General features: G+C 53.6%; 1 protein-coding gene across 1 annotated transcript; it reads left to right on the top strand.

Annotated features, from left to right (window-relative positions):
- The first annotated feature begins 7,880 nt into the window (after positions 1-7,880).
- Positions 7,881-100,967, top strand: NTN1 (netrin 1). Its single transcript, XM_030461873.1, has 6 exons — positions 7,881-8,904; positions 60,106-60,294; positions 75,996-76,145; positions 78,997-79,050; positions 92,328-92,402; positions 100,608-100,967. The coding sequence occupies exons 1-6, from the start codon at positions 7,881-7,883 to the stop codon at positions 100,934-100,936; spliced, it is 1,821 nt and encodes a 606-aa protein (XP_030317733.1). The 3' UTR covers positions 100,937-100,967.
- Positions 100,968-106,324: the final 5,357 nt, after the last annotated feature.

Below are 106,324 nucleotides of genomic sequence, written 5' to 3'. Positions count from 1 at the left end.
CACAGAGCTGAGCCCCATGAGCTCGTTCATCACTGCAAAGCAAATGCTGGAGAAGAGTTAATTATTTGGCAAAGATTGTTTCTGAGTGGTGGGAATTCAGAAGCTCTGGGGACCCACATTTCAATAATCCTCCTCCTCAGGAAGCTGAAATGCAGCTGGTCCTGCCTGCCCTGGCCCCAACCTCCAGCACTTGCCCTCTCTCTCCCCGTGCAGCTCTGCCCAGGTTCCACCTTTCCCTGACCACCAGCTTAGGAAGATCAAATTCCTTTTTTCATGGATTTTCATGATTTTCTGTTTGGAATCAGCAGGGAAGAAAATTCCCAGTGAGATGATCAGCACTTCAGCTCCCAAGCCTTTCACGGGTCACGGAGAAAGTTTGGATCCTGGGTTCTCCCAAGTGGTAAAAACTCTCTTCATGGGCTGCTTGATATGCCAGACACAAAGCAGTTCCCACACTGGGTGATGGCAAGGGTGTTCCTGGGGGCCAGCAAACGTTCCTGTAGCAGGGGGGTCTGCTCCAGTCTGTTATTTCAGAAGAACATGAGATATTTTAAAGGGACACTGCTACCTGTGCCTCTCTCCCTGACGTGTCCCTGCCCCTGTCAAGGCTGTGGTTTCACTGCCCTGCCTGTTCTCTCTTTGCTTTGGGGAAGTTTTTGGCCACTTCCAAAACAGGGCCCAGTTTCCTTCTCCATCTGGGGTTCCCTGGAACCAGGAACTTTGTGTTTCAGGTCTTGCAGAAGCTGTTCCAAAGAGCAAGTAGAAGACTCAATTTGTTTCATAAGGTCTAAACTCAAGGGGAAAGGACTTTGCTGTCATCTTCCCCAGGGGCATCCCAGGGGCAGATGCTTCTGAATCAATACTGGTTTCTGTAGCAGGAAGGAGTCTTTCTTGCTCCTGAGGCTCGATGAGCTGCTGGCCTCTCCATTGCCTCGCACCAGAGTGAGCTTCTCTCTGTGGGTGTGTGTCCCACCTTTATTGGCCCCCTGGTAATAGGGGGCCTGCCCTAACCAGGCACAGGTGGACTCACACCCACTCTTTGGCAACTCGAGGCACCTGGTTTATCTTGTTTCTCTACAGGTTTCCTCCTGAATTAACAGCAGGCAGCTCATGGCACCAAGGACCCCTTCAAGCTGCTGGCCAGACAGAGGAACCCTGCTCATCCCTTGGTTCTGCTTCTTCTCTGCAGGAAGAAAAACAACTTTTCTTTGCTCCCTGCAGAGCTGCAGCACTTGTGAGAAAAATAGAAATAATAATAATAATAATAATAATAATAATAATAATAATAATAATAATAATAATAATAATAATTAAACCCAACAAAAGCTGCCCAGGATGATTGATGGCCATGGAGGACAGACTGCACCCGAGGAGCCCACTGAGTGCTCAGTTTGCTGCCAATTACCCACAGAGGAGAGCAGGAAGGGCAGGACCACCAAAACCTGGAGCATCTCAAAAGAGCACAGACTGGGACATCAGCAATCCCTGAAACCTCCTCCCATGGGGAGCTGAGGGGCAGATGGGGTGGAAATTCTAAAGCCCATACAAAATGTGGTGTGTGGAGATGGGTGCTTTGGGGTAAGGGTGCTCACCAGGAGTCCCAAACAGCCTTAAGGTGGAGCTGAGCTGGCGTCTTAGGTGGGTTCAAAGCCTGGGGTCCTCAGGGACATCTGCCTCCAGGGACAGCAGGCTCTGATCTGTGAATTGCTCTGACATCCTCTGTAAGTCAGGCCCACAAATACTAGATAAAAAATACTCCTAAAAGAAATAGTTTTTTGCAAAGGGTGGACTTGCTCCCAGACCCCCTGAGATCCAGGTGGGTGCTTGGAGCATCTCGTTAGAAGCTCTGCAGATGGCTTCTGCTGCACAGTGTGCAGGACAAACACTGCTCCGTTTTTTGTTTACTGCCCCATGCCTTCCCCCAGCCCCACAAACTCAGCAGAAGTCTCTCTGGATGAAAAACTTTACTGAATAAATCAGATGTCCCCATTTCCTCCTCTCCATGCAGATCCCTAGCAGAGTTTGTGCAAGAATCAGTTTCCTCCAAGCAAAAACCTGATTTTTTTTCATCCCACACCTCCCATATCAGCCTGGTGCAGTCCTCCAGATCCATCAAATGGGGGTTACACTGTTATTGTCCATAAAAATGAGAGGTTTATTCCCTCCACAGGTGCAGGTGGTCCTGCCAGGCCTCCATCAATTCATTGCAGGGAGGTTTCATCAGCTGTGCTGGGGTGTTCCCAGCAGATTGAGCTCCCAGTTCCCATTTTTTTTTTTTTCCCACTGAGCTCAGAACATTGCTGTCAGGTCACTGTGCTCCTCTTGTCCCACTCATGGTAATATATTGCTCAGAAAAATAATTTTACCTTGGAAATAGCTTGAAAATGAAGGGTAGCCTTTGGGGTGGCTGAGCAATACAAGTCTGGAGAGTCCATGTGTATCTCTGGGGCAGTCCATCTCACATCCATATTTTCATCCTGATAGATACCATGATGATACCATGTCCAATGTCCAGGATTTGCAGCATTTTCCAGGCTAAAACTGCTTTAGTTTTTGTTCTCCTCCCTCTGCACCCATCCAGATCACACCATTGTTCCTGCAGAGAAGCACACAAATAAATCACAGGGTTTAACAATTTTACCATCAAGGAAGGCCTCTGTTTTCTTGGGTACATTTGGTACCTGCACTGCTGTAGGTCTCTGCAGTGGCTGAGGCCACCTGTGTGTCCCCAGCAGTGGGGACCCATTTGGGTACCTGTTTGGTACAGCTGGGACCTCTCCAGGCTGCTGAAAAATAAATAAAATATTACACACAGAGCTTTCTAGTCTGCCTACCCTAAAGAAAACATTTTACATGAGAAAATATAGTATTCCAGAGGCTTATCTCACTTGGTGGCAATTCTGGGTGTATAATTGAAAACGGAGTTGATCATTAGAGGTTCACAGAGATGCTGAATAGCCCAGTGTTCAGTGGGCTCTGCCAGCCACGGCCAATTTACATTAAAGGCTTGATTCCTTCTACAGCCCACTTCTCAGCCCCTGGGAAATCTCCTCCGTGCTTATTCCTCCTTTGCAAGGACTTTGCAAGGAAAAGCCTCGCTGAGCTCTGCTCTCACTGCTGCCAGTTCTGCCCATGGTCTGGGCAGCCTGAACCGGGGTGACACTGCCCATGGGCAGACGATTTAACATCAGCCACACACCCATCCCTCCCCCACTAAAACCTGACCGGCAGGCTCTGCCCTCTGTTCCCCGAACATTTTTAAAATTCCTTTTTGCACGAAATTTGCGCATTTTTTTCCATCATGGACAGGAGCCAGAGGTGTGTTTTCCTGAGAACTGAAGAGGGGAAAAAAAAAAAATGGATTACAGGGCAGGGATCTACAAAGCGATCAAGGGCTTATGCACAAATTACACTTTGCTTGGAAGCAAAGCGTAAACATTAGAGCAACAATAACAATAACTGCCCGCCGAGAGTCAAAGAGCTTTAGGGTGGGGGACTAAACGTCATGTGCAAAAGCTGTGATGTGTGCTGGCAGAGAGACACCAGCCCGGGAAGAGCCAGCGGTGCTTTTTTGCCTAATTCCTCGGGACATCCTGGGGAGCCAGCCCTGCTCCCTGGAGCCTTCCCCCGCATCTTGGAGTGAAATCGCTCAACTTCCCCACATCCCTGCAAGGACCAGGGCTGGCTGGAGGAACAGGACGGGTGACACGGTATACTGACCACTCTTTTTCCTTTCTCCTCCCTCTCTCCGGGGTATTTTTTTTACCCACCCAAACCAGGCAATGGGAGCCACGCCAGGTATGCCTGTGCACCGGGAAGTTTTGGAACAGCATCCCTGCACGCACAACACACACTCCTCTCCCTCCTCCTTCCCCTTCTCGCATCACAAAAGCCACCAAGAAGCTTGATCACTTTTTGTATCCCCGAGCCGGCCCTTCGGAGCTCGGGGAACTGTGAATCCTCTGGGCTCCCTCCCCGCCGGCCCAGCCGATGGCAAAGCTCCGCAGTAGAAGTGGGGAGAACCCCGAGGTGGTGTTTGGTGGGAGGGAAGCCGGGCTGCTCCCTCCTCACACCGGGGAGAAGGTAACGGGGAGCCCCGCCGGGACCGTCCGAAGGCCGAGCCCAGAAGCATCCGAGCGGCACCGGGTCCAACACCGGCACCGGCTGCGGTTCAGCCCTGCCGGACCGGCGCTCCCGGTGCTCCTCACACCTCCGAAGATTAAGAAATGAGGCAGCCGGCAGGGCCGCGCCGAGGCCGCGGAGGGGGAAGCAGGAGCGGGACCCCGAGGGGCGGCCTCGGCCGCTGCCCCCCGCACCTGCGAAGTGAGGTGTAGGGAGGACACCCCCGGGCCAGCCCCGGCGCTGGGGTTTAAAAGATAGCAGAGATATTTTCACACCTCAAACCACCCCCCCACACACACTCCCCTCCCAATCCCCGTCCCTTCCCCTCCAGCCCCCATCGCCTTGATTTAGCCCTTGGTAATTAATTTGGCATTTCAGAATAGCTACTGGGCTGGATAATGGCCTCATTCATCTCCCCAGCCTAATCTGAACAGAATCTGGAAGAAAAGCTTTCAGAAAGACAGAAACTGCCATTCGGCAACTGCTCAAAAGAACTGTCACTCCAGGGGAATAAATCGCTCCTGATTATTTCAACCCGGGTCTTCTCTGCTTTTCCAGCCGCTCCCGGTCCCCGCCGGGGGGACGGCCCCCAGATATTCGAGGAGGGGAAGATCTGGTTGTGTTTTCCCCCCCTCCCTTCTCCAAAACCCAAGGCCGGGTGATAGCAGGGGGAGGTGGGCCCGGAGCAACGCTTTGTTCCCGGGGAGGTGGACGAGCTCCGGCACCCGAAACGATTTGACTTTTAAAACAGGTTCCGAGCGCCGGGGCCGCCTTTCCCCGGCTGCCCCCAGTGGGGCTGAAATAAAGCCCTCCTCCTCCTCTCCTTCATCGGGGTTTCACTGCCGCCCAAGCTCAAGGGGAAAGGGCCTCTCCGCTTTGCCCTGGACCGGACCGGCCGTGCCTCGAAGTCCCTTAGCCCTGGGCCTGCATCTCAGCCGGTCCCGGTGCATGCATCGGAGGTACAGGAGATGCTCCGCTCCCTGTAGGAGCAAGAACGCAGCCGGGTCTCACCGCGGCTGGAGCTGGAGAGAAGCCTTGTGCCCCCCCCACACCCCATCCAGGACAGGGCCGAGGCTAGCTGGTGTTTAATGATCGGAAATTCAAATCCGAAGTGGGGGGCCGAGCCGGGGTGAGGGGCACAGCCTGGTCCCCCGAGTACCCCCCCTGCTCCATCCTCCCGATATTGCTCCAGGCCCCGGAGGGTCCAGACAGATTACGGTCCGGGTCCCGGGGAGCTGCACCTCGGTCCCCGCCGAGTTGCTTACATGCATTTAATAGCTGGAGGGCGAAGTAATTAGAGGAAAGCCTCAGTAAATCACGTTAATGACCGCAAGAACCATTACAAACCCCGGGGGTTGGGAAACACCGAATAAACCCGGCGAGATGAGCAGGAGGGAGGCGAGAGCCACAGCCTGCGTCCCGGCCGACGGGCAGCACGGGTGGTTGTTAAATTAACACCCTGCTAATGAGATTAAGCAACACCTCGAGTTTCTGGGGGGAGTTTAGCGTGGGTCAGGTTTTCCTAGAATACCCACTTCCCCCCCCCCCCCCCCCTTTTTTTTTTTTTTTTTTTTTTTTTCTTTCCTGCAAGACGGTAAAGACCAGAGTGAGATGGGGGGGGCGGAGGTTTAAAAACCCTCCCGGAGTTTAAAGAAATCCCCCCCCCCCCCCCCAAAAGTGGGCGATATCACCGGAAAAGTCCTGAAAATCGGGCTGAAATTCAAGAGAGGGGAAGGAAAAAAAAAAATCTCTGCGGGGCTGGGATGGAGCGGGACAGTGCGTGTGTGTGAACCGGCAGTGCCAGGCTGCATCCCTGGGCGGCTCCGGTGGGACCAGTGAACTGGGATCACCCCAGTCCCGACCCGATGCATCCCCGTGCACCCATCCCCTTCATGCAGCAAAGAAGCAGCAGGAAAGTCCGGAGCAGGACGGAGGGGCTGTTTCCCGGGGAAGAGTTAACAAATCCGGGCAGCGGCGGGGTTTAGGGGGGAAGCGGGTGGAGGGGAGGGGGGGTCCGAGGGAAGGGGGGGCGATGGGGGCAGGGAGGCTGCGGAGCCCCGCTGCCCTGCAGGGAAGGCGGTTGCATTGCCAAAGACGCCCCGCTGGGCTAGCAGGCCCGGGAGCAGATTAATCAGGCACTAATTCAATTTACAACAACCACTTTTATTCAGCTCGGTGGCAAGGAATTCAAAGCGGGGAGAGGGGCGGGCGGAGGGGAGGGGGCGGAGGCCGGCCTGGAGCTCGCCGCTGCCCGGGCAGTCCCCCGTCCCCTCGGGGCTCGCCGAGGAGGGGACCGCGCCGTCGTGCCAGGGCTCGGCCGCTTGAGTGACACGGCGTGGGCAGCGCTCCGGGAGAGGGCACCTCCGTTGGAAAAATAAAAGTGCCCTTTTAATCAAAGAGGGAAAAGAAGGGGATAAAGCGGGGGGGGGGGGGGGGGGGGGGGGGAGGAGCGGGGGGAAGGGGAAGGCGAGGAGGGAGGCCGGGAACAGCGGGAGGAAAAGGTGTCCGCTCCCTCCCGGAGCCAGGACCGTCCCCCCGGGGCCGACACGTCGGGGCAGAGCTGGGGATCACCGGAGAAAAGAATGGATATGAGGGGTTGCAGGGAGGGAGGGAGACGTCGAGGACGGCCTGCTCGGCACCGGGAGTCCGCTGGGGTGGGCGGGAAGGGGACCCAGGGGCTGGGGCCCAGCTCCGTGCGGGGCAAGTGCCTCCCTTTAACCCCTTTCTCTCCTGCAGTGGAGCGCTGAGGAACTGAAAAGCGAGAGGCAGCGGCAAGAGGTCCCGGGGTCGTCTCTGTGCCCGGGCTGTCCCCGGGGCTGTGCAGGGGAAACCGCCCCTTCACCGAAGGCAGCCCCCAAAAACAACCTGCCAGGGGTCTCTAGGGCCTTTAGTTCCCGTGTCCTGCCCAAGGACTTGAGATTTCCCCCAGTTAAACTTCTCCGGTTTTCTTTGCCGGAGACGAAGGCTTCGGGCCGAGACCCACGGGGAGCCCCCTCGGAGAGGGATCCGAGCTCCTGCGCTGGGGGGGTGGCTCTGCCCCAGACCTCCCTCCCAGTTCAGCTGCGGGGGCCAGATCTCTACCAGCCTCAGGCCTACTAGAGAAGGGGAGGGACCCAAGGGCGACCCTGAACCTCTCGTTGTCCCCGCAGGTAGGAGGGGGCTTCCTCCCGGCGGCTCCCCCCCTCTCCCCGCCCCATCCTCATGGAGCATCCCCAGCCGCCGGGATCACAGCGGGGCGGGGGGCAGAGGGAAGGGCCCTTCCCCGGCCCCTCGGGGCTGCTCGGGATCCCCGCGGCAGGGCTGGCGCCCATCGCCGCGGTGTCGGGGCGGGCTCCGTCCTTCTCCATCCCCACCCCCCCCTCACACCCCCCCTCCGGCCCTCCCCGAGTCCTGTGCGTCTCTCTGGCTGAGCCGCCAGTGGATGTCGTTGTTCTGTTCCTTGAGCGCGATGTCACTCCTTTAGCATGACCTCAAACGCGGCGGGGGCTGGGACCGCCAGTCATTCTCCGTGCGAGGGCCGGGGCGGGAGGCAGGCGGGACCCAGCCCCGCCGCCAGCCCCACTTTTGTGGTGCCGCCGCTGCCGCCGTCTCCCCTTTTCTCCGCGGGCCTGGCCGCGGGGCGGGCGATGCTCCGGGCTCCCTGAGCCGCTGCACCGCCACCGTCGGCCAAACCGCCCCGCGGAGCTGCGGCTCGGAGCGGCGGCTCCCTCCCTCCCGCCCTCCCTCCTCTGCCCGCGGCCCCGCGGAGGTTGCGCAGGATGCCGCGGAGGGGCGCGGAAGCGCCGCTGGCCCTGCTGCTGGCGGCGGCGTGGCTGGCGCAACCCCTGCGGGGTGGCTACCACGGAGTCAGCATGTTCGCCGTGCAGACGGCTCAGCCCGACCCTTGCTACGACGAGCACGGGCTGCCCCGTCGCTGCATCCCCGACTTTGTCAACTCGGCCTTCGGGAAGGAGGTGAAGGTGTCGAGCACCTGCGGGAAGCCGCCGTCGCGGTACTGCGTGGTGACGGAGAAGGGCGAGGAGCAGATCCGCTCCTGCCACCTCTGCAACGCCTCCGACCCCAAGCGCGCCCACCCGCCCTCCTTCCTCACCGACCTCAACAACCCGCATAACCTGACCTGCTGGCAGTCCGACAGCTACGTCCAGTACCCCCATAACGTCACCCTCACCCTCTCCCTGGGCAAGAAATTCGAGGTGACCTATGTCAGCCTGCAGTTCTGCTCGCCGCGCCCCGAGTCCATGGCCATCCACAAGTCTATGGACTACGGCAAGACCTGGGTGCCTTTCCAGTTCTACTCCACGCAGTGCCGCAAGATGTACAACAAGCCCAGCCGGGCCGCCATCACCAAGCAGAACGAGCAGGAGGCGGTCTGCACCGACTCGCACACCGACGTGCGGCCCCTCTCCGGCGGCCTCATCGCCTTCAGCACCCTGGACGGCCGCCCCACCGCCCACGACTTCGACAACTCGCCCGTCCTGCAGGACTGGGTGACGGCCACCGACATCAGGGTGACCTTCAGCCGCCTCCACACCTTCGGCGACGAGAGCGAGGATGACTCCGAGCTGGCCCGCGATTCCTATTTCTACGCCGTCTCTGACTTGCAGGTCGGCGGGCGATGCAAGTGCAATGGCCACGCGTCGCGCTGCGTCCGGGACCGAGACGACAGCCTGGTGTGTGACTGCAAGCACAACACGGCCGGCCCCGAGTGCGACCGCTGCAAGCCCTTCCACTACGACCGGCCCTGGCAGAGAGCGACGGCCCGGGAGGCCAACGAGTGCGTGGGTGAGTCCCACGCCGTGGGCATGGACACTCCGGTAGAGGCGGGGGGAGAGGGCGCTGAGGTCCCCGGAAAGGCAGGGAAACGGTTGGGGGGGAGAGGGGGAAGGGAGAGAAGGACAGGCAGGGGACGGGGGGTGACACGGGAACATCCAGGACCCGGCAGGGACCGGGAGCAAAAAGGCACGGGACATCCAGGACACGGCAAGGGCACCTTTAGGTACGGGGACGGAAAGGCACAGGGACATCCAGGATACAGCAAGGGACGTTTAGGGACAGGGACTGAAAGTCACGGGGACATCCAGGACACCGCAAGGGACAAGATGCGAAAGGCTCGGGAACATCCAGGACACGCGAAAGGACCTTTAGGACTGGGAGCGAAAGGCATGGGGACATGCAGGGACACGGCGAGCAGCGCGGGGACAACCAGGGACACGGAGGAGAGGGACAGGGACACGCAGGGTGGCGGAGAGCAGGACAAGGACAGGATACTGAGATACCCGAGAGTGTAGGGCAAAGGAAGGGACACCGAGGGACCTAGAAGCGCGGAACAAGGGGGCATGAAGGCACTCGGAAGGGCAGGGGATGCGACTCTCGGCAGTGCAGGTCAGGGGACATTGAGGCAGCTGGGAAAGCGTTGGTGACAACACTGTGGGACAGAGAGATGCAGAGAAGGGTGCATGGGGGTACTGGAGATCACGGGGCAGGAGACGGCGGGACACAGGAATTTGGGGCAGGGGATACCGAGATCCCCGGCAGCGTGGGACGGGGGACACCGGAGGCACGCGGGTGAGAGAGGCAAGGGACACGAAGGGACCCGGGAGCGCAGGACGGGGACTCTGTATCGCAGAGCAAGGAACAGCAGGACATTCGTAAGCGCGGGGCCGGGGACACCAAGTTGATCAGGAGGGGGGAGAGGGGAGAAGCAGGAGCTCGGGAACTCGCGGTGCGTGGCCGCAGAAGCGCTGGGGAGCCGGGGCTGGCTGGGAAGGGTCCCCCGGCCCTCCGCAGCCCACGGAGCTGAGTCTGGTCCGGGAATCCCGGAGCTCGCCGGCAGCCCTGCTCTTTCCCCCGGGTCACCGGCTCCCAGTCCCGCCGCGGAGCCGCCAGCTGGTCCCAGGGGCTCCGTGCCCGGACGGGACGGGGACGGGGACGGGCTGCTCCCCGCCCGGAGGGAGAAGTCGGCCGGGAGCTGGGAAGGGCTGCTGCGCAAAGCCTGTGGCTCCCGTCGTTGTGTCCTCAGGGGTTGCGGGTGGGCTCGGGGGGCGGCGGGGACTTGAACGAACTCCCAGGGCCAAGCAAGAACCCGGGGAGCATCCGGTTTTCTCCGTCTCGGGAGAGAAATTTGAGCCTTCCTGGTTGTAAACGAGCCCCAGCCTCCAGGCTATCCCCGGGCGAGGTGTCCCTCGATGCTGGATAGGATGGCGAAGGGTGAAGGGTTTGGGGTGCTCTTTCCCTGGAGTCCCCGCACATCCCGCCGACGGTTCCGCCCGATCTTCCACTCGCTGCTCCCCAGCGGGATCGCTGAGTGCCGCCGGTCCCCTCCGCGGTCCAGGAAGCCAGTACCAGTCCCCGGCACCAGCCGAGTGCCGGGGGCTTGGGGTGACCCAGTACGTCCCGGCGGCTGGAACTACGCAGGACTCGGCTGGGATCTCCCGGCGTCTCTATCCCCGGTACCGCCGAGCGCGTCCCCGCCGTTTTATTTACGGGGAAAACACGGCCCCGTCTTGCAAAACATTTGCAGTCCCGACTATAAGGGAAAAAAAAAAATTAACACAAAACCCAAAACAAAACTGAGGGCCGGGCTTGGGCTTTTAAAAAATTATTATTATTTTCCTTCCGCCGGCCGTCAAATCACAGTCAGATGTCTCCCTTTCCGGGAGTGTGATTTCTTCGCCGGCCCTTTCAACACCGAGGCACGGCAAAGCCGGGGTTATTTGGCGGGGAGCAGCGAGGGATCTGAACCTGCAGCTCCATGGCACCGGGGAACACACGGGGGAGGCAGGGGGCAAGGTGCGGGGGGCCCGGCAGCGGTGCCGGCCCCGCCGGGCGATGCTCTGCCCGGCCCGGAACCACCGCAGAGATGGGGGAAGAAGCAGGGAGATGCCGTCAGGAAATGCCCTTACTCGGAGGGGAAGGTGGTGGATGCCGCTTGGGGTTATCTCCGTATTTGCTTTTCTTTTCTTCTCTCCTGGGGAGATCCTGCAGCTCCCGGGGATGGAGTTCCGCGTCCCTCTCGTTTCCCAGCTCTCGGACCAGCCTCATCCTCAGCAGCAGGTCCGGGGGAGCGGGGAAGGGAGCTCAGCTCCTCTGGACCTCAGTCTCCTCTGCCGGGCAGGGCCGAGTTCCCTGGGGGCAGAGTTATCGCTAGCGGCGGTGCGATAAGATTTGGTGCGATTTAGGGGTGCTGTTGGACTCTTGCAGGGTTCTGAAGTGTTCCTGAAAATGCTTCTTGTTGGGTTATGACTCTGGACATTTACTGTCCTTCTCCCGATTTACTTACAACAACAACCAAACAACCAGCCAAACAAAAAAAAACACCCCAAAAAGCCAAACCAAGCAATCAAACCAACTAACCAACCAAAAAAAAAAAAACAAAACAAAACAAAACCAACCCAAAACCAAAAAACAAAAAAAAACAACCCCAACCCCAAATAACAAACAAACAAACAAATAAAACCCCAAACAAACAAACAAAAAAAAAGGAAACGAGTTTCTACTTTCCAGGAAAATGTGCGGCTCCTGTGCCGGGCTTTGCATTTCAGACAGCGCAGAGCCCCAGCGGCATCAGGATTCTGCAAACGAAATTTGCGCTGTTTTTTTCCTTTTCTACCGACTTTGAAGGGCAATGAATGTTTTGCAAGGACAAAATTCCCGTAAAATAATTTTCCCCAGCCCCTTTTTGATGCACAACCGATGTGCCCTTAAAATAATTCCCCCAGCCCGTTTCTGCTCCACGGAAACGTTTTGCAAAGACGAAACTACCCTAAAATAATTTCCCCCAGCCCGTTTCGGCTCCACAACGTTTTGCAAAGCTAAAACTACCCTAAAATAATTTTCCCCAGCCCTTTTTCTGCTGCACATTCTCCCGGGGCCGTACCTATCAGTCTGCAAAACCAACCCCGGCCAAACAATCGCGTTGCCCTGCCAAGCCCACACCGCCTGAAATAATCCCCCTAGATAAAGATCACAATAACCCTATTCAGCTCCCACCCACTTGCTCATGACCATCGGCCCACCCTGGTTTGTCTCTGAAATCCAGAAAGTCAGTCTTGGGGTCACCCGAGGGCTGCGGACCGGGCAGAGGAGCAGGGAGGGAGTGGAGGTGGCAGCGGCTGGAGGGATCCTCAACCACTTGAGATGGAAGCCAGGACAGGACAGACCCTCCGGAGAAACAGTGATGAGAAGGAAGGTTAATCAGCCAAATGAGCTGAATTTGTCCCAGGCAGTGGTGTGAGAACTGATTACTACTCTTTTTTTTTTTTCCCTCACTGAATTTTTCTCCTTCTCTAGAAAACCGTTTTTGTTGTTTGTTTGTTTGTTTTATTATTATTATTGTTATTGTCATTTTAAAAGGACAGAATATATCTGCTTTGCTTAAAAACTTCAGGATTTTCTTTGGTAAGCCCAATCCCCCTGCCAAAACTGAATCTTTGTTCCTATTCATGCTTATTTGGGGCTGCAAAAGAAATGTGCTGGAGTTTCTGACCAAATAAATAAATAAATAAATAAAAAATTAAAAAAACCCAAACCAATTTCCCACAGGACAGTTTTTCACCATCCAGATCTATTTTTTTTATTTTTATCATTTTTTTTTTGCTGCCTGCAAGAGCCCAGGCAGCACGTACGGAGAGGAAAGGGCCCAAAGGAATGTTCTCCAGGGTCCTGCTCCTGCAGAAGGAGCCTGGCCAGCAGAGTTTTTCACTGATTCAGGTTCCCATCAGCTTTACCTGGCAAATAACTCATCCACATAGAGCTTGGCTTTACAGTCCAGCTTTGGCCGTGTGCCTGGGAGCTAACATGCTCCAGGGAGGACATAGCTTGGAGACAAGCTTGGAGGTCTGTTCTCCATCCTCCCTTTCTCTAGCCCCATCAGGCCGGCTCCATTTGCTCAGCATTGGTCCAGCCCAAGCTCTGTGTTTCCAACCCAGTTTGTCCTGATGAAGCTTCCAGCTCCCCCATGAGAGGAGATTGCAGCTGGAAAAAGCCTGAACTAAAATGTCGTCAGAGCTCAACTTCTGCTGAGCTTGTGTGGACACACAAAAATGCAAGAAGCAGGGGGCTTCAGCCAGGTTCACTGACACCCGTGAAACACAATCAACACCAGCCCATGGTTTCTTGTGCCCCACGGTGATATTTTGAGGGCTGGAAAACGCACACCCCAAGTTTGAAAAAAACCCAAACCCCCTCTCCCTTTAAGTTTGCACAGAATACCTCTACATTTGCATTGGCCAGAGCAAGCACTACCAGACCACAGCCCTGCTGACAGCAGCTTTGAGAACCAGCTCCAGCCTCCATTCCCAGTGCTGGCCCCAGTGCTCCCCGTGGGGCTGGGAGATGTACCCCACACCTGCACGTGTTCCTGACGTCAGTGGGGCTGCAGGTGCCGGGCTCCTGCTCGGACTTTTGCCGAGAGAGTGTTTAACAATAACAAGTGGTGTCACAGGGAGAGAAAGGAAACATCTTGTGTTCTCAGATAGGGGATTTGGCACCAGCCGAGCACCGGAGCGGGTGTTCCGCAGGCTCTGCTTGGTGGGATGTGCTCCTGGGCTGGGATGTGGCTCATGGCAGAGTGACTGGGGAGCAAATCTCTCCTCCAGCAAAAAAGAAATTTCATCGCCACTGAGGAGGGGTCAGGAGAAGAGCCTGGCAAACACTCCCCGGGAAAAAGTTCCCTCCAGGCAAAGCTGGGGCTTTGTCACCTCGGTGGCAGTGCAGGGAGGTGTTTGCAGGGCAGTGCTCATTGGCACAGCTGCTGGGATCCCCCCCAGCCTCATTTCTACAAGGGATAGCAAACCCTTCCCCAGCACTGAGCTCTTCTTGCTCTGCTCCCACAGTGAGGACTGTAGGATTTCATCTCGAGGAGCCTGGTGTCCTTTATTAAATGTAGGGGATCCCCTTCCTTTAGCTCACATTAATCCCCTCCACTTTTGAAGCCTTTGTGGGTCTCATCCTCTCTGTACCCAGTCTTTCCAGAGTCAGGTTGTTAGGTGGCCCTCCAAGACAGTTCCTTCCCATTCTTGTGGCTTCCAAATGGGACAAGGACTCAAACTGGTGGTGGGCCCACCAGAGCCTTTCTGCAGCCACTGCTCAGCTGAATGAGCAGCCCCTGATGTCTGTCTGCAGGGCTGGGGCATCCCAGGAGGGCAGAGGGGACTGAGTGGGTGACATTGGTTCATGGTGACTGAGATCCATCAGGGCAGAAAAGACTGGGCTGGAGGGAGATGTTCTTTCTTTCTTTTTCTCTGTTGTGGTGATTGAGGGCTTTGCAGAGGGTCTGTTTCAGAGTGGGACAGTGGGAGAGGGGCTCTGTCTGTAGCAGAGAGGGAGATGGAATGGCAGCAGGACCTGGATGGACAGGGACACATCCACTGCAACCTCTTCTCCTTTGGTTCCAGGTACAGTGGTGGGATGGGAGGCAGAGAGAGGTTGGTGGTGGCTTTGGAAATCTCTCTGTGAGGAGAAGAGGGTCTGAGTACTCACGCTGCTCAGGGCTACACCTCTCCCAGAGCTGTGGGTGTCCCTTCTCACCCTGTAAAACAGTCACATTTCTTACCTGAGCAAAAAGGCTGTGAGCAGGATTCCAGGGTGCCCATGCAGGGTCCCCAGGGTGCCCGTGCAGAGACCCCAGGGTGCCCATGCAGGGTCCGCAGGGTGCATCACCCTCCTCCCAGCTGAGCCAGGTCCTGCTGGCTGGGACTGGGCAGGACACCACAGCAATGTCCCCAACTCAAGCCAGCCAGGCAGGGCTGGCAGGTGGCTGCTGGAGCTGCTGACGCCTCCCATTACCTTCTGGTGATTCTCGGGCTATTCATAATTTCTGATAACCAGGCTCGTGCCTCAGTTTCCCCATTGAACGAGATCAAAAGGGGGGCTGTGCAAAATGCTTTGGACTTGGGCTGAAGCAGGAGCACAGCATCCTCGTGTCTAGGGAAACACAGTAACTGGGGCAGCTTCACCAATGATATGGCACCAACCAGCAACTGGAGCAGACCCTGTGCAGGCTGGACCTCTGGTGGCACCGTGTGCCATCCCCAGAGCCACGGGTCCTTTGCCCCCCAACCCTTGTTCAGCTCCCAGTGGGTTGTTCTGCCTGGGGATTGCACGAGCTGTGGGCAGGACTGTGTTGCTGAGCAGATGGGTGCTGTAGCCATAGAAATATGGGCCCATGAGCTGCTGAGACTCCCATTGTAGCCCCCTGAGTGGGGCTTGCAACGGGCAGAGCTTTCTCACAAGGCCTTTCTTCTCAGGAAGCTTAAAGTTAAACTGATTTCCAACAGAAAGGTTTTTACACCAACAAACAAACAAACAAAAAAAGCGCAGTTAAGGCTAAAACAAAACCGGGCTTGGCACTCTGGGTTGGACACTTGCCTTCCCTTGAGCTTGTCCACAGCTAATCTCTGCCCTCCACTTTCTGGGCCAATTCATGTCATCCTTATTCAGCCCCCCCTTGTCCCCGCTGCCACAGACTCCCTGGGACCGCCCGGGGGGACGTGCTGCCTCTCCCAGGATGGAGCCAGAACCTCCTGAGGGCTTGCAAATCTCCTGCTTGGAAAAACCCTTCCAGGGTTCTGATTTTCCTACCTGGCCTGTGAAATAGGGGCAGCCAGGATGCACAAGTCTGTTCTTTCTATTCTTTATCTTCTTCTTCTTTATCTCCCCTTCATCCTCAGGGATGAGGGATGGGAGTGCTGAGCACAGAGGGGTGCTGCCTTCTTTAGCCCTGGGTCCCTCCTGACTCCCTGTTTGGGATGCTTTGCTTTTTGGTGCAGTGGTTTTGGAGGTTATTATGGGCTCTTGCCCTGCAAGCAGCCCCTGCTGCTGCAATCAGGGGGGGGACATTTCCTTTGGGTGACCCCAGATCTCCTCCCTGAGCATCCCTGCCAGATTCCCAGGGAGCCTGGCATGGGGCAGAGGGTCTTCACCTCATCAGGGAGCAAAACACAGGGTTGGGCTTTGCAGATAAGTTTTCCTGGGGACTTTCTGGAGGATTTTTGGGGTGTTGCAAGGAGTTTCTACCCCAGGCAGTTTTGCCTTGTGCGATATTCAGAGGAGGGAGATCTTAGAACTGGTGGTTACCTTCTGTAGTATGGCAGATGCTGTCCATTATTTTGCCTCGTGTTTCTGTCAAATAGCAGAAATAAACCCAAAGCAGCCCCAGGACCCAGCAAATACCACATCTAACCTCTCCTAGGGGTCACAGACAAAGCTGCCTGCTGCACAGGACACACCAGCCCTTGATGGACAGGGGGTACACAGCCCCCAGACTCATTGCCAGCCAGATCATTCATTTACAGCTTGTCCATGGCTGCACCAAACAGATTCCCCAAATTTTCAAGCAGCAGCAGGGCAGGGGGATGCTTTGCTACCAGGACCAACACCTGTAGACACCTTAGACAGAGAGAAAGATTTCAGCTGTGGCAAAGCCCAGCAGTCACATCTGCTTTGTCCCCACGGTGCCTTGGGAGTGGGGGACACTGCTTGGCTCTTGCTGCTGTGATCAGGGGGGGACATTTCTTTTGGGTGACCCCAGATCTCCTCCCTGAGCATCCCTGCCAGATTCCCAGGGAGCCTGGCATAGGGCAGAGGGTCTTCACCTCATCAGGGAGCAAAACACAGCTCGACACAGATCCTCACCTGATGCAAACCCACCCGCAGTGTCTCATCCCCATAAATACCAATCCCCTGGTGGCTGGGATGGGGCTGTTGTTATGGGTAGGCTTTTAAAAAGATATCTGTATAATAGCTTTCATTTATGGAAGGATTAGGATGCCCTGGGGACTGATAGGGAGACAGAGAGTTTTTTCCCTGCTCAAGGGAGTTCCTGAGGGGAGTAAAGTTGGGGGCTTGGCTGCTCTTGCTCCATCCCAAGGGGGGGAGCAGCTCCTGTTGGCAGGCAGCAGCAGCACTAAGGAGCTCAGCCCCACATCAGCTGGAAGTTTGTTTTAAGCCCATTGGGAAGCTGGGGATTCAATTTTGAGGGGGAAAAAATTTTGCATTTTTATATATAAATATACTAAAAAAACTGGTTTAGACCTGAAAGAACACAGGCAGTGGGTTAGGGATGGAAGAAGGGCACAGCTCATCTGGGAGCTTCATTTATGGATTCATTCTGAACAGCACAGGTTTAGGGGAGACTGGATCTTAAAAACTGATGAAGTGATGTGGTCAGAGACAGACTGCTTCATCCCAGGGCTTTGTGGGGACTCCATGGTCTGGCACTGGGGGGACTGCTGCATCACCAGCACAAACCAGGCACACCATTGCTGCTGCTCACAGCCTTCATCTCCTCTGCAAAGTGACCTCTGCATCACCAGGGAGAGCAGCAAGCAAAGAAAACAACAGCCAGGGCAAGACCCCACTTTCATGTCCTACACATGGTGTGAAAGGAGGGAGGGTGCAGCAGGAGGTGTCCTTCCAAACTTGTTCAAAGTGTCTTGTGATGGAAGGGTTGAAAAGTCACACCTGCATCTCCCTCTTGGACAGAGGATCGGAGGCTGGGGAAGGAAAAATCCCTTTATTTCACACAGTCCTGGAAGGGCAGGGTCTTTCTAAATTATTTCCTGGAGAATTATAAGCTGGCAGGGACCCCTGGCTGTGCATGCTGGTGATGATGGAACAGGAAGAGCATTCTCTGATTTGTCAGGGCATTTCCTCCTCTCACTATCCCATGTGGGAATTAGAGCAGAAACCCAGGAGGAGAGCTGCTGGCTCTGCAGTTCCCCCCAGCTCTCCAGGCTCTCTGCCATACCCATGTTGGGGCTGAGAACTCCCAGAGGGTGCAAGGCAAAGCCCAGATGTCTCATCCCTGATCCCTGCCCTGAACCATGCCTGTGTACTCCATGTTCACAGGTTTGGATGGGAAGATGGATGAGGAGCCCATGTCATCTCCCTTGTGGCATTTCAGAGCCATCCATCAACCTGATCCCTACCAGGCTGCAGTCTGAGAAGCTGCCTGGGTTTTGGGGATTTGTGCTTCATTTTGACCCAGTATGAGTATTTCCATGTCAGCTCCATGGGGCAAATTAATACCCTTAATGTCACCCACCTGGATATTTAGGACCCAGTCTCAGGCAGCCACACCAGAATGGATGGGAAGAGGAAGGACAGCACACTTGATAGGAGAAGGGGATTGCTCAGTGCCTGGCAGCCCTGGGCACACCTTGGCTTGCTCTCCCAGCCCTAGCAATAACTTCCTTCAGGGTCCATGTTATGATCTTTGGTTGGTGAGGGGCTGCTCTGGGGAGAGCTGAGCCACGTGTGAGGTGAGGAGGAGTGAGGAACAAACAGTGCAGGAAGGTAAGACCAGAATCTCCCTGTTCTCAGACTCCTCCTCTTCATCCTGGACCTTCCCTAAACCCTGCACAGGGAGACCCTGGTTCTTCCTAGACCACTGGCCACCACGGTGTATAGCAATGCACAGCCAGAAGGAGCCTTTCCCACCAGCAAACCCAGTGCTAAGGGATGTGACAGAGGTGTGAGGACACTCAGTGTCACAGGGAGGGAGGCAGGTAAATGGTGGGTCGAGCTGGGGGTAAGAGAAAAAAGGTCTGGGTTTAAAAATCAGCCACGGTGGTGCACAGGAGGAGCAGAGCAGTCTGTAGAGCATCCTCGGGATGGCAAAGGCAGCTGCTCCCCCCGGTGCTGGCGGGAGGATGTTGTTTCCCAGCTCCATCTGATCCGCAGCTCCCAACCAGCCGGGACCCATCGGGTGCTTCTCCTTCCTCTGCCCTCCCAGGCTGTCCCCAGCCGGACTGTTTCCCGGGCTTGTCCGCCCGTCCTTTTGCAATAGGGAGTCAGTTCTGGTTAATGTTGGAGATTGTAACGTGATTACCGAAAGTCTCATGAAATGAAATCGCTTTGGTTCAAAGCGTCCGGGGAGGGGGAGCGTCCCTCTGGCAGCAGGGATGGCCGGGCGGATATTGAAAGCAGACTGGTAGCCAGGATTGCAGGGCGGACAATTGAGCTCTGACAGTGTGAAGGCAAATACAAACAGCAGCTTGTGTTTGCACACAAAGGCTCTGGGCACCAGGATCCCTGGCCCTGTGCTTTACACCCTCAGCTCTATGGAAAAAAAAAAAAAAAAAAAAAAAAAAAAAAAAAAAAAGGAAAAAAAAATTAGTCCTGGGAGGGCAAGAGGGAGGGAAACCCGAGTGAATATTTAGGGCTGAATTGAACTGTGCAAACATGCCATTGGGAAGCTCTCAGTGGAAGGCTTTGGAGCAGCTACCCGCCGGGGCTGTAACACAACTGCTGGACTTGAAAGGGCGACTTTCACGCTGAAGCAAAACTGGACAAAAGAAGATAAATGAAACGGGCTCCCGGCGGGGTTTGGTTTGTTTGTTTTTGTAACTCGGCTAATATTCCCGCATTGTTCAGCCCAGCAGCCCAGTGCCTGTCCTTCACACACTGCTCGTAAACCGGGGCACAGGCAGTGCAGGCAGTGCAGGCAGTGCAGGGAGCACAGTGCAGGCAGTGCAGGCAGTGAGTGGTGGTGGGCAGGAAGGATGGGAGGAGATCCCTGGGGATGGGAGGTTGTCCCCTGTGGCCATCGTGGTGCAGGGAGTTGGATGCTCTGCGTCTCCAGGGTGGTGGTCACACCGTGTGATGCCGGGAGGGTGTGAGCCAGAGTGGTGATGCACAGCCCTGTTCAACCCCTGGGGGAACTTGGGTTTAGCCCGTGGCATTTTGGGGCAGGTTGTATAGTCTGGGCTAGCAGCAGGAGGCTGACAAGTGGCTGTGAACCACCACAGTTTTGTTATCAGTACATTCTGCACCCGGGCGTGCTGTGTCCGAGTGGTTTTTGCAGAGCTGGCAGCAAACCTGCTGAGATTTGCCCAAGTGGGGACACCGTGGGTGAGCTGTGGGTGCCAGTGGTGATGTCTCCATCCCGTGGCCCAGCAACAGAGTGAGGAGTGGCCCTCGTCCTCCTTGCTCCACGTCTGGCCCCAGGATGGGGCTGTCTCCAGCTGGGAGCCTGCGTGGGGCAGGGGGGCTGCTGCTGGGATGGGGGGGAGCATGGATGCAGGGTCAGGGCACTGCAGGGTCCCCAGGCCAGCCCTGGTGCCACAGCCTTGGGTTTTAAGGGAAAATAGATCCCCACATATGAGCATCTTGAAAATTCACTTGTGCCCTGGGTTTTAGGCAGGGAAGCAGCCAAGTCTAACACCACAGTATTTCCTTCACTAACACTGAGCAAGCAAAAGCTGAATCATCAGCTGTATGACAGTCTTGATAAAACCAAATGGCAAAACAGTGGCAGCATTAAAACATTAAATAATAATAACTGATACGTTCTGCTGCGTTTCCTTCTCAGAAGCCCCTGTGAAACCCCCTGATGTTCACCAAAACTTGGCAAATGGATTTCTCCAGAATCCCCTCACCCCAACGAGTTATTTGTTAGACTCCACTTTGCAAAGTTTCACCAAAAAAAAAAAAAAAAGGAAAAAAAAAGGAAAAAAAAACAACCCAACAAAACCCCAGACAGCACATCACGTGCCTGGGGTGAGCAAAGAAATCCCCTGATTTGGGTGAGCAATGAATATCCCAGCAATGAAAAGCGAACAATTTGTCGGCAGCCCATGCACTTGAAAACGAATGATCCAAATTATTCAGTGAGTCTCCCTGGATAGTGAATCCATTGAAAGGGGATCGAGACAGAGTCATAAATTATTCATTACCCAAAAGAGAATGAAATGCATAAAATCATAACAATAATAATAATAACAACAACAAGGGCAACGCTAATAATCGTAACGAGAATTCAGCCAGCTCTGCTGAGGGAGGCATGAAGAGTCACAGAATTTATTTTCTCTTTATTCCAATCTCCCTCTGGGGCAGATGTGTTAAATAAAGGGATGTAAAGTGGGTCAACATTTGGAATAAATGTATTTATCACCGATAATTTGATTCCCTTGCCTTGGCTGGGAGGGATACATTTTGTACTCGGGTCCTTGCCAGCGAGAAGGTCCTGAACCCCCAGGCAGCACTGTTAATTGCTTCTTATAATGAATTTCTCAGGGTCCTGGGCTGCATTTAAGGAGTCAGTGGAAGTGGCTGAAACGAAGGCATGTACTGTACCACTGTCCCAGGAAAATTTATAGGTATCCACGGGCTGAAAGAGAAGTGGAAAGTGTTGGCCTAACACATAGCCCTGGGATTCGACTCTTCCTGACTTGAATGGGACCTTGATTGCAGAGTCACCCGGAACCCATTGAGGCAGTAAGAGAGCTAAGGAGAGGCCACCACACTTGTCACACAGCCCGTGAGTTTCCTGCTGGTGCTGGCACGCAGGGGTTTGGCTGGGGAAACTCCTCTGCAGATCCACCCTCTGCCTCAGCTCCCTGCCTTCCAGCTCTCCAGCAATCTGCTGCTCTTGGGACCTCAGCTTCCATCTGAGCATCTTTTGCTTTGGGACTTCCCTTCCTACCAAATCCCTCCCCAACCCCCGGGGGGGTTTTTTTTCTCCCCAGGGGTTGTGCTGTTGGGCCCTGGGGAAGGTTTAAATCCATTGATATGCTCACATCGTGGTGGAAAGAGCCCAACTACAGCTGTGGCATGTCAATGAATTCCCTGGTTGCAGTGCAGGGGCTCGGCCGTGGCACTGAGCCATCTCCCAACCCTTTCCCACAGGTTGCCCCATGTTCACAAGAGGGGGGTCAGAAGGGCTCTTGGGTGCCTTGGGTGCCATGGTGTTTCCTTGGAGCTTCCTCCACCTGCTGCTCTCAGCAAGGAGAAGGGAGGTGTCTTGCTGTTCCCTGCACATGGGGGGGAAAAAAAAATGGCATTTTTCAGTCTAGGAAGCAGCAGGTTGGGTTAGAGAGGAGCAAAGCTCTCACCCCATCTGGCTCCATCAGCCTTGGGTGCTGCAGTGGATGCTGAGCATCCACAGAGTGTGGCTTGGAGGGGTCAAAGCTACAGCAAAGTGGTGCTGGTTCAGCACGATGGGGGCTATTTTGGAGAGTGCTGTGCCCACATGCATGGCCACAGAGCATGAGTTGTGTTTGCTTGGTGCAAGATTCTGCAGCTGAGGTGGATTTGTACTTGCTTGCTGAAATAATCCACAATAAAAGACTCAGCCATGCTCAGGTAGGGAAAGGAGTGAGAGGATGGAGGAGATGAAGGAGAGGTAGAGGAGGGTCTGGGATGGGTGAGGAGCTGGCAGGGACACAGCAGAGTATCCTGCCATGATCCTGGTGCTGGTGGGCACAGGGATTTGGTGGTGTGGTGGTACCTCTTGGTACCAAGCTCCTCTATCCACCACTGCTGGGCAGCTGTAAGGAAAGGAGAAGAAAGAGTTCCTGCTGGCATTTTTGTTGGAATTCAGCTGTGTATCAAGTGGAGCACAGTTTTCATTACCAGCTCCATTTCCATACAATAAATCACAAGCTAGAAAACACCATTTTTGGCCTAGATTCTGCCCTCACTTACGAGTGGCAGTAACCAGAGGCAAAATCCAGCTTTGGCTTCAGCATGGCAGCCCATATGTTCACCTTTTGGAATTAATTCCTTCTGGTAATTTCTGTGTAATTATACAGCAGTGAAGGCTGATTATGTGCTTCCTCTCATGGGCAATTAATATTGCTGATCTAGTGCCAAGGGTGCACTTTGCTCTGCGCAAACCCACAAAGAGAGACAGGCTCAGCCTCAGGCACCTTCTGCAAGGTGACAATCTGCACCCTGTTCCCTTCAGCCAAGGGATCACAGCTCCCCCTCCACAAGAGTCCCTCGGAGGAGATGCAGCCACCAGCCAGCAATTTAGAGCAGACTGAGCACTTGCTGTTCAGCCATGGAAAGAACATGGAGTGTTTGTGCCTGCTCCAGCTGCTGCTGGAATATTTGGGAGGTGGTTTCTAACCTGTGCCTGCAACAGATGCTCTCCAGCAGCAGCAGCAGCCCCGGGGGTGAATGGAGCAGCTCACCTCCCCAGAGCAATAATCTAATCTATATCTCATAAGACAGTTTTATTTTGGTGAATTACCAATGCCTAATGGCTTTTTTTTTTTTTTTTTAGTTTTTTTTTCCCCCACCAATGAACTGGAGGATCTGTGCAAACTCCCTGGGCTGTGGCCACAGCCCTCGCTGCTGCTCAAGACAGGGGGAGTGCAGGGTCGTAAAAGCAACTCCTCACATCAGGTTATGGTGCCTATAAAATTAGCCCCGTTAGAAGCTGGCTGCCCCTTTAAACAAGCAATTGAAATGGATGACAAAAGCATCCCCTCACCCCTCCACCTCCTCCCCCCCTCTCCCCCAGCTTCTGTAAAATAATTGGATGGAAAGAAGTGGAGGAGAGCAAGGGGTGTGCTTGAGTCAGGCTTCTGTGTGGCTGCAGTGTTGGGGTGTGTTTGCTTCTTTCTGCCTGCAAATGGCTTCAGTTCCAGTGAGATGGAGAGAGGAAGACAGGAGGAGGAGGAGAAATAAATGGTGATTTCCTCACTGGTTTCCTCTGGGCAGTTTGTTCTCCCCATCTGGGGCTGGGCAGCAGATGGGGTTGGGCTGCACAGGGGCTGTGGTTGCACTGGTGAATTCGCTCCTGTTCTGCCAGAGCAAAGAATCCCAGACTGGCTTGGGCTGGAAGAGACCTTAAAGACCATCTAACCTCTACATAGGACAGAGGGCAGGGACACCTCCCACCAACCCAGGTTGCTCCAAGCCCCATCCAACCTTTAACACTTCCAGGGATGGGGCTTCTCTGGGCAAACGGGGCCAGGGGCTCAGCACGCTCACAACAAGGAACTTGTTCCTTATATCCAACCTCAGTGTCTCCTCTGCCAGTCTAAAGCCATCCCTCCTCATCCCATCTCCCAGGCCCTTGTCCCAAGTCCCTCCCCAGCTTTCCTGGAGCCCCTTCAGGCACTGGAAGGTGCTCTGAGGTCTCCCCATTGCAGCCTTCTCTTCTCCAGGCTGAACACCCCCCACTCTCATCCTGGCTCCAGAGCAGAGCTGCTCCAGCCCTCCCAGCATCTCTGGGACCTCCTCTGGACTCACTCCAAGAGCTCCATGTCCTTCTTGTGTTTGGGATTCCAGATGCAACAACATAACCCTGAATGGGAGAGTCTCAGGCTAAGGATGGAAGGTGCTGCTCTGCCTGGGTGCAGGGTTGTCCTTGCAGCCCCCCTACCCCATGGCATTTTGCAGGGAGGTGGGGACGTGGGAAGTGCCAGCTCCTCTGAGTCTCCAGCTGCTTTCTCAGTGTCCTCGAATGGAAGAAGCAGCAATTCCACCTCCCTTGACAGAGTTTGGGCCAGCTCTGAGTCCCAGGTTGCAGGGAGACAAAATACTCTTTGACAGGGATGCTCTCTCTTCTCATGCCCAAATGGAGTCCTCCAGCTCTGAGCTGCACTGCCAGGGGAAAATTAATTGAAAAAATGTGGAAAAAGAGGGGAGTGTTCCTGCATCTGCCATGCATCCAGCAAAGAGTCAGATTTACTTGGTCAGGGGGGGGCAGCCTCATCGCATGCCCAGTTCCACCTCTGCAGGAGGCACTTTGCTTGTCACTGCATCACGTTGGCCCTTGAGAGCTTCAAATAAATCCTCCTGCCCAGTTCCAGCTCAAGACCAAAGGCAGCAAACCCTTCCCCGACCCAGGAGTCCTCATCAGAGTGAGGATGATGATGATGTGCTCAGAGTGAAGGCTCCCTCGTGAAGCCCCTGGTGCCACCCAATAGCTGTGACAGCATTGTCACCCCCCTCCCCTGACAGGTCCCTCACCCCAGCCTCTCCTGGGGGCAGAAGGAAGCCAGAAAAAACAGATGCTGAACCCCATGGATGGTGAAGAGGAAAAATTGCCAAACCAACTCACAGGAGACAAGAAGAGCTGAGTGCTTTCTGGGGGGGGGGGACACAAAGGGACAGTCCCAGGTTTGTCCCTACCTTGGGCTGGATGCTGGGGAAGCAGCCGCAGACACTGAGCAGCTCCCCAGGCTCCCAGCCTCTGAGAGAGCCTCCTGAGAGTTTAATTTTTTGGGAAGCTTTAACATCCCCAGCTTACCAAGCACTGAAAGAAAGGTCAGCTAATCCCCCACCACGTCTGAATGGATTCAGGCCCAGAAGTGAGATTACAAAACAGGGGAGTGGGAGGCCGGGAGAGCTGCATGGATACAGGGACCCTTCCCATAGTCTGGCCCTGGCTTTCTAAAGAAATAGACCCTTTATTTCAGTTCTGATCCCCACGGGGAGGAGGGGAAGAGGGTGGGCAGATGGGGCCAAAGCACCCACCTCACCTCCCCCAGCAACAACCCCACAATTGCAAACCCCAGCAGAGCTCTGAAAGATCTGAGTGAGGGTCTCCAGCTGTGGGATGGGCAGAGCCAGAGGGTCCTGAGGAGGCTGAGCAGCACCCATGGCCCAGCCATCCCCCTGGATACCTTGCTTGGGGACTCAGCTCAAGCAATTTGGAAGAAAAACCCCTAAAATGCAGGGTCCCCTCGTGCCTCCTGGCTGCTTCAGTGGCTTTGGACCTGTGACTTTGAAGGCACCCAGGTCCCAGTGCTCCCTTTGCCCCTGTGCACCCAGACTGCTCTGCACAGGGTGCTGCTGACCCAACACACCAATTTAAGGCAATGTGCCCATCACGGTGTCCCCCACAGCTTACCTCAGCATCTCAAGTCCCTTTGGTGGGACACCCAGGAGGCCACCCAGGGGACTGAGCTGTGTCCAAGCCCGGTTGATCAGGGGGAGGTGGGTGCTCAGCCACCCATGGGTGCAGGACCCATCCCTGGCACCGTGCCCACGTGTCCCTGTCCCTTTCCTGGGCTGCACCTCCAGTTCTTTGTGAACCCCCGGGGCAGTGACATGACAGGACCACTAAGGACTTGCTTTTCTTCTGCAAATCATCTCTCCTGCTCAATGCTGGAAGAGCTGAGCCCAGCTGAATGCAGTCAAGAAGCAGCCCCCCGGGGGTGGATGCACTGGGGATGAGCCATGGTAACCTGGCTACAAGTGTGACAATGCAGACACCCAGACCCTGAGCCTCCCTGCCAGGCTCCCCAGATTGGGTATTCAGGCCACAGGGGTTTTTTTTTGTTGGTTTTTTTTTTTCCTCTATTGACCTCCCAACGCTGTTCTGCATGGGAGAATTCTCTTTCTTTCTCTCTTGGTAACTGCAGGAGCAAGTGCTTGCAGTTGGAAAGTTTAACCACCACAAGGGCAAGCTGGTAATTCAGCTGGGAGCTGCTTGCCCACTGCTGGGCTTTCATTCCCAAGGTCCAGGGGCCAGCTAAGAGAAACCAGCCAGGATGCTTTTTTTTCAGACACCCTGGGATGATTCCAGCCAGGTGGGATGCTCCATCACCACCAGCAGAGCTCCCAGTCCCATTGCTTCATGCAGAGCCACCAGGTCCTGTCCCAGTCCTCCCACTGGGTGCCCTTTCCCATCTCACTGGGGGTGGCTGATGGAAAAAGCTCATCCATCCATCCATCCATCCATCCATCCAGCAGAGTTCCCAGTGAACAGGCCTGAGGTCAGATCTTCTCCCTAGACTCTTTTTCCTTGCAGGACTCCTGTAGGAATATGGAGCAGGAGCTGAACTGTGCTCCCAGCAGCTCTGGGTGGGGTTTGTGGGTGCTACAGGTCCCACAGTAAGCTCAGCATTTCCCAGCTACTCCAGGAACTGGGAGACTGAGGGCTCAGCCCTGCTCAGCACTCTCTGGGACTGTGTGGTTCTTTGGTCCTCAGATCCCTCCTGCAGGAATAAATTCCTCCTGGTGCTGGGGAAGAGGGGTCTGGGTGATGGGATGGTTTAATAACCCCATGGGCACAGCCATACAGATCTGCTCTAGGTGCAGCAGCAATGCCACGTTCACTTAGCCACTTGGATTCTCACACTCCTGGGTATTTTTAAAGTCAAAAAGTATTTTTAAAGTATTTTTTAAGTCAGAAAATACTTAAACTCAGCCCCTCAAAGGTGTCATTCACTAGCAGAACCATGGCAGGGGCTCAGAGGCACCCTGCAGGTCTGTGGGATGCCATGGGGGTGATACCTGTCCCAGGCAATAGAGACAAACTGGTGCCACCAGGAGAGACTTAAAGAACAAGGGGCTGGGTTTAGGGTGTGCAGTGGGGGCTCACAGGGAGGCAGAAAGGTGCCAGGCAACCATAGGGTAAAACCAGCCCCATGTATCTTTGGAGGAGAGATTTTTCCCTCAGTTTGCAGGGAAGCTTCCAGCTGCAGTCCTGGTTTAAAAACAAAAGGATGGGAAGGTATCTGAGTATGACATCTGGTGTGAAATACTGTACCTAGCCTGGGGAAACTGAGGCACAGGTGATCAATTAGCAATGCAATGGCAGCCAGAGATGCTTCCTGGTCCTGCTTCTCTTTTCCCTGCCCCTGCACTGGGATGACTCCAATTCTTGCTTTTCTGGAAGGGAAGAGAGAGGCAACTCATCCTCATTAGAGCATTGGTGTGAGGTTTGGGGTGCAGGGCACTTTGGGGAGCCTGACTCAGACCTGGCTGCCTCCAGGTACAGCTGAACACTTCCACCTGAAGAGCTCCCAGTGCCACCCACAGGAGTCAAGGGAGATGCTCCTTAATGAGAGAGGAGGGTGAGAGGTGGTGAGAGGGTTGCCTGGGGGAGGGGAGATCATCTTCAGCAGGATCAGAGGGTCCAACCCCAGCACTTGCCCGGGGTGTGCATCCCCTCCAAACCCTGTTCCTGCTGGGAGCTCATCCCAGCCTCCCCATCAATCCCTTGCACAGCTCCCACAACGTTGCCCCCAGCTATTCAGCTGCTCTCCGGATCATTAAACATATTGAGCAACACCAGTCCTGTGACTGGTTAATTAGTAAAGACTTGACTAATTAGTTAATCATGTTTACCAAGTGCTTTGAAAGCTCTCAGTGTTATTACTTTTAATTATGACTGTGCCCCGGGTGCCAAACCTCTGTGGGCTCCAGCTCTTTGTCCCTGCCACCCGAGCCTGGCTTTAAGGTGGGAATTTGCCTCTTATCCTTTGCTTACCAGGTTTCCTCAACAGCATTCTGGGGGGGGGGGGGTTGCAGAAAAGCCCCTCACACACAGATCTCCCTCTTTCAAAGCCTCCTTACCCCTTCAGGAGGCAGGATTGGTCCTTGCTGAGCCACCCACCATGGTGCCTCTGTGCACCCCTCATCCTGGAGCAGATCAGTTGATATCCAGACTCACTTCCCCATCCCAGCCTGGCAGTGCCATGGACACTTCCACTTCAGGAGTCTCCCATCTGGTGAAGGAAGGTGTGGGAAGCCAGAGATTCCCAGCAAAAGGCAAGCAGGGTTATTCCCACATCTGACTTCAGCATCCCTGTGTCAGCACAAATGGGCCCAGAGCAGGGATCATCCCCTGTGCTGGGCACTGGGGAGGCTGCACCTGGAATTCTGGGGTCAGCTGTGGGCCCCTCAGGATCAGAAGGACATTGAGGGGATGGAGAGTGTCCTGAGAAGGGAATGGAGCTGGGTAAGGGGCTGGAGAAGTTGTGAGGGCCCTGGGGGTGCTGATCCTGGAGCAGAGGAGGCTGAGGGGAGACCTCGTGGCTCTCTGCAACCCCCTGAGAGGAGGTTGGAGCCAGGGGGGGTCGGGCTCTGCTCCCAAGGAACAAGGGATGGGACAAGAGGAACTTCTGGCACAACTCAAGTTGTGCCAGGGGAGGTTTAGGTTGGATATTAGGAACAATTTCTTCCCCCAAAGGGTTGTCAGGGCCTGGCCCAGGCTGCCCAGGGCAGGGCTGGAGTCCCCATCATCCCTGGAGGGGTTTCAGAGCCCTGAAGATGTGGGGATGAGGGACATGGGGTGGGGGTGACCTGGGCAGTGCTCGGTTACTGGTTGGACTGGGTGATCTGAGAGGGCTTTTCCTATCAAGGCAATCCTGGGGCTGGGAATGTCCTGGGAGCTGCAGGAGGACACAGCCTGACCTGGGTCAGCCCAGGGTTAATGGTTGGGTTTGGTGATCTTCAAGAACTTCTTCAAACAAAACGATTTGTTGATTCCAAAGTGTGCTGCAAAGATTCCATCCAGTGAGTGAAACGTGAATGGGGTTTGTTAGTCAGGGGAGAGCCTTGGCATCTCTGAAGAATCCACAAGTCAAATTGTCTTGGGATTTTCTTCATCCGTAAAAATGTCATCAGCTCATTAAACAATGTCATAGAGAGCCCCATTCACCTCTTATCACCCTGCAATCTGAAGAGGAGTCTTGGAGCACCAGCTGCAGATACAAGACCCACCTCCAGGTAGCATGGAGAGAGAAGGAAACCAGGTGCTCCTGCAGACATTTGGCTGTAAATGTCACACAGAGCTGCCACAGGAGCAGGTCTTGGGGACACTGCTGTCCCCCTGAGCTGATGAGGGGCATCCAGAGCTCACTGCATGGACAACAAATACTCCAGGATGTGGCTTTGAGCATTGCTGCCTTCACCCAAGACCCTGCAGTCCCCAGGTTGCAGGTGGGAGCTCTGAACTTGTGCTCTTCTAGAAAGCTCCAGGTGGTGTTGTCAGGGCTTCTCATCTCCAGGTATTCCCACTGAAATGACTTCTGTCATCCCTGGCCTGTGCTCCTGGTGATGTGGTTGCAGAATCATGGATGTGATAGTTGGGAAGTGGGATGATATTTCCCCTTGAACTCTGGAATTCCTTCTTGGGAACTGTTCCTCCCTTCATGGAGAACAGAGCAGGCAGGCATCTCAGATGGGCACCAGCAATGAGTGAAGATGAATCCCAGCCTCAAGCTCTGTAACTGGCCCTTAGACTGGCCATACTGGTCAGAAGAAAGAACCTACTGGTGCAGGCTCCTCTTTCCAAACCTCCCTGGGTGGTGTTGGAGCATGGGGCAATAGCTGGCTGGAGTATTCTCTGTAATTTAGGGGTTGCTGAACCCAAAGATGGACACCTTGTAATTAGTTTTAGCAGCACATTAGTAGCAATAGCCATTTAATGGCTTTTGCTTCTCTGATCACACATCTGGGACATTTTCACTTCTTTATGTGAATTAGATGCTATTGCAAAAGGGGCTTACAAGTGACAGGGACCATTCGGAGTCCAAAATCTTGGTTGTGCTGCATTTTGTTTGCCCTTTCATAAAGGTCAGAAGGGTCTGAGGTCCCCTAGACTCCATTTTGTCCCTTAAGAGACAGCACCCACGATGCTGGGCAGCAGGGACTGGTCAGGAGCTGTCTGGGGTGGGCTGAACTGGACCTCACCTTAGTGTCTTGCCAACCCACCAGCTTTCCACCTTTTCTGATCTTCTCCCTGCTATCCTCCTCTCACCACCTGTCTCCCTGCTCCACCAAGTTCTTTATGAGCACCACAAAACCTTCCCCATCCTCCCCACCACCTCTGTGCTGGGACAGAGAATATTGATTTCCTCTGGAGTCCTCCTGGGGCCAGGCAAGACCTGCAGCCTGGATGGCTGATGGGGTGGTTGGAGTTCCCCAGCCCTCTCCCCTGGGTGTCAGAGCTGTTCCTCTGGCCCAGCCCAGCCATTGCCTCAATATTTCCAGGAGGAGAGCCTGCTAAATCTCTCTCTCTCTCTTCAAAAAGAGAGAAGAAGCCAAGGAAGGCTGGAAGGGAGGGGAGACAAACACATCTGCACCTGGGAAATGTCATGTTTAGTTTTTCGACTCCAAATGGGCAATGACAGCAGCTCCGTGGGGGTGTGAGCAGGGGGAGCAGGGCAGATTTATAGCTGTGGGTCACCCTCCAGCTGAGCCAAGTCTTCTGCCTAGCATCAGTTTTATGAACAAGATGAAATGCAGAACCTCAAGCACAGGCGCCCTATTAGAGGGGAAGCACTGGGAGGGCAGGAGCAGGGAGTGCTCTGCCAGAGCCCAGCCTGACCCTCTCCCTGCTCTGGGGCTCTCTCTTGGGCTGGATTTGAGCAGGTTGGGGTTTGAAGTGACCAAACGTGCCCAGTCCTCAGCAGGTCCTGGCTTGGGTAGAAGTCCTGTGCCTTAAGGCATGAGAAAAGCAGCTGGAGGCTGAAGCAAACAGGAGTCCAGAACTGCTCTCTTTCAAAACAACATAAAATTCACAGTAATTTCCCAACCCTGCAGGAAGGAGTAATGCTGGGCAGGGAACTGAAACCTCTCAGATGACTCCAAATTCAACACCCTGTGGGGCATTGACATTCCCAGTCCAAGGAGATGCTGTAGAGATTGTCACAACGCCGCAGAACAGAACGACCCAAATGATGCCAGGATTTCCCTTTCTGGCCAGATACCCAGCCTGAATCTCTTGTAAATTCAGAACCTCATATAAAAGATTAAGCAAAATTACCAGAGTCTCCCAGTTCTCACTGAGATAAATCTGGTGCAGACCTTTTCCATAGATGTGGGTGAGATTGTCACTTCATCACAGCCTCGTACTCAAAGCTGTGTTTCAGATGAGGTTTGACACATAATTGATGCATGATGCAACGCTTTATTGTGACTGTAATGCCCCCAGATTGGCTTCTTTGGCAATGCCCTTTGATGTACCTCTTCAAAGAACTGTGGCAAATCCTCCCCTCTGAAGCAGGGACCAGGAAAGTCTTTGGAAACATGAAGAAAGTGCCTCTAGAATTGAGGCTGCTTCTTCTTCATCCCAAGGTTGTAAACTGAGGCAGGTGATGGGTTTTGACTCATACTTTTGCTGTGGATCCATCAAGACCTTGTGTGGGTGATGCTGTGGTGAGGGGAACTCTGCCTTTTGATTTCATCCTGGAGTCCACTCGGGTGTTTAACAATCTGTTAGACTTGGCCAAAGGCCTCAGCAGATGGAGCAGACAGGACCCAGCAGGGTTAGGTTGGGGTGGCACACCCTCTGGTTCCACACTTTGGTGGCTGGCTCTGAAGTTCCTGCCAGAAGAGCAATAACCTGGTGCTACCACCAGAGACAGGACCTGAGCTCAGGCATCAGCCTGAAACAGCTACAGAAGAAACAAACAGCCTGGAAATGGGAAAAGTTCTGCATGCTGGATGCTTTTACAAAGCAGAGGAGATGTGGGGCTCCCTCAGAGGGCTGAAAGCACCCCCTAAATTATCAACAACCCAGATGTGGGCACTCCTGTACACCAGCACGAGGGAGTTCAGTGATTTGGAGAGGGGTCTTGGCTTCCTCCAGCCCCTGCTTGGGTGTCCATTTGCCCACTCTGCTAGTTGGGCTCATTCCTGGTTTCTGCTTGGTGAGGTTGGTTTCATTGGCATCATTTATCTGTGAGAAACAGTGAAAGGTTCTTCTGGAGCCAGAGGAAAGCAGTGGTGGCAAGGGCAGGGGGAGACAATCCCATCAGCATTGGTGCACCTGGGTGACATGGCTGTGGGGTGTCCCACCCCTACCTGAACAGCTCAGTCCCATGGACACATCCTGACCAGGGAAGCAAAGCCCAGCCCAGCTGAGAGCAGCTCTTGGGGCAGCATCTCTCAGGGCATTTCTCAGCTCTGTCCATCCCACAGATGCAGCCTGGGGATGGATCTCGTCCCTTCCTCCACCCCTCTCTTCATTCTGAGGCTCTCCTGTTCCCTTTCTCAGGGTGTTTGCTCAGCCCTTCTCTTTCCTGCTCCACAGGTTGCTCTGGACAGAGCCTGACCCCTCCTAAGCTGGCCAAAGGAAACCAGTACCAGTGGGTTCTTGATCCAAGTCACAAACAGGAGATCCAGCATCGTGGGCAGAGCTCCTGCCCCTTGGAGGCAGTGGGTGACAGAGATTTTTCTGGCCTTAAGGAAAGAAAAAGGGGTGGGTTGAGGTGCTTTATTGCCATCTAAAGCTGCCTTGACTCTTTCATTGTATTTGTGCCCTTAGGAGAAAATTGAGCATTGTCCACATACCTTGGGACTGGGGAAGGGGGCAGCCAGCTCAGCCTCGCTCCTTGGGAGCAAAGCCCAAAGAGAACTGTTCAGCAGAAGAAAACCATGTCAAAGAGTGGATATAATGGTGGATTACAAGGAGTTCCTGGGGTGGCATTGAGCTGCCCAGCTCTGGTCAGCTCAGGCATTAGCATGCATTGTGCTGCCCATTCTCCCCAACCTCTGTCTCCCAGGAAAACCTGAGCTGCCCTGTCCCCATAACCCCAGCATTTGTTGCTGACACGGAGTCATTGACAGGTTGCCCTTTTATTCACACGATCAGCTCCCCAGGAATCTTTCCATGGGCATTTTGATCCCAATGATGGCCCGGAAAGGGATGGACCCTACCCTGGGGTGCCTGAAGTTTGAGGGAGCTAAAGGTCTATTCAGAATCCCCCAAGCCAGCAGGTGGGACACAGGAGCCCTTAATCCCAAATTTATTTTTTTTTCTTTTTGCTGGCATCCTTTTTCTTTTGTTTGGAATTATTATTATCATTATGATGGCAGGCAGCAAGGCGTGGGTCTGCCTCCTGGGAGAGCGATATTATTCACCTCCTTTTGTGCAGGGGACCATGTTTGAACTGAGAAACAAAGCCCAGCAGCTTGTGCCTCCTGTTGGAAGCCTTCCTATCCCGCTGGGAATCCAGGACCTTTTCATCTGAGCCCATGCACTCCATAGGCTTCTGCCTCTTCCCATCTTTAAGTCTTTAGTAAATATCATAAAAGAGAACATAAAAGCCATCCCCAGGGCTCAGGAGTCTTAACTTTCCCTACATTAAAAAGAGGAGATGGGGGGGAAGGAAGAGAAAGCAGAGATTTAGCCTCATTTTATCATTTTTTCAGGCAGAGCTTGTAGAGGGTAAATAGTATTTAGCCCCATTTTGCAGGTTGGAGGAATCTGGGGATAGGGGCTCTTTAACTCTTTGTGTTTGTACCCAAAATCTGGGGGGACCCAGCCCCTGAGCAGGGCTCCTGTGGCACCAGCAGCCAGATGCAGCTGTGAGAAGGAAAGCAAAGCACTGGCAGGCAAATACCAGTGTGGGTGCCCCCCACCCACTGCTGGTCTGGGTGGCAGGGAAAGGGGGTGCTCAGTCCCCCTGAAAACCAGATGGAGACGATTTAACTTCAAACCAGACACCATAAAACCAACCCACCCATTAGTGGGGTGTTGCGGGAAGAGCCTTTCTTGCTCCTGAGGCTTGATGAGCTGCTGGCCTCTCCATTGCCTCGCACAAGAGTGAGCTGAGCTGGGCTGCCCTCTGTGGGTGTGTGTCCCACCTTTACTGGCCTCCTGGTAATAGGGGGCCTGCCCTAACCAGGCACAGGTGGACTCACACCCACTCTTTGGCAACTCGAGGCACCTGGCTTATCTTGTTTCTCTACATTTCCCCCCCCCCTTTTTTTTTTTTTTACAAACACACACTTATAGCTTACGAGATTTAACCCCAGCTTACAAACATACCAGCCCAGGCACTTTTCACAAAGTCTCTGCCTTTCCAACTTCAGTTGTTCTTCTCCCTCCTGTATCTGCTCTTCTCTTGGCTTCCCTCTGCTCAGGGGTTTCCAAAGAGCTTGCTGGTTCCTCACGGGTTTCTGGTTCCTCATGGGATTACGGGATTTAACCCTTCCTCATGGGATTCCATACACGGGTTTTAACCCTTCCTCATGGGATTCCATCCTCCTGGCTTCCCTCTGCTCAGGGGTTTCCAAAGAGAGAATCCTTATCTTGGCTTCCCTCTGCTCAGGGGTTTCTAATCCCAAGAGCTTGCTGGTCATACCTTTCAGGGAGAGTGTTAGCCCAGGCACTTTTTCAAATCAGGGAGAATGTTCCTGTTGCCAGCTCCTCACACTGCTGCTTCTTTAGACATCTGTATGTTGCCTGCATTCTCCACCAAACGTAGCACTGAGGAGCCTTTCTTGCTCCTGAGGCTCCTCAAGCTGCTGACCTCTCCACTGCCTTGCACAAGAGTGAGCTGAGCTCTGTGGGTGTGAGTCCCACCTTTATTGGCCCCCTGGTAACCAGGCACAGGTGGACTCACCACTCATTGGCAACTCGAGGCACCTGGATGTCTTGTTTCTCTACAGTGGGGTGACAGCCTGGAAAGCAGGGGAGGTTTTGTCCCAGTGCTGGTGGGAGGAAGTTTCACTGCTGCTAATAAAGGAGCAATTCTACTTCTTTTAATTTACTGTATTAAATTGGATGCGAGTGTTTGGATGAGACTCTTCCCTTTCCATGAAATTTTTGATTATCTGATGGAAGGCAATTAAAAACTCTTGGCTTGGCTTGGCTTTCAAACCCCAAATTAAAGCATTTCAATCTGAAATAAACCCAGAGATGTTTCTACAGCTTTTAGGTGGCTGTCATTGGAAAAAATGAAAATGCCTCAGCCAAGAAGCTCCAACAAAAGGCTCACCCGGGTGTTTTCTGTCTGCAGCACATACACTGGGTAATCAGCTTTAGGTTTGACACCCAGGCAGGTTGGCAAAAGCCATAACTAAGCTCCCCAGCTCTGGCTGCATGCTCTGCAACTGCAATTGCCCAATTCCTTGTTATTTCCTATGCAGAAGAACTCCATGGCAATAGCTTTCTTGGCCCAGGTTTCAGGGATGGCTCTACTTTGTATGAATGATGATGTTCACATGTGGCTGTTGTTCCTTCCTGACTCTTTAATGCTTCCTTTTCCTTCAGAGACATTTCCAGGTCACATTTTCAGTGACATTCACCTGAGATGGAGGCAGAGTCTCTCTGCAGAGCAGTTACTGCCCATGGCTCTGCCATGCCTGGAGGGTGATGGAGATGCTGGATTGCTCCATGGTAGCTTAAGGAACATTTTGAGGGTCCCTCTCCCATAATGCCATGTCCCCCTAAGAGATATTCATCTCCTCTCCAGCAATGTCTCCAGCTCCAGGACAGCTTTCTGTAGGAGAAGGGGGAGGTCAGGGGTGGGGTAGCAGGTGGAGGCTGATGGGCACCCTGGTCTCACACCTCATCAACAGCCAAACCTTGGAGAGGGCAGACAGGGCACAACCTAGAAGCCAAAATTTGTCCATGCAAATAGCTGCATAGTTAGGAGCTCACAGAAAAATAGCCCTTTCCCAAGAAACCCCCAAGGAGCAGAAGAGCTTAAGCTCCCCACAACTCCCATTTTCGGTCCCTCCTTCAGCTGGCCTGAGCCCAGGTCTCTGCTGGTGCAAATACAACTGGAAAAGAAATTATTCTACTGCCCTGATTGCTCCAAAAAGTTGCATGGACACAGATTTTGGTCTTGAAGAGGGAATCAGTGGTCCTTCTCTCCTCTTATCTGGCTCTTAGCACTGTGAGTGACAGACCCCATCAGCAGCATCGTCCTGCAGGACATCTGCAACGTGCCGTGCTTCCAGGAACAAAAGGAGCTGTGGTTGCTTTAACTTCCCAAGTTTTCCTGCTCTCCTTGGGTTGATTTAAAGCTTTTCACTCGGGGTGTGTGGGCAAGGGTTGGTGTGTGCGTGTTTACCAGTCCAGGGAGGAATGTGGTTTGAATGGTTTCTCTGAAGGTTTGGATGCAGCTCACTAGAGCTCCGCAGGTTCCCCGAGGACTCTCCTAATTGGTACATTTGGTTTGCTTTTCCTCATTATTTCAAAGTTTTCCAGCCCTAACGCCAAACGAGCCTGCATTCTATGTAATTATTACTCAAAACTTTGAAAACATTGAGGAGGAAAAATAGGCCATTAAACAACTAAGCAGCACAGTAACAAGTGTGAATTATGGCTCTGCCCTCGGCTTTGACCGTGATGGGTTTGTTCCACCCAGGGAGAGATGCTGGAGAAGGGTAGGTTGAGTGGGTTGTTTTGCTTAATCTTTTGGCTGTCAGAGTTTCAGTCCCCGGAGAAGGCAGATCTATAGAGAAATGTGCCTGCCCTTTGAAAGGCAGTGCACATGCCCAGCTCCCAGCAAAGACTTTTGTTCTGCTCTGATTTATACAGTTCTCCGGGGCAAAGAGAAGCTGCTGTCATGGTTGCAAGGATTACTTGCTACTGGAGGGAAGGGTGGGCTAGGCAAGAATAATTTGTTGTCTGGGCTGGGCATGGAAATCTCCCCCATGCCCCCCTCCCTAAGTCCCCATCCCCCCTGTCCCCAGCCTTCGCCGACAAGGGGATGCTGGCTCCTGAGGTCCTGCATGCTGCAGCTCTGTCCGAAGGCTGGCCAGAGCTGGCCCTGCTCCCTGTGGGCCAGGGGGTTGGGAAATGCCTGGCAGGGGTTGATCCCCTTTCCCTCACACTGCCAGCTCCAGCCAGTGGCAGCCTGGGGACCCTCCTGCCCCTTGCCCAGCACTGAAAAGGACATGTGAGTGTCCCAGCCCAGGTTGGATGGAGCTTGGAGAAACCTGGGCTGTGGGAGGTGTCCCTGACCATGGCAGGGGGTGGAACTGGAGGAGCTTTAAGGTTCCTTCCCACCCAAACCAGTCTGGGATTGTACGAGTTGGAGCATCTCAGGCAGAGGGGTGAACAGCAGCTACTGTGGCCAGCAGCTCCTCACACCCCCCAGCCTCCTCCTGCTCAAGGGTGAGGGGCAGCACCCCAGAGGTGGCTGCTTCTCACCTGGGACTCTGAAAGGGGATTTGGTGTGTTTAAGCTCAGACATAAGCCACATGGCTACCAAACACACAGGCTGTAAGATGAGGGGGCTTTCACTGCACCCAGGGTTTGCTTCTCTTCTTGGTACCAGCTCTCCATGAGGAGCATCTTCTAATCACACACATAGCACCCAGGGCAGTGCTGCACAGCTCAGGAGGAGGTTTTTAAGTGCTGCTTCAAGGAAAACCTGTGGGTCTGCTCTTGGGATGTCCCAGGAAGAAGATGAACCCCCATGCCATGGTGGTGGGCCCATGGCCACCCCACAGAAGCCTCAGAGGGTTTGGCTCATGCATCTGAGTGTCCCTTGCCAACAACACCAACTCAATCCTTCCCGCAAAGGAGGGGACTTCACTTGTCTGCTCCAGGGGTTTTTCTGCTTGTTTGTTTTGTTTTCATCTTGCAAAGAGGGCAGGGAAGGTGGTGCCTCTGCACGCACAGGGCCAGCCACCTCTGGACTCCACCACCAGAAGCCCTTTTCATGCTCTATAAATTTTATTGGGAAATCTGTTTCGCTTGGGGTTTTTTTTGTTATTTTTTTTTTAATGTCACCCCCCCCCTTCCTCCACCTCATTTAGACACCACAAAAAGGCTCATTAAAAAAAAAAAAGTGAGCTCCTCGTTCTGATTAATCCTTCCAAGCAGGCAGAGGTGACACATGCTAATGACATTTCCAGCCAGGCTTGTCCCCTGAGATGCCTGCTGCTATTGTAGGCTGAGCACCGCCGCAGGAGACGGCGTGTTGGACCTGGGAAAGGTTGCTCTTGGCTGGAACACTCATTTGTAGTGGAGAAATGCCTGCAACAGCCAGGCAATCCCTGTCTCTCCAACAGGCCTAGGAGACTTTGTTCTCCAGATGCACCTCATGGACTGTCCTCCTGCAGACATGGGCTGTTCCCTCTCCGGAAGGGCTGGGGAAGGAGGAGTGGACATCCCTGGCATCAGCACAGATCCCTGCAGCACGTACTGAGCTGCTGACTGAGGACTTCTCCCAGGCACCAGAGAGCCTGTCTACACCAGGTTGTTTTGCTAACCTCAGACTGCTGCTTGGCCCCTGCCAAAGCTCTGATGTTCTTGGAAAACACTGGGCTATTCAGACGCCTTTCCAAAACAACAGCTGACTTCAGGAACCAGCCGGCCATTGGCTTAGCAGCAGCTGATCCCCAGCAAACGGAATGAGCTGGATCTCCTTGGATCTTCCATCATTCCCTCTCTCCATCACCACCTGGGGTCGGTGGTTGGGAACTCTGTCTTCACCCCAAACTCTTCTCCACTCCTTCTCTTACAATCCAAACCTGACTTCTTGTGAAGGTCCCAGGATGCAGGTCAGGCTTAAGTGTTGTCACTACCCGAAGCTGAAATCTTCTCCCTTTTCCTTTTGGAAACCAATATCCCTAACCATCTGAAGAGAGGAAGAGCCAGGGATGCTCCCAGGCTGGGTCACCACATGCCTGGGGCCTCCCAAGGTGTGCTGGATGGAGGGCAGACCCTGCTGAGGAGCTGCCCAGCAGCCTGGGCTGTGCTGACAATTCTCCACTTGGCCCCAGCTCCACAGTGACACAAGGCAGAAAACCCTCAGAAGAAAGTTCCCAGCTCCTGCCAGCTTCCCCTGCCCTCAGCAAACATCCAGCCCCTCATGCCCAAAGCCTTGACATCCCCCAGGGACGTGGCCCTGATGCTGACTCTGAACCTCTTTGCTTTCCTCAGAGGGCCTTGACCATTGTGGCCAAGAAACATAAGGGTTCTGCAATGCTTTGTTGGGCCAGGAATAAAGGGAATTTGTTGAAAGAAAGTTACCACGTTATGTAAGTAAGAAAAGAGGAGTTGTATTTAAACTGGCACGGGGCAGTTGTTTTCACTTAAACAGAGCTCTACCCCAACTCCAGCTCATGGCTGCTTCTTCGGTGAGGTCTTGTTCATTTTGGCCCAAGCAGCTCCAGGTCAGGGAGGCAAAGCTGAATCTGTCCATGGATGAGGCAGGAGAAGGGGAGAGGTGGAAAGGGCAGGACAGAGTGACCCATGCTGCTGGGATCTTCTCTGGTGTGAGCAGACACAACCCTGAGCTGCACACCCCAGGTCCTGCATGGGGCAGTCCCAGCTGGTGGTGAGTCCAGTGCCTGCCCTGACCTTCTCCCTCCCAATCCCAGTTGCTTCCAGCTTGGTAGCTCGAAGGATCCCTTGCAGACAAGCAAAGTTGGAGCACTCCCACCCCTGCCCTGGCTCAAGAATTTGAGCCAAATTTGAGCTTCAGCACAGAGAGGATGTGCTGGAGCCAGTTTTACTGCCTCAGGGCTTTAACAAGTTGAAGGTGGAGTTGGAAATGAGCAGGAGATGGACATGGAGGTGATGGAACATCTCTGTTTGGGCTACTCAGCACAGGGAGGCCTTGTGGGCATGGTCAGAGAGGAGGCATGAGCATCATGCTCATGGGCAGCAAGGAGGGATTCCCCTCAACACAGGGAGATGCTGGCAGGGCACATCTGGCTCATTTGACTGCCACACCAAGGAGGTTCTGTACAAGCTGGACAGGTGAATGCAGCAGGAGCTGGATTTTGTGAGTGTTTGGCCACCTCCATACTCAGCATCACTTTTCCAGGAGGGCTTGGGGTCAGCTGTGCCTCTGCATCCACTGCCCATGGCAGGAGTCTCATCCATCCAGAGGCTTTTGGTCATGCCAGGGGACTTAGGGGGGGTGTGAAACATCAGATCTACAAACCAGACTGGTCAGCAAAGGGTTATTGAGAGTCTGATATCTAAAATCTTTGTAGAGAACCTGAACTGGAGTTGTGTCGGGGGAGGTTTAGGTTGGAGATGAGAAAGAATTTCTTTCTGGAGAGGGTGATCAGGCATTGGAATGGGCTGCCCAGGGAAGTAGTGGATTCTCCGTGTCTGGAGATCTTTCCAAAGAGCCTGGATGTGGCACTGAGTGCCATGGGCTGGGAACCACGGGGGGAGTGGATCAAGGGTTGGACTTGATGAGCTCTGAGGTCCCTTCCAACCCAGCCCATTCTATGGTTCTATGATTCTATGAATATATTGCACTCACTGACAAGTGAATGATTTCCAAAGGCTTCCCTTTTTCCTTGAAACTGGAGAGAAATACACAGTTGAGCTCAGAGCCATGTGCCAAGGTCTTGCAGAAGATTCCTACAAGGTGTCTCCCATTGCAAGCCACAGAGTTCCTAAAGCACGATGTTCCTAAAGGGAGCTTCTGGAGTAAAAACAGGGAATGTAATTCAGGCTGGAGAAGAAGAAGAAAAAAATTGGATTGAACTTTGCCAGAAAACGTGGTGAAAGGCACCAGCTGTGAGAGGGGATGGGGCAGGAGACCTTTTTTTCCTTGATGTAGTTGGAAGAGTGGCAGGAGCACTGGCAGCTTTGCAGCCAAACCCCCCCAGGGCCGTGGAGGGGGGGGGTCCAGGGGACCTTTCCCACCTCTTCCCTTGGGGTCCCAGCACAGGGAGCTGTGAGCTCCTCTCCTGCTTTATCTTGGGTGGCTGAACCAGCCCGTGTTAAAAGGGGATGAGGATAACACAATAGAGCCTGACTTTGTTTCTGTGCTGTGCGGTTCATTCAGGGGGATTACGGAGCCTTTTCAGCCTCTTACCACCTGGAGAGGCAAATACAAGGCAGAGTTGGTTCCAACAGGCAACCCACCGAGCAGCCTTCCTTCTACCAGAGCCAAAGTTGCAGAAGGTTAAAAATGATCCAGGCAAGATCCAGGCCAAACAATCCCCCCGGAGCAGGGGGAGGTGTTGGGTACACAGGGATGCTGGGGTTTGTTAGCAAAGGGTTTGGGCTGGTAGCTGCAAAGGGTCACAGGGCAGCTCACTGGTGCCAGGCCCTGTGTGGGATGTGAAACCAGGCTGTGGAATCATCCCAGGGAAAGCATCTCTTCTGGTTCTTGAAGGAAAAGAGGCTTGCAAAAGGAATAAAGTTGAAGGTTCAGTGGGGTTGAGCTGAGGACCTGTATGGCTGGGGGAAGAGAAACCTTCCACCCTTGTTTCTTGTTGAGGGTTTTCAACTGGAAGAGGGGAGACTGTGCCCCAGAGACCAGCAGTTTGGGAGCTGGGTGCAGCCCTCCCTCCCCCCTGACCCAGGAGCTCCCCAGGCAGACACATCCTCATCCCATCCTTGCGGATGGGCTCCAACCTTGCATTTGAAATAGCATTTGGGAAAAACCAAACCAAGCTAACCAACAAAAAAAAAAAACAAACCAATCCAACCTTAATTTTTATGTCTCCCCATCAGTGGGATGAAAGGACCAGCTGGATGGGAGGGGGGGGAAGCATCCCAGGAAGGGCTGAGTTGCACCCAGCTGATGGCACCAGTTTTTGTCACCCACAGAGGTCTTGGTGCTAGGCTTGCAGCAGACACTCCCATTTCAGATTACAGTTGTCAGTTTGGTTTAGCTTGTCAACAAAAGCAATAAAGAAATCTCTCTCACTTGCACTCCCCCAACCAGTGCAGCTGGAACAAATCTGCTTTGCTGCTTTCAAAGGGAGAAGGAGGGTTTGCTCCCTCTGGAGGAACGTGCTTGGCTGTAGGTGAAGAAGATTCGAGTTCCTGGGGGAGGACCCTCAGGGAGACCTTTAGACCGATTGCCTGACCTTGGTTTTAAAAGAAGTTGTCCCAGCAAAGACAGTTTTGTTTCTCTGTTTGGCATTGGAGGTTCCCAGGTCTTTCGGATGAAAAAAACCTTCATTTGCCAAGCAAAGCCAGCAGCCATCCCACTGCCATCTGCCAGGTCCTCAGTCCCACGTGGCAGACAGAAAATGCTGAGGTCCAAATTCAACCCTGTGAGAACTTTAGAGCTTCAAGCCCTAAGGCTGAGCCCTGTGTCCCCTCTGCCCCTCTCCCTGTCACATCACCCTTGCTGGGCCACCATTTGCTCCAGAGCTCTGAGGGCAACGTGATCCTTTGGTGGGTGTCACAGCTCCATCTGCCTCCTCTCAGCCCCCAACTCCCAGTTGGGTTTTTTTGGTTGGGTTTTTTTTTGTGTGTGTTTTTTCAAAGACATTGTTTCCAAAGGGAGGAACCTCCCTTTGGGTTCCAAGGCTGTGGGAGTTGGGTGGTACCTGGCCCCATGGCACCCATCATCCTATGGCTGGGACTTCCCCATGGAGGTGGCTGGTGGTCTGCAGAGCAGCTGGCCCAGAAACCCAGCCAAAAAAACCACAAAAAACCAAACCTCTGCTGGAGGGATTTTGCACATCAGCATCTGCTGCAGCCGGGCTTTTTGGAGCTAATACGTGTCTGGTACTCCTTGAGATCTTGGGGTTTGCTTTGGGATGAGCAAAGGCAGAGGCAAGGGTCAGGTTCAGGCAGCTCTGGTTTAACTGGCTGGAGTGGGCAGGATGGGTTTGGGGTTGTTTCTGGCCTGGAGGGATCTTCCATGCCTGGGGAGGGGAGCAGAGGGGGAGTGAGTGCTGCAGCTCGGGCCAAGCTGGGAACAGCAAAAACTTTTCTGTCCGGAGGTGGCTGCAGCTCAAACTTGTTTCCTTCCTCTTGCCAAAGCATCTGCAGTCCTGCACACTTCCCTTCCCCCCTGCTCTCCAGGATTTCAGGCCACAGAAATGTTTTATCTAATCTCTCACCCCAAAACTCCCTTTGGTTTGATTGTCTGTGGCTCGATTTCCCTCCTCTGCTTGTCTTGAGGTTGTTTCTGGTTGTCTTGGCTTTGCAGTGCCCTTTCACAGGAGAAAAAACCCAAAATGTTGCATTTCCAAAATGCCCAGATGGGTATTTCCAATGAGCTAACAGGAAAGTCAGCATTTCTTTACCACTCCATCCCCAGGATTTTGTCAGCAGCTCCAGCTGGTTCCAAGTTGTTTTAATCAATCGATAATTTGCTTGGCTGGGCTGGGATCCTTCAGTCCCAGGGCTGGTGGGGCTGGATCCTGGGATGATGGCTCTGGGCCAGACCTGCAGGCTGGCAAGTTGGAAAATTGGGCCATAAGAGCTGTGAATGTGCAATGTCCAACGAGGAGCCTGTTAACCAGGAGCACTGGGGACAAGCAGGTCTGGCTGCTTCGGGGACAGGGCAGGTTTTTTAGGTAGGGCAGGACCAGCTGTGCCACCATAGGACGTGTCTGTGAGATGTTACATCATCATCACACAGGGATTTCTGTGGAAGTCAGGGATGAAAATGGAAGGCAACCCCAAAACATTGACTTCCAGGCTCACACCTGGGTTTAGGTGCTGGTGCAGCTACACAGCCACACGTAAACCTCTGTCACCATAGCCTAGGGCTGGGGGTGGCACAGCTGACTGCATGGTGGGGAATATGTCGCCCTTCAGGGATGCCACTGGAGGGCTTCAGGCCCTTGTCACCCTCACCATAAACCCTCCTTGGTCTGTTCATCATCAGGACATCTGAGAGGTCTCTCCTCCTGCTCAAGCCCATACCAGAAATTCTCCTCAGCCCAAACCACTCCCAGGGGCTTCAGGCCAAGGAACAAGCAGGGATATCCTCATGGATGGAGACTATGGGGGAAAAGGGAGAAACACCAGAGAAATCACTGGCACAGCAGCACCACGGCCCCAGAACTTGGGGTCTGGTCCCAAGGTGCTCAGCAATCCCAGCTCCCAGCAGAGCCAAGGGGTCCCTCCCATCTGCCAGGATCAGGCCCTTCACATGGATTGTTGTGGAAAGGCTCTTGCCTGGCCCTGTGAATTCATTCAGACTCATTTTGTGGCCACCCTGGAATGTGCTAACCAGGAGTTGTTTTGAGGTCAGAAAGGAATAAGCCTTTTGCAGACAATTGATGTTGTTATAAAAACATCCACGAGAGAGAGGAGGCGGGGAGGGAGGTCCTCTTTCCTGTTTGGGAAATAGTTTCTCACTGCATCCATCAAACGAAAGAATTCTGTATGAAAAATTAATTAAATAAAAAATAAAAAATAAAAAAAATTTCTGGGGCACACACGCCTGAAAATGAACCACAGCAGGATCAGAGGTTTGGCTCAGAGCAACGTCCAAGACTCAAAAGCAGAGGCCAGACTAAAACACAGGACTCCTCGCTCCCAGCTGCTCTCTGTAACCAGAGGAAATGCAGTTTCCTTAAAAGAAATGCAATCCCCTCTCTGCAACACTTGGGCAAAATTCATGAACTTCAGCTGAAGCCCAGAGCAGGTCTCCCACTGAGACAGACTCGGTGGAAGTCGAGCTCAGCAGCTGGGGATGGCTTCAAAAAAAAAAAGGAAGGGAAAAAAAAACCAAGAAAAAAGCCCAAGATGAAGGGATTGGGCTTGTCACCCTGCCCTGCACATCATTAATCTTCCAGCCCAGGCTGAGTAACTTTTCCACCCCCATCCCACAGCAGTAAGATGTCACCCTAGGTGTGACCCGAGCAGCAGTCACCTCCCGTGGCACTGTCACCCTGTGGCCACCCCCTTGCCGTGATGCTGAGCCTGCCTCTCCTCACCACCAGCACAACGTGGGTCCTGGCACGGGGCTGCCCTGGACCTGCTTTCCCCAGATTTCCAGACACACTGGGGAACTGTAGATCCAGAGACCCTTTCCAGGGGACACGTATGCTGGAGAGGAGGGAGGGCAGCCCAGATATGAGCTGAGGAGTTTCTCTGGTAGGTTGGATTCCCTGGAGACATTCCAAGCCCACCTGGATGTGTCCCTGGGGGACCCTGCTCTGGCAGGGGGGGTTGGACTTGGTGAGCTTCTGAGGTCCCTTCCAACCCCTGACTTTCTGTGATTCTATGATTCAAGCTACAGACGTGACTTAAGGGTATTTTGGGACAGGGGTATGTATGGATAACATACATTAATGGCCAGCTTCAGTATTTCTGAGGAAGTGGCTCAGTTCCTGCCTGTGCCCAGGCTGCCCCATGGGTCACACTCCCTCTGTGCTGCCAGCACAGGGATGGTCATGGACCAGGCTCAGATCCAGAGCAGGATGAAACCTTCTCTCAAGGTGGTAGGACAGGCACTTTTAGGGCCAAAAAACCCCATCCCTTGGCTCAAGTGGCACAAAGCCAGCTCAGAGCATCCTCTTTTCCATCGCCAGCATTGCCGCTCCACCCCGTGGTTTCCTGGGGATGTCTTCACATCTGCAGCCCTTGCTTGAAACGATCCAGACCTGCAGACTGTGCCAGGGGCAGTCTGAGCTGTGGAGCTAATTGCCCCTGATAAGCTACTTAAAGTGTTCTGATAAAATCTGCCTGGCAGTCTGAGCCTGTGGTGGCCTCGGGTCTGCCCAAGGGTGGCTGCGGGGACACCCGGTGCTTGTCAGACCCCCTGTGCTGACCCCCCTCCTCCTCCTCCCCTGGCCTTGAGAGGTGGTCAGCACATTTGTTTGGGTCTGGGCTGTCTCATTGTCATTTCTCAGCCCTTTCCCTGTCCCCAGGGTGGTTTTTGGCAGTGAACCTGGTGTTAGGGACACGAGTGCTGGATGCAGGCAGGGGCTTGATGGCAACACCCCGATGGAGCTTTGAACATGCAGGTGATGTGACATTAGGAAAGAGGGGACCCCAACATCCTCCTTCTACTGCCAGGGAACCCAGCCCTCTGCACATCCATTCCTCAAGTGTCAACTGAAAGGAAAAGCAAAGGCTTTTCACAGCCAGAAAGAGCCTTTGCTGCCCCCAAGCATGTGCAGCTTTCTGTGTTTGGGTGTTCATGTCAAGCTCTTCTCCAAAAACCTGCCCAGTTGCCATGAGTGCTGTCACATCTGGGGATTAACCACCCTCTTCAAACAGTTCTGGGCTTCCCTGGCCCCCGGGCAGCATCCCAGGGCTGTGGCAGGCAGGGGAGGTTCACCCCAGCAGGAAAGCTGGGAAATCCCTGTGTTTGACTGGCTTTGATCTGGATTAAATCCCTCTGAGAGAAACAGAGGAAGAGCCCCGGGAAGGCTGGGGTTGTGTGTTTTGACTTTCTGCCATCAAAGTTTGCCCTAAGAGACCCTTCAAAGCCTGCAGGTAGCCACAGGCTCTGGGTTGGGCACTGAAGCTCTGCTGCTTTTCCAGGTGCATCGTCCTTGCTCCAGGGAAGTTATAGGGCCAGGTCTGGTGGCTTTGCTCCAGGATGGGGTAGATGGCTGCCTGCTTCCTCCTTGGCTGTGCTGGGTCAGTGGGATGACTCCCAGCTCCACACTACCTCAGGGCTGGGCTGAGCTGGATAGAGCTGGGAGCTGAGCATCCTTCATGGGGTGTCATCTGGTGCTGGATGAGTGTGTCCATACCCATTCCCCTTCTCCTGCAGCACTAAGAGTTTTTCCATCCCTGTCCTCAGGACTATACTCAAGCATTGTTTTAGGGAGAAAAGAGTTGGCTTCAAGTCCCTTCCCTATGTTGCTCAACAAGTCCCATGACCCCAAAGATAGTTCCAGGTCAGCAGTTCTTTCTGTAAAGACCCAAACACTATAACCTTGCCAAACCTGGGTTTCACCAAGTGGAGAACAGCTGCTTGGGAGGATGAACATGTGCAGACCATGAGGCTTCTTGAGATGCTGACATCTAGAGAGGCTTCTGCAGGACCAGGTCACAGCCCATCACTTAGGGCAGCCCAGACCCATCTCTGGGCTGAGCTCGCAGGCAGTGCAGACTCTCACTAGTCAGCTGCCCAGCAGGGAAAAGGAAAAATACCACATCCCATGGCAATCAAAAGGAAAGTGAGAAGGTGAAATGCTGTGTTCATGATGGCTCCATGTGTGGGGGCCACCAGAGCTGGCAGCTGTTCCCTTGCAGAGGGAGGGAGGTGACCTTGGTGGCAGGCAGGGGATGCTCTGCACAGCCTGCTCTGGCCCAGCCTCCAATCAACATTTTTACCCAGAGCCTGTTACAGAAAACCATTAACAGTAGCAGTGCTCTCCTGATAAGGTGGGATAAACCTGTCAGCTTTTGATAAAACCCCAATCCCCAGGAAAAGAAAACACAGCAGTGCCTCACGGGGGAGTCCCCAGCCCGGCCAGGGAGCAGGAAGCTGGGAGCAAGGGGACAGACAAGTTGGTCCCAACACCTTTGCCAAACACTTCCATGTCCATGCTGCTGATAAGGGGAAGTCAGGCACATAAGCTGGAGCTTTCCTTCTCTCCCAGGTCCCCTGCTAACACCCCAGAGATAAGGGAGCTGTGTTTACCCTGGCTCAGATGTGGCCACAAAAGAGAGTTTTGTCCCCAGCCCAAAGGTGAGGACATCACCCAGCATCACCCTCAGCTCTTCACACCTGCCTGCCCTTCCCAAACCAGCCCCCCAGCCCATAAGGGGTCCAGGGGAGGGGTGGGTGCTGGATGCTTGTTCCATCAACCTCAGTGGTTCCTATTAGCTCAGGTTTTTGGAAGCCTTGGAAGCAGATTTAAAATCTCTGTTGAGGTTTCCCAGCTAGAGCTGGATTTTTGTGATGTGTCTAACAGCTTTCTGCAGACCCCAAGACAATTCTGTCTCCTCCTACCCAGGGCTCTCACACTTGGCCAAAACTAAACCTCCCAGGATCCCTCTGAGGCACATGCTTGCTTCCAGAAAGGGAAACTGAGGCACGGTGGTGTTAGGCAGCTCAGCCTGGGTTAGATTATATCCTAATAGGACCTTCTCTGCATCTGAGGTTTGTGAGCATGCTGGAGCACACAGAAGGTGAAGGTGAAGCTGTGTTTGTCACCAGCACGATGGCCCAGGACAGTGTGTGCCCATGCACCAGCAGAATCAACCTTGGAAGAAGCAGGGAGAGCCTGTCACTTGTCTTGGCATCAAACTACCAAATTTTGGGGTGTTCCCCGAGCAAGAACAAAGGCAGAAGAGAAGGAACAAACACCCCTGAGCAGCTTCCCACCATCCTCCAGCCATGCCTGGGGGGATGGATGGCCCCTGTCTCCATAGTCACTGTAGGGCTGATTGAACAGGGATTAATTTGCAGCAAGCTACTGCATTTTGAGAGCATAACTGGGATGTGCTGGTGCTTAGCCCCAGGCTCCTTGGTGTTTCCCATGCACACACCTGCCTCAGCAGAGCACTTTGCAGAGCTCTAGGGGCTCAGGCCCTTTTCAGGGTTGTTTGCTGGTAAACCCACCAGCCAGAAGCCATTAGGGAACAGAGAGGGACTCACCATGCAGGGAAGATCAAGCCCCATTTTGGACCCGTGGTGTTTGATTTCTTCTTTTGAAGACACTGGTTCTCCACTGCATCAGAGTTACCACCAGGAACCAGCCCTATGGAGCACAGAAGTGTTTTGAAATGTATTGATTAACATAAGGGCTGAAAAATATTTTCAAAAAGGTCTGATTCTCCATCTCAGCCACAGCACCTTAAGGTGGCTCAAGGCTCTCCTCTAGACTTATGTGCTGCTCTTGGCATAGCCAAGGGCTTTGCAGGTAGGGATGCTGTGGTTTCTTCTGCCTCTCCTGGGCTGGGAAGCAGCTCTGTGCTGGGGAACATGTCCTTGCCAGAGAAAGAGCCACTGAGCAAAAATAGCCAAGACCAAGCTGTGTTGGACAGAGCGTGGACAACCCCCATGGCCAAGTCTCTCTGTGGCTCAGCCCCTTTCTGCAGCCTGGAAATGAATGCACTGAGCTGCCAACTGCTCCCCTGAGCCAGCTCAGCCTGGGAGAGAAACCAAAACCCTTCCCAAGAGCCATCATCTGTCAAGCTTTTGTTACTGTCTGGCACATCAAGTGGCCAAGCTGAGGTCTGTAACTCGTGGGCAAGGGGAAGAGGCCACGGTGGGTAATCCCAAAGCATCCCCTGCTCCATCTCCCAGCAAGGGACAGGGGCTGGAGCAGCACCTGCAAGCACAGCAAGGACCATCTCCCAAACAGGCCCCAGTGTTGGACAGAACAGGGGGAACCATGCCTTTGGGTTGACCCTCTCCCTGGGGCTTTTGTGCCTTCTGTAGCCTGGCAGCTCTGGGGATCACTCATGGGAGCTGCTGCCGGGAGCCATCCTGTCCCTGCTCTGAGAAGGATGCTGTCCCCTGTCCCCTGCCCCCTGTCCCCTGCCCCCTGTCCTCTGCCCCCTGTCCTCTGTCCTTTGCCTCTCTGGCACAGGGGCACAGGGTTCTGGAGGTGTAAACACAGGTGTGCAAACACTGGCACTGCTTAGGGTGACAAAGTGATGCCATCCCAGAAGAGAGGGGGAAAGGCAGCTCCAAAGCCGTGTCCAGGGAAGGACAAAAGGATCATTCCAAGTGGTACCTGCTCAGCCTCCAAAGGGAAACTCTCTCACAGAGCCGCTCTGTGTTCCTGGCTCAGGGACCTGTGCCCTGTGTCACCTCAGAGGGGACACTGCTGGGTTTGGGGTGGAAGCACAGCTGGGTGGGTGCTGGGCTCTGCTGGCACCCCCAGGGTCCCTTCAGTAGCCGGGTCTGGCCAGGGCGGGTTTAACAATTCCCCTGGCCCCACTCCAGACAAGATTGGGAAATGAGCTGGGGTTAAAAAAACACAACCGGTCCCTGAACGCACTTTGTTTGTTTTTAAACTCGAACCCGACAGAGCCCGACCCCACAGGCTGCTGAATGAACCCAGCCCAGAGGCAGTGCCCGGGCACACGTTTGGACCGGGGTTTGCCCCGCAGGAGCTGCAGCCGGAACCGGTTCCGAACCGCCCTGCGTTCGTCCCCATCCCTGGGTTGTTGTGGAACCGCGGCCAAGGTTCCCGGCACCTCGGGGCAGTGATGGGAGCAGGGCTCAGGCTGTTTGTAACCCCGGTTCTTTCAGGCTGAGCAGTTTTAAGAAGGATTTTCACCTCTTTTGCCTCTTTGCTGGGTTGGTTGCATGATCAGGGCTTGTGCGTTTGGAGCCCCCTTTGCTCTCCATGTGCAAATCCTTTCAATGTCTGTTTCTGCTGGGACATTAACCCTCGAGTGCCTGATACACTCTTGTGTCAGAAATGTAAGAAAAACTTGGAGGAAAATGTCCTGGGTTGGGGCAGGGATGGGCTGTGGGCTGTGGGTGTGCTGGTCCCTGCCCCTTGAGCTGGGCTGCAGCATCTCTGAGGTTTGCAGTGCTCAGATCCTCATCATGTGCCCTCCTTTTGAGGGATGCTGGTTTTACAGGGACATTGTATGGAGGTATTGATGAGACGAAGCACTTGGGGACTGGGAGGCTGATTTTAGCACCTTGAAAAGCATCTGCTCATCCTGCAGCAGTTCAGAGCTGCCCACTGGGGTGAGCAAACTGGGCAGGCAGGAGGTGAGCACCATGGCCTGGAGTGGAGAAAGGTCTTGTAAAGTTTCCCAACCCCTGCAGCAGTAGGAGGAAAGCTGCTGCTGTGATCTCTACCAGATAAGAGGGAAACCACAGGGCCAGAGCCTGAGAGGATAAATTGTTCCCAAGTGGATTCCTCTTGGGCTCTAAATAAACACGGACGCTGAAGGAGCAGCAGGGAGCTGGGCTGGGGTGGGCAGAGCAGGGGCTGGGGGCTGTGTGCTTCCTCTGATAACCCATAGGTTTTGGGTGAACTCTCCCATTAGCCTTTGGATGGCATCTGGGTGAATTATGGGATGCAAATAATTATTTCCAAAGTATTTACAAGCTTAGGAGGCTGGATGGGGATGGTGCAATTCAATAGAGAAAGCTGATGACAGCCTGGTATCATCTCCCAGATCAAAACAAAGAGCTCATATCTTGCCTTTTCCTTTCTTTCTTAATTAATTAAGCTCTTCCCAAGCTGAAGCTTATCTGCAAACTGCCTGATTTGCAGACAGAATCTCCTGGGCAGATCCCACAGCTGCTGAAGGAAAGGGACCTCTTGCTAGGTCACCCAGACTGCAGGCACCCTCACCTCCCTGTCTCTGCTGGGACCTGACCATGGGTGCCATGTCCTGGCAGCTCCAGCACAGGCCAGGAGAGCCTCCTGCACATTCTGCCTGTGTCCTTCCCAACCAGGGGTGAGGTCCCACCTGCAGCTCCCATCCCAGCCTTCAGAGATGGTTCCTCCAGTCCTTGCTGAGGCAGACTCCTGATGCAGACTCTGCTCATCCCCAGGCAGCTTTCAGAGGTGCTTCCTGTGGGAGATGACTCCATTCCAGCTGCTGTTGCAGAGCAGCCCATGTCCCCTCCCTGGAGGAAGCAAAGGGCAATTTGCAGCCTGTTTGCTGGTACTTTGAGTACAACCCTGTGTGTGCTACACCAGGCTCAGCTGGCTTTTGGGATCCTCATCCTGTCTTGAGCAAGACTGCTTTTGTCTTGGGATAAAATGCCTTGGCTTGGAGGCTGCCACAAATCTCAACGTTTCAATGCCACACAACGGGCCCACAGGTTTCTCATCCATCCTCCTTGCCTGCTGAGGGACAATCAGCAGCCCTGGCAGGTCACTGGAGATGTCCCCAAGGTTTCAGGGCAGGAACACAGAGATCAGTGGGTCCTGGCTGGCTACCAGCAGCTGTTTGCCACATGTGAGATCTCCACTGCTCAGGGATTGTTAAAATCTGGATCATAATGTGAACATCTCAGAGCTGTAAATCTCCCAGGAGTAAGTCTTGCTCTTGCTCCTCTGCTGCTTTCTGCAGGGCCAGAAATACCATGTGGGCAGCCAGGAAATACCCAGGGAGATTTCAGTGCTCCAGTCTGCTCAGGAACTAATAAATGTAGAAGCAGTTAAGAAAGTATCTCCCTCCCTGAAATGAATGAACTCATATATCAGATGGCAACCAGACAGGTCCACGTGACAGGTTAAGTGGCCAGCAGTGTCTGTCACTGTTGGAACCAGGTCCCAGGGTATGGGGACCTGGAGGGGTGGACAGACAGACACCATTCCTGGTTTGCAGCAGCTGCTAGGTGCTCTCCAAAGGGATCTTGGGCTGTTGGGAAGAGTTTTGGTCTCACACTACTGGGAAGAAGTTGGTTATTGTGAGTGTCAACAAAGAAACCCTCACTAGCTTAGCTGATGGGTTCTTTCCTCTTGGGTTTGATCTATCAGAGAATCCCAGACTGAGCTGGGTAGAAGGGACCTTAGAGACCATCTAGGTCCAAAGCCACAGACCGGGACACCTCCCACTGGACCAGGTTGCTCCAAGTCCCATCCCACCTGGCCTGAGACACTGCCAGGGATGGGACCCCTGTGAGCAGCTCACACTTTTCTCCCTGTATCTGTCTTCCAAACCAGATGCCAGAAACCACGTACTGGCTGCTGGCTTGGCCAAGCTGCCTGCTGCCAGGCTTGATGTCCAGAATTCCAGCTGGCAAGGGGTGCTGAGGGATGACTGGTTTACCAGGGACATGTCTGATTTATCTCTACTGACTGAGGGCAACCCCCAAAACACATCCCTGGCGTGAAGTGTCAGGCTCTGCTGTTTAGCATTGGTTTTTACCTTCTCTCTAGCATCATTTCACCTCTCCTGCTGGTGGGCCTGCAGATGAGCATCACTGGGGAGGTCTTAAGTACAGAGGTGAATCTTGTACTGAAGGCAGGAGGGGGAAGGAAAAGTCTCTCCAGTCTTGGGTTGGAGCTCAGTTTGGAGCTCAGTGAAAAGAAGATCATCAGGGAACTTAGCTGCAAAACTCCATCAGCTTTGACCTAACGTGTCCCCCATTTTTCAGTGACTTAAACTCAGCCAAGCTTGTGCACTTCTTCTTAGAGACAGCACAAGACTCATCCCTACCAGGGAGAGATATTTTCCTTTTCAAACCTTGGCTTCAAATGTAAGGGCAGTGGAGTTTCTTTAAGGAAAGAAATCCCCAAATTTGTTAGCATTGGCACAGCACTCTGTTTTTCACTAGTCTTGCTTCTCATTAGCAGCTGAATCATTTTAGCAAGAACTTTTCCAGAAATATTCAGCCTGAGTCAGACACCTGGGCTCAAAACATGTTGGCCCAAACTGTGAATTTGGCTTTTGTTTTGTTACACAAAACGAAAAGAAGGGTCTTAAAATTAGAAATCTCAAAGAGGTATAGATATTCCTGTGGCCTATTTGAGCTTCAGGATTCCAAAGCATTGTTATTCTTGGCAGAATCAGCACTGAATTCCCCAGGGGATGTCTCCAGGAGAAATCTCCTGGGCCTCCTGGTCACTGGGGCACGTTGAGGTTTGGGACCTGGGCAAAGTGGGAAGTGAAGGGCACTTGGGACATGCAGCATTGCCAGGGAGGTCCTGGGGCACTCTGATGCAATCCTCTCAATAGCTTTTCCACAGAATTGCCATTCCTCAGGTTTTTCATGCCTGGAAAATTCTTCTGTTCCCCACAACCCTTTTGTGCCACTGGGGAGATGGTCTCAGCATGTTTCTCCCCAGGACCCTTCTCTCTTGTGTCCCCTTCATTTGCTGTTTGGCATTTCCTTCCTCTCAGGGGTGGAGAGGGGCAAGAGAGGGACACTTGGCTTTGTTGGGAGCAGCTCAGAGTGCCAGGGGCTGCCCAAAAGCCTTCAGCCCTCATGGGGAACAGAGTTCCTGGGATGCATGGCAAGGATGGGGCTTTCCTTCCCCTCTCCAGTGCTTTTGCTGTCAGCCAGGTTTGTGGCTCTGGTGTCAGGGGTGATGCCAGCCAGGGCTGCGTATTTTGTGCTGAGTCCACACACTTCCCTCCTACTTTTTGCTCCAACAGAAAACCTGGAAAACCTGGGGCCCCTGTGTCTGCCCCTCACAACAGCCTGGGGGGGTTTCCCTTTGGCTGGCTGAGCTGTAGCAAACCCAACCAACTTCCCATCCTCCTCCTTCCTCAGACTCAGGACATGCAAACGGATTTTCCCCAGCAAAAGGCTTTTATTTGCTCCGTGTCAGAGGATGAGGTCTGTGGAGAGTGGCCCCATGTCACGGGGGGGGGTCTCCATAGTGGGTCAGCCACTCAATCCTGGTGGCTCCAAGCTCCTGGGGGTCACACCTGGTGGCTGTGACGTGCAGAGGTTAAACCATGCTTTGCCATTTTGCTGCAGCAAGAGTGGTCAGAACCTCCCTGAGCAGCTCAGGCAGTGTCTGTGCCTCCTGGGGTCATCCCTGCAGGGCCACAGCACCCAGCATCAGGGACAGCCTCAGGGATAGAACTGAGGTCTGGTGGCGTGCAGGAGCTCATCCAGCAGCTCCAGATACATCCCCAGCTGCTCCAAAACCTCCAACCAGCAGCAGGCTTGAAGGGACTCCAATGCTGTAGGGGATTAAGGCCTTCCATGGGGGCTTTCTCTTTACCTCCAGCAAGTTGACTCTGGCTGCTCCATCTCTGTTGTCCTCTCTCTTTGATTTAAGAGCAGCTGTTTTCTTGTGACCCTCCAAAACAATATCCCTGATGGTATCTGCAGGGTTCCCCTGGGAGCAAAGCCCTTTTCCAGATGGGCAGGGGCAGGGAGCCCCTCTCAGCACCAGGATGATGCACACGAGGCTCACTCCTGCAGAAGATAAACAATAGCTCAAGCTGAGCTAGCAATTTTCTGGCAAAAAAACCCCAAAACAACTATATGGGAAAAGGACAATTTTAAGGATAGTGAGACTTTTCATAAAATCAAGTAAAATTTAGAGATTACTTTCAGCCCCTGGCTCCTTCTATCCTCCCCTTTCCCTTCCCCCCCTCCCGTTGAATTATTGTTTGCAAAAATTGAAACAAAATGTTTTGGGGTTTTCGTTTGTTTAAAAAAGCAATTTGCATTTTGAAAATTGTCAAAATATAAGTTTTGGAAGGGTGGAGTCTTTTGAAAGGGCAGCATTGTCACTGCTGAATGAAAACCACGAAGAGGAATGTGTCCTGGGAGACGCAGGGCGCTGGGACGCGGGGCCCGCAGGACACAAAGGACCACAACCACTGCTCCCACCATGCAGCTCCAGCCTCTGCCTCCCATTCACTGAGCTCCTTTCCTCCTCCCAAATGGAAATCCCACCCACCTTGACCTTCTTCTTCGACAGATTCGTTTGACCAAGTCACTGCTTTTAACATAGAGATGCTGCTGCTGGAGTTTCCTCGCCCGGCTCCAAAGCTCAGCTTATTCCTCTTTTCCTCTCCAAGCTTCTTCAGCTTTCTGAACATCTCCATTTAAATTATATCTTCTTATTCCATCCAGAAGAGCCTAGTGGCCCAGGTAGAGACAGCTTGCTGAAGCTCTGCACATCTCTGCACAATAACATCAGTGAGTTTGTGAGCTCCTTGGCAATGGAAGAGGCAGGAGGCAGCAGCACTGAGCTTAGCAAGGCCAAAACCTGGAGCCAAAACCTTTCCTCTGGGAGCACTCAGCCCCTGGCATGTGCCTAGCCCATCCCTGGCTCTACAAGCCTGGGCAGGGAGGTCTTCTCCACCAGGTGAAAAGCAAAGCGTAGGGACAGGAGGTGACGCCAGTGTCGGGAGGTGACTTTGGTCATCAGGGCTGGTGAAGGTGTTCATAGAAAGAAAAGCCAGACGGGTTGCTGAAGAGCCACTGACTGTGGCAGGGAAGCACAAATCAAGAAGCACTGGCTGGAAATTAAAGCCAGGCCAATTCATGTCAGGAAGGAGGCAAAAAGCTTTAGCACAGCAGGGGATTAACCAGCAGCCCAGGGAGAGGGTGGGCGGGATCCTCCTTTCCTGAGCTCTCTGTCCAGGGAAAATGTGGCTGGGAGAGCCGGGGAGGGTGCATGGACTGGGAGCTGGGATCCAAAAACATCTTGACCTGATGCTGGGTCCCTGTTGCTCCTCAAGACCAGCACCCAGCAACAGCCACATGCCCGGGCACTGCCTGCACCCAGCACCTCCAGCTCCCACCACAGGTTTTCTCCAAGGCTGTAGCACCAAAGTGATGGATCCCATCCCGATGTGTCCCAGCTTTGTCCCCAGCAAGGACTCATTTATTGCATTGCCCTCATCTTTCTGTCCCAATGTGCTACTGTCAGGGGAAAAATAAGATGGCCATTTGGCTTCAGCCAGATCAAGCCTCTCCTGCTGGGCAAACGCATCAGGCTACAGACAGAGCTGCCAGCTAGCCCTGCCTGCTGGCCCCTGGTGCACAGCACTGGCCACTCAGGACCCAGGCACTCAGGGTGAGCAGAGGAGAGAGTCATCTCCATCAAACCCACTCTCCTTGGGGCAGTTTGGTCTCCTCTGGCTGTAGCTCAGGAGGGGGTGGATGATGGCAAAGCAGCCGTGTATGTTGCATTAGGAAAGAATCAGTGCTCAGGGGTGTGGAAGTCCTCAGTGCAGGTGGAAGGAGGGGATGGAGCCAAGGCTAGGCTGACAGAGCCAAAAAAAGCCAAGAAGTCCCCGGGAAGGGGTGGCTGTCACTCCCTGGCTGCACACAGGGAGAGCAAGTGCAGGACATGGGGGCTTCCCCAGCTCTCACATTCTCCCAGCTCCCTCCTGGGAGGGTTTCTATCCCAAGGCATGCACAGTTTGTTGCTCTGGATGAGGACAGGGATGTCTCTGCTGGGGAGTTCCTTGCAGTACTCTGAGGTTCAGCTTCCTCACTTCTCCAGACATTGGATTTTCCTACTCCTGGAAAATCAATCTCCAGTCAATCTCGGGAGCTGCCAGCAGCTCTGCCCACTCCATTTAGCCCTCCACATTCCTACCCAGTTCTGCCCTGGTGGGTTGAGCTGAAATATTTGCAAAGATCTTGAGAAAATCCCCAGAGTTCTGCTTGCCTGGCTTTGCAAAAACATTTCTGATTATCAAGCAACCCAAAGAAATGTGATTTTCACTCGCTCTTCGGGTGGGCTCAGCTTGGAATTTTAAAAAAGGATTTGCCAATGCAATCTTGCAAAATACTTGAGTACCAAGTCCAGCTCTCCTAAAACACAAGTTTTAGGAGGTGAGCTTTCACGCTGTTTGGAAAACATTTCCTTCTGCCAGCTTCAAGGAAGAACGAGATCTTCTGTGAGGCCATGCCACCCTCCTGGAGAAATGTGTCCTGTGCTGGTTAACAGGGTTGGTTAATCCCACGGTTGGCAGCACCAAAGGAAGCAGCTCTGCTCTGAGCCAGGCTGAGAGAGTTGGGGGTGTTTAGGCTGGAGAAGAGAAGGCTGCAATGGGGAGACCTTAGAGCACCTTCCAGTGCCTGAAGGGGCTCCAGGAAAGCTGGGGAGGGACTTGGGACAAGGGCCTGGAGGGATGGGATGAGGGGAAATGGCTTTAAAAGGACAGAGGGGAGCTTGAGATGAGACATTAGGAAGAATGGTGTGAGGGTGCTGAGCCTCTGGCTGCCCAGAGAAGCTGTGGCTGCCCCATCCCTGACAGTGTCCCAGCCCAGGTTGGATGGGGCTTGGAGCACCCTGGGCTGTGGGAGGTGTCCCTGACCATGGCAGGGGGGACACACAAAGTGATCTTTGAGGTCCATTCCAACCCAAACCAGTCTGGGATGCCATGATTCTATGAAAGGCAGAGGGAATCTCAAGGCTTTGAATGATGGAGATGTCCCTGTGTGGCCACAGAGACAGGGACTGGAATCCTTTTTTTGCCTCTGCTTGTGCTGAGCCCTGAGGCCATGGCACTGATGAAGATGTCCCCATTCACAGCCAAGAGGACATCCTTCACACTGCAGCTCTGGTGTACCTCTCACCTTGTCCATGCCTGGGAGAAGTCTGTCCTGAGCAGTGGGACCCAACCTGGTACCTCCAGCACAGCAAGGGGAAGGGTTTCATCTCACCAGCTCTCTGTCCTCACTGTAAAGCAAGAAATGGGACTTTAAAAAGGTCACCTTCCCAAAAGCTTGGTTGATGTGTTCTGCAGGCCAGGAACCCCCTCAGCCTGTTTCTCCAGCCCTGCCCAAGTGGCTGCTGAGGTGCTCCTAGCAAAGCCCAAAGTGATTTTTCTGAGATGAAGATGGAAGGAAAAAGCTACAAGAGGGGTGACTGAAAGCACCCGGTGGATGCTCCAAGGCTTTTTTTAGGATGCAAACAGGCTGTGTAAGTGTGGCATCAGCAAACCAGCCAGATCTAAAGAACAGCAGTTCCCTCCACATGCAGGATCTGTGTCTCCAGTCTCCTTGATGGTCTCTCTGGTCTTGGGAGATGCCAAATGCAGCTGAGAGGCCAAGCACAGTTCAAAGTGGTGACCCCGGTGGGTGTCAGGAATCTCACTTCCTTAGGGATGCTGAACCCCTCTGGGGTCTCTTCTCACCATCAGCATTTTGCTGGCTGCTGCTTCTCCTCTGGCAGGGTTTGATGGGGACGTGAGGTTGGGCCTCACCACCTCAGCCAGGGGAATTCAGATTGCATCCATCCTGATGCTTGGACATGTTGGGAACATTTTCCTTTCCCCTTTGAGTTAGCTGGGGATTGTTCCTGAGAAATAATCCGGAACTGCACTGTAATTTTCTGGGCTGAAATTTGATAATTAAACAAATATAACATGGCTTTGTCTTGGGCAAGCAGCATAAGGTAAACAGGAAGGAATGAGGGATTAAGATGTCTCTTCTCTAAAGGAAGGTGACAAGCCCAGAGCCGTGACACCTTCGTGCCGAGGCGAGAGGCCCAGCTGTGGGTTGGCATTGCACAGATGCATTGTTCAGGGGTGAAGAGCAAATAAAAGCAAAGGGAAAAGAAAACAAGCTGTAAAATTCTCAGCCCAGCACAGAGCCCCAGCAACTGGCTCTTGATGTTCCCGTGACAGCTCTGGGGAGAGGCAAGCGAGGGGTTGAGCTTTTGATGTCCTGGAGTTGTCCTTTGTGAAGGCCCCTGTTAAAATAGTCCCTGTGTTGACATTAGGCTGCAGATGGTGGAGAATTTGGGCATCTCCCGGCAGGGCTGGACCCAGCACATGCAATCAAAGCAGAGAGGGACATTTTGGTCTTTGCCAAACCTTCTGGCCACCTCCAGAAGGGAGATGTGGAGGCAGAGGGGAGGTTTTCTCAGCATGGCCGGGGCTGTAGGTGTGTGATGCATCCACATCCTACAGGCCCCAGGCACGGGCAGGAAAGCTGGGGCAGAAGCTACCTAGGAAGATCTGGAAATGGTATTTGGAGGTCAAACGTGTGTGTGTAGGGACTGGGAAAACTGGGGATACCGTGTTGGGCAACTGATGCTTGAAACCCAGACAGAGGGGGCCTTGGGGTGATGGGAGTGAAGATTTTGTAGCAGGTTGAGGGGTTTGGTACAGAGCAGTGGCACAATGTGAAGCCCCCCAGTGCCAGAGCAGATGAGCTGGGGAATGAGCAGCACTCCCATGGGACAAAGTGCTGGGGACAAAGCTGGAGGAGCAGCCAGGGGGTTGAGTGCTGTGTTTGCCAAGCCTGGAAGGGGCTCCCTGCCTGCACCCTGCTTTTAATCCACCTTAAGAGCGGGGGGAGGCAGGATTGCAAGCCACGGTGGTGAAAGGAGGCTTTGGTGACCTCAGCTTCCCACCCAAAAATCTGAGCCCATCACAAAGCACTGCTCGAGGGGAGATGGGGGTCAGCAGCTGCCTTCCCACAGCCCGAGGTGCCTCTGGAGCACCCCAGCCTCTGGTGGGGCCCCTGGAAGGTGCCTGTCCCAAGCCTCACGGGCTGCCACGGGGTTGGGACCGGGGGGTGTCTGGGGTTGGGGGTGTCCGGGGGTGTCCAGGGTTGGGATTGGGGATGTCTGGGGGTGTTCGGGGGTGTCCGGTGTTAGGACCTGCGGTGTCTGGGGGTGTCCAGGGGTGTCCGGGGTTGGGACTGGGGATGTCTGGGGGTGTCCGGGGTTGGGACCCGGGGTGTCCGGGGGTGTCCGGGGTTGAAGCCGGGACTGTCCGGGGGTGTCCGGAGGTGGGTGCTGATGCTCTGCTCCCTTTTCCTCTCGCAGCCTGCAATTGCAACCTGCACGCCCGGCGCTGCCGCTTCAACATGGAGCTCTACAAACTCTCGGGTCGGAAGAGCGGCGGCGTTTGCCTCAACTGCCGGCACAACACTGCGGGGAGGCACTGCCACTACTGCAAGGAAGGTTTCTACCGAGACCTCAGCAAACCCATCTCCCACCGCAAAGCCTGCAAAGGTACCGGGACCTGGGCTGGGACGGGCGGGACCACACGCGGCTCCTTCTCTTCCAGCTCCTTCCTGCCCCTCCTGCTCCCACAGCTCCCCCCAGCTCCTCCTGCTCCCACAGCTCCCCCCCAGCTCCTCCTGCTCCCACAGCTCCCCCCCAGCTCCTCCTGCTCCTCCCTCTCCCAAGCCAAGCATTCGCAATGACTTTCCCTCCCCCGGCCATCACCTCTCCCTGGTGTCCCCGAGCCGTCTGGGGAGGAGGAGGTCACCGAAACACAAAAAAGTCCTCGCTGCTGGGGTTGTCTTGAAGCTATTTCAGGTTTTATCACTTATAAACCAGGCTTCATCTGCTCTGATAGCCACAGCCAGCTGTCCCAGCACATGTGGAAGGGCAGAGTTCCACAAAACCCCAGGCACGGGGTGAGATGGAAGATCTCTAAATGAGCCTCCTCCAAACACCATCCTCCTGCTCCCACCCTCGCCCCGCAGCCAGCACCTCACCCACACACCAATTTTTTTGCTCCTCTAGACGAGGAGAGACCAATAAAGTGGGAACCAGTTTTATTTTCAGCTCAGCAAGTGAAGCTTCTTGAGGTTTCCTCTTCTCTCCCTGTGGCTGTGACAGTGAGTGGAGCTTCAGCTGGGGCAAGAGCAAATCCAGCAGAGGATTTTATTATTTTATTTTATTCTATTTTATTTTATTTATCTCTCAGCTGTCTGCTGGCAGAGATATCAATCTTGACCCTGAGACCAAAGCAAATACTCAAAAGCCAGATTAGAAGGTGCTGGGCTTTTCTGCAGAAAGTTCTAGCTCTGATCTCTCTACAGACTCATTTCAACAAGGAACAGAAAGCTTTTTGGCCTCTGCTGGGTATTTTTGGCTGGAAAGTTTTGGGTCTTCAGCATTGTCAATTTTTTAAATGAAAACTCTTCTCCATGGGATTTTGTTTTCTTTTACTCTTTTTTCTTTTTTGTTTTTTGTTTTTTTTTTTCCCCACTGAAAGCAGACACTCTTTACCAAAGCAGAAAACCAAATTGCTTCTTTAGACAGCCCTCCTCTCCCTCCCCCCTTTTTTTTATCACCTTATAAAAACTCTTTCAATGAGACATTTTCAACCCACCCTGTGCTGAGGCTTCCAACAAGCTGAAGTGCTGGCTGCTGGGATGTGAACCCTGCCTGTGGCTTTGGTGGGGGAAAACAAGATGTTTGGGGGGCTGAGTCCCAGCACCCAGCAGCCTGCCCAGACCCCAGCTCAGGCAGGGAGCTGCTTGCTGTGCCTTGCCCCCTGCTCCCCAGCAGATTTGTGTCATAACAAAGTTCAGATTTCTGCTGTCACAGCTTGGTCCCAGGCAAAGTAACGGGGTGTTAGATTGAGAAAAACAAAGGGAATTTGGGGAGCCATGGGCTCTTCCCCAGCAGGACCAGGCAGTGATGCAGGAGAGCACCCAACACCCCTGGGTAGTGATGGGAAAAGGCACCCAGCACCCCTGGGTAGTGATGGGGGATGGCACCCAGCACCCGTGGGTAGTGATGGGGAAAGGCACCCAGCACCCCTGGGTAGCGATGGGGGATGGCACCCAGCACCCCTGGGTAGCAATGGGGGATGGCACCCAGCACCCCTGGGTAGTGATGGGGAAAGGCACCCAGCACCCCTGGGTAGTGATGGGGAAAGGCACCCAGCACCCCTGGGTAGTGATGGGGGATGGCACCCAGCACCCCTGGGTAGTGATGGGGGAGGCACCCAGCACCCCTGGGTAGTGATGGGGGATGGCACCCAGCACCCCTGGGTAGTGATGGGAAAAGGCACCCAGCACCCCTGGGTAGTGATGGGGGATGGCACCCAGCACCCCTGGGTAGCGATGGGGAAAGGCACCCATCTCCCCTGGGTAGTGATGGGGAAAGGCACCCATCTCCCCCAGGCAGCAGTTTGCTCACAGAGACATTTGCTGCTGTGCAGAACTTGGTTCTCATTGATCTTCCTGCTCCCCAGAAAGGGTTTTGGGATGCTGGGCTGGTGGGGGGAATTCCCATTCCTACCCCAAGCACACTTCTTCCCAGGGCTCTGCTTTAGCTCAGCTGTTGCAGGAGGAGCCTTTCTTGCTCCTGAGGCTCGATGAGCTGCTGACCTCTCCATTACCTCCCACCAGAGTGAGCTTCTCTCTGTGGGTGTGTGTCCCACCTTTATTGGCCCCCTGGTAATAGGGGGCCTGCCCTAACCAGGCACAGGTGGACTCACACCCACTCTTTGGCAACTCGAGGCACCTGGTTTATCTTGTTTCTCTACACTCAGCTGCCTCTCCAGCATGGGGGGGGCTGAGGATGTGGTGGGATTAGGGGGGCAGAGGGTTCACTGTGCACCCATAGGGAATTTCTGGGATCAACACAGGGAGCAGGGAAGGGATTTGTGGCTGGAGGGTAGGGCTGATCCCATCCCTTCCCCATCCCCAGTTTTTCCAGCTCAGGAAAAGGCAGCCCCTGCCTGTCACTGACAGTCACATCATCTCCACATTTAACCCTTTCCATCTCATCACTCCCAGGACATTCCTCACTCCTGCTTTTCCCAACTCTCCTCCCCAGCCAGGCTCCACCTCTCCTGCCCTTCCTGCCTTGCTCTCCCCTCAGCTTTCCTAAGCTTTCCATCTGGGAGCACAATGCTCTTACCCAAAAAGCACGAGGTGGGGAACCTCAGAACCATGCCGTGCCTCAGTTTCCCCACCCTGAATGATGCACGCAGCCTTCACAAGGCCCTCAGCACCACTTCCAGGCTGAAATTCCCATTCCCCCTATGAAATGCTCTTCTCAAGTGCCCTGTTCTCATCCCCTTGCCTTTTCCATTGACTTGAAATTTGAGCTGGCCCAAATCTAAATACTCCTCTAGCTCCCCCAGGGGAGGGACCCAGGGTTTATAACAAAATCGTGGCTATTGGAGCTCAGAGATACAAAGGTGTGTCATAAATATGCTGGTGCACAAGCAGCTCCCCAGCTGGTGGGCTCTTAGCACAGTTTCACAGTGGTTGCAGTGATTTAGTGTCCGTGTAATCCAGCACCCCAAACAACGTCCTCCAGCCATGGCATTCCTTTGAAAACCCCTTTTCCTGAGCTCCCTTTAGGACACCCCAGGATAGCACGTTCCCTCTAGGTGTCCTGATTTACAGAATATAGAATTGGACAAAACAGGCATTATATATTAAAAAAAAAACCAAACCAAACCCTAGCATCTAACATCTTTGCCCACTCCTCTGATAACAATATTGATTCCTCATCTCATCAAGCCATCTGCTGGTGGGCAGAGCTCTCCAGGAGTCTCATCTCCACTGAATGTCTTTAGAATTAAGGAATTAACCATCCTGTAACATCCATCATCACCCTCACCACTTCCTGCTGCCTGTGACCTTGCAGAAATGTGACAGCTGCTTTTTTTCTTTTTTTTTTTTTTTTTTCTTTTTTCTTTTTTTTTTTAACTTAGAGAAAAAAGAAATGTCACCAACTTCTGGCCATGTTGCAGGGCACTGGGTAAGGGACACAGCCTCTTCTCCTTGGTGCTGTGGCAGGACCAGAGGACATGGATGCTGTGCCAGGGCAGGGTTAGGCTGGATATTAGGAAACATTTTTTCTCTGGAAGGGTTGTCAGACATTGGAATAGTCCACCCAGGGCAGTGGTGGAGTCACCAACCCTGGAGGTATTTAAGGAGTGTGCAGACCTGGTCCTTAGGGACATGGTTTGGTGGTGGCTTCACAGTGCTGGTCACAGGTTGGGTGATCCTGAAGGTCTCTTCCAACCAGAAAAAGCCATCCTGTGATTCTGTAAGGCTCAGGCAGAAAAAGTGAGCAGAAGGTAGAGCTGGGTAGTGCCCAGCAGAGACCTGGTTGGTTTTTTAGCAGCCAAATCTATGATATTTTTTAATTAAAGGATTTATTTAAAATAATCTCAAGTTGTCTTAGAAGAACAAGTAAAGAAGTTGGGCTTTAGGGATGACTTTTACCCTGGTGGTTAAAGATGATGCATCCAGGCCACTTCCCTGGCCTGTGAATTGTGCATTTTCTTCCAGTTACTTCCTTGGGGAAAAAAAAAAAAAAAAAAAGGAGGAAAAAAAGGCCAAAAAAAAAAGTTGTCAGTGATGGGAGATGCAAGAGCAGTGCACGAGGTCTGGGAGCCTCCTGCAGAGGAATGGCTGAGAGTTTGAGCAGGGTGCTGGGTGGGTGCCAGGCAGGGGCTGTGGGCCAAGGAGGGTGAGGGCTGTGGGTGGGTGGTCAGGAAAAGACAAGCCTGAGCTGGGGCTCTCTGGGGTTTTGAGGTCACAACCCATCTCTGCCTGGCCCGGGTGGGCTGGAGGAGCCCCGTGGTGCAGAGGCTCTGGATGGATGGGCTGATCCTGGTGGGAATCCAGGTAGGATGCTTGGGGAGATGCATCAGAGCTCAGGTCCTGCACACAGCCTGGAAGGTGTGTGAGCTGCCCTGAGGAACAGCCAAAAGCCCAGGCAGGAGAAATTCTGTGGATTCAGCTTTTCAAACTCAGAACAAAATTATTCTTCCGTTCTCCCTGATTTTTGTGAGACCTCAAAGAGCTCCCAAAGCCCTGATTCCCCTTCCTTCTGCTTCCCCTCTGCTCAGCAGGGTGTTGCAAGTGACATTCCACAGCTGGGTCCTACAAAGCCCAGCCCTCTCCATCACGGGCTGCTGTAAATCAAGGCTCTGGTGTTAGTTCTTCTGATTAAATTCCCTTCTGATATTTGCCAGATTATTGGCACCAGTGTCATCCTGCTGGAAGGGAGACTGCAGGATTTTCTTGCCTGGCTGACAAAGTGCTCTGCACTTTGGGGAAAGGCTTTACCCAGCATTTGATGAAAAGATGACAAATGCTGCATGTCCTGAACCCCCCTGTGCTGAGGCTGCCAGTGCAAACCCCCCCGGGAGGGGCAGGCTTTGGCACCTGGAGAGGTCCCATTCATTACAGCTCCATGGTTTGGGTAAAAAAACCCAAAAAAACAGACAAACTTTTCCATCCGCCTGGGAAGATTATTTCATGGCATCCCAAACCACTCCCAGCTTCCCTGCCCTTCCCTTGGACTCGGATGTTGCTTTTTGGGACACTTTGGGTCCAAGCAGAGGGAACCTGAGTGTGATCTCCCTGGGCTCAGCCTTCAGCCCGTGGTTTCAGGGCTGCAGATGCAGTTTTTCCTCCCACCCAGCTGCAGGAGCACCCACGGACACACCTGAACCCCACCCGAACCCCTCTGGCTCCCGGTGCTGCTGGAGGGGGGAGCGGAGCCCCCGGTGCCAGGGACAGAGAGGGACGGGACCCCTGGCTCTCTCCACCGACTATAGAGGGAGCTGCGGGACCAGCTTAGGAAAACTCCTCTGGAACAGGAGAGAGGAGGCTCTGGTGCTGCCTGCAACCCCCCGAAACCCTGAAACCCACCTGGGGTGGCAGAGGTCTCTTGGTGTCCCAGGGGCTGATCTCAGAATCACAGAATCACAGAATTGTTTGGGTTGGAAGAGACCTCAAAGATCATCTGAAGCCCAATTCCCCCGCCTGGGCAGGCACAGCTCTCACCAGACCAGGTTGCTCAAAGCCCCAAACAACCTGGCCTTGAGTACTTCCAGGGAGGGGACACCTCAGCTTCACTGGACAACCTCTTCTGGTGTCTCGCCACCTTCACAGTAAAGAATTTCTTCCAAATAACTGACCTAAATCTACCCAGTTTAAAGCCTTGTCCTGTCACTACAAGCCCTTGCAAAAAGTCCTTTCCCAGATCCCTTGTAAGCTTCCTTGCTGTTTCATAGAATCACAGAATGGGCTGGGTTGGAAGGGACCTCAGAGATCATCGAGTCCAACCCTTGATCCACTCCCCCCGTGGTTCCCAGCCCATGGCACTCAGTGCCACATCCAGGCTCTTTGGAAAGATCTCCAGACACGGAGAATCCACTACTTCCCTGGGCAGCCCATTCCAATGCCTGATCACCCTCTCCAGAAAGAAATTCTTTCTAATCTCCAACCTAAACCTCCCCTGGCACAACTTGAGACCCTGCCCTCTTGTCTTGCTGAGAGTTGCCTGGGAAAAGAGCCCAACCCCCCCCCTGGCTCCAACCTCCTTTCAGGGAGTTGGAGAGAGTGATGAGGTCTCCCCTGAGCCTCCTCTTCTCCATCCTCAACACCCCCAGCTCCCAGCTAGCTCAGATGCTCCCTTCCCATTGCTGACTCCTCTCACACACTGACCCTGTCCCAAGGCAACTTGTGCTGCCCACCAACACTACACACAGGACCATGTTGCCTCCCAAAGCAGCTTGGTTGCAAAGAGGAAGCAGAGGAGAAACATCAGCTGCTCTGAAGCCCCAAATCTCAGGAAGATCAACCTCTCTGTGGTGCATCCCTGCAGGTTTCAGCTGTGGCCAGCAGCCCTCCAGCCTCCGAGATGTCCCCTGCCACCTCCAACCTCAATCCACAGCCTGGGGGGTGGGCAAGATGACAGCTACCCCAGCCAAAAGACATAAGGGGTGGGGGGTGGTTGAAACCCCTAAACCAGAGCTCCCTGGGGCAGCAAGGCAACCAGGGGTGGCTCCTGGCAGGGCTCCTGTCCCCAGCCAGTCCCTGTCTGGAGTGAGTCCCAGTTCCCACGGGCTCCCTCCCATCAGGACTCCCATCACGGCAGGAGATCTACCCTTGGCATCCATCTGGGGTATACATCCTAAGAGAGATGCTCCTCTCCCCAGAGCAACCTCATTTGGATGCCCATCAGTAGTCCAGCTCATTTGTGGTTTCACGAGGCAAAGTCCAAGGCAAAACTTTCTATGAATCCCCCTAGGGTGTTGTCCTTAATTATCTAATTTCCTTCCTTTGCTTTGCTCCTTTTCTTCCTCTTTGGAGACCAGCTGGAACTCCCCTTTAGATGAGAGATGAGCCAACTCGTAGTGCTGGCAGGGCTTGGATCAAGCTCTTGTGTCAAGGCTTGGTCACCTCTGAGAAATCACTGGAGAAATCTGAACTTTCAAGGCACTGATCTGCCAAAACCTGATTTTCTCCTTAGAGCATCCTCTTCTACTGCTGCCAGAACCATTTCCTAGCTGGATTTCTATAGTGCTCATGGTGGTGGCTATGCCTCCACCCCCTCCCCCTGCTCCCCAGGGTCCCATAAATCTTTATCTCCATATTATTCCAAGTGCTGAGCATTGATTTATGGTTTCTCCATCTACAACTTGTCAACAGCAACCCCTCAGGCACATAAAAACCAGTCGGAGGGAGTTTATAGAAAGGCAGCTTCACACTGTCCCACGCACATGGGTCACTGCTCAGGAGTGTCCTGGGCCAGCACAGGAAGCTTGATTGTCACTGCCACCAAGTGCCACCACCTCCACAGCACCTCCAGGGCCCAGGGGAGAGCTGTGCCTGCTCGGGCTGGAAGGGTCCAAAGTAAAGGAGGGATATGAGTATCACAGAAACTCTTAAACTCTTTTGAGTTTTACGCTGATAACATGGAAAAGGAGAGATTTTTTTTTTATTTTTTATTTTTTTTTAATGAAAGCTTGAGCTCAAGGCAAGATATCTACCTAGTCAGGCCAGCTTTTAACCATCCACAGTTTTAATGACATCCAAAAATCTCTGTCAAATGAAGCAGCTGGGTCTGTGCTGGCCAGAGTGGGAAGAGTTTGCTGAGTGGCAGCCAAGGAATATTCCTGTGGCAAACCCAGCAACTGAGGAGACACTTTCTGGTTGTTTCAAGCCGGATGGGGCTCCAGCTGCCAACCTTCTCCCTCCTTCCTCTTCCACACACACCTTCCAGTCCTAAAGACTTTCTCATGAAGTCTGAGCCATCAATGAGGAACAACCCAAATGCTGGAGCTGGGGCTTTGCCCCAGACATCAGGATATCTCTGAGGCAGAGGAATGAAAAGCAAAGAATTGTCTTCCCCCCCCCAGAATATTTTCAATCTAAATCTGGATCCTAAATCTTAAAAGTCTTCCAGGGTCTCAGGTCCTGAACTCTAAAAAAAATTCCATCCTTCACACCCATGTGCCCTGCTCTGACCTGAAGCACAGGAAACCCAGAAGGCTTCTTGCTCATTAGATATTTTCTAGTTAAACCTCCACCTCTCAGGGCATCACAGTGGCCCTGATCTGTGTCCTCCATTTCTTTTTGTGGACACTTGGGGTGTTGGGGGAGCTGCCCCCACTGGGGATGCTTTGGGGTCTGATAAGGGCACAAGGTCTGATCCCCCTCAGCTGAGCTTTTCAGAAGGTCTCATCCACCCAACAGCCTCATTTTGTGAGGCTTGTGGTAACCTCACCACCTCTGGGACTTTTGCCCTGCTGCCAGATTTGACTGGAATATTAGCAGGAGAATATGCTTATAGAACCCTCATTTCCTCAGGAGCCAGGCTTGAAACTCATCAGGAGGAGAAAATGGTTGCTTTTTTTTCATTTCCCCCCAATAAAAGCCTTTTCCAACCCACTCTTGCCCACGCCATGTCTCCCAGGAGAGCAGGTTGAGCCTTGTTTTGATGTAGAGCTGGAAGGACACCATGCCCAGGGACTGCACCCCACTCAGCTGCTCTCTGCCTGGCCAGAGTTGCCCTTAGGGTGGTCTTTGACCAAACTTGACATCATTTGACTGAAAAATAAAAGGGATGACATCTCCCATGAGAAAACCCAACATCCTGCAGCAAAGCCAGGAGAAGGAAACCCAGGTGCTTCATCCTTGGGTGTCTCAGCATCCCCACCACGCTCCCTGCCAGCAGCTCAGGAAAGGTGGAGCTGGGAGACACGAGAGGGGAATTTTAAACCATTTCTTTTTTTCTTTTCTTTTCTTTTTTTTTTTTTTTTTTTTGTGAAAGGAGAAGATTTTCTAGTGTTTTGGAAAATGCTGCCATAATTGTCTTATTGTCTGTATCACTAATGCCTGCCCAGAGTGCTCCTGCCCAAAAAAAGTGGATTTATTACCCTGGTTCAAAGCCCCCTCCGGATTAGTGGCGACTCTTGCTCAGTGGAGGCATTGTGGGCCCCGTCTGTTCCTTGTTATGGAGAAGACAAAGACAAGGTCTAATCTGTGAAATTTGGCCCAAAACCGCAGGGGGGCCAAAGCCCTTGGCTTCTCCAAGTGCCAGTTCAGGAGGAAGAAATGGGAGAGCCCTGAGAAGCGGCACAGGAGGAGGGGACACTGGGAAACGCTGGGAGATTATTTGGCTTTGCCTGATAAAAGGGGGAATTCATTTTCTGCTGGCAAGGAACCTTTAAATCTCCCCGAGAATGTGCTGAGGGACATTGTGCATGAACATGATCCTTTGGAGGACTAAATCCAGTTCACAATATCACAGACAAGCTGACGATCTCGTTGCAAAGCAGTTAACAGTTAAGTTTTTTAAAGCCATTATTAGTATTCAGAGTTAACACGGAGACTTTTCAACCTCTGCTTCTTGCTTTGCAAACTGGATGGGGCCAGGCTGGGTGGGTACACACTAAACACCAGAGTTTCTCTTCCCTGTGACCCTAAACCTGTGGGATTTGTGCCTCCCGTGGTGGGGATGCTCTGCCATTAAATATGGTCTCACCCATCATCCCTGGAGGATGCTGGCCCTGGAGCCACCATAAACCTCTCAGCACTGCTCAGGTGTAGAGATACCAGATCAGAATTCTCCTCTTCCATGGATGAAGAACAAGGGTAGGTTTCCAAATGAAGGAGCCCCAGTTGGTTTGAGTTGTTTCTCCAGAGACATGAGCCAAAGAAAACCAAAAAATCAGGTCCTTGGGACAGCTTCAGGGCTGGGAGCAGCTCGGAGATGGATTCCCAGCTACAGGGGGACAACTGGACTGACCCCAGGAATTTCCCAAGCAGGGGCTTCCCCAGGCAGGTGTGTTCACTGGAACCAGTATTTAAAGTTCCCAAGTTCCCAAAGGCAGTGGATCAAGGGGGAAAAAAAGGCAACTACAAAAAAAAAATTGCTGAAATATGAATGGCTGAACCAGCTCTGTAAATACCAAGCCACAAACTGCAGGAAGTTTGTTGCCTGCATCAGGAGGGCACAGGCTGCACTACTGAAGCAACAGGAAACTTAAAGTTGAGTTGTTTTGGTATTTTTGTGTTACAAATAGACCTAAAGAGAGCTCAGCCTGGAGGTTTATCCCTCTCTTTACCTTTCACCACACACATGTTTGGAGGGGGAAGGTTGAAGACTAGCAGCCAGGAATGCCTCCAACCCGAACCCAGGGCTGGAAAAACGTTTGAATTTTTGTCATGCTACTTGTCAACTTTTGGTGGGCCAGAGACATCCCAAGTTCAACCCCTTTTCCAGGGCACTTTGCATCCTCTCATGCCTGGTCCTAAAATATGTTTTCAGGTATTTTTTAAGTCCCAAACTGGGTAAATAATGGATCATCAGAGGGTTGGAGCACCTCTCCTATGGTAACAGAGAGTTGGGGTTATTCAGTCTGGGGCAGACTCCAAGGGGACCTCATTGTGACCTCCCAGAACCTTAAAGGGGCTACAAGAAAACTGGGGAGGGACTTTTTAGGATGTCAGGAAGTGATAGGACCTGGGGGAATGGATTCAAAGTACAGGAGGGGAGATTTAGATTGGAAGTTAGGAAGAAGTTCTTCCCCATGAGGGTGCTGAGACCCTGGCACAGGTTGCCCAGAGAGGTGCTGGGAGCCCCATCCATCCCTGGAAGTTTTTAAGGCCAGGCTGGATGGGGCTCTGAGCAACCTGAGCTGGTGGGAGGTGTCCCTGCCCATGGGATGAGCTTAAAGGTCCCTTCCAACCCTGACAATTCTAGGATTCTCTAAATCCCAGCATAAATTCTTCTATAAATGCTGAAGCACAGAAACACCACTGCCCGTGCTCCAGGGGATGGGGGCTGCCTCAGCAGATCCCTGCAGAAAATAGTGACTCGTCCTGGGTGCTTCAGACAGAGATATAAAACTCCAGGACAGACAGTTTTGCAATAGCTTGGCTCCCAGGGGAAATCTCTCCTGAGTGCAGGCAGTTAGTAGCTGGCTGGGAGTGCTTCTCCCCGTATATATATTAATCCCAGCTAATGGAACTACAGATGTTCTCATTCACCAGCCCATCTAATCCTGTTGGGTCTCTGCCATGGTGTCTCAGAGCATGAGTTCTACGAGTTAATTAGGTACCGTGCAGAGCAGCATTTCCTTTTATCATTGAAAACAGGTTGCCTTTTAGAGGCCTTTCAATGTCCCTTTGTGTCGGGTGGTCCCTCCCCACCCCAGCCCCGTTTTGGAGGAGCAGTGAAGAGCAGCAGCACCTGTCTGACCTCCCCATCGCTCTGCCTTGCTTGGCATCCCTCCACCCCCTCTTGGCAAGGCAGCTCTCAGCTTTCCCCCCACCCTCAGGTGCCTCTCCAAGCTTTTCACTCCAGCTTCCCAGCTGAGGAGCTGCTATTGATGTCGCTGGTGTCACAAGCTCATCTTCATCCCCCTCCCTCTTCACCTCCTCCCCTTTCATCACCCAACCTCCTATCTCGTCTCTCCTCTCCTTTGCAATCAGCCAGATGTTTCATTGACTCCCAGATCTGTTCCTGGAGTGTTTGCAGTTAATTGGGACCCTTCAGCCTGGAGGAGCCAGGCTCTTCCCTCCTGCCCATTCTCCCTCCTTCCCAGCTCTGGGTTGTGTCTGCACAACCTCACCCATCCAGATCTCTCTGCTCTCCTCATCTCTGGACTGCCCAAGCCCAAGGTGGTCACAGAGAAATGCTGGTAACTCCCTGCTTGCCAGGTCATGGCTGTTCTCAAAATCAAAATCAGCTTCTGTAGGCATTGCTACCTTCTTCCCCCTTCAAACCTCACCATCTCCTCCTGTCTGGTGTTTTCTCCTCTCCAGCCAGATTTTAAGCAGAAAACAACCAATAATTCCTGCTCCTCTCTGCCACAGACACTCAGCAAAGATTTTTTGCTACAGATTTTCTGAAAGAGCAGTGAGGATGCCAAGGGAGTTTTTGCACCAACCACCCCCCATTTGCCATGCTAAGTGCAATTGTTCTTCAGTTTGGGGTAATGACAAAAAGAATTAGGGCTAGAGAGGAGGAGGGGAAGGGTTTCAGACTGGACAAGGAGAGAATGAGTTGAGATCTTAGGAAGAAATTCTTTGTTGTGAGGGTGCTGAGTCCCTGGTTGCCCAGGTTTCCCAGAGAAGCTGTGGCTGCCCCATCCCTGGCAGTGTCCCAGCCCAGGTTGGATGGGGCTTGGAGCACCCTGGGCTGTGGGAGGTGTCCCTGACCATGGCAGGGGTGGCATTGGAGGAGCTTTGAGGTCCCTTCCAACCCAAACCAGCTTGGGATTCAGTGAATTTGAACTTCACTGAAAAAATCAGCACCCCAAGGGTGGCTGAGGGAGGAGAGGAGCTGTGATTGCTGGCTGCAAGTGTTTGCACTGGCCAGGGAACTGCAAATTGCCTTTAATTGCTCCTAATTGCTGGCACTGGTTCAGTTCCCCTGGGACAGGGACTGCAAGGACATCTGCAGCCACTGCTCAGCCCCCCTCCTGCCTCCCCACATCGGGAGGGCTGAGCTGCTGCTGATCCAGAGGGGTTTCTGGAAGACATAAAAGTCAAAGCAGGGTCAGACCGGTGCTCAAAGAGCCAAAGAGCTGCTGCCCAAGGGGAACAATCCTGGTGATGGAGAACAAGAGGTATGAGGAGCAGCTGAGGGCCCTGGGGGTGCTGATCCTGGAGCAGAGGAGGCTGAGGGGAGACCTTGTGGCTCTCTGCAACCCCCTGAGAGGAGGTTGGAGCCAGGGGGGGGTCAGGCTCTGCTCCCAAGGAACAAGGGATGGGACAAGAGGAACTTTTGGCACAACTCAAGTTGTGCCAGGGGAGGTTTAGGTTGGAGCTGGGGAAGAATTTCTGCCTGGAAAGGGTTGTCAGGGCCTGGCCCAGGCTGCCCAGGGCAGGGCTGGAGTCCCCATCATCCCTGGAGGGGTTTCAGAGCCCTGGAGATGTGGGGATGAGGGATATGGTTTAAACACTGCACTTGGTAGAGTCAGGTTGGTAGAGTTAAGTTATGGTTGGACTGAAGGATCTGAAAGGTTTTTTCCAACCAGACCAATTCTGTGACTGCCAGGCAGCTCTCTGGGGCTTACAGGGTCCTGGGCAGCAGCAAAGAGTTGAGGTGTGGTGGCAGAGGAGCTGGGGACCTCTCTACACTCAGTTTACCCCAGGGCATGTTGGAGGGAACAATGAGCCAGAGGTTTCTTCTTGTGAGGTCCTGGAGGAAGGGATGGTGATTCCCAGCTCCTCCACCACTTGTCTGCTCTGTAACCTTGGGCACATCACCCGTGCCCATGGGGACACAGCTGACACCCGTGATGGGGGAAGAGAGCAGCCAACCTCAGACAGATACGGCTGTAAAAATAACCCCAGCATCTTTGGACAAGCTGTGCTGAGGCATTACCTCATGAGGGAAGGAAGCAGCAGCATCACTATTTATTTATGTGGTGTCCAAAGAGCTCTCTGTGCTCTGCAGCCCATCCTCCAAGAGCCTGATTCTGGAAATTTTACTCATCACAAAGCTTTTTTTTTTATTATTTCCCCCTCTCCTGTCCAAGCTGTCTCCCTGGAGCCAGTGCAATGCCTTGACATGGGTGAGGATTACTCACAGGCTGGGGCTGAAACCCATGAGCAGAGCCCCAGAGAGGGGCCTGAAACATGAGGCATGTTCCTCCCCATCCTCCTGCCCTTTGCCTCTCCTTGTGTAACCCTTTCCTGATTTGCTTCTTTTTAAATTAACTCCTGCCTCTCTGTTCTTCTTCAGCTCTTTGCTGTCCTTTCAGCAGGTTTGGCCTTTAGGAGGTTTTTATTTCCTCTCCCCCAGCAATACTGCAGCCAAGCCTCGGGGCTGCAGTTTTTCCCCTCTCAACCTCTCACTCTGTGCTCATCACCTACCCCACCAATTTCAAGTTAAAACTTTTCCAGTCCAGCCTGGGAAAGGAAGATTTCCATCATGGGCAGGTTTGCAAGCAGCTGGTTCCCAGGGGCAGCTCAAGGCAAGGGGAGAAAGCCGAAGCTTTAATCAGAAACCCCAAAAGAGAGGTGTTAGGGGAGGAGGAGAAAAGAAGCAAAAGCTTTGTTTTGGTTTCTTTCCACCCTCTTTCGTGTGAAAAATCATCAGGTTTTGGCAAGGCTCTCCCCATCCAGCACCAGTGGAGCTGTGGGGATGCTGACAGCTTACTGGTGCTTTAGGGTGCATGGGACAGAGTGTCCCATGTCAGGGAAAAAGGGACATCCCAGTGCATGGCCATCCCAGTTCAGGGACATCCCTGTTGGGAGCTGTGCCAGTGTTTGGACATCCCAGTGCAGGAGGGCTCCAGGCACCACCCAAACCCTGCACAAAACCTGGGAGCTGCTGCCCAGTCAGTAAAGGTCAAACTGGGAGCTACAGGATGGTGCTGGGGCAGGCAGGAGGCAAACACCAAACTTGGACCCCCAGCCCCAATGAGGGGGGGGTTGTGACCTGCCATCCCCAAATGGTGCAGCTGCAGGGGAGCTCAGAGCCAGGGGGTGCAAGGCAAACAAGCAGCACTGTGGGATCCAGCACAAGCTCTCTCAGGAGTGAGAAGTTCAGATTAGGGGGGTTTGGAAGCCCAGCCCAGCCCCTGGAGCCTGTAGGGACCCCCCCACTGGTCCTGAGCCCTGGTTTTTGGGCAGGTTTTGCCCCACTCCCTGTCTCTGGCAGCAGCTCACACACAGGGCAGAGGGAGAGAGCAGCCTGAGTGCTCCCCAGGGAGGGCTTTGGCTGGCTCCTGCCGAGGATGCTGCCCAAGAAAAGGAAAGAAGGAAAGCTTTCCTGCCTTTCCCTGCCACTGCTCAGCAGGGGCAGACCACAGTCTGGCACAGCACTCACAGCTCTTAGAAATCAGGGCTGTTAACAAATGTGCGAGGCAGTAATCCTTTTGGAGCTGTGATGATAACAAGAACCAATACTTTTTTTTTTTATTTATTTTTTACTTTTTTTGGCTTTTTTTTTTTTTGTGAACCAAACAGCTGTGCCGGTAAAGTCCCACTGTGGGAAATGAGCTGGTGAATGATTTCAAGTACAGTATTTACATCCCCTGCCAAACTCTTCACATCTGCCCAGCTCTGCAGTCAAGCTTCCATCCATCTGGCTGGGAACAGCAGGTCCTCCAGCCTGCCTGCATCCCACAAGGGCATTTCCTTCCTGATCCCACAGTGCCAGCTGCCTGGGATGCTACTCAGCAGGGAAGGGCTCGAGCAAAAGGACTGAGAGGAGTGTGAGGAGTGTGTGCTGGGTTTTGTTTTTTTTTTCTTGTAGTGCACGGGAAATGAATTCCCAACATCTCTGACAGTGATTGCTTCCTGCCTGAGAGCTCGTGTGCTGAAGGGCTGATGAAATGCTCCTTGATTTTCTACCTCTTCCTTACAACTCCACCCCTGCTCCAGGGAGCCCAAAGGAGCCTGAATCCCACTGGGATGGGGACAGTGGGTGCTGTAGCTCCTCGAGTGCCTTGGCTGCTCCCCTCCTCTTCAAGCCCTGCAAACACAGCACCCACGGGACCAGGCAGGTGCTGTGTCCATGGGTGGGCACCCCTGAGCCCACGCTGTGGATCTGCAGAGCTCTCCTTGTCCTGGCCAAGACTCTCCTGGCCGCAGCTCCATCCCCAGCCATGGAGACCTCACCAGAGCTCCAGCCTGGTCCACACCTTCTCTCTTCTCCCTTTGACCCTCTTGTTGTGTGTTTCCACCCTACAGAGTGTGACTGCCATCCCGTGGGTGCTGCTGGCCAGACCTGTAACCAGACCACGGGGCAGTGTCCCTGCAAGGACGGTGTCACCGGCATCACCTGCAACCGCTGTGCCAAGGGCTACCAGCAGAGCCGCTCCCCCATCGCCCCCTGCATAAGTAGGTGGATCTCTCTTTACACCCCTCCAGTTCAGACCTATAACCTCTGCCAACCCACAGGAGCTGGGGGGCTACCAACCCCACCCCATAGGTGCCAACCTCGGTGGGGACGGAGCTGCCGGGGTGACCCTGCAGTCCAAAATTCACCCTCAGCTTCCCAAGGGCTCAGCTGCCTGGCTGGGTGGGTTGTCTGAGGGTGTCTCCTGCCCAATCTGCTGGTCATTTGGTTTTGTTTCACAGGGCAAAGGTTCCCCCTGAGAGCACATTTGCTTCGGGGTGCCCTGTCACCCTTCGGGGTGCTAAGGTAGATTGCTACAAACAGGTTTTTCTCTCCAAACTCAGGCTGTGCCGTGCTGGCACAGAGCTCCAAGGGAGTCACCAGCACAGCAGGGCAGCTGATAGCCCCTGGCTTGCCATGGAGGAACACTCCTACAGCCCCAAGGTTTACCCCTTGTTCCCTTGGGGCTGCTTTTGAGCTTCTTCTCCCACAGCTGCTCTCATCCTCTGCACTTAACAACAGCAGCAAGCACCAGGTAGAGCTCCTGAAGTCTCTGGGTTGGAGCTTCTCCTCTGCAAACATCCCCAGACAAGGGCTGGGGGAGCTCTGGGCTTCTCCTTTCTGTCTCTTGCTTTGGCTGTTGGTGGATCATTGGGTAGCACCTTGTGAGAGACATCTCCACAAACAAAGCATCAAACTCCCAGTGCAAGGACCAGGCTGGGAAGGAGGGTCTGCTCCCCTTGAGGTTGATTCCTCACTGCTAAAAGTAAAAAAAAACAACAAAAAAAAGTGAAGGTTGAAAGAATCAAGTCTTAGTTGGGAACCCCCAGTCTGCTCCTGTGCTGTCCCCTCCCTGGGTTTGTCCCTCAGGGTGACCACTGCTAAATGATGGGGCAGATCCCCATTTTCCACCTTCCCCTATTGAAGAAAACATACATTCCAGGGTGGTTTGGGGTCACTTGAGATTCATTCTTCCCTGTGTTGCAATGGGAGGGCAAGAGCTCAAACCAGATGCTTGTTTCCCCAAGATGCTCCCGTCATGGCTCGGGTATGCTTTGCAACAAATATGTGCAAAAGTTTATCATTAATCATTCCCCAGGGCCCTGGTAAATCAGAGGGTAAATTGTTCCTTGCATCACCTCCCTAGGGATTCAGCACACTAAATAAAGACAGGCACAGAATTTCAACACGAGCCAGCCAGGGCTTTGGAGCAGGGCTGTGCAGAACCCATGTGCTCAAGGCTGCCCATTGCAGCTCAGCCACCAGCCCAGCACTCGAGAGAGACCCTAACTTGGGTGTCACTGCAAAACAACTGCAAAAAACCTTGGCTGAAGTATTTTTCAAGCAATGCTGTGTCCTGGCTGCCAAGCTGCTGAGCAGTTGTTGGGCATTTGGTCTGCACGGGCGATGCAAATGCAATGGAAATGAGGAGCTGAGCAACTCACTGTGCTCTCAGCCTAAAAAAAAAAAACCCAAAGCAGCATAATTTTGTCCTTGAAAACTGCCAGCCAGCACATCCTACCTGGGAGGGATGTCTTTCACATGGATTTTATATGGATGCAGGGGAGGGCACTTGCTCTCCAGCCCTGCCTGCTCTGCCCTTCCAGCCAGCCCTGGCAGGGCACAGGCACACTGCACCCAGCAGCAATCTCCAAATGACCTCCAGGAGCACAGTTTCTCTCTGATTTACCCCTGCTCCAGTCCCCAAGGCCTATAGACATCCAAGAACAGCTTCCTGGGGAAGTTTATTCCTCCAGTTTATTCCTGGGGAATAAACAAGGCCCCGGTGGGGTTTACCTGTGTAGGAGCCCAGGCAGCTGTGAGCACCCATCCAGCCTGGGGACAGCTGTGCTGTCTGGTCACCTACTGCCTGGTTATGCCCTCTGTGTTCCCCAGGGGCTTATCCCTGTGTTTTATTGCATTAAATGGCCATTTAATTGCATTTCATGCCCATTGGGCTGCACCCCTCGGAGCTGCCCTGCCTGCAATGCAGACAGAGCCAAGCAAACCCAGGGGCAGTCCCCAGAGCAACAGCAGAATGAGGTAGATGCCAAAACCAAACTGGTGCCTAATTTCCACTTTTTAAACAGTTCCCCTCCCAGGGTTTCTGGGGATGCACAGAACTCACAGCCCCCTATGCCCCAAACCCACAATGGATCTTGGGAGCTGCACCAGGGGAAAGAGGTCATCTCACCAAGTTGGGACCACAGTCTGTGCTCCAGCTGTGGCCCAGCTTCTCTAACATCAACAAACTGTCAGACTGGGCCAGGGAGATGCAGAACATGATGGGCTTTCAAGCAAGCAAAGCTGAGCCCACAGCAGAAGCAGTTGTGTTGGCAGCAATGAGAGAACATCCCAGCTGAGAGATGCAAAGCTTTACCTGCTTCCCTGGCTCTCATCAGAGACTTGGATGGAAACAGCACCTTGGAAGGGACACCACTGGAACTGGGAGAGGCAGCAGCACTCCCATGGTTTGCTGGGGGTGGGCACAACAGCCACAGCCCCTCCCAGAGGAGCCCTCACCCTGGGACACAACCTGACCACAGCCAGAGGCATCACTGGTCAGGGCACCAGAGTTACCTGGCTGGGTGTTTCATCTTTTATTTGGAGCCCCAAGCCAATATTTTCAGTGCACAGCCCCCTTTTCCACACCCCCTGGAGCAGCCCAGCTCCTCAGATCTGGTCCTGGCATGCTGAGTCCTGGGGGTTTTGCAAGGGGGGAAGGGTTGGGAAGGTCAATGCGACTTGTGCAGGGGACAGGCTCTTGGAGATCAAGAATAATGCCTTTTTTTGTTTGTTTTTTTCTTTTTTATCTCCTCTCCTTTCCTGCCTGCTTCTCACTGTCCTGCACAGAGATCCCTGCTGCCCCTCCCACCACTGCTGCCAGCAGCACAGAGGAGCCTGCAGGTAGGTTGTCTCTTCTTCTAAAGCATCTTGATGGCCAAGGTCTGTTGAGCAATCAGCTGCCCGACAGGAAATCACATGAAATTAATACATTAATTCTGTTGTTTATACTGGGACAAGTGGTTTCCATTTATGCCCCAAGTATCTGAAGCATCCTGAGAGATGGGTGTTTCTAGGAGCATATGGGAGAGCAGGGAAGATGCAGAGGGGCTTTCCCAGAGGTGGTTAAACCTATAAGCAACAAAAGTTACCCAAAGTGGGACCAATGCTGGATGGAAAAGAGGTAAGGACTCAAGATGTGGTTGATTATTAAAGCTGAGTGGTTCCCTAGTCAAGTAGAAAAGCCCTAAAAGAACAATCCAGCTGAGTTCTTCTGGGGGAGGAGGACTAGAGAACCAAAAATGCTGCAAAAGAGAGCAAAAAACCCAAAGTGCTGCTTACTTCTGCCTATGAGCATCCTTTTTTTTTAATTGCTTAGCTCTGTGTATTTATGGTGCTGCTGGGACCCATGCAGCATCTTGTGGCCACTTCTGGGGGTCCTTGGGGTGGGACATGGCTGTGGTTGGTGGATTGCTGGGGACAGTTGTGCTCAGATGTGTCTCAAGGTCAGTGGCTGCAAGACCCCTGTGATTTATCTGAGCTCAGAGCAAGGGATCCTCCAGCTGCTGGGACCTGGAACTCTCCATATTTCATCCCTTCTTCTTCTTAGCCAGGAGTGTCCCAGGTTTCAGCATCACTCATCTCCCTGCACCACCCTGAAGCATCCTGCTGAAAATCCATGGTGGTTTCTTGGTGAACCCTTAAATCTGTGTCCCTGCCAGAGCTCCCATGATGTGGGAGCAGAAGCGTTATAGTGATGGAGAAAAAAAATTAGTGGGAGACTTTGGGCAGCCAGTTCTGGGGGGAGATGCTGCTTTATTTCCCTGGCTCATGGATCCACAGGACATAAAGTGCTTTCCTTGCCAAGGGCCAAGTTAGTGTCACCACCAGATGGAGAAAACAAGGGGTAAATTCCAAAAGAGCCTGGGCCAAAGCTGGTCATGGTGCAAAGAATGGAACAATGGTGACTTTGGAGAAGGATCCTGCCTGGTTCTGTTTAGCTCTGATCTGGGGAAATGGTCCAGAATGGAATTGTTTAAATGAAATGCATTTTTGCTCCCTCATGCTGGGAAACAGGAGGAGGAGGAGGAGGAGGAGGAGCTTCTTATTTTCATGGCCAGGAGAGGAAAGCTCTTGCTATCACCCCTTTTTATTCTGGCCCTGTTCAGAGATAGAGAAGGAGGAGAAAATAAATAAAAAAATAAATAAATACCAGTGTGTGGGGGGAAAGGTTTACAGACCTGCCAGTCAGTCCTTGTCTTATCTGAATTGAATCCAGATTGGCTTGGAAATTATCATCCTAAATGGATGATTTCAGCTTAAATAAAACCAGGTGATTGGATCCCTGCAACTTCGCACGGTTTTCCCCTGGAAAGCATCCTCCCCCGTTTCAAAAACCAGATCTGGACTTTCCAAAAGTGATTTGGGCTCAAGGTGTTGCCTGGGGCCTTTGTTCCTGGCTGGTGACGAAGAGGTTGGATGTAGGGGCAGAAAAGGGAAACAAAAACCCCCCAAACCCACCATTTAGTGATCCCTGGGTGTGCCTCAGATGTGCAGAGCCCCTGGAGCAGCTTGGCTGCACTTGCAGCTTTCCCAGAGCAGGCAGAGGTGGATGGATGCCATGGGATGGATGGATGGATGAGAGGATGATTAATGCCTTCTGGAAGGAGCTTGGGAAGGGAGATGGGCAGGCAGGTCTCTGCTCTGGAACTGATTGGAATAGTCTCAAGGAAAAATTAAAAAAATCCCAAACAAGCATCAGAAAAAACACAAAACAAGCAAAAAAACCCAACAACCAACCAACAAACAAACGAAAAAAAAACCAAAACAAAACCCTCAAACAATCCCATGGGCTGTCTGGGACTGTTCCTGCTTCTGCATCTCACTTGGAAAAAAAACCACAAACAAAGGTTATGGCTTTAGTCTGGGAAAATAGAAATTCTGGAGGAAAGAGTAGAAAGTGCTCCCAGGAAAAGAGCCCTTGCCCAAGGCAGAGTCATGGAATCATGGAATGGTTTGGGTTGGAAGGGACCTTAAAGCTCCCCCAGTGCCATCCCTGCCATGGGCAGGGACACCTCCCACAGCCCAGGGTGCTCCAAGCCCCATCCAACCTGGGCTGGGACACTGCCAGGGATGGGGCAGCATCAGCATTCCCAGAAAACCTATTCCAGAGTCTTCCTGCTCTCATGGTGAAGAATTTCAGCTCTCCAACCAAGCAGCCCTGGTGCTCCCACAGCCTGGGAGAGGGAGAGATGCTCTCCTCCTCCCAGGGGTGTGGGAGGCTGATGCTTGGGCTGATCTGGGCAGAGGCAAATTGAAAAAAAAAAAGAGTACATCCCCCCCAAAAAACCAACAACCAACTGTGGTAGCACCTTGAGAATTCAAGGTGACAAAGGGACTACGAACAGAGAGAGTTCAGCTTCTGCCAGGTGATGTGTGTGGAAAGGGAACAGCCTGAGGAGGGGTCTGATTCCAAGCCAGATTTCTCTCTAGACCAACACTCACCAAGTCTGAACTCTGCAGAATCCCAAGCAGGAGATCTTCATGTTTATCATCTGTGGTCAGATTTGACTTCCTGGGCAGCACCCAGCACAGTTCTTGGATGCAAAGGTGTGTGGGCAGTGCTCCCCTCCTGCCCCAAGAACTCCCAGCTGGGATGAGCAGGAGCTGCCAGGCTGTGGGCACTGCCCCTGGTGAGGATGTCCCCAAAGCCAAGGAAAGGGCAGGGACAGGGGGGACTTGGGGACACTGGGACACTGCCAGGGATGGGGCAGCATCAGCCAAAGGGGGGACTTTGCACCAGTGCAGAAAAAAAAAATAAAAAAAAAAATCCCAACTCCTCACTAGCAAGGAACTGGAGCTCTGCAGAGAGCTGGGAGCATCCCAAAGGGCTGCCCAGCTCTCAGGGGTAAAAACAGGAGGGGAAATCCTCATTTTGGTCCCCCTGGTGTAAATCTGGGCTCAGCCCAGGGGTCTCCTGCTTTGTAGCCATCCAAATGAGGGCATTCAGCCCCCAGGGGCACTCTCTGGGCTGTCGGAGAAGGTGATGGATGGGCTGGGTGAGTGATTGACTGATGGATGGCCCAGAGCATCCCAGCTCCTCCTGAAAGGGTTCTCAGGGTGAGCCCCAGAGAATGGCTGGGAGGACAATAGGGGTGAGGGGCTTGCAGTGAGGAAGCTTCTGGTTGCTTTCAAACACTTCAAAAAGTCTGTGGGGGAAAAAGAAACCAAACAAACAACTAAAACAAAACCCCCCAACCAGCCAACATACAAATGGAAAACAGAAAAAATAAAAAAAAGGGAAAAAACCAAAACAAAACAAACAAAAAAAGGGGAAAAAAAGCAAAAATAAACAACAAACAAAACCTGCAGCCAACCAACAAACAGAGATCAGAAAAACAAAACAAAAGGGAAAAACCACAAACCAAATGAAAAAAACACAAAAGAAGAAAAAAGCAAAAAAACTCACCCAAAAACCAAACAACAAAGCAAATCAACAAAACCAAACTACCACCAAACTTCTGCTGCAATGCAGATAAGCTTCATGCACAACCTCATCACATTCTTACAACTTCATCACAAGGCTTCCTGCATCCCCACATCCCTCCATCTCTCTTTCCCTCCATCTCTCCATCCCCACATCCCTTTTTCTCTCTGTCCCTCCATCTCTCTACATCCCTCCATCTGCAGCTCTAGGATGCTGTCACCTTAGGGACTGTCCTGCCACCAGCACAACCTGGATGTCCCCAAGCCATGGGCACCATGGCCAAGCCACAGGCTTCAGAGCAAGGACTTGAAGAGCCCAGAACTGTCACCAAACCTATTTAAAAAATAGTAACAACAATGATTTTGAAGTGAACTGAACTGCTCCTCATCCCTTCCTGGAACATTGCCCAGTGCTGCTTCCCTTTGGCAAAGTGAAGTCCTTGCCTCCAGCCCCATCCCTCCATGTCCATGTTTTCCCTGGAATGGAAAGTCTGATTTGCCCCAGCCCTGGTTTCTGTCCTGTCCCCAGGTCCCCCACAGCACCCTCCTGGCCAGGGACCTTCTGTCAGGCTGGGGATTTATAGCGTGGCCAGGTTGAGGCTGGGGACAGCTGATTTCCTGGGGATGGATTTCATCATCTCAGCTCCGTGCAGGGCTGTGACCCAGGGTGGGGATGGTGGCCCTGGGCTTTGTCAGCATCAGGTGGGACAAAGCACCTCCTGGTCCCCTTGTGTCCTGGGGGCTCAGCACTGGGATTGATCCCGTGGGAAGGGATAGGAAATGTGGTCCAGAAAGAGGGACAAGTAAGGTGCTGTACTCAGCTCTGGTGAGGCCACAGCTTGAGTCCTGTGTCCAGTTCTGGGCCCCTCAGGAAGTTCAGGAAGGAGATTGAGGTGCTGGAGCAGGTCCAGAGAAGAGCAAGGAGGCTGTGAAGGGATCCAGCAGAATTCCTGTGAGGAAGGGCTGAGGGAGCTGGGGGTGTTGAGGCTGGAGAAGAGGAGGCTCAGGGGAGACCTCATCACTCTCTGCAACTCCCTGAAAGGAGGTTGGAGCCAGGGGGGGTTGGGCTCTTTTCCCAGGCAACTCTCAGCAAGACAAGAGGGCACAAAGGGTCTCAAGTTGTGCCAGGGGAGGTTTAGGTTGGAGATGAGAAAGAATTTCTTTCTGGAGAGGGTGCTCAGGCATTGGAATGGGCTGCCCAGGGAAGTAGTGGATTCTCCGTGTCTGGAGATCTTTCCAAAGAGCCTGGATGTGGCACTGAGTGCCATGGGCTGGGAACCACGGGGGGAGTGGATCAAGGGTTGGACTTGATGATCTCTGAGCTCCCTTCCAACCCAGCCAGTTCTATGATTCTATGATTCTATGAAAGGCCAGAATCCTGGGCTCAGTCCTGAGCCTCTCAGGACCAGAAGGACATTGAGGGGATGGAGAGTGTCCTGAGAAGGGAATGGAGCTGGGGAAGAGGCTGGAGAAGTTGTGAGGGCCCTGGGGGTGCTGATCCTGGAGCAGAGGAGGCTGAGGGGAGACCTTGTGGCTCTCTGCAACCCCCTGAGAGGAGGTTGGAGCCAGGGGGGGTCGGGCTCTGCTCCCAAGGAACAAGGGATGGGACAAGAGGAACTTCTGGCACAACTCAAGTTGTGCCAGGGGAGGTTTAGGTTGGAGCTGGGGAAGAATTTCTGCCTGGAAAGGGTTGTCAGGGCCTGGCCCAGGCTGCCCAGGGCAGGGCTGGAGTCCTCATCATCCCTGGAGGGGTTTCAGAGCCTGGAGATGTGGGGATGAGGGACATGGGGTGGGGGTGGCCTGGGCAGTGCTGGGTTACTGGTTGGACTGGGTGATCTGAGAGGGCTTTTCCTACCAAGGCAATCCCGGGGCTGGGAATGTCCTGGGAGCTGCAGGAGGACACAGCCTGACCTGGGGCACCCCCGGCCACATCCTGCAGGGTGCTGATGGTGGAGCTGGTGCCAACCAAACACCTCTTCCCCCCCCCATCCCAGCCCTCCTGGATGCTGGAAATGAGGAAGGGGCTTCAGGAATCCCCAGATCCCCCCGCAGTGGCTTTTCCACCCGCTCCAGGCGAGAGGCTTTAATCTAATTACACGCTTTATTTGCGCCAATTTGTTTTTCAATCAATCTTGTTCAGGCAGAAGAAAGGAGGCTGCTGCGGGCTCATTTGCACCTCCTTGTTCCAAGGGGGAGGTTAAGGGCAGTTTTCCTCCCGGCTGGGGATGCCTGCGGGGCTGCGGAGCTGCCTCCTCCCTTTCCAGGGGCTGCCCAGTCCGGGGAGGAGGTGTTTTGGGGGGGTAGGGGGAGAGGGATAACAATTCACACATTTTTGCCCCAAACACCACAGAGGTGCCCAAATGGGACAAAAAGCAGCATTGCAAGACCCTGTCCTGCAGCCGGGTGCCCCGGGCCGTGGTGTGCAGGGCAGGAAGGGTTCAGGAGCCCCCTGCCAAGTGGTTCGAGGTCCCAGGGAGTTCTGGGGCTGTCCCGAAGCAAAGATTTGCGTGGATCTTTAGCCAAGGGTTTCAACAGGGTCCCGAGGAATAGTGAGGATGCTGGTGATGGAGCAAGGGTGGCCCCAGCACCCCATGGACATAGCACCCCGTGGATGTGTCCCCAGAGTGCTTTGGGGAGCAGGAGATGGTGCAGAGCCTGAGCAGGTACCTGGCACACAGAGAAGTCCGAGCTCCTCCCTGAGGCTGCCTGAGGAGCTGGAAGGGCCAAGGGGCAGCTGATGGGACAGATCCTGTGTGTGTCCTGTGGGGACAGCTGCCCAGAGGCCATCTGAGGATGGGCAGACAGGAAGGTCACACAGCAGCCATGGTTAAATACATGGTTAAATACAACCTCCTCATAGAATCATAGAATCCTAGAATGGGCTGGGTTGGAAGGGAGCTCAGAGATCATCAAGTCCAACCCTTGATCCACTCCCCCCGTGGTTCCCAGCCCATGGCACTCAGTGCCACATCCAGGCTCTTTGGAAAGATCTCCAGACACGGAGAATCCACTACTTCCCTGGGCAGCCCATTCCAATGCCTGAGCACCCTCTCCAGAAAGAAATTCTTTCTCATCTCCAACCTAAACCTCCCCTGGCACAACTTGAGACCCTGCCCTCTTGTCTTGCTGAGAGTTGCCTGGGAAAAGAGCCCAACCCCCCCCTGGCTCCAACCTCCTTTCAGGGAGTTGCAGAGAGTGATGAGGTCTCCCCTGAGCCTCCTCTTCTCCAGCCTCAACACCCCAGCTCCCTCAGCCCTTCCTCACAGGAATTCTGCTGGATCCCTTCACAGCCTCCTTGCTCTTCTCTGGACCTGCTCCAGCACCTCAATCTCCTTCCTGAGGGGCTGAGGGGCCCAGAACTGGACACAGGACTCAAGCTGTGGCCTCACCAGGGCTGAGCACAGGGGCAGAATCCCTTCCCTGGACCTGCTGGCCACGCTCTTCCTCAGCCAGCCCAGGATGCCATTGGCCTTCTTGGCCACCTGGGCACACTGCTGGCTCCTCTTCAGCTTCCTGTCAGAGGTTTGCTCAGCACAGAACCCCTGGGAGCATCCCCAGGTCCTCAGGATCTCCCTGTGCACAGGCTGAGGAGGGGACAATCCTGGGGACCCTTCTGCAGGTCAGACAACATCCAGGACTTGAGCAACCCAGTCCCTCCTGACACCAACCATAGCATTCCAGGCTGGGTTGGGTTGGAAGGGACCTTAAAGATCATCTCATTCCCAAACCTTGCCAGGGACAGGGACACCTCCCACCAGCCCAGGTTGCTCCAAACCAACCTGGCCTCCAACACTTGGGCTCCAGCATCTTTAAGGTCCCTTCCAACCCAAACCAGCCTGGGACTTTATGGTTTGGATTTGTGCCTTAGTCTGGCTGCACATCCCACTGGGTGCAAACAGGAGTTGAGGGGACACAGATCCCCCCTCCTGGGAGCCCCATCAGGAAGCTCAGCCCCTCAGGAGCAGGATGGGGGAAGGGAGTGACCACCCCAACCTTCCCCAATGCTGAGGCCAAACCATCAGTGCTGAGTCTCCCCTTTTAAGCCCCGACACCTCCACTTTGGATCTCAGCCCACAAAGGTATTTAGGGCCCGACCTGGGGGAAATCAGTAGGAATTTAGCTGCATAAATTGGGATTAGAAAGCTGAATCCCCTTGAGGATCTAAACCTTATATCTGCGTTTCGAGTTAGGCACCCGGGCCAAGAAATGTGGCTTTAATCGTTGTATCATGTCAGAATCAGGGGGCCTTTAATTTCCGTTCCTGCCATGTGGCTTTTGCAGAGGCTTAAAAACTCTTTTCAGAACTGCAAGCACAGCAAGATGCAGCCTCCTGCAGCATCTTCCTGGGACTGCTGCTCAGCACCCCGAGCTCTGGCTGCCAGCACCTCCATCCTGCCCAGTCCCACCAGCATCCAGCACTTGGGCACAGCTGGGTGCATCAAAGGGTGACCAGGCCCCCCTCTCCCCAAGGGGTTCAGTCTCATGCAGACAGCCCTGCCTGAACCTCCCCAGAATTATGAAGTGTTAAAAGTTATATTTTAAAAAAAAAAAAACAAAAAAACCCCCAAAATTTGGGAAAAAAAAGAAAAAAAAAAAAGAAAAAAAAACAAAATAAAAAAAAAGAAATTAAGCAAAACAAAGGAGGTGTTTAGCTGTGAAAACTCCCTGCTCAGCCAGGGAATTAGTGATATCAAGGGGATGGGCTGAGCTGCAAAGCTGACACATTTTACTAAGCTGTGATGGACACGAACCAGCCGCCCGCCACCTGCTCCCAACCCTCTGCAAACAGCCCCAAACGCCTCTTCCCAGCTCCCCCCCTCCTCCATTCATCCAGGAAACAGGGAAAGTTTGGGCTTTCCTGCTGGGAAGGGGCCAGTTGCTCCCAGTCCCCGGGGGACTCTAAGGGGAGGTGCAGGATGGTCCCTCCCGTGGGTGGTGGGGGGTGAGGATGCAGTGATGAAAAAAACCTGTCTGTGCTTTGGGGTTTGGAGCTCTGAAATGGAAATTTGCCCCGAAATCTTTGTGCAGGCTGAGTAAATGCAGGGAGGAAAGAGCTGGGGGGCTGGAGGAGGGGGTTCAGTTATCACCACCCGATTTCTCCCACACCCCAGTGCTGTGGCCAGGGGTGTCGGAGTACTCCACAAGGAGGATGGATGGGCCAAGGAAGGACTTGGAAGGACTGGGGAGAGTTCAGGACACTCCAGGCAGGCTGAGGGTTGAGCTCTGCCTGGGAGGAGGAGCAGGGGAGGGTGAGGATCAGCCCTTATCCTCCAAGCCCATCTTCAAGGGACATCTCTGTACAACAGGAGAGGACTGGGAGCTGGGGCTGATCCCAGGCACCCAAGAGGTGTCCATCCCAGGAGGGTCTGTAAGGTGGAGAGGACTCATTTCACACTACATGCTTCAGCTACCTGGTTGGTCCCCATCCCCAGGGGGGCTTTGAATCCTCATCTCCCACCTTGGTCTTTGCTTCAACTCCAGCATCACCTCCCAAGGACACATCACCCCAGGCTGATCCCCTCAGCCTCAGGGAGATGGGGGAGAGGAACCTGCAGGAGAGGTGGCACTGAAGCAGCATTGGGAGCACTCCAGGCACCAGGACAATCCTCTCCTCCCCCTCCAGCCTGCTGCCCCTTCCTCCCATCCCTTCCTCAGCCCTGGAGCTGGGCTCTGCTCTCACCTTCCAGCAGGACCAGCAGCCCAGAAAGCTTCCCCAGGGCCTCAGCTGCTGCAGTGCCCCGGGGGGGATGAGCAGCACTGAAATATCCCCCTCAGCATCACCACATGGAGGTGGCACTGACTGCCAGCAAACACAAACCCCAGGGCTTGGCTCTGAGAAAAGCAATCTTCCATTTCAAGGAGGCCCCAGAGGACCTCGAAGTCACCCAGGAGAGCTCCCCAGAGAGGAGAGAAAGGAAACAAAGTGGGGAAAATCTCCCACCCAAATTATAAATCTGCTCTGGTCTCCAGTGATTGACACTGATTTACACCAGGTGGCTTTGGCCACCTCAACTTCAATTGAAAGCAGCTGAGGCTCTGGCAGAGCCCGTGGGGTTGGGAAGCAGAAGGAAGGTGTGTTGGGAGAGGGAAAGCAGGGTCAGGGCTGGGCTGGAGTCTTGGTGTCTTAAGCCACAAATTCCAGACTGGTTTGGGTTGGGAGCTCCTCCAGTGCCACCCCTGCCATGGGCAGGGACACCTCCCACAGCCCAGGGTGCTCCAAGCCCCATCCAACCTGGGCTGGGACACTGCCAGGGATGGGGCAGCCACAGCTTCTCTGGGAAACCTGGGCAACCAGGGGCTCAGCACCCTCACACCAAAGAATTTCTTCCTAATGTCTCATCTCAAGCTCTCACCTTCCAGTTTAAAGCCATTCCCCCTCATCCCATCCCTCCAGGCCCTTGTCCCAAGTCCCTCCCCACCTTTCCTGGAGCCCCTTCAGGCACTGGAAGGTGCTCTAGGGTCTTCCCATTGCAGCCTTCTCTTCTCCAGGCTGAACACCCCCAACTCTCTCAACCTGGCTCCTGAACAGAGCCAAGGTCACCCAGTCCAGGTGACCACCCTCTCAAGGTCACCCAGTCCAAGCCCTGCAGTATCAGGGACACCCTCACCCAGATCAGGGTGTTCAGAGCATCCTCAACCTCACCTTGAACATCTCCAGGGATGAGGCCCCTGACCATCTTTGTGTCCTCCTCTGGACTTGCTCAAACTTAGCTCCAGGTTTGTACCCAGGGAGGAAGCAGAGATGCCCCGTCACCCCAGAGCCTCCCTGGCTGGGTGCTGGGATGGGTTTGTGCCAGGTCTGGAACCTCAGGCAGACTGAGATCCAATCCAGAGGGACTGGGAAACTGGGATGTGGCTGGAGATGCTGCCCTGGGGAGGGATTTTGTTGTTGCTGGGGATGGTGTGAGCTGCAGGTCAGTGATGGTTTCTGTCTGCCTGCTCCTTCCTGGGGATGGAGAAGGCTTCTGCTCTTGGTGGGCTCTGCCCTCATGTCCTGGGGCTGGCCCATGGGAGGTGCAGGAGGGAGTTGGTTTCCACCCTTGCCTGTCATCAGAGCTCAGAGCCAGGATCTGTCTGACTTGGACCCGTCCACAGGAGGAGAAATCTGCAGCCAGAGCTCCCAAGCATTGTCCCTGCCTGGTTCCCTGCAGCTTTGGGCAGACTGAGCTGCAAAGCTCTGCACTGCTCCAGGATTCCTCTGCCAGAGGAGAACCAGCACAGTGACTTCCATGGTGGGAACACCATGAAATCCCATGCAAACATCAGCCCCTGGGCAGGGTCCCACCAGCTGCCTGGTGGCCTGGCTCTCCTCAGTCCCCTGCTCCCCCAGGCAGGTGAGGAAAAGCCTCCCCGTGCTGTCAGGTTGCTGCATGGACATTTCTTTCCCTTTTAAACTGTTCCTTCCATGTCTACGGCCAGGAACATTTTAGCAGCCAGTTGGATGAGGAATAATTCTGTTCCCTGGGCTGGGTGACACCAGGCAGCCACGTCCCACTGCAGGTGGTGGCATCCTGCCATGTGGGCATGGCTGGGGCTCTGCTTGCAGATCTCCATCCCCTGGAGCACAGCTCTATGGAACTGATGGCCCTTTCCCAGCACACTGCAGGGTTTGGGAGATGCTCAGGCTCAAGGTAGATGTGAAAAGCCAAGGGGAGGCATCAGCTGGTGGAAGCTCTTGGCCAGCAGCCCAGTTCCTGGATGTCCAAGGGTCTTGTCCAGGTCTCTTGGAGGAGGAAGCTGCCCCACTTCACACCACAGCTTCCACTTTTGGCCCTGGCTGGGTGTGTGTGAGTGTGGGTGCTCTCCTGGGGCAGGAGGAAGGTGCTGACATGGCTCTGCCTGGCCATGGGACACCCATGGATTGGAGGGGTTGGCACTGAGGTGGTACCTGGTGTGGGTGTTCAGCTCTCTGGGTTTCTTCTTCTTGTTCATCCCCCAGCTCAAGCTGCAGAAGTTGCTGCTGCTTGGCTCAGGCAAGGTTTGGCTCTGCTGCCAACAGGGCTGGATCTGGGGGTCCCTGAGGCTTCCTGGAGCATCTTCTGGAGCATTTCCTTTCCATCTGAGCAAGCTCTCCATGTCTGAAGCCCAGGAACACCTCCTGCTCTGAGCCTGATGAGCAGCATGGTCCCAAAGCTGGTTTCATAGCACAGTCCTTGTGTGAGAGCTGAGCTGCCAGCAGAGGAGTCACTGGGAAATGCTGCTCTAGCTCTGCAGCCATCTGCCAACTCCCTGCCTCAGTTTCCCCTAACAGCCTGCTTAGTGTGAGCTCCTCCAGGAAGGAATTGCTTCTTTCCTGGGCTCCTGCAGGACATGAGAAATGGGGCTTTGAGCCCTGCTGTGGCACATGTCACCCCAGTGTGTGACACAGCCCTGTTAAGAGGACACAGCCCAGCTCCTCCTGCAGGGCTTCAGGTCATGGTCAGCTGGAGAATGGGGGCAGGAGCTTGAGGTGTGCAGGGAAAAGTGTGGATCTGCTCTGCTTTCCCTTCAGACACGGGGTTGCTATGGTGCCAGGGGGCTTCTCCCTAGCACCTATGGGTGCTGAGGAAATGTGGGGTGTGGGGACTTGATGATCTAAAAGGTCTTTTCTAACCCCAACAATTCTGTTCTGTTCTCCCCCTGCATCCCTCCAGGACCACAGCCCCATGGTGCTGCATTCCCACCCTACCAGCTTTGCAGTCCTACCTTATAGGATCACTGAACCATAGAATGGGTTGGGTTGGAAGGGACCTCTCCAGGTCACCCAGTCCAAGCCCTGCAGTCTCAGGGACACCCTCACCCAGATCAGGGTGCTCAGAGCATCCTCAACCTCATCTCAATCACATCTCCAGGGGTGAGCCCTCAACCCCTTCCTTGGGCACCCTGTGCCATTGTCCCACTGCCCTCCTGGGACACAACTTGTTCCTCACATCCAATCTAAATCTCCTCTTCTCTAATTTCAACCCATTGCCCCCATCCTATCACTCCAGGCCCTCGAAGCTCTGCCTGTCCCCACTGTCACCCCTCCATGCCACCCTCCCTGCTGCCACCCTGCCAGCCCAGCCCACAAATCCCAGCACTGGAGGCCCATTAGAACTCCAACGTTCCTCCTGGGTGTATTTTATTTGCACACTTCAGTGGAGTGGACACCAAAAGGCTTTTGCTAATGCTTCACGGGCTGCTAATTTCCTCCCTGACCCCCATTGTTGGGGGGTGACCCCAGCCCCAGTCACCCAGCAATGAATGCCAAAGGCTGACACCAGCCCGGGTTAGGGGTGACAATGGGGCCTCTGTGGGCTCCGGGCAGGCTCCAGTTGGGAGATGCAGAACAGGGGGAATTTGTGTGGCTCTCAAAAGCTTTGGGTGGCACAATAAGGGAGGCCCTGGGGTCTCCCAGGAGGACAGAGGCAGCCCAGGGAAGCTGGGCAGGGGGAGGTTGCTTTTCTTTGTGTGAAGCTTTCTTTAGAAAGGAAAAGGGGGGAGATGAGGTGGGGGTCTCAGTGCCCCCTCAGATGACCCAGTCGGGGGTTGGCAGATGGATATCACAGGCACACACTGCTTGTTCATGGCAGGCTGCAGCTTTGAGCCGTGTTGTCCCGTCCCCCCCACACCCTTCCCCTCCCTCCTCCTCCTCCTCCTTCCCCCAACCTTTTATTCATTTCCAGGCTAATTTGTTTTGTTAATGTTTTCTTGCCCTCCCCCTCTCCCCTCTGCAGATTGTGACTCATACTGCAAAGCCTCCAAGGGGAAACTGAAGATCAACATGAAGAAATACTGTAAGAAAGACTACGGTGAGTCCACTCCTCTGCCTCCCAGCCCCAAAGGGATCCAGAGCTGGGACATCTCCCTGATGGGATGTAGGGCTGGAACATTTCCCTGATGGGATGTGGAGGTGAAACATCTCCTAATGGGATGCGGGGCTGGAACATCTCCCTGCTGGGATGTAGGGATGAAACATCTCCCTACTGGGATGTAGGGCTGGAACATCTCCCTGATGGGATGCAGGGCTGGAACATCTCCCTGCTGGGATGCAGGGCTGGAACATCTCCCTGCTGGGATGCAGGGGTGAAATATCTCCCTGCCAGGGTGCCCCCCTAGACCCACCCAGCCCAGGGGCTGTGCTTGGGGCCAAGCAGCCCAGCTCTGCTTGGGGGCAGCTGCCCCATGCTGGGGGAAGGGTTGCAGTTCGGGGGATGGATTTTGCTGCTTTTGGAGAGGACCCTCCCGGGGGGATTCTCAGGGGAGCAGGGATGCAATGTGTCACCTGGAAAATAGGAGATGCTGAGGCAGCCCTCAAGCCAAGGTCCAGTGGTGTCCTGATGCCCAGGTACCTCCTGGGTTAGGCTGGCACCATGTCCTGCTGCTTCTCTTACCTGTGGGAGCTTTTAAAACCCCTGCTTGGCTGCAGTTCCTCCTTTTAGGGATGCTTCACCCTTTTAACCCCCAGGCAGGTTGGGGTGTGGGTGCTGGGAGGCTGCTGGGTCCCAGTCCTTGGTGGCACCTGAGGAGCTGGGTGCCCTCCCATACACCAGATTTTTTATGTGGGTCCATTCCTGATGGGGTCACCCCAGGGTCACCCCTCAAAGCCCTCCCTGGAGCTCAGCAGTCCCTCTCCACCCATTGCCCACCAGCACCGAGCAGGTGGGGGGAACTGGGAGGGATGGAGAGGGATGGGGAGGGATAAGGAGGCATAGGGAAGGATAGGGAAGGTCAGAGAAGGATGGGAAGGGATGGAGAGGGATGGAGAGGGATGTGAAGGGATGGAGAAGAAGAGAAATGGGGAGGAATGGGGAAGGATGGCTCCACTTTGGTCCTTTCTGTCTGGGGGATCCCTCTCCTTTGCCAGCACTGCTGGGATGAGCCAAGCACTGGGACTGGGGCTGTCCTGGGAAACTGAGGCAGAGCTGGTTAAACGGAGGTGACTAGAAATGCTCTGAAACACCTGTAAGGACTGGAAATCAGCTCACTCCTCCCTAGATTGTGCTGAGGGGGCTGGAGGGCAAAGTGTCTGAAGGCAGGGGCAGGTGAGAGCCTTTGGGTTCACCCCAGGGCTGGGAGGGGCAAGTGATGAGGTGCTGGGGAACAGGGTTTAGGATCTGCAGGGGTAAAGCTCCCCTGGTGTGTGCCACAGCAGAGGAATACATTATATATATATATATTATATATATACCTAATATATGTCTGTATGTGCATCTGCATGGCTAGAGATGTCTGGCTCTGCTTGTGTATCTATTTATTTCATCAAATGACCAAGGAAAGGGGAAAAAAACCACCCCACAACCAACACAACCTGTCCCATCAGAGCATCCAGGGGTGGAGACACCTTCCCTGCCTCCTACCCTCAGAGCAGCAGCTCAGCAGGACTGGGAAATGTCTGAGTGAGCAGAACAAATTCCCATTTAACAGCCCAGCCCTGGACAAGGCTCTTCCCACTGGGGTTGGCCAAGGATGCTCCGAGCTGGCTCTGTGCTCTGGCACCTCCCCGTGAGCCCAGGGGAAGGCAGAGAGCTCGGAGGGAAATGTTCTGTTTGTTTTGCCATTTATTCTCCCATTACTCCCGTGGCAGAAAAGCAAGGAGCTGCTGAGGCTGGGGCTCTGCTTGTGGTTCCATCCTGTGAAGCTGTGCTGAGCCCTGGCCGTGCTCCAAGGAGCTCCCAGGCATTCATCAGATGTTGGAAAGGTCCAAAAAATGTCTTTTCCCTTAGAGAATTTTCTGATTTTTTTCCTAATTTTCTTTTTTTTTTAGAGAATAGGCATTTTCTCTGTATTAATTGCAAGTGAGGATACATTCTCTTGTGTGTGGGAAAAGGACAGGGGGTTATTAAAGACAGGAGAGGAGCTGAGCACCACGCAGGTTTCTCATGGGTGGATTCTCTGATGGCTAAGATGGCACAAACACTTTTCCTGCATCCCTGCCTTTTCCCACCTGGCTCCTCTACCACCTCCTATGCCCAGGCTGGCACATTCCCCCTCTGGAAAGTGGAGAAAGCAGCTGCCTGGGAGGAAACCTGGCCCTGTTGTCCTCCAAACTGAGGCTGGGAGGATGGCAGAGGGGAACAAGGGACTCGTGCAGCCTCCTCGGAGCATTTCCCATCCTGACAGAGCTGTCAGAGCTGTGGCTCTTGGGGTGATTTCTGGGATGTTTCAGTGGTGGCAGCTCAAGGACTATTCTGGAGCACTGGTCCCAGCATGAGGTTGCCTCGCAGCTTCTCCAGTCTCATCAGGGAGATGTTTGGAGGGGGCTCAGGGCAGAACCCACCCTTGGTTTTGTTGGAGGCTGTAACGTGGGCTTCACCAGAGCCTGAGGGCAGCTCAGGAGCTCTCTGGGATGGGAGATTCCCTGGATCCATGAATGGGGATGCTGGAAAGAGCTTTTCTTTACTCTTTTAGCAAGCAGCATCACTTCTGCAGCAGCAGGAATGAGCCCTCTGCTTGGTGGGGAGGGTTTGGGTCCAGGCTGGCCCAGCACCGGGGTGCTGCCACCCAAACCCTCCTGCTCCCAGGGGGTCCCCACCCAGCCCCAGAACCAGGGAAAACTTGTTTTTCCAAGAGCAAAGCAGCGATGCCCCAACCCAGGCTTTCGGCAGGGCCGGGAGGGAGGGAGGGGGGGGGAGAAGAAAGGGTTGAAAAGGACCAGGGAAGGATAATAAAGACTTCGGGACTGACACCCCAGCAGGAAGCCAATTAGGAGGCTCTTTTCCTCCCTGTTCTGCCGACATCGCTGGGCTGAATGTCCTAAAAGGCCTTAATTAGCTTGAGCTGAGTTCCCTCTCCCCAGGGCTCAATCGGGAAGCTATCATCTGCCCCGCTCCTCAATGGGGCTTTTTAGCTCCCTGTTTCATTCAGCCATTCAAAAGGGATATTTTCCTTTATTTATTTTTCTTATCTGTTTGTTTTTATTGGGTTTGTGAATCGGGTTTTGATTTTTTTTTTTATTTTTTTTTTTTTTAATAAATTTTTAAATTGGGCTCTTTCCCTCGGGCTGAGTTTGGGTGCAAATATTTGGAGTGAACCAGGGCACCCAGAGGGCAGGCTGGGACGTCTGAGGATGGAGGGGGGAAGTTTGGATGGGCAACAAGCAAGAACAGGAGCGAAAAAAGCTTTTTCTGGAGTTATTTTGGCTGCCTGGAGCACGGGGGTCGTTTGGGTCCCAGAAATTCAGGGGGGTTTCAGTTAAAATTAGCCCAGGGAAGAAGGGGGGGAGTCCTGCTGAGGATGGAGATGAAAAGGAGAATTCTTTTCAGCAGAGATGATGCTGGGCTGGGTGATGTGGGGACATCCCTCATCCCCTTGCTTTTCAGCCCCATCTTTGGGGTTTTTTCCCCCTGCTTGTGTGCCCGGGCTCATCCCAGCACCAAAGGAAACCCGAGACTCCTGAATCCCAAATTTCCCCCCACCCCAGACCCCCCCCCTGCCCCCGAGCGGGCCCAATCCTGTGCAGGCTGAGTCCCAGCATCCTGGTCCCTGGCATTGCCACCCCCCCCCTGCTCTCCCCTGGTGCAGCATCAGGGAAGGGATGCGGGAGAGGAGCAGGATCCTCAGTTGAAAGGTGAGATCATCTGCTCGTTTTGCCCTTTTCTTGGAAAAAAAATAAATTAAAAAAAAAAAAAAAAGTCTTCCCTTCACAGAGCCCTCAGTTAGTCACCCCCTTTGTCGAGAGGAGCTTGGCAGGGCCCGGTGGAAAAAAGCAAAATGTGTTTTCAAAAGGCAGCTTGAAAAGAGAGAGAGGGAGGGAGGGGGGAAATATCCCTGAGTCCACAAAAAAAAAAAAAAACAAACGAGGAGGAGGGGGAGAATCAGCCCCAGATCTCAGCCCCTGCCCTGGCAATTGGAGAAAGCCCCTTCCTGGCCAGGGACCACTGAGCAATCCTGACTGGGAGCCCTGGGGGCAGGGGGGGTCCCAGGGCTCAGCCAGCTCAGCCAGGATTAGGGGCCATAAATCTTCAATATTAACCTGGTAGGAAACTGGCAGTCGGAGGCAGGCAGAGGCCCCGCCAAAGAAATTAGGGGAAAAAAAAATAAAAGGTGGGAAAAAAATAATCCCATGTTAACCCTTTGCTCCAGCAAAGAGCTCAACCTTTTCCCAGCCCCAGGTGGTGTCAGGGTCACTGTTTGGTGCTGCTTGGAGTAAAACCCATTTGGGTTCTGCTTTGTGCAGTGAGAAGGGACTTGGGGCCAGGGAAAGTCCCAGCTCAGTCCCCCAGTTCTGTCCTTCTGGCCCCAAAACCCCTCTTGTCTCTCCCAACAAACTGCTCTGCTCCCCCTGTCCCCCCCAGAGATCCCAAGGGATCTGCAGCAACAACACTGCCCATGGCTGGAAGCTCCAGGTCCTGGCCTCAGGTCAGCACATGGGATTTTCCAAGGAATCCCATGGAGAAGATGAGGGGCAATGGGCACAGGTGGCTCCTGGGGAGGTTCTGGTTGAACACCAGGAGAGTTTTTTCCCCATGGGGACAGTCAGACCTTGGAATGGTCTCCCAGGGGAAGGGGTGGATTCCCCCACTCTGGAAAGTTTGGAGTCTCAGCTCGAGGGGTGCTGGGACACCTCACATCAACAATAACATGAGAAGGGTTGGAGCAGGGGATCCTGGAGGTCCCTTCCAAGCTGACATTCTGGGATTTTATGGGTAGGTTTGTCCATCCATGGAGCCCAGACCTGGGTCAGGTACAAGGAGGGAAAGCTTGAAGTCAGGAGAGTTACCAGGAACCCTAAAAGTAAATTAAGAAACAAACAAACAAACAAAACCCCATATTTTTTTTGCAGCCTCACTCTTTTCATGGCTCTCTTGTGGGTTTGGGGCTCCTGACTCTTGGTCCCTGAATGCTCGAGGTGCTGCACTTATTTCAGCCTTTATGCAGCTGCCCTCAAACCTGTTGGTCCCTGGGGTTGGGTTTTGGTTTTATGGACATCCCATCACCATCCCCTCTGCTTTCCAACACCAAGCCTTCAGCTCTGCCTTCATCATGGGCCCCAGAGCTGAGCACCAGGGTGGAACTGCCCAGCACCCTGTGGCAGGGGATGCAGGAAGGGACCAGGGACCCCCTGTCCCCTCCAACAGCCCAAGGACCACTCAGAAACCTTTTTCATGGGAAGAAATATAACGTGGGGAGATGTCTGTGTGCATCACTTGGGCTGGAGGGGCTGGTAAGGCACCATCTGGGCAGGATTTGGGGTTCAGCAGCACTCACCAGGGATGAGCATCTTCCAATCACCCCCTGAATCCCACTCCTCCTGTTCCCAGCACCCAGCTGGGGGGTCAGGGGGCACAGAACAGCCCAGCCTTCCCTGACCAGTGTCACCACCCCATGCTCTGCAGCCAAAGCTCACTGGATTTGTTCTCCCCCCCTGGGTCACCACCCAACCCACTCCCTGGGGACCAGAGCCAGGGCAGCAGCATCTCTGCCCCTTGCTTGAGTAACCACCATCCCCTGCTGCAGCTCCTCATCACTTTTTTCCTGGGGTGCAGTGGCAGGGATGGTCCCCAGCACCACTCAGCATCACCACAGGGGTGCAGTGCCCCATGGCCCAGGCCAAGCCAGGCTTTTCCCTAGGAAAAGGCAGGAGGAGGACAACATCCAGCTCCAAAGCCAGGTTTGGGGGGAGGTGGAAGGTGCAGCTGAGTCAGCCCTAAACCCATAAAACCCCAGAAACCTTCTCTGAGCTCCTCAATCCCCAGGGATTCACCCAGTTTAGTTGCTCCCAAAAATTCCTCCTGTCCCCCCCCCCAAAAAAAAACCTCCTGGGAAGGCATCACCAAACCCGGGCTCTGAGCCCCAGGGAAACCACACGTCCTGGACCCGAAATGCTGGGCACACAGCTCCTTGTCAGGGAGGCAGCTGCCAGCAGAGCCTTCCCTGAAGCTTTCACTCCTTCCACTTCATTAATAAAAAGGGAAAAAAAAAAAATCAGAGACGGGGGCCTTGACATCAAAAAAAAAAACCCAAAAAAAAACCCAACTCCAGACTGTGTATTTTAGAGCAGAGTTTCCTGTAACCACCTCTCCCCGGTTCCTTTTCATTCATTTTCTCCATTTTGTCAGTGTGGACCCAGGCAGGTCAAAGGTTTAAGTTTTTTTGGAAAGATTTGCTTCCAAGAAAATAAAAATTGGCTAATCTGCCCATTTTGGTACCTTCACACCAGACTGGGAAATACACGGTCAGAGCTCAGGGATGGGGTTTTTTGGTTTCTTTTTTTTTTTTTTTTAAATCAAAGCATCTGGTGTCCATGACATGCTCTGAAAAAAAATGTAAAAAACCAACTATATCCACATAGTTTTTGCAACGTGTTAAAAGCCTGGCTGGGCTGCAGAGCTCTGCTCCCTCCCATTGCTCAACACAGGTTTGCTGGTTGGGGTTTTTTAGAGAGGGAGATGCTAACTTGGGGGGGGAAACTCTGATGTTTCCAGGCAAACAGGGGAGTTTTGCCTGGATTTACTTGGGGTTTATTTGAGGTTTCTTCTGATAATTTCTGCAGTTGAGCTTCGACCCACCAGGACCTGGCCAGATGGCTGAGATGGGGAGGGGGCTGGAACTCATGGGGCATAGAGGGGAAAAAAAGAGAAAAACTCAAAAATTTGGCCAAAAAAAGCACTTTTTTGTTGGATTGCACTGAGCTGCTGGCCCTCACCTGCCCTCCTGGCCGTGGCTGCCATTGCCACCAGGGTTTGTCCCTCTGTCCCTGCTCCTGGGACTTGTGCTCTTTACCAGGAGTGCCACAGCCACACTCAGGAACATCTCCTCAGCCCTTCCCCGTTCCCAAATCCTCCCACAGGTTTCACAGAGGAGTCTCCTGCTCCAAGGCTGGGCTCCTGGGGAGCTGTGTCCTTGTCCTGGCCCTGGGCAGGGACCCTCACTGGGCTCTTCCCTCCCTCCAGATGCCAAATGCTTGGAGATAAGGGCCCATCCCAGAGTTTAGTGGTTTGTTCCAGATTGGGGCTCAGCTTCTCTGGAAAGCTGGGGCTGTGGTGCAGATGTGCTGAGTGGCCCAGCCAGGGATGAATGCAGGGAAAAGAGGCTGGAAAAATGCCCCATGCAGAACCTGGAGCACGTGCTGCTCTCTGGCTGTGTGGGAGAAAACGTGGCCACCTCATTGTTTGGGATGTTTGGGGTTTTTTTGAGCCCTTTAAGAGGTCACAGGAGCACCAACAGCCCTGGGGAAGTGCTTCCCCTCTGCTTGCTTCCCAACCACATCCTGGGAGATGATGGGAGGCAGAGAGCTCCATGCCCATCTGTAGCAGGAGGAGCCATTCTTGCTCCTGAAGCTCGACGAGCTGCTGGTCTCTTCCAGGACTCCAGCCACCACACAGCGCTTCCAGGGTAGAAGTGTAGCAGGAGGAGCCTTTCTTGCTCCAGAGGCTCGACGAGCTGCTGGCCTCTCCATGCCTTGCACCAGAGTGAGCTGAGGTTTGCTCTGTGGGTGTGTGTCCCACCTTTATTGGCCCCCTGGTCTTGCTCATGCCCAATAGGGGCCTGTCCTAACCAGGCACAGGTGGACTCACACCCACTCTTTGGCAACTCAAGGCACCTGGTTGACAATGTTTCTCTACACCCATCCCAGGGATCCTGGAGTCCTGTGGTTCCCAGGGTGAAGCTTCTCCTGACCTCTCCTGGGCATCCTCCAGCTCCTTAATCCTCGGGTAGCCATTCCCATGCTCTCCACGTGGCTGGAGAGCATCTCCCAAACCTATGGTGCTCTTTGTGCCTTTGCTGAGTCCCTCTGCCACCAGCTGATGGCCTGGGGACAGAGGCAGCTTTTGTGTGACCATTGCTCTTGGTCACTCTCCCCGAGCCTGGGCTCAGGAGACAAAAATCCCTTTTCAGCACAACCCCTTAGGTGAGACTTCAAATTCATTTTCTCCTCACCGGCTCGAACCCCTGACATCTTTTTCTCTCTTTCCTCTTTTCTTTTTTCTTTTTTTTTTTTTTTTTTCTTCTTTTTTTTTTTTTTTTTTGGTTGGGTTGGGTTTTTTCCCACATCCCTCCCTCACCCCCTCCAGCTGTCCAGATCCACATCCTGAAGGCTGAGAAAAACGCCGACTGGTGGAAGTTCACCGTCAACATCATCTCCGTCTACAAACAAGGCAGCAACCGGATCCGGCGTGGAGATCAGACCCTCTGGATCCACTCCAAGGACGTCGCCTGCAAGTGCCCCAAAATCAAACCCATGAAGAAGTATTTGCTGCTGGGCAACAACGAGGACTCTCCCGACCAGAGCGGCATCATTGCGGACAAAACCAGCCTGGTGATCCAGTGGAGGGACACCTGGGCTCGGAGGCTGAGGAAGTTCCAGCAGAGGGAGAAGAAGGGGAAGTGTAAGAAAGCCTAAAGGAGGAGAAGACAACTGAGGGGTGCAGGAGAGACTGTGTGCATGCTGCTTGTGTAGAGCTGGGGAGGGCAGGGTTTTGAGGGGGTGGTCGGAGGGTAGATGGGTGTGGGGTGGGATGGGGCGGCAATGATGGCTGTGGGGCTGCTGGGTTGGCACCTGGGAGATGTTCTGGGAGAAAACCCAAGGAAAGCCAAGGAAATCCAATTGGGAGCATGGGGGAGTTGGGTTGGATGATCTCCAGAGGTCCCTTCTGACTTTGGTGAGGCTGTGGCATCAAAGGAGGGTGGGTGAGGGTAGGAGGGACCTGGTGCCCCTCTCCTCAGCTTCTTTCTGCTCTGCTGGCTGAAGAACTTGGGGACCCCAAACTTCCCTCCAGCTGCTGAGCTCTGCTGCTGCCAAAGCATGGGAACGCCCAACGCCAACAACTCATCAACAGCACCACTGGAAATCAACCCCCCAGCCCCCAAAACACGTTTTGTCAGCTCAGGCTGAACAAGACAGTGGTGGAAGAGGAAACCAACCAGAGACCCAACACTGAGGACAGAGCCAGGAGCAACCTTTATGGGTTATCTGGAGCCTCTCTGGTCTTGGCTGGCTGTGATGGTCACCTAGGAAGAGCCAAGGTCTCCAGCTGTGGCACTGCCCTGGTCCCAGGTTAGTGAGGAGGACACCACGTTCGTGGGTGACTTCCACGTGGGTGTCACTTAGGGAGCAAATCCTTGTTCTGTCCCCCCACACCCCAAAGAGTGCTGACCCCCTGCACCCAGGAGCCCATGGGATGCTCTGACTCCTCTGAGCCACCAACTCATGGATGAGGAGTTAATGACCAAGATTCCCAAGGAAACACCCAGGCTTTGCAAAAAAAACAAAAACAAAAACAAAAAAACCCAACAAAAACTTGGCATCCAGGTCCTGCAGGTGCCCTGGAAGATCTCATTCCTTGCAGTCCCTGAGCCTCCACTGTGTCCATCCCTGAGACCTCCTTCATGGGCCTGCTCCTCTCTCCCTCCCTCAGCAGACTGATGGACCCTCAGATGGTGGAAAACACTTGAAGGTGACACCAAGGCAGCTCAGTGGTGGTTCCACCCCCAGATCCAGATCTCTTGAACCCAGACCAGCTCTGCCCTCACTCCCTCTGGAGCTGGAGCTCCCTGGCATCCCTCTGGAAGGTGGCCAACCCCCTTTGGGAGACACAGGAGGGGGTTCAGGTGGTGCTTTGGTCCCCATGGACAACAGGACCTGCTCCAAGGGAAGGGCTCTCAGACAGGGACTGGATGAGAAACCCCCCAGGGGCTCCCCAAATTCTTCTCCTCTTTCTTCTGGGGGAAAAAACCTAAAATTCCCAACCTCTGATCAGTGATGCCCTAAGCAAGGTCCCAGGGGCCTCAGCTCCATCTCACCCTGAGGGCTGGAGCATCTTTCCCAGGGACACTGCATGGGCAGGACTGGCTCTGCTGGGGTTGTTTGTCCCCCAGAGATGGTGTGGCCTTGCCAGGCTGCTCCCCTGTCACCCTGTCCCGTGAGGAAGGGGGACATCTGAGCTCACCTAACCCATGGAGACAGGCAGGAAAAGCTGGGGGAGGGCAGGCTGGGTACCTGGAAGAGAAGCAAACATCAGTCACTATGAAAAGCAAAACCTCCCTGATATTTTTCCTTTTAGGAAACTTGGAAACATCTCTCTCTCTTTTTTTTTTTTTTTTTTAATGACATTTTCCAGTGGTTTTTGCCTTGTTTTATAGCAATCAACAATATTTATATAATGACATAAACCACCATCAAGAGAGGCAGCCATGTCAAGAGGTGTCAAGTGGGGGGCTCCCAGGGAAGCACCCCCCAGCACAGGGCTGCTGGGAGGGAGGGAGCTCTGCTGAACCTCCCCTGGCAACTGCAAAGCCCCTGGGGAATTCATTGGGTTATTAGGAGAGAAATCCCACCCTGGACATCAAGCAACACCCCAGCCCCAAGCCCACGTTTTCTCCCCTTACCCAGAGCAGCCCTGGTTTTCTTCACTTCAGAGCCAAGAGTTTTGCAGCCAAGGGAAGCCAAGGCACCAAGATTTGAAGGATAAAATCTGATCTCAAATGGAGGTTTTAAAGCCTTGAAGTGGGGTTTGGGTCTCTCCTGCATCACCTGATGGCAGGGACAGCTTGTCCTTGGTCAGCTGGGATGTCCATGAACCACAGGAGATCTCTGAATGGCCTAAAAGCAACTGGATCCAACCCAAAAGCAGGGCATGAAGGCAAGGCCAGGGGACCTGAGGTCTTGGGGACTCCCTACCAACCATTTCTGTCACCCAACACTCACTCTTGGCAACCCATCCTCACCAGTACAGCCTTGAAACCCCCCAGAGCCCCTTCCCTTGTCCCACCAGCTCAGGAAGCTGCAGAAGGAACATCAGACACCTCGTCCCTGGCCAGAACCCTCCAGGCAACCTGAGAAATCAGAAAGAAATGGACTTTGCACAAAACCACTCGGAGCCCTCCCGCAGCCAGAAGCGAAGTCCCCATCCCACCAGGACCCCATCCCACCAGGACCCCATCCCACCAGGACCCCGTCCCTTGATCCCTGTTGGAGTTTTGAGCTTTCCAACCAGAGCAGAATCCTGGAAGCCCCTGGCTCCATCCAAGGTCCTCCAGTGCCCCTCCTGCCCTCCCAGTAGCCTCAGCCTGCAGGAGCAGCTGGCATGACTGGGACAGAGCCTGGGGGATGGAACCCTTCCCAGCAGCCATCCCAGCTCCAGCACATCTCCTGGGGGAAGATCTCATCCCCATCTCATCCCCAGTGGGATGAGATGTGACCCCAAAACACCAAACCCCATGCCCAGGGCTGTGGCTCTCTTGGGGTTACAAGTAGAGAGGAGCCCAAGCACCCACCCACCACCCCAGGGAGAGGGACAAGGCCCTTGGGGGGATTTGGGGTGGCCAGGGAAGGGGTTGGGGGACCTTCAGCACAGCTTTGGAGAGCAACTGAAATGCCAAAACAATCATCACTCCAGAGCAGCACCCGAGAGAAGTCCTTCCCCCTCCTTCCTGTCCCTGTGTCCCTGCCCTCTCCCTGCACAGCTGCCTCCTCTCCCCTCACAAAACCTGTGGTCGTCTGGGTTTTGCTTTTGGTTTTGTTTGTTCTTTTGTTGTGGTTTTTTTTTTTTTAATGTGGTTTTTTTTATTATTTTTTTATTATTTCTGTTAATATCTTGAACTGTAAATGTTGTTTAGTTCTGACCATTGCATCCTGCTTTGGGCGATGTTTCTTTACAATGCATACTAATATATTATGGTTATTATATATGAATATATTTAATGACAAGTGAAAAAGTTGTGGATTTTCTTATTGGTTTTCCAAGTCTTTTTTTTTTTTTTTTTTTTTTTTTGATGTTTTGGGCTTTTCTTTTTTCCTTTTTTTAAAAAAAATTTCCTCCTCTTGACTCGTTTGTTTGGTTAGGTTGCCTGTAATTGAACCTGAAGGAGCTTGTAACTGTTCAGCACCCACTCAGTAGGACTAAAGTCAGAAACCAGTTGAATAAACTCTTGTAAACTGTCAAAATGGCCAAAGATCTCTGCTTCCTCCTACCTCGTGAGGGATGGGGACCCGGGCAGGGAGGTGACAACGTCCCCTCTGCCCCCGTGGTCCCTTGGCAGGGTCCCAGGTGGTGCAGAGATGGTTTTGATGCTCACCCCCAGCATGGCATGTCCCCCCAGCACTGGTACCCACCAGTGACCACACACCCTTGGGGACACCAGGGTCACCACAGGCTCATGGTGGGTGGGAGAGGGGACTTTGATGGCAACTCTGGGCTCCCTGGCATTTCTGGGATGTCCCTTGGGGCACATCCCTTGGGGGTCCCCATCCTTCATCTGCTGCTGGAAGAGACAGCAGTGGGACAGAGCCAAGGGACTCCAAAACATGCAGGACCCCAGAGAGGAGGGGGACAGGGATGGGGACAGGGGACAGCCAGAGCCTGGGCTCAGGGAAGCTGCCAACCCCACTCCAGACCCATTTTCTGCTCCCCCCTCCCCAGCACCATCCCCTTCTCCCCACCCACTGCAGGGAGCTGAGCTCCATCACCCACCTCCCCAGGGCATCAGTGGTGCCAGGCACTGGTAATGGGAAGCAGGCAAGGGCTGGTGGCACAGACCAGCTGGAGGAGGGGAGGAGGATGGGGAAACTGAGGCAGCAAAACATTTCCAGAGAGAAAAACCCAGGCTAAAGGTCCTGCCAACTGCTGGGGGTCAGTGAGCCTGACCCGACCCCTCAGCATCCCTGGTAATTTATGAACTTGAAAACATCTCAGAGGTCAGAAATCTCAGCTCTTTATTGCAGAGACAAATGGGTGATGAGTGCCACCCCCTCTGCTCCGGGGCTGTTTGAGGCTCTGCAGAGCAGCAAATGGGTTTCCCAGACCACTTGGGCTCCTGGCAGGCAGCTGGTTGTCCAAAGAAGACATCATGGCTCTGGAAAAAAGGGAAAAAGACAATTCCCACTGCAGGCCAGCCCCAGGGAGCTTGCTCTCAGCCTGGTCCCACTGGGGCTTGTCCCCTGCACCCAACCCAGACCCAACCTCCAGAAATAAGGGCATGTGAAAACACCCAGCAGCTTTCCAAGCTCATCTTTATCCTCACATAGGAGCAAGAGACTCCTTACCAAGGGCACTTGGATGTGTAAATACCTCTAACAGGTCCCAGATCTTCCCCCAGCACTTGTATTTTTCATTACACAAGAGCTGGAAACAGCTCCAGTCCTGAGCACATCCTCAGTCTGGAACATCCCTTCTGTGGAGCCCTTCAGGCTGAGAGAGTTGGGGGTGTTCAGCCTGGAGAAGAGAGGGGTCAGGGAGACCTTAGAGCACCTTCCAGTGCCTGGAGGGGCTCCAGGAAAGCTGGGGAGGGACTTGGGACAAGGGCCTGGAGGGATGGGGTGAAGGGGAAAGGCTTTAAAATAAAAAGGAGAGATTTGAGTTTGGACATTTAGGGAAAAATTCTTCACTATGAGGGTGCTGAGCCCCTGTCCCAGGTTTCCCAGAGAAGCTGTGGCTGCCCCATCCCTGGCAGTGTCCCAGCCCAGGTTGGATGGGGCTTGGAGCACCCTGGGCTGTGGGAGGTGTCTCACTAGGTGGGACTGGATGAGCTTTCAGGTCCCTTCCAACCCAAAGCAGTCTGTGATTCTTTGATTTGAGAGAAATTAAGGAGATGCAAGAGGAGGTGAAGCCCAGGGCTGTCTCTCTGGGTTGGCACCATGGCAATAAGGAAGAAATCCACTTGGAGAAGCCACTTCAGGTCCCTGAGTCCAGCAGCTCCCCCAGGGCATCCTCTGCCAGCAGCCCTGGCATTTGGAGCCTCCTCCCCTCTGCTGGGGCAGGCAGAGAGCAAAGCTTTCCCTGCATGGCAGAAC

The sequence above is a fragment of the Calypte anna genome, chromosome 18 (assembly GCF_003957555.1).
Source record: "Calypte anna isolate BGI_N300 chromosome 18, bCalAnn1_v1.p, whole genome shotgun sequence".
Classification (NCBI taxonomy): Eukaryota; Metazoa; Chordata; class Aves; order Apodiformes; family Trochilidae; genus Calypte; species Calypte anna.
The sequence above is the reverse complement of the archived record's forward strand: the minus strand, read 5'-3'. Positions and strand labels throughout refer to the sequence as shown.

Bases quoted from the DNA above. Each gene is read 5' to 3' on its own strand.
- NTN1 (XM_030461873.1), top strand. From the start codon at position 7,881: ATGCCGCGGAGGGGCGCGGAAGCGCCGCTGGCCCTGCTGCTGGCGGCG. The intron at 60,295-75,995 runs GTACCGGGACCT...TCCACCCTACAG, and splicing joins CCACCGCAAAGCCTGCAAAG to AGTGTGACTGCCATCCCGTG. The intron at 92,403-100,607 runs GTGAGTCCACTC...CACCCCCTCCAG, and splicing joins ATACTGTAAGAAAGACTACG to CTGTCCAGATCCACATCCTG.